Source organism: Prionailurus viverrinus, chromosome F2 (genome assembly GCF_022837055.1).
Source record: "Prionailurus viverrinus isolate Anna chromosome F2, UM_Priviv_1.0, whole genome shotgun sequence".
NCBI lineage: Eukaryota > Metazoa > Chordata > Mammalia > Carnivora > Felidae > Prionailurus > Prionailurus viverrinus.
Window position 1 is genome coordinate 71,651,235 of NC_062578.1, and position 144,179 is coordinate 71,795,413.

General features: G+C 40.0%; 1 long non-coding RNA gene across 2 annotated transcripts; it reads right to left on the reverse strand.

The window, feature by feature from the left end:
* Positions 1 to 15,423: 15,423 nt before the first annotated feature.
* Positions 15,424 to 111,707, reverse strand: LOC125156403 (uncharacterized). Of its 2 annotated transcripts, none has more exons than XR_007148586.1 (5): positions 111,624 to 111,707; positions 43,207 to 43,323; positions 34,279 to 34,355; positions 18,308 to 18,544; positions 15,424 to 15,551 (listed from the first exon to the last, which is right to left on the reverse strand). It is a non-coding gene; the product is annotated as an uncharacterized LOC125156403 (long non-coding RNA). The 2 variants fall into 2 exon arrangements; XR_007148587.1 differs by lacking the exon at positions 15,424 to 15,551 and adding an exon at positions 17,803 to 17,934.
* Between the last annotated feature and the right edge of the window lie 32,472 nt (positions 111,708 to 144,179).

A 144,179-nucleotide genomic window follows, 5' to 3' on the forward strand; every position in this document is an offset into this window, starting at 1 on the left:
CACCACAGAAACACTGGAATGACTGTTCATGCAGTATTCATGTTCCAACCTTCACAGAGGATTCATATTAATCCTATGTATTTCAGCAAGGTATTTAAACCTCATAAGCTTCACTTATGAAGCTTCTTCTGTAAAATGGGAGATGATGATAATTACTCCCCTAATTTTTCACACCTCTATGATGGTCCTACAAATTAAATGTTGTAAAGATTGTGTTCTCATGTGAAAATGAGAACTGTATCTAAAGTGGCTGTCCCTAATGAGCCACTGGGCCCATTCTCTTTGCTCTTTGCCTTAGTCTGGGGGGGTGATTCTTTAATGGCACATGAGTCGGATGATTGAGGAGATTTCTTTAGGCCTCCTCAACTCGCACATCAGCCTGATCCAGTCTCCACCTAAAATATGGGTGGAATTTGCAAAAGTTCCTAGATGAACGTTCCTCCCAGGGAGAATTTATGACAACTTTTCCAAAACTAAAGCCTCAAATCTTTATTATATTCTGTTAATGACTCAGTGGACTTTTGGCAGAAAAGACAAGTTTCCTTTGGTTCAAATGCTTCTAAGGAGGGTTCTGATTAATCTATCCGATGGTCTAAAATCAAAATAACATATGCAATCTTTGGCTGAAAAAGCTCACGCGTGGTGTTATAACAATAATTCCTCTCCTTGTTTTCATATATAACCTTTTGGAAATATTCCTGTTGGAGCCAAAATTTCTATATTTTGGAAACTTGGCCTATGGGTGGATGATGGCTGAAGTATGCCATTTATTTTCCTTGGGGGGGCGGGTGGGTACTAGAACAGTCAGAACGGTTGTTAGACTATTTCTTAAAGAAAATTTTGTAGGACAACCCAATTTAAAGTAACATAAAGCCCTCTTCTCTGACTTCGTGTCGTAATGCATACTTCTTTCGAGAGGTTTTTCCTGACCACCCAATTTAAAGTCTTTCATACCCCCAGGAGTCACTTTTTGTCAAGGGCCAGATAGTAAATATTTTAAGCTTTGCGGGCCATATGGTCTCTGTTGTAACTACTGAGCTCTGCCATTGTAGCATGAAAGAAGTCATAGATAATATGAAAACAGGTAAGCGGGGCTCTATTCTAATAAAACTTTATTTACAGACACTGAAATTTGAATTCCCTATCGTTTTCAGGTGTGACCAAATATTACTCTACTTTTCATATCTTTCCAACAACTGAAAATACTGTAAAAACCACTCTTTGTTTACAGACTATACCAAACCAGGCAGTGGGCTGGATTTGGCCAGTAGACTGCAGTCTGACCCCTTGGTCTACAGCATTACTCTATTTTCGTTTGTTTTCTTCTAGATCTTATTATTGAAAAGTGTCTGCGTACGTGTTTTTATTGTCTCTCTACCGTCTGGTACTAAAATCTAGGCTCTGTCCCCGTGAAAGCGGGGCTATTGTCTCTGCTGTTCACCCCTGAGCACAGCACCACAGACACTCAGTAAATATGGGTTGAATGTATAAATGTGTAGCTTTCTGGTAAATGAGTTCCTCTGAATGAAGTAATTAGTTTAGCACGTAGAACATATTGAATTCTCTAAGTGATTTTTTTTTCCAAATAAATTTTACATATACTATAGAATTTCATGGTGAAGGGACCATATAGAAAAGTGTTTTCATGCTGTGGACTTAGGATGACCAGGCTGCTGCATCAGTTAGTGTTTGTGACAGTGACTAAGTTAATAAACCTGTCTCTGTTTTCTCAACTACAGAAAGAGAATAGTTTCAGTCCCTATTTTACAAGCCGGATGGTGGTTTTCTGCTTGGTCTTTCATTTTCCTCCCCAAACCCACTCCCTGTTTGGCAAGTGAACACCTACGGACCAGCGTAGTGGTGTATGTCCTGTCCTCTGGACTCCAGTTGGGTTTTGCCAGGGAAGGGATAGGGGTCGGTGGAAAATGAGGTAGGAATGTTGATTCTCTGAGTTTACACCTAGATTTCAGGACTGGCTGCGTCTGCTGGAAAAAAATATTCGCTCACAGAACTACAAATTTATGGATGTTCTGTCATGTACCTAATCGGTGTCCCTCTTAGGGCAAGCACAATCCTGTTATTAGCTCCAGGGTACACGGTTTCTCTACACCCACAGCATGAAAAACCATCTCTTTATTAACATCTCAAATAATCCTAAATTCCTTCTGGGATTCTAAACTGATCCCAGCAGTCTAAAGAGAAAATGCTTGAGAATCCATGGTAGCTCGAGTTGAAACTCTTTCTTAGAAATCTGGTGGCCTTCTTTGAAGTTCTATTAAAATAATAAATGGCTCCTCTTGATTCACATTTCTCTACAGAGTTAGAAATGGGGTACCTACAGGGTATATTCCAACTTGTGGAAATATCCCCCCCCCCCCCGCCAAAGTATTTAAAATTGGGAAATTCTGCAGCAAAATCTGAACCTTCAAATTCTCTTGAAAAGATTCCACTTTCTGGCTGCCCAGGCTGGCCTACTTCACGGCCATGATAAACGAGCTGAGTAGCAGGAAGACCATTTACACGGGTTTTGCACTTGGGAGGCAACTTTGGTCCTTACCATTCTATAGGCGATGCTTTTAGTTCAGTGGTTTATGTTAGCTACCTGGCCCCTGTGGACATTTTCTTCGAGAAATACAAGGCCAAGTCATCAGCCACCTGGGAGGCTGGGGGAGAAGGTGGTGTTGGATTGAAGAGCAAAATGGTCTATACAGTCCTCTAGAAGAATAACCGGATCCAGAAGGGTACAGCAGGAGTGTGACAGGGGACTGAGGGTCCTCTTGGAGGTTGAGTTGTATGTGGAAAGTATAACCAATGAGCAGGGCTGTGTGCATTTGGCCAGCCCCGTCAGCCTGAAGAGACAGCATTTTGGACTTGACTGGGTTGGAGTTTTGCCCAGAGAGAGAACCATGAGGGCCAGAGAGAGGAGGCGTTTTGTGAAAGAAGGAACACAATGGTGGGTCACAGAGTTCAGGCCAGTCAAGGAGGGAGTGAGGACAAGAAGGGAGATGGACAGTGGGAAAACGGAGCCTCCTAGTTGAGAACACTCATTGTATACACTGAAGCAAGACTGTATGCATTCAAAGCTCATCTCAACCTATTCTAGCTGGGTAAGTATATATAGGTTATATATAAAGTATAGACATAACTGTATGTAACATATTGTTATTCATACATGTGTGTGTTTGGAACACTGCCTAGCTTGTGGTAAATTCTATGGCAGTGCTACAAGGATAATTTTCCTTCCCCACATTGAATTTGATTTTAAAAACAAAACTTTCATGGGGTGCCTGGGCGGTTCAGTCAGTTGAGCGTCTGACTTCGGCTTAGGTCATGATCTCACAGCTCGAGAGCTCGACCCCCGCGTCAGGCTCTGTGCTGACAGCTCAGAGCCTGGAGCCTGCTTCAGATTCTGTACCTCCCTCTCTCTCTGCCCCAACCCACTCGCATTCTGTCTCTGTCTCTCTCAGAAATAAACAAACATTAAGAAAATAAAAAAATAAATAAAACCTTCATTGTTTCAATTAAGAAATATTTATTGAATTTTTGTAATAAAGATCTAAAAGAACATTCACAGATAGTTCATGGAGGCTAGAGAAATACATCAGATATGAAGCCAATCAGAGACTCACAAAGCATCTTTAGAACAAGTAGGAAGGGGTAAGCCCCGTGAAAGGAAACACAGAGTAGGCTCTATATGGGCCGTGTTTCTGAAAGACCTGGTCAGTTTCAGACACAGCTGGAGGAAAAACAGGCAGCTACTATGTGAAGTCGTCAGTAGGTGCAGAGCCTGGGATTTCATGGATTTTTCTAATGTTGCCTTTGAAGCAGGGACTGGAATTTCCCCAAAGGCCGATTCATAAAAAGAATTTCTGGTGGTATGCCAGTCCAAGCTGGGAGATATTTTTGAGGAGGTAGCTCTTTTTTTTTTTCCTACCTCATTTTTGTTTTTAAGAGGAAAAACTAGGACACATATATGGTAAATATGACAAGCAGTAAAAATGGCTATAGAGTGATGACAAACTTTTTAGCTAAGCCTTCACCCCCGTTCTAAAGCAATCTTAGAAATCAGTAAAACATAGTTTTTGTGTCTGTCAAGAAGGATCCTGTTCAATTGTAACCTGAAGATTTACACTTTTGTTGTTGTATCCTTTGAAACACTGCGCTGCATCTTTTGATTGTTCAGAACTATTCGCAGTAAGTCTTACAAAGTGGTCCCTGTGATAGATGTGCTATCATGTGCTTCATCCATTCCTGTTGGCATGCGGTCAGTCACCTACTTTCTAAATGTTTGCTCTTGCAACCAATATGGCCCCAAAAGTCGTGGTATTGAATTGCACATGTGCTAGTTGCCTACAGGACGAAAGTGAAGTTGTTAGGTTACACACTTGAAACCTCGGGTTTAGAATATTGATGGATACTGTCAATTGCCCTTCCATAGGATTATACCATTGAATTCTCCCACTAACTTTGTGGAAAGGAGAATGGATGTTCCTGTCTCCCCAGCACTAAAAACGTTTCCTCCTGTCCCTCTATAAATATTCTTTTGTTTTATTATATTTCTCTAATTCTGAGGGAAGTTAAACATTTTTATGTTTACAAAATCATTTGTATTTTTTTCTATAGAACGTTATTTGTGCCCTTTGTCCATATCTGTATTGAGCTAGTGCCTTAGCTTAATTGTAAGAAAATTGTAAGGACCTTATTCCTTTTGCCCTATCATATACACTGCAGATATTTCCCAGATTGGTTATATACTGATTTTGTTTCTAGTATGTGACAAGTAGAAATTTTTAAAACTTAGGAGGTTATTGTTATCAGGCTTTTGAAAATTCTAAATTCTGTATCTTGCTTAGAAAAAACTTACTGCTGTAAGGTTACAAGAACAACTCATTTTCATCCCAATTTTGAATGTTCATCCATATAGATCAAATTTTTTGAATAAGTGATACATTAGGGACTCACCTTATTTTTTTTTCTCAGTAGGTTGTCCCAACACCAGTTTTGAATATTCTACCTTTGACACACTGAATTGGAATGCTGATGTTATCATAATGTAAATATCCATATACTTGAGTCTCCTCCAATATTCTCTTTTCCTTTGATATTTCTATTCATGCACCAGTAGAAAAGCTATCCTGGGTTCATAATAATATTTCATCATGTAGTCTGTTCCCTTATCTGTCTTTCTGAAATCGTTTCTGCCTGATCTTCCCCTGGAATGTAGATTTAGCAATGTCTGGTTTCATACAGACAGTCCTGTTGGTAATGTTATCGGAATCACCTTCAATTTACCGATTAACATAGGTGAAATGGGCATCTTTACAATATCACATTATCTTCACTAGAACTGGACATTAGTTCCCATCAATTCAAATTGTACTTTATGTTCCGTGGGTCACTTTAAAGTTTTTCACGGTTCCTTCTATGCTCTAATAGAGCATCTTAAAGTTTATTCATATAAATCATAACACTCTTCTATTTCTGGGCATTGATTTCTTTGAGGCTTTTGCTTAATGGATTTTTCTTCAAGTGACATAAGTATGTATATCTTATGTGAACATAGTAAAACCAACAGGGTTTTAGATATTAATTTTGAAATTCTCCCTTTATAACTGTTCTCTCAGTTGACTCTTTTGGGTTTTCCAGGCTTCTGAAATTATCCAGGTATTTTTAAATTGAAAAACTTGCCTCATCTTTTAGAGTTTTTATACCTTCTATTGTCTTGCCTCAATTCATTAGAAGGAAATCCCCACAGCATTTTAGGCAATAGGAGTAATAATCAGCATCCTTGTTTCATGTCTGAATTTAATGGGAGCACTTCTGTGTTTTTACTGTTATGTTGCTACTTAAGCAATTTGGGCAGGGGCCAGTAGGGATGGCTTGTTTGTATTCCTTCAGCATCAGCTAGAACAGCTCAAGTGGGAGTTACAGATTCCACTTTCAAGATGGGTCACTCACATGGCTGGTGAGCTGGGTTTTGTTGCTGCCTGGGAGGTCCGCTGTGTCTGTGATCCATAGTCCTAGATTTTTCTCTATGAGACTTGCCGCGGCCTGCTTGGGCTTCCTTACAACATAGCGGCTATTTCTAAGAGAACAAAGCCAGGTGTATGGCATTCCAATGATCTATCTTCATAAATCACAAAACACTAATTCTACCATATTCCATTGATCTAAGCTTGCATCGTCCAGTGCATAGGAACGTGTGTCTAGTGGCTATTCCACCGTGTGGATTCAAATTAAATTCAGTTCTACAATCATCCTCGCTACATTTTAGTGCTCAATGTGGCTAGTGACTACTGTATTAGACAATACGAAGCGAACATTTCCATCATTGCAGAATGTTCTGTTAAACAGCCTTCATCTAGGAAGTCACAAAAGTCCACTCAAGTTCAGGGAGAAAGGACCTAGACTTTATCAGCTGCTGGAGGAAGTGTCAAGGTTACAGTATAAGAAAAGCATGTGGGACGGAAGGTATCGTTGTGGCCATTTTTGGGGAATAGAATTTGCCACATCAATTGATTCAAATGATAAAAACAATGTCAGAAAAAACTATTGACTGACAATGTATGCTGCGGTTGAACATATGCATATCCTATGACCCAGCAATTTTACTCCTAAGTATTTACAAAATAGGAATGTTACCTGTGTACAGAAAAGACAAAAGACACATCACTTTTTGTAATAGCTCCAAACTGGAAGCCATCCAAATGCCCCTCAGTAGATAAATGTTCAAACGATGGGCTGAATGTTGGCTCTGATTGTTTCCTGTGAAAGTTGAAAAACCTCTCAAAACTTTAGTTTTGTTAACTATAAACAGAGGCAATTCTGTCTATGAGATTGTTGTGGACATTAAGATCCATACACAAAAGCATCTAGAGTATGGTTAGCACTGAACAAGTAAAGTACTCCTCTCTACATCATCGGTGACTACCATGGTTTCTTGGCATCTATGAGGATTTCATAAATGTGGATAGAACTAATAAATTCCTGTAATAATCTTATTTGTCCATCTGAATCTGTGCAGGGTGAGTTGACACCCCACAGTTCATAGAAGTGGCTTCTCAGAGGTAATGTTGGAAAAGACCCTTGTTTGAGAACAGTGACTGGTATATCATTGGGTACTCGATATTTATGAATGAATGGATGGGTGAATCTTGTCCTTTCCCTTGCCTGTATGTAGAAACCTACTAACACAACTCAAATTAAGGAGATTTTATCCTATGTTGTAAAATCCTACCCCTCTCCACGGGAACTCTTTTTAATTATTTTACCCACACTTGGCAAGATAATATTGGAATCTTGGAAAAGCTAACAGAAAGAATGGTTGTGGATCTGGAGAATGGAGTGCCTACCTCCGGTCTTGGAATTGCAGCTGGAAATCTCTTGAGAAAGGACACCCACATGAAATTCCAGGGCCTCGGGTTTCCACGAGGTCTCAGCGAGGGAGGGAGACCACAAGTATGACCTTCCTGTTGGTATTTGGGACCCTCCACTTCAGGTCCAAACCAGAAGCAGGAAGCTCAGTGCTTGCTAAGCAAGAAAAGGAAATCGACTCAAACATTCCTGCTTGAGGCTGGGGTTGAGCTAGTCCTTCCTTTGTTTCGGGCACCTCTTTCATTCCTACTAATGAGGCTGAAAGCAATATTAACAAAGACGTGAAGGGGTGAACAAAGGAGATATTTTGTAGGGTGGGTGAACAGTACCTCTTGGCCAGCGATACAGGGGCATATTGGAAGAAATGTAGCAAGGTAAAAAACAAAAACAAAAACACCAGGAAAATGTATTCAATACCTACTGTGACCTAACCCCTCTGCTAAGATTCTGCCTTGTGTCTTTCATGTTACTTAACCCGGGAGTTGAAGCTAATTGCCAAAGCTCAGGCAGTTACAAAGTCTCGAAGCTGGAACTCAAAATTTGTTCTGACCTTTTTTAAGAACAATGCGTTTTGGGCTCTGGAGGATAAAGCTTGTAGGCTACTTCCAGGTGGACAGAGGGGTGGGTGTGAAATGCAAAGCTAAGCATCCAGCTTTAATTTGGGGGGGCCAGTTTGAACCATAATTGCAATCGGACGCTGGCGGCCTGTGTCAGTGGCGTGAGCACAAAAAGCGTGGACCCGCCAGGCCCGGGAGTGAATCCTACTTATGGCCTCAGACCCCAGGAGGCAATTCTTTGGTTTGCAGTGTTCAGCGGTGGGGCAGTCGCGCTGTTCCCCAGTTTCTGTTATTTGTTCCAGAAAGCCAGAGTAGAGGCCTGAACAAGGCCACCACCAGCATCAGAACCAGACCCAGGATGAACTCACAGGTCCCTGGGATTCTAGTTATGCTCCCGTCCCCTCTTGCTACTCTACCTCGGCATCCAACCTCCTAACTCGGGTGTTCAGTATAAATATCAAATTCCTCCTAGCATTTACATGTGCCACATAATATACCGTGCACCATCCTCTAGAAGGATGGGGCGACTACTCACTGTCCTCTCCCACCCCTGGATCCCCATAGCACTTTATCTGATTTTCATGAGTAGGATATCGTTAAAGGCAGAAATTGGGGGGGGGGGTTGTTTGTTTTTTAGCCCTGAATATGTCGCATGTATTTTAGGTTGCTTCCAACTTTCAGTATTATCGAGATACAAATTTTTGTTAGCCTGTATCTGTAGATATGTTTAGGACTTTTTCTTTTCCTAGAAGTACAATTGGCAGTATCTAATGTTTAAAATCCTTAAAACATTTTCCTAAGTGTCCTCACAGTCTCACTTTTTAACCTCCCTCAACACATTAAAATAATCTCATGTGATATTCTCAAGAAGTGTGTTAGAAAAGCATTAAGATTTGACGGAAGGGGATGGGGCACCCGGGTGGCTCAGTCAGTTAAGCATCCGGCTCTTGACCTCAGCTCAGATCATGATCTCACAGTTCGTGGGTTTGAGCCCTGCATTGGCTTCTGCGCTGATGGTGCAGAGCCTGCTTGGGATTCTCTCTCTTTCCCTCTCTCTCTCAAATAAATAAACTGAAAAAAAAAAGATTTGATGGGGGCAGGCAGCTGTTCAGAAGATGAATCACTTAACCATGCCAATGGTCTGCGTGTTGCTCTCTCCATCCCCTGACCACCCCGTGCTGTGTAACACTGGGACTAGATTTCTGAGGTGCCCTTGTCAGTTGGCTCCCAGGTAGACTTGGCCATTGGATGGTACTGGTGGCAAAACGGAAAGTGGAAGAGGGAAGGAGCCAGAGAATTCCAGGCAGGATCTCTGACAGTGGCTACATCTCGTCTGAAGTTGGTTCCAAATCCTTTCCAGATGGTCCCTGCCAATCTCTGGTCCGATCTCCCACATGGTAGCTCCTGCCTGAGTGGTCATCTTCTGTGCTCTGCTATACCTTCTCCCTGTGTTCCCTCCAAGTCCCTTCTTGCCAAGTGGCTTCTTGCTGTTGGCTACTCTTTAGATGTCCAACTGTCTCCTCTTTCCTCTTAACTGCTCTCTCCATCTCTTCCTAGTCAATCACCTCTGTTTATCTCCCTCGTGTGGATTCTGTTTTCCCAAAGTTCTGCTGGCTAATATCCTTACCCAACTGTGCTTGGGTCCAGGTGGTGACACAAGGAACGGAATCCAGACCTGCTGGTGGAAACCTGGTGCTCCTTCTCTAGATCCTGCGAAACGTGTTGGTGTGTAAGAGGGGGCACTAAGTAAATGGTGGAAACAATTGGAATGGAAAGTCAAGGGCATAAAGTGATTGCTTGTAATGGTCTGAAGCAGTCACAGATGGCTGTGTGGAAAAGGTGTCCTTTCAATCCTGTCTCAAAGGGGAATCTGATAACAGATGTCAAAGTTTCTCTTGTTACCATCCCTAGGAACCTTTTCTTTTCTTTCTAATTTTTTTTAAAGTTTATTCATTTTTGAGAGAGACAGAGAGTGAACAGGGGAGGGGCAGAGAGAGAGGGGGAGACACAGAATACAAAGCAGGTTCCAGGCCCTGAGCTGTTAGCACAGAGTCCAACGAGGGGCTGGAGCTCATGAACCACGAGATCGTGACCCGAGCCAAAGTCAGATGTTTCACAGACTGAGCCACCCAGGCGCCCCTCCCCACCCCAGGAGCCTTTTCTTAACATAAGAAGGTATTTTGAAATATTTTTGAATTTGAAATTGTGAAGGGTCTATTAGGAGAAGATTTATTTTATGTTCTTTAATCCTGCTCTACTGTTAGTGATGTTTTTATTTTCAGTTGCCTAAGGAAGGACCATAATCTTTGACTTTCTAGAATCTCTAGACCTCATAATCCAGTCTTGGGTTAAATAAAGGAAATGAACGATCACAAAAGATCTATATGTTTTCTGAACTTGTGGCCTTCGACCTGTTACAATTTTAACTGTGTTAGAACTTTCTGAGTCAAAGGTTGCTATGGTCTTTACAAGAAAAGCCTACCTGATCATTCTGCTTATATGCTCGTCTCGGCAAGCCCCTGCTTCCCCAGCTAAGGCACTTGCATTCTCCCTGTCAGCCTTTTCATTCTTTGACCCCAATTTCTATCCAAAGGGTCTGGGTAGGCATGCCTTTTAAAGCGGTAACTTCTACTTTATGCAAAATGAACATTCTATAATAGAACTCAAGTGACCTCTACAAGGTTCATCCCTGTAAAAAAAAAAAAAAAAAAAAGTATACATATGGTTTCTTGTGTATCTTCCTCCTTGTTCTACATTTAGACTGTAATTGATTGATTCTGGCTTTCAAATGCTCTCTTGCTCTCTTTCAGAACAGTAAAAAGTGACTGGCCTAAAAATCTAATTGACTGAAATGATCAGTTTTACCACAGTTCACTACACTCCTGCAGAAAGCCGTGCTGAGTGGCAATTTGAGAGAGCGGCCCTTTGAAATTGGCATTTTCTGAGTATTCTCCTAAATTACAGTTGGGCCATAAATACAACAGGTTAAACGAAGGCAGCTGAGAAATTTTATAGGTGAAACATTACAAGGATGTGATCTTTCCACTCAGGCATGTATAGATTTAATCTCCCAGATTAAAAACCCAGAGCACAGTGATTGTGTCAAGATAACAGCTGGGAGGGGGCTCTGGGACAGGGTTCCCAGGGTATTTTTCAGGGGACCGGTCTGTGGCCGACAGAGGCAGGTGTTTCACGGGGCGGGGGGGGCACAGAGGAACCCTTTCACCAGTATTCGGCCAGCTGTGAGCTTATCTGTGGCATCTTGCTTTCAAGGAACGGTTCCCCAGTGTCTGCTGAAGAGAAGGGAGAGGAACCACCCATGTGGGAACCGTGTTGCATATTGACCAGGCAAAAAAGAAAAATCGTGAAAGAGCGAGCAGGCGAGGAGGCGTAGCCATGCGAGAGAGGGATCTATTCTGACAAGACCATAGTAGGAGGTACGAGAACAGGCGTTGTGGTGATGTCTGTCCATCAGCTGGGCAGACAGCGCTCTCCTTGCGGGGTGGTCTCAGGAATCTCTCCACTCTGTCCACGGCCATCGGCACCGCCCTCCTCCGCATCACCCAGACCGTGTCGCAGGCTTCCAGCCAGGGGTCTCATCACGGCTTCTTCTGTTACAACTAGAGGAGTTCCCCTAAGAGAGAGACCTGTCCATTCTACTCTTAGGCCTCAAATCTCTCCAGGGGCCACCTGTTACTCTCAAGATCCCTTCCAAGCTCATCCACCGCATCATTAAAGCCTTCCAGGAAATGCCATCTGCACGCAGCACTGGCCAAAGCTCCCAATTCTCGGCCCCGTACGCCTTATACTCCAGGCACATCACGTACACGCACTGCTTTCTTTCTTTGCCTAGGACCAGATCCACTGCGGAGAAATCCAACGAAAGCCTCTAAAAGGAAGTAACAGTCATCACACCCTTCTTTATGTGGCAGCTCTAGGGTCCGTAGGCACGTGCACCCTGAAAGGCAGGCAGAAGCTGTCTTGCCTTTTACGACCCAGCTCCTGAGTCTTCGAGCATCTCTTCTGTAGGGCTCAATTAACTGGAGTACTCACAAAGGCCTGCCCAGTTTTAAGGGGAGGGAACCTCAATACCACCTCTTAGAGGGGTTAAGGGTGGGACATGATTCTGGAAGAGCATCAGAGGCTGGAAGTATGTCAAAGTCGTTTTTGTAAAACACAGTTTGCCCCGGGGAGGGAGTATAGATTATTGTTCTAAGAAGTTTGACTAAGAAAAGAGGGACAGAAAGATAAGAGAACAAAACAGGATCAAAGTAAATTTTCTTTGGCCTGGACGTGTGAGTGCACCCCTGGCAGATGGAGTCATCTGGAAACGAACCGAGGCAGTCTGCTCAAGAGTTTGCTCTCTCAACCACCTTGCTGCAGAGCAGGGATGGCCAGACCAGGTCCCAAGAACCAAATACAGCCCACTGCCCGTGTTTGTAAGCCCATGAATGAAGAAAAGATTTTAGGGTTTCACATGTCTGCAAAAATAAATGTTTTGTGACCTGTGAAAATTGTTGTTTTCAGCATCCATAAATAAAATGACCGAACAGAGGAGCGCTCACTCATTTATACATTGTCCGTGGCTTCCAGGCTCTTCTGGTGGATTGAGTGGCTACAACAGAGAGCGTATGGCCCACACAGCCTAAGATAATTTATTTTCCTCTTCGTGAAAGTTTTTGCCAACCCCTGAGATAGCGTGTCTCTCGTAGGCCCATTCGTGTCTTTATATGCAAGATGAATGTGAGTTTCTTAAAACTGGAGGGTCCCTTTCACATGAGCATGACAAAAACAGAACAAAACACCTCCAGATCCCATGACTTCCTGGCTGGCATTCTATAGGGGTATGGAAAGAGTGGCTCTGTGTTTGCCTTTATTCCTGGTCAATATTGACTTGCACTTTATCATTTATATAGCATTTTAGACCTATGTTTTTGCATGTTGTGGCTACTTTCTCATTTGTCTTTCTGTCCTAAATACCACTTCCTCAGAGAGGGCTTCCTTAAGGAATTTATTTCAAGCAGGTCCATCCCTGCCTACGTATTCCCCAACACCGTGTCCTGAACAGTCCCATCAATCACCTGCCGTTGTTGTGTGCCATGCCCACCTGTCTCGATCTGCCTCTCTGACACCAGAGTGTGCATCCCATGACAGCAGGGACCTGGCTCATCCCTGAATTCCTGGCGGCAATGTTTCTATTTTATCCATCTGGCAGGCTGCCAGCTCAATGAGTATGTTTGTGAATGAATGAATGCTTCTCCATTTTAGCTTTAGCTTCCAAAAGTAGAAGGGTGCTCTGACTTCAGCATAATCCGAAGCAAGTATCCGTTTCCATTTCACAGATGACAGTGATTTGGGAAGGAGAGTCTGCCTACCTGTGGTTGGGATTTGTGGAACAGAGAAGGGGACATTTCTTTTTTATTTATTTATTTTTTACATTTGTTTTTGAGAAACAGAGTAAGACAAAGCGTGAGCGGGGGAGGGACAGAGAGAGAAGGAGACACAGAATCTGAAGCAGGCTCCAGGCTCTGAGCCAGCGGTCAGCACAGAGCCTGATGCGGGGCTCGAACCTACGAACTGTGAGATCGTGACCTGAGCCGAAGTCGGATGCTCATCCGACTGAGCCACCCAGGCGCCCCAAGAGGGGGTCATTTCTAAAGCTGGTGGGGGCCGAACTGGAGGATGAGGAGGTGTAAGCCCAGAGCCCGGTAGCTCGGCCCGCAGCTATTTGGGCTGGAGGACCCCTGGGAAGGGGCTGCAGGCAAGGAGGTGACTGGGATAGATCTGCTGACTCAGGGCTTCTGTTGGCCACAGGGGCCACTGCCTTCCAAGTTTCCTGAGGGCAGGTGGCAAGAAGTCAGGGAGGGATGTGGTTAGGTTGGATGAGACTCGTGTCAGAGGCTGACAAAGAAAATAGCGGGAGTGACGAGTCTGTCTTCTCTGACTTTGAAATCCTGGTGCCACATCCCCCCTTTCCTTCTCTGTCACTCAGTCCCGCCTGTTCTGTATCAGCCAATCTCCATCTGCCCCTTCCTCACCGTCCACGTCTCACCCATGGCTCACACCCACGTCCTTTCTTAAAACCTTCTGTTTTCAGCCCTTTCCCATTTACTCCAGTGTCTCCTCCAGAGCGCCCCCGAGGTCAATCTGATCATGAGTCAACCCCTCCCCCAGTGTCTCCCTACTACTAGGTAAGATCTCAATATCTTAAATATTGACGCAAACCCTTTGGGTGCTGCCTACAAGGCACCCATTCAAACTTCCATCCCTGCTTCCCTGAAGCCAGTCCCATGGAATGCTCCATTACTGAGGCAAAACAGGGCTATTTCCTTCATCTTTGCCTGTAATGTCTTCTATTTTCACACCAAACTTCTACTCTTCCTCAAGATTCATCTCAAATACAAACCCTGCTGTGAAAACTTCCCCAAGGCTCCCCAGGGAGAGTTATAGGCTCTGTCCACCGTGTCTCCTCTCTCTCTCTGCCCCTGCTTGGCTGTGTAGCTCTCTCAGGGCATGTTCTGACTCCCTCTCTCAGCCCCTCTCTCCCCTATCCACGTCCCTTGTTCCTTCTTTCAAGGGAATATGATGTAGGACATTATACTTTTTCTGTGTAAATCTTTATCTTTGTCCTCACACTCAGTTACATTGTGTGATGTCTTAGACTGGCAATAATCTCTTACCTTTTCTGAATCCTCAATCCTGGGACACAACAGACTCTAAGTTTTTGTCAAGGGGGGAAAAAACGAACAGAAGGGAATAAAGAGGAAGGGAGGAAGAGCAGGAAATCAGTGCCTGAAGTGAGTGAGCATGGACCATGATGTGATCCACATAGTGACCATAGAAAGGACTTTAATGGCTGTAGGGTTGGTGCTCGGTGGTCGACGCCACTGAGTCAGGACAACTGATGCTGGTAACGATGGGGCCCAAGAAGCAACTTCAGTGGTTTGCACAGGTGACAGAGGAAGATTTTAATTAAGCCTTGTAGTCTTGGGGGCCTGGGTGGCTCAGTCGGTTAAGTGTCCAACTTCGGCTCAGGTCATGATCTCATGATTCTTGAGTTTGAGCCCTGCGTCGGGCTCTGTGCTGACAGCTCGGAGCCTGGAGCCCGCTTTGGATTCTGTGTCTCCCTCTCTCTCTCTGCCCCACCCCTGCTTGGGCATGCTCTTTCAAAAACGAATAAATGTTAAAAAAAAAAAAAGCCTTGTAGTCTAAAATCTGATTGTTTGGTTTCCCCCTTAATAGCTGTGAAACCTCAGGAAAACTGGGTGCTCACTGAGTGCGTGCATCACCTCACCTGCCAGTGGGGATAATACCTGAATTCTTAAAATTGAAAATATTACCTTAAATAGATTTATGTGAAACAAAACATTTGTAAATTGTTTAGATCAGTGTTTGGTACGTAGAAAATTATCAAAAGTTAGACTACATAAGCCCACAAACGATACTAAGATAATCACGCTGGGTCATAGCTCAGAGATCCATTAACACGACCCTTTATTCACAACTGAGGAAATAGGCCCAGACGTTGATTATCAGCACGGGGATGGGAACAAGCCCTTCTCATGCAGGTCCTGTGTTTTCTGACAGAAGTCACGGCTGTGAAGCGGTAGAGGAAAGGTCCTTTAAGAAAAGGAAAGGATTAGTAATCATTAGTGCCAAGAGCGATTTCATTTGCTCCTAGCATCCACCCAGAGAAGGCAACGTTTTCCTAGCTTGGCAAATAAGGAAATCAAGGATGTGGCCACTTTATGAATACGGAGGGGCAAAGCATAGTTAGTAGTAATCCCATCACGCCCTTTCCAGACAGGCTGGCCTGTGAAGATACCCCATACCTGCCATGGAATGCCATAGGCTGGTAACAAAACGATAAGCTATGCGTTGAGTAATGAGAAAACAGCCTCCCAGTTTAGACAAACATTATTCTAAGTCATTCCTGTAGTAATGAAAAGGGAAAGTGGACTAGGAGATGAGTCAAGTTCTTTCCAAAAAAGAACATAAATTGATAGTTGGGCTAGTTGCAGAGTCCTGGTTTGTATGTTACAAAGCACTAGCTTTGGATGGTTGCTTTGAAATGCACAAGGAGGAGAACAAAGTAATTATAAGATTTTCTTTCCTATGTCAATGTTTTTGTGTGTCTCTCAAAAAAAAAAAAAAAACAACTTGAAGTCTAGGAAAACTCACCAGCTAACTTGCAGTCAGTCATTTTTTACAGCTTGGTAGGTACATACTTTCTGAATATTCCTCAAAATTATGCTGCCTCAACATTTATAAACACAAAGCATAAATCAAATGTTGCCACTCTCCTGAAGATAGCCCCTGGTTTCTGGACTCCTGGGGCACACGTTCTGAAACCTGTGCATGTGGAGTATTGCCAAAATACAGGTTTAGGATGCTTTTATGGTTGACACGAGAGCAATGTATAGAAGGTTATTTTGAGACTGTTAACTAGATCAAAATATGTTTATTTCATTAACAATTCCTGAGGGAGAGAGGAGGGGAGAGGGAGAGAGAGAGGAGAAGGAAGAGAGAGGAGCCAGTAGAAGAGAGAAAAGAAGAGTGAGGAGGGGGAGGAGTGAGGAGGGGAGGGGGGGAGATAATGAGAAGGGGGAGAGAGGGAGTGTGTGTGTGTGTGTGTGTGTGTGTGTGTGTGTGTGTGTAAAGTCATCTCAGCAGTTCTGGGATCTTTTTTCTCAACTTCAGACAACACGTGTTTGTTTGTTTGTTTGTTTTTTCAGTTTCTGTTTTCCGGATACTTCAGTTAGTAATTGGCTCACATAAATCACTTTGCAAGATGTTAAGAGCTAAGGTTACTTTGAGGGAAGTCAGTGGGAGGCTATACGTAAGGCCGTTCTGAGGGTGTGGAGAACTGCCCCATGCTGGCAAGTGGTGTTAAGCCTGAAGTTTTTTCAGGTTCTTGTGCGGGCTGCATGAGGTTCTGATTCATGTGATTTTAGTAGAGCGTCCTCGTCATCCCCTCATGGTACTGACAGTCTAGAGACAACAGGTGGGAATAAGTGGAGAAAATCATGTTTCCAGGAATGAAGCCACAGGGGCCAGCATGAGGGCGTTGAGGGCTAGAACCGGCTGCCAGGTTCTCCAGAGAGACAAAGCATGAGAAGAACCAGAGGGGAAGGAGACCCTTAGAGAACACAGAGGATTCCGTCATGTGCAAGGGGACTGTGGCCACATGGTGGGAGAACGCCTGTGAGTGGGGCAATGGAGTCTTTCTTGACAGCTGACTGTATGATGTACACCTGGGTCATGGGGCTTCAGAGCTTCAGAATGGGCTTTTTCCCCCCTCTGTTTTTGGTTCCCATTTTTCATGCCTTTGCGTCCATCAAAAACAGCCAGAGCAAGCTCCACATTATTTTTCAAATAGCTCTTTTCTCCCTCATTGGGCACTATCACAGTCTCCTCCTGTGGATAATTAGGAATCATCAGTTGAAGGATGTTTATCCTATAGACTAATGTGGAAAAATCTGTTTTCAAATAGAAGCCTTCTATAAAGAGGCAATAAGATTTATATGAAAAACAATGGTATTTAGAATGGGGGGGTTCAAATGGTGGTCCTGCCACCTTCAAGGTGAGGCATTTGGTTCACAACCAGGCAAGCCATCTTAATCTCTTAGCCTCAGTTTCTTCTTACAGAATGTTGAAGATTAGAACAGATAGTGTGTATGTGTTTAGTACAATTCTGGATCAAAGAGGTTACTCGGCTGAAACCAGCTTCCTTACGTTCAAAACCTTTACTTGCCTTTTCACTGATGTTAAACCAGTATTAATGCCAGGTTAATTTAAAAAAATATTCACTGATCTGCTTCAGTTGAACTCAGTCTTGAAGTTCTGAGAAAACCATCCCAGTTAAACCTTATAATACACAGATGACGTATGTCAGAATATTATCCACTGATGAAGTTATTCTCAACAGGACAGTGGAGAGGGTTGATGGCTCTGAGGGCATTCAATGAGGGAAGGTTTTCTGACCATCTCTGGGGTTCTAGAGCTTGAGGAACGAAAACAGGAGAAAAAAAGGACAAATTGGATTTATATTGATTTCCTTTAAAATACACTTAGAGAAAAAATGATTTCTTAAGCAACTCTTTTATTTATGGTGAGGCACAAGCCTCAGCCACAGAAGGCATAAATTCTCAGATGAGAAGCTACCACACAAACACCTAAAATGCACAGCAACTGAGGAAGCATACACCGTAGTGGAGGGGATTAACTCAAGGAGCAATGTATTCTGACTCTGGCCACCCAGGGAGTTTCCATTGATTAAGGGATATCAATAAGTTGATGAGACTCTTGACTGATACGTTCTGAGCTTGAAAGTAGGCAAGAGCCATTGGCCATTGCCTCACGAGTGCCATACCCACCTCTCACTCTGACTCCCTCTTCCCTATTGGGTGTGAAACTTTCCGGTTGAGAAGGAAGCACATCCAACATCATCTGCACCCTCTTCTCCCCTGTGGAGTGGCCTTGGTGTCAGCGCAGTAACAGGACCTCACCACCTCTTGAGGCAGCCCATTCCAACCGCAAACACCTGCAATGATTGGACCAGTTCTTCATAGTGCCTGGCGCCCTGTGGTCTCCACCTGGTCCTAGTTAGGCTCCTACAATATCGAAGATGAGAAAAACCCCAAAGCAGCCAAGTGTTAATAGACATTCAACAACCAACCCCCAGTGTCTTACACATGTATCTGTGTACACATATATTTATATTTAAACATATTGCTATAAGGAAAGCAATACACAAATTAAAAAGAGTCTTTTTAATTATAAATTTCATATAGCCAACTGATGGTCACTAAACATTAATTCTAACATTACTTCATGCTCAGCACAGTAAGTATATTCACTGTCACCATTCAACTTTATTATAATATTATTGACTATATTACCTATATTGTACTTCTATTTGTCTTCTATCTGGCAACCACCCATTTTTTATCTGTATTTAAGAGTATGGGATTTTTTTTTTTTTAGATTCCACATGTAAGTGAAATCATATGGTATTTATATTTGTCTCTCTCTGACTTAGCATAAAACCTTCTAGATTCTCCATGTTGTCACAAATGGCAAGGTTTAATTCTTTTTTATGGTTGAGTAATATTTCATTGTGTATACGTACCACTTCCTTATCCATTCGTCTATTCATAGACACTTGGGTTCCTTCCATATCTTAGCTATTGTAAATAATGCTGCAATAAAACTATACGTGCTTGTATTTTTTTTTCAAATTAGAGGTTTTGGTTTTGGGGGGTAAATACCTAGTAGTGGAATTACTGGATCATATGTTGTTATCATTTTTATTTGTTTGAAGAAGACCCATACTGTTTTCCACAGTGGTTACACCAATTTACATCCTCACCAATAACATAGGAGAGTTCCCATTTTTATACATCCTCTCCAACACTTGTTATTACTTGTCTTTTTTTTTTAAGTTTATTTATTTATTTAGAGTGAGAGCATGAGCAGAGGAGAGGCAGAGAGAGAGAGAGAGAGAAAATTGCAAGTAAGTTCCACAGTGTCAGCACAGAGCCCGACTCAGGGCTCGATCTCTTGAGCTATAAGATCATGACCAGAATTGAAATCAAGAGTTGGATGCATAACTGACTGAGCCACCCAGGTGCCCCTATTTCTTGTCTTTTTGATACTAGCTACCCTGACTGGTGTGAAGTGTTATCTCATTGTCATTTTGATTTGCATTTCCGTGATGATTAGTGATGTTGAGCATCTTTCCATGTGTCTGTTGGCCATCTATAGGTCTCCTTTGGAAAAATGTTTATTCTGGTCCTCTGCCTATTTTTTTTTAAACAGATTAGTTTTTTGTTTGTTTGCTTTTGTGTGTGTGTTTTTTTTTTTTGGTGTTGAGTTGTATAAGTTCTTTATATATTTTGGATATTAATCCCTTGTCAGTTATATTAATATTTACATACGCTAATCAGTTATATTATTTATAGATATCTTCTATTCACTGGGTTGCCTTTTTGTTGATGGTTTCCTCTTCTGTGCAAAAACTTTATTTTGGTGTAGTCACAATTAATTGTTTTTGCTTTCATTTCTGCTGAGGAAAAATATCCATAAGTATGTTGCTAAGGCTGATGTCCAAGAGATTACTGCTTATGTTTTCATTCAGGGGTTCTATGGTTTCAGGTCTCAGATTTAGGCTTTTAATCCATTTTGAGTTTATTTTTGTGTATGGTGTAAGAAAGTGGTGTTATCAACATCATTTATTGAAAAGACTGTCTTTTTCCTGTTGTATATTCTTGCCTCCTTTTGTTGAAGATTAATTGACCATATAGGTGTGGGTTTATTTCTGGTTTCTTTATCCTATTCGATGAATCTGTGTCTATTATTGTGCTAATATCATACTGTTTTGATCACTATAGCCTTGTGTTATATCATGAAATCTGGGATTGTGATACTGGCATTGTGCTTTGTTCTTTCTCAAGATTGTTTTGACTGTTTAGGATCTTTTGTGGTCACATACAAATTTTAGGATTATTTATCCCAGTTCTGTGAAAAGGCTTTCAGAATTTTGATAGAGATTAGTTCAATCTGTGGGTTACTTTGGGTAGTATGGACTTCTTAATAATATTAATTCTTCTAATCCATGAGTATGAAGTATATTTCCATTTTTGTCTTCAATTTCTTTTATCAATGTTGTTATAGTTTTCAAAATACAGGTCTTTTACTTCCTTGGTTAAATTTATTCTTAGGTATTTTATTTATGGTGCAATTGCAAATGGAGTTGTTTTCTTAATTTCTCTTTCTTCTACTTCATTATTAGTATATAGACATGCAACAGATTTCTGTGTATTCTATATCTTGCAACTTTACTGAATTCCTCTATCCATTCCTATAGATTTTTTTTGGTGGAGTTTTTAGAGTTTCTCTATATAGTATGTCATGTACAAATAGTAATAGTATTGCTTTTTGCGAATTTGGATGCCTTTTATTTCTTGTTATTGTCCCATTGCTGGAGCTAAGACTTCTAGTACTATGTTGAAGTAAAGTGGTGAGCGTTAAGCATCCTTTCTTGTTCTTGACCTTTAGAGGAAAGACTTTCAGTTTTTCACCATTGAATATGATGTTAACTGTGGGTTTCTCATATGTGGCCTTTATTATGTTGATGTATGCTTTCTCTGAAACTCCCTTTGTTGAGTTTTTATCAAGAATGGACATTGTAGGGGCGCCTGGGTGGCGCAGTCGGTTAAGTGTCTGACTTCAGCCAGGTCACGATCTTGCGGTCCGCGAGTTCGAGCCCCGCGTCGGGCTCTGGGCTGATGGCTCAGAGCCTGGAGCCTGTTTCCGATTCTGTGTCTCCCTCTCTCTCTGCCCCTCCCCCGTTCATGCACTATCTCTCTCTGTCCCAAAAATAAATAAACGTTGAAAAAAAAAAAAAAAAAAAAAAAAAGAATGGACATTGTATTTTGTCAAATACTTTTCCTACACCTATTGAGAAGATCATATGGTTCTTATCCTTTTGCTTGTAAATATAATGTATCATGTTGATTGATAATATTAAATAATGCTAATATCCTGAAATAAATCCCACTTTATTGTGGTGAATAATTTTTTAAATGTATTTCTAAATTCACTTTGTTAATGTTTCATTGAAGATTTTGCTCAATGTTCATTAGGCATATTGACATGTAGTTTTTTCATTTTGTTTTTGTAGTGTTTGTCTGGTTTTGGTATCAGGGTAATACTCATTTTGTAGAATGTTTTTGGAAGCTTTCCTTCTACTTCTATTTTTTTGAATAGTTTGAGAATAGGTATTAACTCTTCTTTAAATGCTTGGTAGAACTAATGTGTTTGTTCTTCTCTTTCTAGCTCCCTTAGGTGTAAGGTTAGCTTTTTTTTTTTTTTTTCAGATTTTTCTTGTTTCTTGAGGTATTACCTGTATTGCTATAAACTTCCCTCTTAAAACTGCTTTTGCCGTATCCCAAGATTTTGGACCAATGTGTTTTCATTTTCACTTGTCTCTAGGTATTTTTTTATTGTTGATTTCTGAGTGGACCATTTATTGTTTAGTAGCATGTTATTTAGCCTCCATGTATTTGTGTTCTTTCCAGATTTTTTTTTCCTTGTAATTGATACCTAGTTTAATACTGTTGTGGTCAGAAAAGACACTTGGTATGATTTCAGTCTTCTCAAATTTACTGTGGCTTTTTTTGTGTGGCCTAACATGTAATCTAGCCTGGAGAATGTCCCATATGCACTTGAAAAGAATATATATTCTTCTGGGTCTGGAATAATGCTCTTTATATATCTATTAGGTCCATCTCGTCTAATGTGTCATTCAAAGCCACTGTTTCCTTGATTTTTCAGGCTGGATGATCTATCCACTGATGGACATGGGGTGTTAAAGTGCCCTGCTATTGCTTTACTGTCAATTTCTCCCTTTATGTCTGTTAGTACATGCCGTATATATTTAGGTGGTCCTACTTTGGGTATATAGATACTTACAGTTGTTATATCCTCTTATTGGATTGATCCCTTTATTACTATGTAGTACCCTTCTTTGTCTCATGCTACAGTCTTTGTTTTAAAGTCCATTTTGTCTGATAGAAGTATTGCTACCCTGGCTTTTTTCCCCCCACATTCATTTGCATGGTATGTGTTTTTCCATCCCTTTACTTTCAGTCTATATTTGTCTTTAGATCTGAAGTGAGTCTCTTGCAGGCGGTATATAGATGGGTCTTGTTTTTTAATCCATTCAGTCACCCTATGTCTTTTGATGGGAGCACCTAGTCCATTTACATTTAAATTAATTATTGACAAGTATGTACTTACTGTTATTTTGTTAATGATTTTCTGGTTGTTTATATAGTTCTTCTGTTCCTTTTTTGTCTTTCTTTCTTTGTGGTATGATGGCTTCTAGTCTTATGCTTGGATTCCTTTCTTATTATTTCTTGTGTATCTATGACAGGTTATTGATGTGTGGTTACCACTGGTTTCATATAGAACATCCTATGTATATAGCAGTCTATATTAAGTTGCTGCTTGCTTAAGTCAAACAAATTGTATAAGTACTAAAATTTTACCTCCTTGATGTTTTATGTATTTGATGTCATAGTTTACAACTTTTTATTTTGAGTACTCTTGACTGATTTTTGTAGATATAGCTGATTTTACTACTTAGGTGTTTTAACCTCCATACTGGCTTTATAAGTGATTAATCTATTACCTTTACTAAATGCTTATTTTACCTATGAATTTTTCCCATAATTTTCTTCTAGGTGTGGCCTTTACTTTACAATGAATTCCCTTTAACATTTCTTGTCTGATTTAGTGGCAGTGAACTCCTATCTTTTGTTTGGTAAATTCTTTATCTCTTCAATTCTGAATGATAACCTTGCTTTGTAGAGTATTCTCAGTTGTTTTTTTGTTTTGTTTTTTTCCTTTCTGCATGGTGAATATCCTGCTTCTGACCCTGGCTTGCAAAGTTTCTGTTAAAAAAAAAATCCACTAAAGCCTTACAGAGTTTCCCTTTTAGGTAACTTTTTCTTTCTCTTGCTGCTTTTAAAATTCTTTTTGTTGTTACTTTTGCCATTTTTATTATTATGTGTCTTTTATTATTATGTGACCTCCAAGGGTTAATCTTGTTAGGGGCTTTCTGTGTTTCCTGGACTTGGATGTCTGTTTCCTTCTACAGACGGGGAAAGTTTTCAGGTATTATTTCTTCCAATAGATCTTCTACCCCCTTCTGTCTCTCCTCCTTCTGGGATCACTATGATGTGAATGTTCTTACACTTATTGATGTCACAGAGTTCCCTTAACCAATTCTCATTTTTGTTCTTTTTCCTTTTTGCCATTCAGCTTGGTTGCTTTCCATTACCCTGTCTTCTGGAATGCTGATCCCATCTTCTGCCTCCTAATCTGCTGTTGATTCCCTCTAGTGTATTTTTTTAAATTTCAGTTATTAAATTCATCTTTGTGTGTGTGTGTATGTGTGTATCTTTTCTACCTCTTTGTAGAAGTTCTCATGGAGTTCATTCACTCTTAAGTCCAGTGAGTATCTTTATGACCATGACTTTGTGTGTGTGTGTGTGTGTGTGTGTGTGTGTGTGTGTTTTAATATAATTTATTGTCAAGTTAGCTAACACACAGTGTATAGTGTGCTCTTGATTTTGGGGGTAGATTCCTCTGACTTATCGCTTCCATACAACAAACACCCAGTGTTCATCCCAACAAGTGCCCTCCTCAATGCCCATCACCCATTTCCCCCCTTCCCCCACCTGCTGCAATCAACCCTCAGTTTGTTCTCTGTATTTAAGAGTCTCTTATGATTTTCCTCCCTCCTTCTCTGTAACTATTTTTCCCATTCCCTTCCCCCATGGTCTTCTGTAATGTTTTCACTCATATGTGGAACTTGAGAAACTCATGATATCTTTCTCTGACTTATTTCACTTGGCATAATGCCCTCCAGTTCCATTCACATTGCTGCAAATGGCAGGATATTATTCTTTTTCATTGCCAAGTAGTATTCCATTGAATATATAAACTACATCTTCTTTATCCATTCATCAGTCGATGGATATTTAGGTTGTTTCCATAATTTGGCTATTGTTGAAGGTGCTCCTATAAACATTGGGGTACATGTGCCCATATGAATCAGCACTCCCATATCATTGGGATAAATTCCTAGGAGTGCTATTGCTGGGTCATAGGGTAGTTCTCTTTTAATTTTTTGAGGAACCTCCACACTGTTTTCCAGAGCAGCTGCACCAGTTTGCATTCCCACCAACAGTGCAAGAGGACTCCCATTTCTCCATATCCTCGCCAGCATCTGTTGTTTCCCGACTTGTTCATTTTAGCCACTCTGACTGGTGTGAGGTGGTATCTCAATGTGGTTTTGATCTGTATTTCCCTGATCATGAGTAATGTTCAGCATCTTTTCATGTGTATGACCGTGACTTTGAATTATTCATCAGGTATATTGCTTATCTTGGTTTCTTCACTTAGCCTTTTTATTTTGTCTCATCCTACACTTAAGACCGAACCTCAGGCTCCTTTTTGTCTAATCTGTTTCTGTGTATCAGGTCAGCTATGTCTCCTGGTCTTGAAAGTAGCGGCCTTGCGTAGAAGAGGTTCTGTGGTGCCCTCTAGCACAATCCCTCCTGATCACCAAGAACCAGACATCCCAGCGTGTCTGGGGGTGCTGCATGCACCCCACTCTTGTGGCAGAGCTGCGTTTGTCTTCAGCCCCGCCAGCTGCTGAGCCTGCTTCGCCTGCTGTGGATGCACTGGGCAGGGCTGATCCCCACGCCGTTGAGAGGCCTGAGGCCACCACAGGCTCTTTGGCAGGTGGGGCTGGCAGTCAGGCTAGCTGTCTGCAATTAGCCTCTCAGCCACAACTGCAGGCACACCGATGGTCGGGGGTTGCTCCCTGAGCAGCCAGCTAAGGGGCAGGCCACTGAAACTGCAGGCGCTGGTGTGTAGGGTGATTTCCCTCACTCCCCAGGGCAGGAATCACTTCGGAGGGGTCCCAGTCCGTGATAGGGCTGCTCGTGGGGCAGGAGCCACTTTCAAGGGAGGTCTCATGAGGTGGGCAGGTTGGATGGGGGCAGGTCCACAGAGGGAAACACAAGGGCAGGGCACGCAGTTTTTTAGCAAGGTAGATGGAGGAGTGTTAGCACGGGCTCCCACAAGCGTCCACCCATCTAGGCTGGGGTTGGGGGGAAGAGAAATGACACTTGCCGACAGTTTGGTTTCCAGAGAAATCTCCTGAAGATCCCTGCCCCTCCAGCACAAGTTCTGAGATTAGCAAATAAATCTCTTTCATGTATACCACAGGCTCTTTTCAAATTGCTGCTTCTGTGCTTTGTCTCAGGGTGAGTTATTTATTAGGCTGGCTCTTAAAGGGTGGGGCCTCAGTTTCCTATCGGCCCTCAGGCTCTCTGAGTTAAGTCCTGCTGATTTTAAAAAGCTCCTGACATTAAGCCCTACTGGTTTTCAAAGCCAGATGTTAAGGGGACTCATCTTCCTAGGTCCCCAGTGTCAGGGGTCCCTTGTGTGGGGTTTAATCCTCTTCTCTATGCTGGTGGTGTCACTCCTGTTTGTGGTTAGTCTCACTGGGGGTTTGGTTCCCAACCATGTCTCTGCCCCTCCTACCCTTTTCTAATATGGCCGCCTTTCTACGATTAACCATGGAAGGACCATTCTGCCAGTCCTCAGGTCATTTTCAGAGTTCATTGTATATATATTACATGATATATATATATATATATATATAGAGAGAGAGAGAGAGAGAGAGAGAGAGAGAGAGAGAGGAGAGAAGAGACAGAACGAGCTATAGAGCTATTATGTCAGTGAGTCCATGGGATGAGGTGAGCCCAGAATCCTCCTACTCTACCCTCTTTCCTGAACATGTCGGTTGATATTTTTTCCTTTCTGTTAATGAGATAAAACAACAGAGACATGTTGGCACTTCTCGTTTATTAATGAGGTTGAGTAACTTTTCTGAATTGTATAGTAGTTTTCAAATATTAGAGGAGTATTTTGCCATTTTTTTTTGTGCTACTCACATGTAATACCCATAGATATGACACACTTTTTACTTTATATAATTGTTTTCTATCAATTTCATAAGTCCACACAACCAACAAAACAATAAACCAAGCCTTGATTTTTAGCATTTGCTGATTTCCATTGCGTAAATACTCTTGCCTGGTAGGTACCAAGCCACCAATAGGGCCTCGCTGAACTGAAAGCAAGGAAATAATGGCAGCACAGCAATATACACTCTTTCTCCCATAGAGATACACAATATAAATGGACTCAAGAGCACAGATAGGCCAAATGAAGTAAAAAAAAATTAGTAAATGAGTTTTGAATAGTTTTTATTTTAATGTTATGAATGTTCATTTAAATGTTTAATGTAAATGTGAAGTTTATCTAGTTTGTCAATGATGGTTCCGTTTAAAACTAGCTCACAAATTTTTTTCATATGAAATTTATTGTCAAATTGGTTTTCATACAACACCCAGTGCTCATCCCAACAGGTGCCCTCCTCAATACCCATCACCCACCCCCCACCAACCCTCAGTTTGTTCTCAGTTTTTAAGAGTCTCTTATGGTTTGCCTCCTTCCATCTCTGTAACTTTTTTTTCCTTCCCCTCCCCTATGGTCTTCTGTACACTTTCTCAGGATCCATGTAAGAGTGAAAACATATGGTATCTGTCTTTCTCTGTATGACTTATTTCACTTAGCCTAACACTCTCCAGTTCTATCCATGTGGCTACAAAAGGCCAGATTTCATTCTTTCTCATTGCCACATAGTATTCCATTGTGTATATAAACCACAATTTCTTTATCCATTCATCAGTTGATGGACATTTAGACTCTTTCCATAATTGGGCTGCTATTGAAAGTGCTGCTATAAACACTGGGGTACAAGTGCCCTTATGCATCAGAACTCCTGTATCCCTTGGGCATATTCCTAGCAGTGCTACTGCTGGGTCATAGGGCAGGTCTATTTTTAATTTTTTGAGGAACCTCCACACTGTTTTCCAGAGTGGCTGCCCCAGTTTGCATTCCCACCGACAGTGCAAGAGGGTTTCCGTTTCTCCATATCCTCTCCATCATCTCTTGTGTCCTGAGTTGTTAATGTTAGCCACTCTGGCCGATGTGAGGTGGTATCTCAGTGTGGTTTTGATTTGTATTTTCCTGATGAGGAGCGACATTGAGCATCTTTTCATATGCCTGTTGGTTATCTGGGTGTCTTCTTTAGAGAAGTGTCTATTCATGTTTTCTGCCCACTTCTTCACTGGATTATTTGTTTCTCGGGTGTGGAGTTTGGTGAGTTCTTTATAGATTTTGGATACTAGCCCTTTGTCTGATACGTCATTTGCAAATATCTTTTCCCATTCTGTCAGTTGCCTTTTAGTTTTATTGATTGTTTCCTTCACAGTGCAGAAGCTTTTTATCTTGATGAGGTCCCAATAGTTCATTTTTGCTTTTAATTCCCTTGCCTTTGGAGATGTGTCAAGTAAGAAACTGCTGCGACTGGGGTCAGAGAGGTTTTTCCCTTTCTCCTCCAGGGTTTTGATGGTTTCCTGTCTCACATCCAGGTCCTTTATCCATTTTGAGTTTATTTTTGTGAATGGTGTAAGAAAGTGGTCTAGTTTCATTCTTCTGTATGTTGCTGTCAAGTTCTCCCAGCACCATTTGTTAAAGAGACTGTCTTTCTTCCATTAGATATTCTTTCCTGCTTTATCAAAGATTAGTTGGCTGTACTTTTGTGGGTCCAATTCTGGAGTCTCTATTCGATTCCATTGGTCTATGTGTCTGTTTTTGTGCCAATACCATGCTGTCTTGATGATTACAGCTTTTAGTAGAGGCTAAAGTCTGGGATTGTGATGCCTCCTGCTTTGGTTTTCTTCTTCAATATTTGGCTATTCGGGGTCTTTTGTGGTTCCATACAAATTTTAGGATTGCTTATTCTAGCTTCGAGAAGAATGCTGGTGCAATTTTGATTGGGATTGCATTGAATGTATAGATTGCTTTGGGTAGTATTGACATTTTAACAATATTCTTCCAATCCATGAGCACAGAATGTTTTTCCATTTCTTTGTATCTTCTTCAATTTCCTTCATAAGCTTTCTATAGTTTGCAGCATACAAATATTTTACATCTTTGGTTAGGTTTATTCCTAGGTATTTTATGATTTTTGGTGCAGTTGTGAATGGGATCAGTTTGTCTTTCTGTTGCGTCATTATTAGTATATAAGAATGCAACTGATTTCTGTACATTAATTTTGTATCCTGCGACTTTGCTGAATTCATGTATCAGTTCTAGCAGCCTTTTGGTGGAAAATAAAACCATCAGCTCTCACAGTCCACTCCAGCACACCATCACTTATATAGACGCTGTGATTCAAACTGCTGATTTTACAGATGAGGAACTGGGGCCTTGGGCAGAAATGAAAATGGTCCAAAATTCAGTAATTTGCTTTGGGTTTCGTCAGCAGAACCATGGATTTGATTCTTGTTGTTGCTACTTTACTATCTGAGAGTTTCTAATTAGGCTATTTGACCCTCTGAACCTGAGATGCCCTTTGTGTTTTATAGAAATAATAATGGGGAATTGGGTCCCCATGAGGAGAGAGCCTTAGCTAGGGTTAGGGTTCGGTCCAGGGACGTCGCCAGGGTCGAAACGACTCCGGTCTCGTGGTCTCCCTCGAGGGCTGAATAAAAAGATATCTCCAGTCCTATACCTTGCACAGTAGCTGATACTTGAAAACTGCTCCATAAATAATAGTCATTATTAAGAGGTTCATGTGAGCAGTAAATGCAACTCTGATCTCAATGCCACATGACCACCTTTCCAATCTCTATAGACATTCTAACATTCCACTAAATATTACTTAACTGTCGGACCCAAGGTCTTTCAAAAACTCGATACTCAACTTAGCACTTGGTGCTAGTAACACAATGGTAACACAATTATTTTCTAAAAATTAGTTTTCTTCTTTGACTGTCTGTATTTAATAGCGTCATGAATTAGGGACACCTGGCTGGCTTAGTCAGTAAAGCACGTGCCTCTTGATATCAGTGTCATGAGTTGGAGCCCCATGTTGGGGGTAGGGGTGTCCTGAATTAGGGCTTATTTTGGTTTTATTTTTGCTGAACTTCCCGCAACTAGGAATTAAAGTCTGAGTGTTTTATTTCGAGAATGGCATTGGTGGGGCACCAGGGTGGTCTGTCAGTTAAGCGTCTGACTCTTGGTTTTGGCTCAGGTCATGATCTCATGGTTTTGTGAGTTTGCACCCCGCATCAGGCTCTGTGCTGACAGCGAGGAGCCTGCTTGAGATTCTCTGTCTCCCTCTCTCTGCCTCTCCTCTACTCATGCTGTATCTCAAAACTTAAAAAAAAAAAAAAAAAAGAAAGAATGGCATTGACAAACCAAAATGTGTTGAGAGGAGACTTTTATGATAAGGGATCGCGAAGCTATTGTGGTTTCAGAAAGTTGAAGGCAGTGAGTTTGTGTGCCCTGGAGAAGACGAGACTAGAGACGAATATTAGATGGAAAATCATATAAAACATGGAGCTTATTTGACCAGGATTATAATACCAACTTAATCAATGATATCTCCTTGAGCCTCTGTGAAAACATAGCGGAAATATTAAATGAACACATACATGAGTGATACATAACTCACCCAAAGTTAAGCACTGTTTAAATAAAATTGTGGGGTTTACTAACACCTCTTAAGCCTGAATTCCCTCAGTGGTGGTAATGAGATGACGACAGTCTCCACAATAAATTATCGAGATTACAGTTATGGTACTTGGGGCACTGGGCAGATGGTTTCTATCCTTATTATCATTCCTCAGCTGACTACCTGGCTGATCACTTGAGTCCCTCAAAGAGCTGAGGGGAAATGGGGCAGGAGCTAAAGTATATGTTCCAGGGGTCTGTGTGCTTCAGGAAAAGTCACAGGTTTGGAGCTCTGGCTTCACGAAAACAGTTTTTGGATGGACAGAAAGGAGTCTTAGAATAAGTTTTTGGGGACACTGATATAAGCTTAAATAGCCAAATAACTCACCTGTGATCCCTACACCTCTAACTCCACGATGATTTTCAAAAAGACTGTGAAAATACGATGGGATAGATTTCTTAAAGCTGGTGAGTGGCAGAGTGTATACCTAGGTCTGCACATGGATCTGAGCATGTTTAGGGACAGGGAGCCATATGGCAAAGAGGGTCATTTTACCTACTCCTGTCTATCCCTTGATCGTGTACTCATTTAAAGGGCTATTGTTGATCCTCTCTGGTAGGTAGGTAAGGTCAAGTGATTACATTCTAGCCACAGAGACAAAGGCAAAATTATTTTCTAGAATTTCTGTCAAGGATCCTTTAAAGAGAGTCAATATGGGGGACCTGGTTGGTTCAGTCGGTAGAGCATGCCACTCTTGATCTCAGGGTTGTAAGTTTGAGTCCCACGTTGGGTGTAGAGATTGCTTAAAAATAGAATACATGAATGTCAATGTCATTTTTTTTCTTCACATTTTAAAAAATTTCCTTCTGGCCTGCAACTGGGATGTGATGGCTGGAGTTCCAGCAACAGCTGTGTAGGAGGATAAAGTGACTTTGGGAATGAAGTGATGAGGTAGATCTGAATGACAGAAGGAATCCAGGTTCTTGCTTTTACAGGATAGTCACAATCTTGCGTGGGGACATTTACCTTCAGATTCCCTTTGACATGACAGAGAAATACACTTTAGCCATAATTTTCAGTCCCTATGACAATGTCAGACATATTCAAAGTCAAGGAGAGGACTCTACATTTATCCTGATCATTGAAGCCTAGGGCTTTAAGCCAAAGCCACTAATATCTCTATGGGCAGAGAGACTCCCAGTGACATCTAGGTTCATTAATAATAATTAATAGTAAGGAAGTTGACAGCTAAGCCCATGAATAATGAAGTTTCTATATTAAAAACACAGAGGAGAAAAAAACTGACTCATGCCTTTGGCCACTTCCAAATTGTTAGGAATTTCCTGAATCAGAGATTTTACCACCTGACCACCTCTTTTATTAACATTTGTGTATCATTTACTATGTGGTTAAGTACCGTTCTAGGTACTTTAAACACATTGATACATAGAATTGGCCGAACAAACCTTTAAATTTGGTACAATTATTGACCTTCCTTTCAAGTCAAGATACTGAGGAAGACTTCAGTTGTCTGAAGTCAGGAGATAGAAAGTCAAATGTCGAACTTGGACTATCTGGATCTAGAGTCTACACTGGTACCAGTACTCTATGCTGTCCACTAAGAGAAGGGAATCTTGTCACAAAGTTGGCTTAGAAGCCCCTTGCTGACTTAGTTCCACCTCCTGATGGAAACAAATTTCCAAGGGAAAAGTGGGGCAGGAATCCATTTAACTTGACTTTTTAGAAGATCCTGGTATGGCTACTACATTTCTCAGACCACCTTGTGGGAACTAAGTGGTTTGCACAATGCTCCTATCATTCATCAAGGTGCACATTCAATATTAATATTGTCCTAGAGAAGAAAGAGCCAGTGCAGGGTTACTAGTCAACTAAGATCAAGAGAGTGCGGCCTAGTGTTCTCCCCAAGATCTTTTAGTGGCTTTTGTAAAAATATATGAAGTTTATTGTCAAATTGGTTTCCATACAACACCCAGTGCTCATCCCAAAAGATGCTCTCTTCAATGTCCATCACCTCCCCTCCCTCCCACCCCCCATCAACCCTCAGCTTGTTCTCAGTTTTTAAGAGTCTCTTATGCTTTAGACAGATGTAAACAAACGTGAACATAGAGAGCCCCCATTAACGAATGACCAGTACGTGTAAAGTACTTCTAAATAAAAGGCACCTTTACATCTTAGGCTGTAAATATTATTTTTTGTAGCTGAGTGGACTCAGTACCAGCACCTCAGTGGCAGCTTTGAGATTTGAGCCTAAGTCCAAAATCCTACGTTTTCCTTATATTACTGCACACTACTTTCCCAGCACAGAGATCAAAAGCAAAACTGTGCTTTATAAAAACAATCTCATCCTTCTTTCTTTGTGCCTTTTCATGTCTTAGTATTTTCATAATAAAGAAAAATGGAAACATAAACGTTTGGAATCTACAAGTCAAGATATTCAAAAGGTAAGTCATAGATACGGAGAACGGATTGGTGGCTAAAAGAGGCAGGGGTTGGGGAACAGGAGAAAGGGGTAAATTATACCTTCTAGAGGTATAATTCCTTATCAGCACATCTACTAGGGGACATTCTTCTAGGTATATTGGGTCATAGTGAATATTTCAATCTTTCTTACCTACACAAATCTTACTGCAAATGTTGAAATGAAGGCCCACAGAGGAGAACGACTTTACCAAGGTCAGCTGATCCCCATATCCAGGTTTGGGAGCCCCATTTCAACGCTGCCTTTCTAAAAACAAAATACTCCTTTCCTACAAGTATCTATTTTCGTCTCTTTTCCTAAGCCAGGGAACCATAGCAATCAAATTCATTTGAAAAGTATGGAAGAGACGTGTAAATCTAACTTAGTCTATTTTTAATGCATGAAGAGATTACCCTTGTAGAGTAAACTGCGAAGTATTCCAACCTTATTTAGCACATGGAAACAAGAGGGAACATAAAGGCCACAGCTGAGCCCCTCCTCTCCCCTGCCTTTCTAACACTGAGGGTAAGTTGGTAGTTGACAGAGAAATGGCTGCCTGGTAGGGACCCCCACCCCCCTCATTACCCAAGGCCGCTGAGAAGAGGAATACCCCTCAAGAACGGGGCCTGGTGAAAGTGCTTAGAAACAGTCTGAGCTGAAACAGTGCCCTTCTGATTCCATTTATCAGTGGTGGTGGTGGCATCGTTTGAAGTGGATTCCTTCAGCCTTGGCAGGAGCACAGAACCACCCACAGAGGAGGAACTACCACCCACAGACTCCATGAGGCTCCTCAAGGAGGGGGTACCTCACAGCTGGGTCTGGCCTTGCTGAGAGCAGGCTGCACCAGGGAAGAAGAGGAAAACCCGCCGACTCACGTCTTTGGCCACTTCCAAATTATTAGGAATTTCCTGAACTGGGGCTTATATGCGTAACTTTTCCATCTGGGATAAGAGAAGTCATGGGCCTTTTTTCTAAATAAGAGGGAAGAAAGCATTCAATACGATGAATATTTTAGAGATGTTCTATATACTAGCATCCACCCTTGTCTATGGCGCCACCGTATCGAAGAGGCTAACGTCACACAAATTGTATCAATGGGCTCCCTTGCCATTGAGCTGCCAGTTGGCTTTGGCTGGTTGGAGGCACTAGTGAGAGACACAAAGGGCTAGAAAGGAGTAAAGTCAAGCTACATATTAGTCCAGTCCTCTTTCTGCCAGGTCCCCTTGGGTTGGTTGAGTCCCTTTTTTAGTGGTCAAGCCCTATCAAGCAGTTTTCTCTCCACAGAGTCACCTCGTCCTCTGTCATTTGTGGAAGTCTTAGTGAGATTGTCAGAGTGACATTGGGCGGACACTGAGTGATCTAAGCTGGGCCTCAGACTTTGAATCTTAACTGATACGGAGCTAGAGAAAGAGAACTAATGATGCCTGTGTTGGAGCCTTGAAAAAACAAAGTTCAGTAGCTCCTAACAGATTCCTGGAGCTATGCTGGTCCCATCCTTTTTCAGGTTCTGATTCTTTAAGTGTTTCCTTAAATGTTGTGATTCACGCACATTCAACTGAAAAGGCACTTATAACTGACAAAGTAACTTGTTAGAGGTAACACAGCTAGTAAGTAGAAAATACAGGATTCAAATTCAGGTTTGTTCCCAACACACTATACTAATGCTTACACATGCAAAGAATTTAGAAGTCCATTACCTGTACAAAGAGATTTGAACTCAATCCACTGTTAAAAGCTGAGCAAGTTATCAGAGATGTCTCTGTCTGGTGCCTGGCTATAGGGGAAAATACAAAATAAAGAGCAATTTAGAAAACTGTTATGACCAATAGAATTCTTTCTTTGTACAGCAGAGAAACGAACTGATCATCAATGTATAAAACCATAGCCATTTGCAAAAGACTTTTCATTCTCATTTCTAATTCTCTTTTTCACTGCTCTCAGTTCTGAGAATAACTAGAGAAAGTAGAAAATATTTATCTTATTGACAGTAGGATTTTGTAGTATATGGTATCTGCTATAGATTGAATTTTTGTGCCCCCCCCCCCGCCAAATCCATAAGCTGAAAAGCTGATATCCAACATGGGGTTCCATGGTGTCATAGTTAGCACTCTGGACCATGAAAACTTAATATCCAACGTGGTGGCATGAGGAGGTGAGGCCTTTGGGAACTAATTAGGTCATGACAGTAGAGCTCTCATGAATGGTATTTGTACTTTTTTGAAAGAGACACTGGAGAGCTCCCTTGCCCTTTCTCCCCCTTGAGGACCCACAGAGAGGGCATCATCTGTGAATCAAAGTATGTCCTCACCAGACACCAAATCTGCTGGCACCTGGATTGTGGAGTGGCCGTCCTCCCGAACTTTGAGAAATTTCTATTCTTTACAATTTATACCGTTCATGGTATTATAGCAGCAGGAGCAGACTAAGACAATATCTTAATTTTTAAAACCATCCTATTCAGAGGCCATTTTTGTCCCGTTTGTCAGAGGAGGAAATAAAGGCAACATTGGCCAAGTCATAATTGCAAAAGATCCAAGACCTAAAATTTGGTTCACGTGCTTTTTTGCTGCACTAATATTCCTCAACAAAAATGCTACTGGCATTCTTGAGACAACCCAAAAATACAGGCCCTGGTTTGAAACCTCAAAAGAACATGAACCTATTAATGTATATTTTTATTCCACTTTCCCCCTGGAATTCCTATACTCATTCTTTTCGTTCTAAATGTGGTGGAAAACATCTTTGTTGCTTATTTTAGAATTAATCTATTTTTAATTGATATTTCACATGTAATCTTATATTTTTCAGGTGTATAACATAATGACTCCATATTTTATACATTGCAAAATGATCATAAGAAGTCCAGTTAACATCTGTCACCTTACAAAGTACAAATTTTTCTTGTGATGAGAACTTTTAAGAGTCACTCTTAGCAACTTGCAAATATAAAATACATTAGTATTAATTGTAGTCAACATGCTGTACACATCTTAACTTTGTTGCTGTTTTTAAGAAGTGACAGATGAGTATAGTTAGCAGAAGATTAAGTGTGGGCTCCTATATGAGGAAATCTTAGCATCTGATAATGCAGAACCTGCTGTGTTTTAAAATAATTTTTTAACGTTTGTTTATTTTTGAGAGAGCACAAGCAGGGGAGGGGCAGAGAGAGAGAAAGGGAGACACAGAATCCGAGGCAGTCTCTGAATTGTCAGCACAGAGCCTAATGCGGGGCTTGAACCCACAAACCTCAAGATCATGACCTGAACCAAAGTTGGATGCTTAACTGACTGAGCTACCCAAGCTCCCTGAGCCTTTTACTTTCTAACAGCTGCCTTCTGAGATGCCAATTGGTGACGAGTCACAGTGTAGGAGACCCAAGAGGCACCTGGGAAAGAATGCATATTAGCAACTCCACATAATGTAAAAGCTCAGATATTAAAGGTTTATTGACTGTATAAGGATGTCTGGCACTCTCCTTGGCACAGTGAATACAGTGGTAAATAAAACTGAAAAGTTCTGGCTTTCGTTGAGGGAAGATTAAGTGAAAAAAATAAAAATATACTCAGGCTAAGTACCATGGTTATAAAATAATGTGCTATGATTAAAAAATTAACTGGTGGATTTTCAACATGGTGCTGGGACAACTGGATATCTTCATGCAAAAGAATAGCGCTAGAACTACCTTCACTTCACCCCATACACAAAAATTAACTTACATGGATACCAGGCCTACATTTAAATGATGAAAACCGTAAACTCTTGGAAGAACCTCATGACCTTGGGTTAGGCAATGGTTTCTTCTACATGACACCAAAAGCACCAGCAACGGGGGGAAAAAGACTCCACTGAAAGTAAATATATATATATATATATATATATATATATATATATATTTATATATATATATATATATATATTTATATATTTATATTTAAACATCCAGAAACTAAAACTACAACCTACCAAATGGGAAAATATTCTTGGAAATCCTATCCACTAAAGCACTTGTATCCAGAATACGTAAAGGACTTTACATTTGCATTTTCTTTCCTCTCTGAGAATCATTTCAAAAATGGGCAAAGACTTACAAAAAATGTTAGAGAATTCTTTAAGTGGAATAAAAAGGCCATAACTGGGGGTAAGAAAAATGTAGAAGAGAAATTTCATTAGTAAAAGCAAGCCTATAGTAAAGGTAGTAGATTAATCACCTACAGGCCTACCTCAAGAAACAAGAAAATCTCCCTCTAACCAAACTCCTGAAGGAATGAGGGTAAAAAAATCCCACAGTTAATAAAAAGATCAGAATAAAATGAAATTGAGAATAGAAAATAGAAGGAATAAAAGTAATAGGGAATAGAAGGAACATGCCCAACATCATACAAAGCCATATATGAAAGGCCCACAGCTAATTTCATCTCAATGGGGAAAAACTGAGATCTTTTCCCCTAAGGTCAGGAAAACAACGGGGATGTCCACTCTCACCACTGTTATTCAACATAGTACTGGAAATCCTAGCCTCAGCAGTCAGACCACAGGAAGAAATAAAAGGCAAATTGGCAAAGAAGAAGTCAAATGTTCACTCTTCACAGGCGACATGATACTCTACATGGAAAACCCAAAAGACTCCATCAAAAAACTGCTAGAACTGATCCATGAATTCACCAAAGAGGTAAAACATCTGTGTGCTGAAAACTATAGAAATCTTATAAAAGAAATTGAAGAAGGCACAAAGAAATGGGAAAACATTCTATGCTCGTGGATTGGAAGAACAAATATTGTTAAAATGTCAATGCTACCCAAAGCAATCTACACATTCAGTGCAATCCCTATCAAAATAACACAAGCATTCTTCACAGAGCTAGAACAAACAGTCCTAAAATTTGTGTGGAACCATTAAAGACCTGGAATAGCCAAAGTAATGTTGAAAAAGAAAACCAAAGCTGGAGGCGTCACAATTCTGGGCTTTAAGCTGTATTACAAAGCTATAATCATCAAAACAGTATGGTACTTGTATAAAAACAGAAAATAGATCAACAGAACAAAATAGAAAACTCAGAAATGGACCTAAAAATGTATGGCCAACTAATCTTTGACAAAGCGGGAATGAGTATCCAATGGAAAAAAGTCTCTTCAGTGAATGGTACTGGGAAAACTGGACAGCAACATGATACTGGACCACTGGCTTTGTTTTGAATTTATTTTCTGTATGTTGTAAGACTTAACTGTGAGAAAGGAAACCATCAAAATCCTAGAGAAGAAAAAGTCAGCAACCTCTTACTCCACATGTCTCCAGAGGCAAGGGAAATAAAAGCAGAAATGAACTATTGGGACCTCATCAAGATAATAAACTTATGCTCAGCAAACGAAACAAATCAGCAAAACTAAAAGGCAACCTACAGAATGGGAGAAGATATTTGCAAATACCTGATAAAGGGCTAGTATCCAAAATCTATAAAGAACTTATTAAATTCAATACACAAAAAACAAATAATCTGGCGAAGAAATGGCCAGAAGACATGAATAGACACTTTTCCAATGAAGACAACCAGATGGCTAACAGGCACATGAAAAGATGCTCAACATCACTCATCATGAGAGAAGTACAAATCAAAACCACAATAAGATACCACCTCACATGTGTCAGAATGGCTAACATTAACAACTCAGGAAACAACAGATGTTGGCAAGGATGCCGAGAAAGATGTTGGCAAAGGAGCCGTTTGCACTGTTGGAGGGAATGCAAACTGGTGCAGCCACTCTGGAGTTTCCTCAAAAAATTAAAGAAATGGAACTACGCTACAACTTAGCAATTGCACTACTAGGTATTCATTCAAAGGATACCAATGCTGCTTCGAAGAGGCACATGCACCCCAATGTTTATAGCAGCATTATCAACAATAGCCAAATAATGGAAAGAGCCCAAATGTCCACTGACTGATGATTGGATAAAGACGATGTGGTATTTATATACACACAATGGACTACTACTTGGCAGTCAAAAAGAATGACATCTTGCCATTTGCAACAACGTGGATGGAACTAGAGTGTATTATGCTTAGTGAAACAAGTCAGAGAAAGACAAATACGTTTTCACTCATATGTGGAATTTAAGAAACACAACAGATGATCACAGGGGAAGGGAAGGAAAAATAAGATAAAAACAGAGGAAGACAAACCATGATCTCTTAAATACACAGAACAAACCAGGGTTGCTGGTGGGGTGTTGTGTGGGGGAATGGGCTAAATGGGTGATGGGCATTAAGGAGGGTGCTTGTTAGGATGAGCACTGGGTGTTATATGCAAGTGATGAATCACTGGGTTCTACTCCTGAAACCAAATCCTACACTGTATGCTAACTAAGTTGAATTTAAATATTTCTTTTTATTAAAAAAAATGAAAGAACAGGCAACACAGAAATAAAAAAATTATTAAAGAATTGATTGAAAAATTATATCCCAACAAATGGAACAACCTAGAGGAAATGGGTACATTCCTGGAAACATACAATCTTCTGAAACTGAATCAGTAATCAAAACCCCCCCAACAAACAAAAGTCCAGGACTGGATGAATTCACAGGTGCATTGTAACATTTAAAACACAGTTAATACCTATTCTTAAATGATTCCAAAAATAGAGGATAGAAAGCTTCCAAATTCATTCTACAACACCAACATTACCTTTATACCAAAGACACTACCAAAAAAAAACAAAAAACAAAAAAAACCTGCTATAGACCAATATCCCTGATGAACATAGATGTAAAAACCCTCAACAAAATATTAACAAACAGAAGTCAACAATATATTAAAAGGATCATTTAGTACAATCAAGTAGGACTTATTTCAGGGATGCACGTGATTCAATATTCACAAATCAATGTAACAAATTACCAAAAGGAAGAATGAACACCACATGATGATCTCAAATGCAGAAAACGCATTTGACAAAATACAACATCCATTCATGATAAAAATGCCTCTAAAATGAGCTTAGAGGGAATACACCTCAACATAATAAAGGCCATATATCGAAAACCCACAGCTAACATCATCCTCAGTGGTGAAAAACTGAAAGCTTTTCTTCTAAAATCAGGCAAAGACCAGGATATTTACTCTTGCCACATTTATATAACATAGTACAGGAAGCCTAGCCACAGCAGTCATACAGGAAAAAGAAAAGGCATCCAAATTGGTAAGTAAAACTGACACTATTTGCATATGACCTGTTACTATATACACAAAACCCTAAAGACTCCACCAAAAAACTACTAGAACGAAGAAATGAATTCAGTAAGGTTGCAGGACACAAAATTAATATACAGATACCTGTTCCATTTCAATACACTAATAACTACCAGAAAGAGAAATTTTTAAATAATCTTATTTACAATTGCACCAAAGAGAATAAAGTATTTAGGAATAAATTTAACCAAGGAGGTGGAAGACCTATATTCTGAAGTGAAATTGAAGATGACACAAACAAATGGAAAGGTATACCATGTTCATGAATTGGAAGAATTAATATCCTTAAAATGTCTATCTTTACCCAAAGTAATTTACATTTTTTTAGTTTGAGAGAGAGGGTGCAAGCAGGGGGTGGGGCAGAGAGAGAGGGGGACAGAGTGGGCTCTGTGCTGATAGCAGAGAACCTGATGTGGGGCTCAAACATGCAAACCATGAGATCATGGTCTGAGATGAAGTCAGACGCTTCACTGACTGAGCCACCCAGGTGCCCCAGCAGTTTACATTTTCAATGCAATCCCTATCAAAATACCAACAGCATTTTCCACAGAACTAGAACAAATAATCCTAAAACTTCTATGGAACCACAAAATATCTCAAATAGCCAAATCAATCTTAAGAAGAACAAAGCTGGAGGCATCACAATCCCAGATTTCTATAAAGCTATACTATACTATAGTATATATACTATATATAAACAATACTATATACTATAAAGCTATTACTATATATACTATAAAGCTATTAATGAAAACAGTATGGTACTGGCACAGAATAAACACAGATTAATAGAACAGGATGGAGACACCAGAAATAGAACCATGCTTATATGGTCAATTAATATTCAACAAAGGAGGCAAGAATATACAATGAGGAAAAGACTGTCTTTTCAATAAATGGCATTGGGAAAACTGGACCACTTTTATACCATACACAAAAATAAAGTAAAAATGTATTAAAGACCTAACTGTGAAATTTGAAACTATAAAACCCCTAAAAGAAAACACAGGCAGTAATCTCTTGGAAATTTGCCTTAGCAATATACTTATGGCTATGTCTTCTCAGGCAAGAAAAATAAAAGCAGAAATAAGCTATTGGGACTACACCAAAATGAAAAGTTTTTGCAAAGGAAACCATCAACAAGTCAGGGAGAATGGGAGAATATATTTTCAAATGATATATCTGGTAAGAGACTAATAGTCAAAATATAGTACATATAACAACGCACAAAAAAACTGATTTAAAAAATGAGCAGAGAACCCAATTAGACATTTCCCCAAAGAAGTCCTACAGATGGTAAGTACACACATGAAAAGATGCTCAACATCACTGATCATTAGGGAAATGCAAATCAAAACCATAAGATATCACCTTACTCTAATCAGAGTGGCTATTATCAAAACAAGAAATAAGTGTTGTCAAAGATTTGGAAGAAAGGGAACCCTTAAACACTGTTCATAAGAATGTAAATTGGTACCCCCACTGTGGAAAACAGTATGGAGGTTCCACAAAAAAATTAAAAATAGAATGACCCCATGATCCAGTAAATTCCACCACTGGGTATTTACCCAAAGAAAATGAAAACACGAATTCAAAATGATATATGCACCCCCATGTTTATTGGAACATTATTTATGGGGTGCCTGGGTGGCTCAGTTGGTTGAGCATCTGACTCTTGATTTTGGCTCAAGTCGTGATCTCACAGTTTGTGAGTTCGAGTCCCTCATCAGGCTGTGCACTGACAGTGCTGGGAAAGCAGTCTGCCAGTTCCTCACAAAGCTAAACATAGAGTTACCATGTGATCCAGCAATTCTACTCCTAGGCAAACACCCCAAAATGAAAACGTAGTGTCTGCATAAACTTGCAAATGAATGTTCACTATACCATTCTTCATGATAGCCAAAAGGTAGAAACAAGTGAAACGGTAGATGAATTGATGAACAAATTATGTTCTATCCATACAATGGAATAATAATCAAACATAGTAAGTACTGACACCTGCCACCACTTGGATGAACCTTGAAAACATGCTAAGTGAAAGAAACAAGTTACAAAAGGCCACATGTTCTATGAGCCCATTTATATGATGTGGCCAGAATAGGCATTTCAGTAGAAACAGGAAGTAGATTAGTGGTTACCAGATTCTGGGGAAAAGAGGCAATGGGAATGATTGCTAATGGTAATGGGATTGTTCCTGAAGGATGAAAATGTTCCAAAATTAGGTAGGGATTGTTGCACAACCCTGTGAATATACCAAAAAGCACTGAGATACATCCTTTAAAAGGTTAAGTTTTATGGAAAATGAAATAGATCTCAATAAATTTGTAATAAAGTAACTGGCAGGGACATAGAATAACTCAGTCCCCACCATTGTTCCCAAAATATTAAATGAGGGATGTGTGTGACTCCTTTTTAATAATAAAAAGAGTTTATGTTTTAAGTGTGCATATTTGTATGTGCATACATTTTTTGAAAAACCTGAAGCAAGAGTCCTGAAATATAGGTTGTAAGGGTGGAAGAGAGAATCTCTGCAGCCAGACTACTTAGGTTCACATGAGATGCTACCACTTCCCAACTGCAGAATCTCAGACAACTTCCTTAACTGCTCCTAGTTCCAGGTTCCTTACTAGTAAACAGAGTAAGAATAGCGTTTCCTTTGTGTATGTGCGTCCATGTGTGTATTAAACTAAACAATGTTTACAGTGGTTCGGTAGGTTAACTGTTACTGTTGTCATGGTTATTATTATTCTCCCAGCAGGACTGGACTTAACCTGAACATTGTGGAAGTGTGATCAAGGCTTCTCTCTCTTCCTATTGACATTTGAACAGATTGCTGGCTGCGGCTGTTCATGTTTCTCTCCCTATTCCACCTCCCAGAATTAGCTCCCACCGCCACCCCACCCCCAAGTCCCCAGGGATTGTTTTGCTTTAGGAATGAAACTGCATAGAAGGAATAAGGAGGGGGAGGACACCTGGGTGGCTCACTCCGTTGAGCATCCAATGCTTGATTTCGGCTCAGGTTATGATCCCAGGGTGGTGGGATTGAGCCCATGTCTCCACACTAAGCATGGGGTCTGCTTAAGATTTTCTCTCTCTCTCTCTCTCTGTCTCTCTGTCTCACTCTCTCCCTCTCCTCTCCTCTGCCCCTCTCCCCTGCTCATGCGGTCTCTAAAATAAAAAAAATAAATTAAAATTAAAATTTAAAAAAAAGGAGGAAGGATGGGGACCACTGGAGTCCCATATCCATCCCTCAGCCTCTCCCTTCTCCTCTCCCCAAAGCTGGATCTTATCAGTAGTATTTCTGGAATCTGCTTTATCCCCTATGTTATCTCCCAGCAGACTCGTAAAAATAGCTCTTTGGATTGAACTGCTTTGAATATTACCTGCTTTGGGCTAGTTCGGAGAGTTAACAAGCAGTTCCATCCTGGGAAGTGCAAAGCCAAGGTGATGAAGAGGGAAGTTCAGTGGTGTGAGAAGCAGGCTGGATCCTCCTTCAAGCTCTGGGAAGAAAATAAACATGGGTGGTAAAGGCAACTGGGTACCTACGTGTGTCCCAGGAACAATCATATCACCCACCAACATTTTGTGCTTAGGCCCCTGAGCCAGAAACTTGTTCATTAGAACACTTGCTCTGGGCCAGGCCCAGAATGAGTAAATTACAGGGAAATCTAAGTTAGCAACAGGGGCAAAGGTATAGACGTCTGTAGAAAGGGAGCCTGTATCTGAGACGTGGGGAGAGGGGGCAAAATAGGTAAAGGGAATGAAGGAATGCACACATGCGTGGGTGTTAAACCGTGTTCAATTTACGTTAACTTATGTTCAGTCATTCCTCTCCCAACAGGACCGACTTAACCTGAGCAAGGTTAAGTGTGCCACGAAGGGGTGACCAAGACAAAGGGGTGGCTTCCCCAAAGAGGCTGCAATAGAGCTGCTAGGAGACCCCGAGAATTAGTAGTCCTTTCTTGGCCTCCCATATCCCTAGTATTTTATATTATTAAACTGATTTTTTGGACAGCTTGAACCCAGCTCAGTCTGTATCCAAAATTAGTCTCCCATCTCCTGTTGATTTCTGTGGGGCTGCCCTGGGGGTATTCAAGGAAGGGTATAGGAACCCTACCAAAGATATTACTTGACTGGGGTGGAGGGATGAGATTTACAAACTCTTTGAGGGCATAGCATCTTGTTAGATTATTGACAATAAGCACACAGACTAACAGGTTTCCCAGGCAAGGCTCACCTTTAGACTGGCAAATATTTTCTGAACACCTTCTCTAGGCCACATGCTGGGAATACTGTGTTGAATGGCCCCTGTTGGCCCTGTCCCCCATCCTCACAAGCAGGGCAGTGAATCCTAGGTCCACTGCCTTCGTTTGCCACACCGTCCCCCACAGAGCCTGGGGATGATCCTTGCCTCACCTGCTAGCAAATCTCTCCACATTCATCATGCACATCTAAGAAAAACTCCCCAGAAAGGAGGGGATTAGGGCATGTATGTTAGATACGGCAAAGCCCTGAGTGGCTCCGAGTATTTGGAGATTGTTCAGAGAGGGTAATGTGATAAAGAATAAGGTCAGACTCAATTTTGAAAAAGAAACAAAATGTGAGTGTGGCTTTAGAGAGCTTTTCTTCACTGAGAAAGTTTACGAGCAGGGATTTGGCAAGCAGTCGTCGAAGCTTCTCTTCCCTGTGTCTGTTTTCTTCCTTCTGCCCTCTGTCAGCAGAACTGTTGGTGCAAAACTAGGAGCTGACATTAGCCTTACCCTTAGCCCAGGGGTAGCCCAATGTTGTAAATAATGAAGCAAACGCATCAAGCGGAAGATTGGCCAAAGATGCTCATGCAAGGGTGAGAGGGTAGCAAGGAATCAGAGAGGCAGCACCACCTCTGGAAATTATAGGCCCACCTTCCGTAGACAAAGAAGCTAACTTCAAGCACCCATCATGCACATAGCATGTGGATTCACACTTCCATAGAAGAGTCTTCTGTTCAAGTTATAGTAACACGTGGGTCTACCTTTATATTGACTACACAGTTTCTCAATGTCAAGCTAACTGGCTCTTGTCTCTAAAGGTTTCATTTTATGGAGTGATGATCATTTCTTGAGCACTGGAAACCTTACCAGATTCTCTAATTAGCTTATTCAACCTCACAGCAAACCTAAAAGGTACATATTAGACACCTTTGTTACTAATCAGAAAATTAAGACTCCAAGGGACTCTGGAAACTGCGCCCAAGTGAGACAGCTGAGAAGTGAAGCCATAATTCAAGTCCATAATTTTAAAACAAAATTTGCTCTTTCCAGCCATCACAAGGCAGCTCCAGGACACCCACAGATAGCACCTATTACAGCTCTGTCTTGCTAAGGTGACACAGGTACAAAGCAGCCCACTACATGCCAGGCCAATATCTGCTTCAAGCGCAGATGACTCACCAGGGCGCACTCTGTGTGGAGTGCCCTGAGATCTCCTAGCCTGTGCCCACCTCAGCTCTGTCCTGCTAGGGTTCCCCATGTGTGGAGAACTCTGGTGACCACCAGGTCTTAGCCTGCTTCAGTTCCTGCCATCCCCTGGGGAGCCCCCTACATGGAACACCCCGGGACCCCCAGCCCATGCTTGCTACAGCCCCAGCCAGCCAAAGCCACCAGGTACATGGTCTATACAGGGGATGTTCATACACAAGGCCATTCCCACAAAGCTAGGAGAAGTAGCTCTTCTATCGAATTCGTAGAAACACAGAAAGTCAAACAAAATAAGGAGAAAACATTTACTCCAAATGAAAATCAAGACAAAACTCCAGAAAAAGAACTAAACAAAATGGAGAAAAGCAATCTACCTGATAAAGGGTTACAAGTAATGGTCATAAAGATGCTCAGGCAGAAGACTGAACTCCATGAGAACTTCAACAAAGAGAGAGAAAATATAAAAAAGGACTAATCAGAACTGAAGAATACAAATAGTGAAGTCAAATCCGCACTAGAAGATTAGAGGATGCAGAAGAATGTATCAGTGATCTGAACACAGGCGATTGGAAAGCACCCAAACTCAACACCAAAAAGAAAAAAAGAATTTTTAAAAATAATGATTAAGGGATCTCTGGGACAATATCAGGTATTTGCATTACTGGGGTTTCAGAAGTAAAAGCTAGAGAGAAAGGGGAAGGAAACTTACTTGAAGAAATAGATGAAAACATCCCTAATACAGAGAAGGAAACAGACATCCAGGTCTAAGAAGTCCAGAGAACCCCAGACAAGAAGAACTCAAGGAAGTCCACAAAAATACAATCACAACATAATACTATGATAAACCTGTATACCAAAATATTGGACATCTTAGAAGAAATGGATAAATTCTTAGAAATATATAACCTAACAAAACAAAAACAGGAAGAAATAGAAAATCTGAACAGACCAAATAACCAGCAATGAAACTGATAAGTAATCAAAAAACTCACAACAAACAAGTCCAGCCCCAGAGGGCTTCACAGGCAAATTCCACCAAACATTTAAAGAAGAGTAAATATCCGTTCTTCTCAAACTATTTCCAAATATCCAAAAGGAAGGAAAACTTCCAAATTCATTGTATAAGGCCAGTATCACCCTGATACCAAAAGCAGATAAAGAACACCAGAAAAAAAAATATTAGTAAGCCAAATCCAACAATATATTTTTCAAAATCATTCACAATCAAGTGGGATTTATTCCTGGGATGCAAGTGTGGTTTAATATTCACAAAACAATGAACATAATATGTCACATCGATAGGAGAAACGAAAAAAAAAAAAACATGGGAATATTTCAGAAGATGTAGAAAAAGCATTTGACAAAGTACAACAACCATTCATAATACAAACCCTCTGGAAAGTACGTCTAGAGGAAACATATCTCAACATAATAAAGGTCTCATGAAACACCCACAGCCAACATCATACTCAATGGGGAAAAACTGAGAGCTTTTCTCCTAAGGTCAAGAATAAGACAAGTTGTCTACTCTCACCACTTTTATTCAACGTAATACCAGAAGTCCTAGCCACAGCGATCAGACAACATAAAGAAATAAAAAGCATCCAAATTGGTAAGAATGAAGGAAACTCTCACTATTTGCAGATAACATGATACTACATGTAGGATACCCTAAAGACTCCCTCAACAAAACTATTAGAACTGATAAATGAATTCAGTAAAGATGCAGGGTACAAAACCAATATGCAGAAATCGGCCGTATTCCTATACATCAATAATGACACAGCAGAAAGTAAAACTAAGAAAACAACCCCATTCACAACTGCACCAAAAAAATATCTAGGAATAAACTGAACCAAAAAGGTGAGAGTCCTGTACTCTGAAAACTATAAAACATTGATGAAAGAAAGACATTACATGTTCATGGGTTGGCAGAACAAATATTGTTAAAATGTCTATACTACTCAAAGCAATCTACACATTTAATGCAGTCCCTATCAAAATGCCAACAGCATTTTTCACAGAACTAGAATGAATAATCCTAAAATATGTATGGAACCACAAAAGACCTCGAATAGCCAAAGCAATCTTAAAAATGGAAAAACGGGAGGTATCACAATTCGAGATTTCAAACTGTATTACAAAGTGGTAGTAATTAAAACAGTATGGTACTGACATAAAAATAGACACACAAATCAAGAGAGTAGAACAGAAAATCCAGAAAAACCCTCAATTATATGGTCAATTAATCTTTGACAAAATAGGAAAGAATATGCAATGGGAAAAAGATAGTCTCTTCAACAAATGGTGTTGGGAAAACTGGACAGCTACATGCAAAAGAATGAAACTAGACCACTTTCTTTCACCATGCACAAAAATAACTTAAAATGCTTTCAAGACGGGGGCACCTATGGGGTCAGTCTGTTAAGCGTCCAACTTCAGCTCAGGTCAAGATCTCAGGACTCGTGGGTTTGAAACCCATGGCAAGCTCTATGCTAATGGCTCAGAGCCTGGAGCCTCTGCTTCAGATTCTGTGTCTTCGTCACTCTCTGCCCCTGCCCCGCTCATACTCTCCCTCGCTGTCTTTCTTTTTTTTTTTAATTTTTTTTAACGTTTATTTATTTTTGAGACAGAGACAGAGCATGAACAGGGGAGGAGCAGAGAGAGAGGGAGACACAGAATCGGAAACAGGCTCCAGGCTCTGAGCTGTCAGCACAGAGCCCGACGCGGGGCTCGAACTCACAGACGGTGAGATCGTGACCTGAGCTGAAGTCAGACGCTTAACCGACCAAGCCACCCAGGCGCCCCTGTCTCTCTCTCTTTCAAAATAAATGAACATTAAGAAAATGGATTAAAGACCTATATGTTAGACCTGAAATCATAAAATTCCTGTAGTAGAGCAGAGGCAGTAATCTCTCTGACATTGGCCATAGCAACATTTTTCTAGATATGTCTCCCGAGGCAAGGGAGGTAAAAGCAAAGGTAAACTTCGAGACTACCTCAAAATAAAAAGGTTCTTCACAGCGAAGGAAACAACAAACAAAACTTAAAAGGCAACCTACTGAATGGGAGAAGATGTTTGCAAATGACATACCTGATAAAGGGATGGTATCCAAAGTACATAAAGAAAGATGTTATATCACAAAACACGAAAAAAAAAAAAACCCACACAAATAATCTAATTTAAAAATGGGCAGCAGACGTGATCAAACATTTCTCCAAAGATATCCAGGTGACCAGCAGACACATGAAAAGATATTCAACATCACTCATCATCAGAGAAATGCAAATCAAAACCACAATGAGCTATCATATCATACCTGTAATAATGGCTAAAATCAAAAACTCGATAAACAACAAGCATCGGTGAGAATGTGGAGAAAAAGGAACCCTCATGCACTGTTGGTAGGAATGCAAACTGGTGCAGCCATTGTGGAAAACAGTATGCTGTTTCCTTAAAAAATTAAAAACAGGGGCGCCTGGGTGGCATAGTCGGTTAAGCGCTGACTTCAGCCAGGTCACGATCTTGCGGTCCGTGAGTTCGAGCCCCGCGTCGGGCTCTGGGCTGATGGCTCGGAGCCTGGAGCCTGTTTCCGATTCTGTGTCTCCCTCTCTCTCTGCCCCTCCCCCGTTCATGCTCTGTCTCTCTCTGTCCCAAAAATAAATAAACGTTGAAAAAAAAAATTAAAAAAAAAAATTAAAAATAGAACTACTCTACAATCCAGGAATTGCACTGCTGGGTATTTACCCCTAAACTACCAAAACACTAATTCAAAGGGATACGTGCACCCATATGTTTACTGCAGCATTATTTACAATAGCCAAACTATAGCAGCAGGCCAAGTGTCCATCAATAGATGAATGAAAAAAGAAGATATTGGTACACACACACACACACACACACACACACACACACACACACAATGGAATATTAGCCATAAAAAAAAGAATGAAATCTTGCCATTTGCAACAACATGGACGGATCTAGAGAGTATAATGCTAAGCAAAATAAAAGTAAGTCAGAGAAAGACAAATATCATGATGTCACTCCTATGTGGAATTTAAGAAACAAATGAGCAAAGAATAAAAAGAGACCAATCAAGAAACAGACCCTTAACTATGGAGAACACACTGATGGTTATCAGAGGGGAGGTGGGTGGGGAGGTGGGGATTAAAGAGTACACTTTTCATGGTGAAAAATAAAAATGATTTTTAAAAACCTCAACAAACATACACTTAGAATGTGTACATTTCACTGTACACAAATTTTATTTCGAGGGAAAAAAATCTGTAAATAAATATTGAACTTTAGTTACTATACATGCTGAAATTTAGGGGAAGTATATTAATGTCTGCAATTGACTATGAAATGCATCAAAAATATAATGGCAAATGGGTAGATAAATAGATACATGAAAAAGCAAGCATACTATAATGTTAACAGTAGAATCTAGGTCATGGGTATGTGGGTGTTTATTATAAATTCTTGCATCTTTGCCGCATGTTAGGAAAATTTTATTTCACTATTGGGGAAACAAAAAAATAAATAAGGGGCTGAGGACCTGAAAAGACATTTTTCCTAAGAAGACAGACAAATGGCCAACAGACACATGAAAAGATGCTCAACAGTACTCAATTTTCTTTTGCTATTCTCACTTTTTTCTTATTAACTTGTAGGTATACTTTATATATGCAGAATAATTTTTTCTGATATACGTATTACTATATACCATTTGCCACTAAGTAGTATGATACAAAGAAATGCTATTTTCAATCTTTACATTATCAATCTTTTTCCACCCAATACCAGGTCTTAAATATGTTTACCTTTAGTACTTTAGTACTTGTTACACATTTTATAATTCCATCATTTTTGCTTAAGCATTTGACATATCTAAAATTTACTGTGGTCTGTGATTGGAGTTAGAAAATATATTTTTTATATTTTTAGTAAAATAAAAGACAAATTATATTTAATATTTAACATGATGTCTCTTATAAAGAAAAAACCGTTTTGCTTCAAAATTTGCCCCCATTGATGTTTTAGAAATTTTTAGCCATGGGGCACCTGTGTGGCTCAGTCAGTTAAGTGTCTGACTCTTGGTCTCAACACAGGTCATGATCTCAACGGTTGTGAGTTCAAGCCCCGCACCAGGCTCCACACGGACAGTGCAAAACCTGCTTGGGATTCTCTCTTTCCCTGCCCCTCCCCAAATTGCACATGCAATTTGTCAAATATGCATGTGCAAATATGCACATGCAATCTGTCAAAATAAATAAATAAACTTAAAAAAAAAAAGAAATTTTTAGCCACTGTCAATGTAAGTAAGATATATGAGGAAAAATAGGATGGGGCGCCTGTGTGGCTCAGTTGGTTAAGGGTCCATCTTCGGCTTAGGTCATGATCTTGCCATCCCGAGTTCGAGCCTCAGGTCGGGTTCTGTGCTGACAGCTTAGAGCCTGGAGCCTGTTTCAGATTCTGTGTCTTCCTCTCTTTCTGTCTCTCCCGCACTCACTCTGTCTCTCTCTCTCAAAAAATAAATAAAAACATTAAAAAAATAGGATATGTGGCTGTTTCTCCCAGGAAATTGACAAATTATCAGGGAGATAATAAAAATGTAAATAGTATTATGGTAATTATGGTAATTGTGAAATTTTAATGAAGGCCAGATGAAGGGCAACTTTGGGGAAAAGTGAGAATTAACCGAGCTTCAGAGAATGAGTAGCGTTTGGTAAGGTGGAAAGGAAGAGAAAGGGCGTGAAGGTCAAAAGGAAGGCAACAGCATGATGTCACAGCAGCAAGGAGACAAAGCTGAGCCACAGCAGCGCCTTGAGTTGGACAGGAAAAGAAGATGAAATTAACAAAGGGATGGGTTGCAGTTGATGGTGAGCAGTGAATCTGGTCTCTCTTCACATTTATATTCAGCTTTCAACAGAATTTGACAATTTTTTAAAGATTAGGCCAACCATTGTTCTAAACTGGGAAAACAAAGGGGAAAATATAATTTGAACGTGGTGCCAACAATTTGTATAATTCATCCCTGTTTTCATTTACACTTTCATTCATCGATTCCATCAGTTTCCCAACCACGAAGCATTTTTTATTCTTTCATGGAAGAAACATGCTTTGGGTCTCTCTGACAGAGCACCCCTCCTTCTGTACCAGTACTTGCTGGAAACCACTGGTGGGTCATGAGAAAATCCATCAGTTGGATATCACCTGGGCATCTAAGCAATAAGAAACAGAATCACGGTAGGTGACATTTCTTGAACGCTTATGTGCCAGACACTGTTTTAACCATTTTTACTTATTTCATCCGCACAACAACTCTCACAACATCTTATTTTGCATCTTAGGAAACTGGGACCCAGAGCAATTAAGGAAATTGCCCCAAACTCCTGGCTACAAAATAGTGAAGATAGATTCAAACTTAGGCAGCCGGACTCCAGAGTTTGTGCCATTGAGTATTAAATCCATTCTACCTTGAATTTACCGGAACGATGGAGAGAGACCACAACTCTGACCTAGGATAATTTAACATTGATAGCTCTTCTCCTAGAACACACAGACTAACCCAGAAGAGAACACAGAAAAGTGAAAACGATCGCAGAACAGGTGACTGATTTTATGGTTTTTAAGGCAAACATAATGCAGGAGTTCAGATGAAGGAGTTATGATACCATTTTTTATTGGTTTAAATAAGCTATGCATGCCTAGCCAGTTTAACAATATATCATCCTGTCGATTTGGTTGTTTTTCTGCTCCATTTACTCCAAAATGAACACGAGCAGGATTTTTGGTTATTCATACTTCTCTGGGACTCTGAATATAATTATTTGGCCATTTCACAAGGCTTTATATATTTTTTTAAATTTTTTAACGCATCCTTTAGATAAAACCTCAGAGCTTGTTGAAATCATCTCCGTGTTATCTAGCTGGGAAGTCAGAGGATGCCTGGCAGGTGTAGCAATGAGACTAGCTCCCAGTTCCCTCTCAGCCATCCTGCCCCACAGCACTAACAATTTGTCAGGTGCAGTGGCTATCTGTAGGGTCATTGCTATATAAACCCACCCCCAGAAACTATCCAGTTTGACCCCACCTAGATAAAAGTAATACTAGAGTGAGCAATCAGAAATACAATCCGGATGGTCAGTGGTGGTCCTGCCCTATGGACAGCCGAAGACTGACTCCCATGCGAGAGCCGAAGGCCTAGACTAATGGTAGACCACAACCAGCCCTCTAATGCACTTTGCTTAGCTCTTCATAGTTTAAATGAATTCACAATGAATGAATAAAATACTAAAATGTAAACATTGAGAGATTTTGATGAACTATCTCATTTTTCAATTTCTTGTAAAAAAATCAGAAGAACTGGCAACCACAGTCCATGTTTCTTCATGGCGAGAATTCACTATAGCGGACTTGAAGCTACACGATTAGATGGGACATTGCTTTCTCTGTGTTGAGGGCCTGTTTCATCCCAGTTATCTGCCTGGCCCTGGTTGGCATTTGTTTTGAACGCTCATCTGGAGCGTTGGGAAGAATGATACCTAATCTTCACATCCTCTCCAACGGTTGTTTTTTTTTTTTTTTATGTTTTTTGTTTTTTTTATGGCTACATACTCAATTATAACCGTGTCAAAGTGAATGGCTGAACTATGGCTCATGCATGCAGCGAGCATTGAACAACCATCATGTGTGTTTATGTTTCCATTCATAATTGTGTTTAGTCTTTTATTTCGAAACATAAATCAAAGCCCTTCAGGAGGGCTTCTCTTTCAATCGATGTGATTGATGCAAGAAATTGTATGTGAACTACCCAGTTCCCTGGGGGGAAATTCAAATACTCCCACAATGTGCAAAGAACACTCATGCTTCCTAATACTAACAATCTGAAAAGAAACACCGTATTAACAAAGAGAAAAATCTTTTAATTAAAACACGGTGTACAGGCTATACCCAACAACTGGAAAAGCATCTAGATTGAAGGAAGGCCCAATGTAATTAAATGTTATCCTGAGATAAAGAAAAGCAAAAGCCTGTCTTGTTAACACATGGGTATCATTGTATATTGTTGAAACCACTGTTCTTTTAATTAAATATAATAGACTTTCAGGCAAAATTCACATGACAAGGTTTTCACATGTTTAGCCACCTGGTAAAACCTTATCTGTCAAAGCCACATCAAGCAACTTCTGTGAGGCATTGAAACAAAACTCCATCTCTTCTTTGTAGCTATGATGATCTCAATCTTTGGTGGTTGTGTCTATTTTACTGAATTGTGATTATTAGTAGCAGTAGATTGTGAGCTATTTGATAAAGCTTTTTTATGTTCTCACACAGCATGTCTGTCCAATGGGGAAAAAAAAGACTAATATTATTGAAAGAATATGTGGAAGAATAAACAAGTGAATGAATATGAAATAGTTAAGCATTAGGCACATTTTGGGAGGCAACTGTATAGCTGTGGAAACAGCCCTGTCTGTAATCAGAATACTTAACACTGAATTTGGGGTCCAGTACCTACAGCTTTGAGACACTGACCAAGGGATTTTGCAGATGGACAGCTGTATTTCCTAACTTATTTGCGTGGCAGGGCTATTGTGAACATCTCATGGTGTATTGCCTGTAAAAGTAACTTGAAATTGATAGGTACTCGTCAAGTATACGAGCTCCTAGAGAGGAAGAATTCCATCACTTTCGGAAACGGGTAACAATCATTTCCATTCGTTTTAACAGCTCTTCTGGCTAAAACTTGAAAATATGGCCAATAACTTTCTCATTTTTATATTTGTCACTGGGGCCCTCACAACAGAGACTTTCCTTAGTGTTGATATTGTTTCCATGGGTTCCACTGTAAAAAACCAAGATGGCGGTGTATGTTTCCAGTCAGTCCGAATTGAAGTTAGATTCTTGGTGGGCGCTGGGGATGGAAACTAAGAATTTTGAAGACAGTGGGGAGAAAGCTACCAAGGGATCCCAATTAAAGAATACAAAAGAAATCTAAGCAAAGTTCTTGCCAATTATAATAGAAGAGATGGAGAATATATGTAGGGGTTGAGAATGATGTGCTAAAATCCTTGTTTATCCACATAAAGCACGTGACCTTGGAGCCTCAATATTCTCATGTGTGAACTGGGAATGAGGATAAATAGGCTTTCAGGTGTCAGGTATTAAATGACAACCTATCTAGAGCATCTGGCGCAACATCTGGCACATTCTTTCCCGAGGAAGGGTTCGGTCTCCCTGTGTATGCTGAAAACACAGTGCTAGATTGGCAGTCACTGTTTAGCCTGAGGGAAGATTTAATGTTGCTTTTCACGTGGGATGCAGCCCCGGCAGTCTTCAAGGGAAGTTATTGCATCTGGCCCCAGAAGCAGAGCTGACATTTTTGACAGGGCCTTAAGTGCAGCTCTCCCTGGGGTGTCATAACCGAGACAAGATGGGGCAGGTGGCAGTAATTGGCATCACATCCACTCGGGGATTGGATGTAACCTGGATTACCGTGGAATTTTTTTTTTTTCTTTAGAGAGACTTCTATGAATCTTAGCCAGTTCTAAACCCTTTGATAATTATTTCTATCATCAATTACACAGCTGAAGGTTGAAAGGAAAGGCCGTATTTTCTTAGGAATAAGCAGGCTTTGCCCTCCAGTTCCCAGGGAGAGCAGTGTGGTGTTAACAGCTACCAGTCTGCCATCACTGTTTTGCTGCTCAGACCTACAAACCAGTGCACAGACCCACAGGATGCCACCCTGTTTCCTGATACACTCCATGTAACCTCGACGACTCTGGGTTCCCCGGACACACCATGTTCTTTCCTATCCTCGTACCTTGCTGCTTGTGATTCTTCAACTTTAAAAAAAAAAAAATTCTACCGTCTTTCCCACTTCCAATAACATGTGTCTTTAGGAGGCAGCAAAGGCTAAACTTAGAACCTAGGGCACACTGCTTATCTTTCCTAGTCCTCAGATTTGTTATGTGCAAAATGGGAGCAAGACCTAGCACATGGGGTCAAGGTCAGGGTCCAAGATAATATGGCAACACAGAGTGTGGCAGAAGTAACCATGGTGTGCTTACGTCTCCATGAAAAAGTCCTGCTCTGCTCCGTGGGCCTAATAACAGCATATTGTTGCATTTCTTTTAAGTAGGCTTCACGCCCAGTGTGGAACCCAATGTGGGGCTCGAACTCACAAACCCTGAGATCAAGACCTGAGCTGAGATCAAGAGTCAGATGCCTAAACAACTGGGCCGGCCAGGTGTCCCCACACTGTTGCATTTTCTAAAAAGAGAAAAAATTATAGATGATAGATAGACGATAGATAGATAGATAGATAGATAGACAGATAGACAGATAGATAGATAGATACCAAAAGCAATACTTGGAAATGCAAACTTTGCTGATGGTTTGACCAAATGATATGGTTACTTTGCTCAGCATCATTCACCTTCAACAGAGGTTATTTTGTAGCTCTATCTGAAAGCCTAGTTATATTCTGAGTGGAAAAAGAAAAGGATATAACATTTATAAAGAAATAGGATCAAATAAATAGTAATCATTTTTTAAAAATTTTTAATGTGTATTTTCGAGAGAGAGGGAGAGCATGTGCGCACAGGCACATGAGTGGGGGAGGGAAAGAGAGGGGGACAGAGGATCCAAAGCAGGATCTGTGCTGACAGCAGTGAGCCCAATGTGGGGCTTGAACTCATGAACCACAAGATCATGACCTGAGCTGAAGTCAGACACTCAACCGACTGAACCACCCATGCACACCAACAGTAATTATTTTTGAAGGTCTGTCCCTGTATTAGTTAGGGTTCTCCACAGTCAGAACCAATAGGAGATGTGTGTGAGTGAGTGTGTGTGTGTGTGTGTGTGTGTGTGTGTACAAAATTTATCATAAGGTACTGGCTCATGAGATTATAGAAACTAAAAAGTCCCTTGATGTGCCATCCAGGAGGCTAGCAGAGTCTGTGACACAGCTCAGAGGTCCAAGATGTAGAGAGATGATGCTATCAGTTCTAGACTGGGTCTGAAGACCTGAGAGCCAGGAGCATGAGGACAGGAGATTAATGTCCCAGCTTCAACAGTGAGGTGAATTCAACCTTCACCTTTTTGTTCTCTGTTCAGGCCCTCAGTGGATTGGGTGATGCCCACCCACGCTGGGGAGGGCCACCTGCTCTACTTGGCTCATAATTTAAATGCTAATCACTTCCAGAAACACCATCACACACACACACACGCACACACACCTAATAATAATGTCTAACCAGCTATTTGGCATTGGTTGGCCCAGTTGACACATAAAATTAGCCATCAAAGTCACCAAAGGCTTAGGCCAGGCATCTGTGAAGAGTCAGGGACTTGTGTAAGCACCTGTACTCTGCTTCTGGAGGTGAGGTCAACTCATCCTCACTCAGGGAGACAGGAGACAGGGCTTCTTCAAAGGACTTCCTCCTCTCACCTCACATGAAAAATCATTGGTTTAACCAGTATTTATTAAGCATCTACTTTGTATCAGGTAGTGGCAAGCAAAGAAGACAAGAAGATGAGAGTCCCTGCTTTCATACAGATTACACCTCAATGTTGGAAAACATCTCACACTGATTAATGCATTGTATCCATGAAAGAAGTGTATATGAAGCTATGAAAAAAGTATAGAAAGGTCTATTGTAGACTGGGATGGGGACTAGAAAAAGCCTCTGGATTCTTTAGGAACAAAGAACTGACTTTCTAGTAAGGCAAAGTGAGTATTCTCTCTCTCTCTCTTTCTCTCTCCTTTTCTTTTTAGTTATAAAAGAGAAAACATGCAAACTTCCCATTTGAAAGAAATCTTAGATGATAAGGCTTCACTTACTACTTCCTGTGAGCAGAGTCCAGAAATAATAAAATCATAGTCCTGGTGAAATTGGGCTTGGCTTAGCCGTCCTCAGAGAGCAGGGAATGAATATTCAGATCTGGAAGCTACAATAGATTTTGGTTGTTGTCGCGAAGATAGGGAAGCAGAAGAATACATATTTAATGATAATCCCTTATAGATAAGCAGAAGCCTTTTTTCTAAATTATTAATAAAGATAACAATTGGAGTAATAATAATGATGATAATAGGGCTATTAACCATGTGCCAGTTCCTGTTTGAGGCACATCCTGTGCAGAACATCATTTCACGCTGTTAACAGTCTGTTTTATTCACTTAAGTATCCAAAGGGCTTTGTCTACAGAGCCATGAAAAACTGTGAATTCCTTCCGGTAGGTACAACTCTCAGAGAAGCTAAATGAGAGGGGAGCTTGGCAGGGAGATGGTCAGTGGGTGGCGGATGGTGTCGTGGTTCCAGGTAAGGCCACAGCAGACAGGATTCAGGCAGCTCCAGGTGTGGAAGGTAGGCCACAGGTCAGAGAGTGACCTTAGTTCTAGCACAAATATGAATTAATCTGTTTAGTCTTCCATTCAACAACAAAAAAATGTTTTGGCATCAAACATATGTTAATGATGATGCATCAGTGAGTAATTTCCATTAATACTTAGAGCACGATTACCACGGACAAAGATTCTGGGAATCAGAGAAGTAGGGTCTAGTCTCTGGTCATCTAGTGACGCCCACATGGTCCCAAGACTGGGAGAGTAGCCCATAGGCCAGGTAGGTACACTTCTTGATATAATCCAAATCTTGTGTCTTGCACACAGGAACAGTGAGGCCTGACAAAGGGCAATAACTTACTCGAATCTAGTGGCGAAGTCACCATCCAAATCTAGTTGCTAGCCGCCTGGGCTACTGCACTTTCAATGTGCTAAGCTACCTTGTGTCAGAGATCAGCTCGACACTTGGTCAGCTGCTTCTTCGAAGGTTGAAATCGGGCTCAATCCCCCACTGATCACAACTCCACCAAGACATGCGGAAAATGCCCCTCCCCCCCCGCCACACACACAATGTGATAAATAGAACTAGGCAAGGGAGTGTGCATGACTCAATACAAATCATCTCCACTTTTTGAAAAGCAAGTCAGAGCCTGGGCTTGTCCCTTTAAAAGAGGCAAAAGCATTTTCTCTCCAAAAAAAAAAAAAAAAAAAAAAAAAAAAAATAGTGATTATCAGCTTGAGGTCAGGCTGCTTTTCAAGGGTCCCTTTCTCCCTCACATGTGAACTTTCTCATTAAGAAACTCACAAACACCCACGGAAAGGAAAGAAGCCTACTTAGATTTATTTTCCTTTATGAAGCATGGGGTTAATGAATTGCGTACTTCCTATCAGTTTTTAAATCTATTTTACGAAGGCAAAAGGACTACCCGCAGAGTCATGGGATAGTTTCTCCCAAACGCCAAGCAAACAGTTCAAGCTTTACGCAGCAGAATATGAAACAGAGAACTCCACCAGCCATCCGAATAAACTGGGTTTCAATCCTGGTCTCCTGGAACCTTGGGCAAGAACCATGGCCTCTCTAGGCTTTGGTTTCCTCCTCTGTAAAAAGACGAGCTCCCATGTTCCTTGCTGCTCTACCCTTTCGCAAGTATTAAATTAAGAACCTGCATAAAGTAGATGAGATTACACCAAGGCACAGCAGGACATAGCATCTCTGGACTGGAGAGTCAAGGTTCACAGAAAGAGGTTATTGTCAGTGGCCTTCCCAACCCAGCCAAGGGCCAGAGGATCCTTGAGGGGAAATTACAGTCTCATTCCCAGGCTGTTTTCCTAGGAATCCTCATCCTATCTAAGTACATAAAAGGGGCTTTTTCAGAAGTTAATATTTGCATATCTCAAGTCTAACATTTCCCACCAAAATGGAACATTTTGTACCTCCACAAACACTTTACAAAAAGGTTTTTTAAAAGCGTCAAATTTATAAATGAGAAGTACAAGATATAATTTGTATCCTTTTTAGGGACAAAAGTAAAGGGAGATGTGAGTGGTCTAAATGAATCACATCAGAAATAGAATAGGTCATATTCTATATATAATACAAAATATAATATGTAGAAGTTTGAATGTTAAGCCCTTTAACAGGCTTCATCTCATTTGCAATCACCTTTTTTAAAGTTTTAAATTAACATAGAGCCAAATTCACTTTTTGTGTGAGTATGGTTCTCTGCACTGTGACACGTGCATAGTAAGCATACAGACAGATTTGTGCGGTCACCACACCAGTCAGGATACAGAACGGTTTCATTCCTCTCAACAACTCCATAGGCTATTCCCTTGTAGTTACCCCCTTTCCCCACACCTGACCCCTAACAACCAACTGATGTGTTTTCTGTCACTACAGTAATTTTTTCTTTGGGAATAATATACATATGCTATCATGAGTTATATGACTTTTTTGAAACTGACTTCTTTCACTCACCTGTGGGATTCCTTCCAGCGGTTGTGTCTATCACTGTTTTTGTTATTGGTAAATAGTATTCCATCACATGGATGTACCCCAGTTTGCTGATCTATTAAACCATTGAGGAACATTTGGGTTGTTTATAGTTTAGGCCAATTATGAATACAGCTGCTATAAACTTTCATGCATAAAGTTTTGTGTGAACATAAGTTTTTATTTCTCTGGGGGTACATGCTAAAGAATGGATCGACCTGTGTATGTAGCTTTAACTTCATAATGAACTGTTAAACTGTCTTCCAGAGTGGCTGTACCATTCACGGGCATCTTTGAATGAGTACGTACATTAAATTGTCATGGGTTTTTCTTAATGGCTCTACTTGTCTCTTGGGTCAACTCCACCCTCTTCCTCAACTCTTCCCCAAACCTAGCCAAACCACCAGATCTTCACATCCCCCAAACCCCGTTGTACCTTTCACATTTAGGCCTCTGTTTCCTCTGCCTGAAATGGACAACCTCCCTGGAAAACTTAGTATTTCTAAAACACAGTTTGGGGGCGCCTGGGTAGCTCAGTCAGTTAAGCCTCCAACACTTGTTATCAGCTCAAGTCAAAGACCTCACAATTCATGAGATCCAGCGCCGTGTCAGTCACAGTTCGTGAGGTCGAGCCCCATGTCAGGCTCTGCACTGAGTGTGGAGTGGAGCCTGTTTGGGTTTCTCTTTCTCCCTCTGCCCCACCCCCTCAAAATAAATAAGTAAACTTTAAAAAATTAAAAATAAACAAACACAGTTGGGGCTGAAACTGTAAGTCTTCCTTAACCTTCATTCAAGCAGAAGGATGCTTTATGAGTTGTTCCCTAATCATGTTTCCGCCACCAAATTCTGACTGTCAACAAGGCAGGAACAGAGAACTGTTTGATGTTCTAACTTCAGTCATTCATTCACACATTCAGCAAGTATTTATTGAGTATCTCCCAAGTTCCAGTTCTGAGACTAGAGCTCACCCAGTGCCTGGCACAAGATAAGCAGTCATATGTATGCTGGGAGCATGGCTTAAATGACATGGTCAAGGACGTACCTGCTTTAAAAATTAAAAACTGGGTCTATCAATTACTCATTCAGTTATCTCTCATTAAGCCACACCACACCCAAGGGCTAACACATTATTTTAAAACTTTTAGAGGGAAAGAGCTATTATATTAATCTTTACATCACATGAGCTGACACAAAGGTGTTCAGAAAATATTTGTTGGCCTGCATTGACTTGGTTAGTGGAAACTGTACTTTACAGTGGTATATTTGCCATTTGATACAAAATCAAGCTGTTTTTCCAAATATTTTATTGGACAATAAAGTTTTTGTTTTTATATTGAAAGGGTTAGTCCCACAAAAATTATGTCTCCTCATCAGAGTCAAGGTTTCCTTAAACATAAAGTAAAACCTATTCTCTCATTTCATATTTCATGCAGTAAGCATATTTCCTCTATGGCAGCTCATTTTCTTTGGCACCTGAGATTAGCTTAAATAATTGACTAGAGTCTGCAACAGCAGTCTGTGATGTCTGTGCTAGTACCTAGGTAATAAAGCCTTGTGGTAATTCAGTCATTTTGTTCAAATAGCTGCCTGTTTAAATAAATACCTATTAAACCTGTTGTTTGACTATTGTATCATTTATTCATCAAACACTCACTGAGTGCCAGCACCCATACTAGGTGCTGGCACGGTGGTGACAACACAATGTCCTGAACATGCTGAATAAGGACACTGCGTAATCTAGGAGCGATACGGACAAAATGGTTACCAGATGAATGCCTTCTGCAGAAATCTGAACACTATCATCTACCTCTAGATTGCTGTCTGTATTCGTTGGTTTCAGGTTCAACAAATTCAAATCCCTTACGGTTTCTTAAAGACTTCCAATGAAGAATGTCAGAGTTAGCCAACATTCCCACATTTTTCAGGGACTCTCTGAGTCTAAGTATGATTAATATTTTTCGAAAGCACTTATAGAATGAAGTTAAACATAAGCAGGAATGTTTTAAGGCAGCATATTCTTAAATTGTTTATGTTACAAATTGGCTTATCCAGATACCTAGAATATTAGACATTCTCTCTGTCCCTTTCATTAGTTACGTCTAAACAAGTGTCTATAGTAAGTAGGTCAATATGTACAACAACAACCACCACCATCTCTTTCCACATGGAAATCATTATCTAAAGTGGAAAATTGACAGGAAAATGTGATTATATGACAGGAGTACAAAGAAAAGGGGCATTAGCTTTGTTTTCAGGAAGGGAGTCAGGAATGACTTTACAGAGGAAAAGACACTTAAATGAATCTTGGAAGATCATTAGGTGTTTATCAGAGAGACACAGGACTGGAAGTATTTACAGAGGAGAAGATAGGAGTTAGAAATGTCCTGGGTATTTTGAGGAAATTAAAAAATCTTTGAGTATTTAATGATGCCTAGATGAGCTGATAGAATCTATTACCAGTAGAATATATGGAATCTTTCTCTGTTTTTTCCATTGATGCATTTGAAGCACCCTGAAGGGTAACTGACTCCCAGTGGGTGCTCAGTAAGCGCTTGTTAAATGAGAAGCAAGGGGTGTTGGCAAGCAGGAGGCAAATAACGATGAGGTAGAACTGGAACTAGAGGTCAGAAAGGGGTCGATTTCTAGGAGAGGGTCTGGCGGTCATCATGGATGTAGGAGTCGTTAGATCTTGGAGAGGAGGATTCAGGAACACATGGAGAGCATTCATGTTCCCATCTTCCCTACAAACAACTTCATATCCAATACCTAGGCCCTTGCCTGACACATGTAAGAACTCAATCAATATTTGTTGAATGCAACAGAGCTTTTCCTCCCAAATGTGATGGGTACTTTTCACCCACTCAGTCTTAGAGACAAAGTGAAGGGAAAAAGCCATAAATTGTCTAACATGCTTGTTCCACAATTTTAATTTTTCTTTCTCCAGAAGGAGGAAAAAAGAAACAATAAAACAGGAATAATTCCATACGTATATCGTCAATTCATTTTTGATGAAGTCTCTAAGAATATACAATGGGGGAAGAATAGTCTCTTTAATATATAGTGCTGGGGAAACTGGTATACATATGCAAAAGGATGAAATTGGACTCCTAACTTACACCATACACAAAAATCAACTCAAAACGTATTAAAATTGAATATAAGACCTGAAGAAAATAGGGGGAAAACTCCTGGACATTGGTCCTGACAATCATTTTTTGGATTTGACCCCAAAGATCAAATCAAAAGTAACAAAAGCAAAAATAAACAAATGGGACCACATCAAACAAAACCTTCTGCAAACAAAAGGAAATCATCAACAAAATGAAAAAACAGACGATGGAAGACAATATTCACAAACAGTATATTCGATGGGGGTTAATACCCAAAATATACAAGAGACTCACACAACTCAATAGCAAAAAAACCCAAATACCCCAACTGAAAAATAATAGGCAAAGGATCCAAATAGACTTTTTTCCAAAGAAGCCCTACAAATAGCCCACGGGTACCTAAAAAAGTGCTAAATGTCTCTAATCATCAGGGAAATGGAAGTCAAAACCACAATGAGGTATTATCTGATACCTGCTAGGATGTCTATTATCACAAAGACAGTAAACAATAAATGCTGATGTGGAGTTGGAGACAAGGGAAGGCTTGTATACTATTGGTGGGAATATCAACTAGTAGAGCCAACATGGAAATCAGTATGAAAGTGTCTTAAGAAATTACAAACAGAACTACCATATAATCCATCAATCCCACTGCTGGGTATATATTCAAAGGAAATGAAATTACTGTTTCTAACAGCAATCTACATTCACATGTTCATTGCAGCATTATTCACAATAACCAAGGTATGGAAACAACTTAAGTATACATTGATGGGTGAGTGGACAAAAAAAATGTTACATAGAATGATTGATGATAGATAGATAATAGAGATATTAAAATATTTTTAAATATATATAGGAACTATGGGAAGATCAAAGAGTAAGAGGACCCTAAGCATACCTCCTACCATGGATACAACTAGATAACACACACACATCAGCATAAATGACCCAGAAAATGACCTAAATACTGGCAGAACAAGGTCCACAACTAAAGGTATAGAAGAGGCCATATCAAAGAAGGTGGGAAGGGCAGAGACACAGTGGGAATCAAAACAGACCACAGCCATCCATGGGTGGGAGGAAGTCACAGGTATGGAAAAGGGCGATTAACAGACTATCATACTGGCGAGTCCATATGGGAAAGATGAATCTTCACAACATTTGGCAGTAAAAGCAAGAGGAGCTGAATTTTGTGAAGTTTTACAACCAGAGGGACTTAAAGCTTGGAATTTTAAAAGTCAGCAGGCTGGGTTCTAGGAGAGCCTGGAGTGCAATAGGAAGCTGAGTCCCCACCCTTAGAGAGACAGCATGACAAACAGCCCATGGAGATACAGCATAGAAGCAGCGGTTTGAAAGTGCCGGGAGCATACAGGAGGGAGAGTTATGTGCTCATCTCAGAGTGTGCCTCTACGGAAGACCCCTCCATGAATAAAGGGGCTGGCAGGTGCCATCTGCCTCCCCTAGCCCCTAGCATAAACACACAGCCACCTGTGCCAAGCAGCAAGGCACTGGCATTCACTACCTAACTTGCTTACGCCAAGTCTTCCCCCTGCACTTCAGAAGCTCTATCTTTCCTGGTCATGCTTGGCTTAGTCCTGGTGCAGCGGGTCCACTCCCCCAGAAAACTAGTGCAAATCTTGCCCATACTGCATCTCCCAGCTCCTATGTTTTGCAGGGTCTTGGTACCAGCAGTGGCAGCGGTGGCGAGACCAATGGGCATCGTGGAAGCCAAAGGTACACCTTGTTAAGACTGCACCCCAGCCTGTGTGGCCCAGGTCATGGAGGAGTCAATGGGTATCATTTTGCAAGCAGACCAGCATGCACCTTATTAAAACTGCAAATATATCAGATAAGATAAATAGCAGGCTAGAGGAATCAGAGGACTGAATTAGCGACCTGGAAGACAGAGTAATGGAAAATAATCAGGCTGAACAGGTGAGAGGAAAAAATTATGCAAAATAAAAGTAGACTTAGGGAACTCAGCAACTCCATCAACAGAAATAACATTTGCATTATAGGAATCCCAAAAGAAGAGAGAGAAAAGGGGGCAGAAAATTTATTTGAAGGACTAATATGAAAATTTCCTTAATATGGGGAGGGAAACAGCTATCCAGATCCAGGAGGCACAGAGATTCCCCAACAAAATCCACCCAAGGAAGTCCACACCAAGACACATATAATTAAAATGGTAAAAAAAGTAGTAATAAAGAGAATTTTTGAAGCAGCAAGAGAAAAGAAAACAGTTACATACAAGGGAAACCCCATACGGCTATCTGCACATTTGTCAGCAGAAACTTTGCAGGCCAGAAGGGAGTGGCATGATATATCATAGGGCCGAAAGGAAAAAATATGCAGCCAAGAATATTCTATCCAGCAAGACTATCATTCATAATAGAAGGAGAGATAAAGAGTTTCTCAGACAAACTGGGGCACATAGGCAGCTCAGTCAGTTAAGCATCTGACTTCGGCTCAGGCCATGATCTCACGGTCCGTGAGTTCGAGCCCCATGTCGGGCTCTGTGCTGACAGCTCAGAGCCTGAAGCCTGCTTCAATTCTGTGTCTCCCTCTCTCTCTGCCCCTCCCCAGATCATGCTCTGTCTGTCCGTCTGTCTCTCTCTAATAAGTAAACGTTAAAAAAAGGTTTCTCAGACAAACAAAAGCTAAAGGAGTTCGTGACCACTAATCCAGCCCTACAAGAAATGTTAGAAGAGACTCTTCAAGTGGAAAGGAAAGATCATAAGTATGAGTATGGAAAGTAGGAAACACAAAAGCAGTAAAAAATAAGTATATGTATAAAAATCAGTCAAGGGTTCACACACACACACACATACACACAAATGTAAAATAACATCATATACCTGAAATATGGGATAGAGGGGGATAAAGAACAGGCTCAAATTTAAGCAACCATCAACTTAATACACACTTCTATGTGAAGATGATGTTATATACATACCTAATGGTAACCACAAATCAAAAACCAGTAATAGGTATGCAAAAAATAAAGAGAAAGGAATCCTAGCATATCACTAAAGAAAGCCAGAAAACCATGGAAGAGAGCAAGAGGAGGATCAGAGAAAAACTATAAAAACAACCACAAAACAAGTAACAAAATGGCAATAAATACATATCTATCAATAATTACTTTGAATGGACTAAATGCTCCAATCAAAAGACATAGAGCAACAGAATGGATATAAAAACAAGACCCATCTATATGCTGCTTACAAGAGACTCATTTCAGACGTAAAGACACATGCAGATTGAAAGTGAAGGAATGGAGAAACATTTATCATGCAAATGGATATTAAAAGAAAGCCAGTGTAGCAATATTTATATCAGACAAAATAGACTTTAAAACCAAGACTATAACAGGCAAAGAAAGTCACTATTTAATGAAGGGAAAAATCCAACAAGATATAACAATTGTAAATATTTATGCCCCCAACATGAGGAAACCCAAATACATGAAATAGTTAATAACAAACATAAACAAACAAATTGATAGGAATACAGTAATAGGAGGGGACTTTAACATCCCACTTACATTAATGGACAAATCACCCAAACAGAAAATCAACAAGAAAAGAATGGCTTTGAATGACACAATAGACCAGATGGACTTAACAGGTACATTCAGAATATTCCATCATAAAACAGCAGAATGCACATTCTTTTCAAGTGCACATGGAACATTCTCCAGAGTAGATTACATATTAGGATACAAAACAAATCAAGAAATTCAAAACGATCATACTATGCATGTTTTCTGACCACAATGCTATGAAACAAAATCAACCACAAGAAAAAATCTGGAAACAGCACAAATACATGGAGGTTAAATAACATGCTACTAAACAATGAATGGGTCAACCAAAAAATCAAAGAATAAACCAAAACTTAAATTGAGACAAATGAAATGAAAATACAAGGGTCCAAAATCTCTGGAATTCAACAAAAGCTGATATAAGAGGGAAGATTATACAATGCAGGCTCACCTCAAGAAGCAACAAAAATCTCAAATAAACAACCTAACCTTATACCTAAAGGAGGTAGGAAAAAGAGAACAAATAAACCAGTAGAAGGAAGGAAATAATAAAGATTAAATCAGAAATAAATTATTAGAAACTTACAAAACATTAGAACAGACTAATGAAACCAGGAGCTGGTTCTTTGAAAAGATCAACAAAATTGATAAACCTCTAGCCAGACTTATAAAAAAAAAAGAAAAAAAAAAAAAGAGGACTCAAATAAAATCAGAAATGACAGAGGATAAATAACCAACATCACAGAAATATTAGTGACTGTAAGAGAATATTATGAAAATTATATGCCAACAAATTGGACAACTTAGAAGAATAGATTAAAATCCTAGAAACAAATATCTTCCTAAAACTGAAGCAAGAAGAAAGAGAAAATGTGAGCAGACCAATCACCAGCCATGAAATTGGTCAGTAATCGAAAAAGTCCCAACAAATAAAAGTCCAGGGCCAGATGACTTCACAGGAAAATTCTACCAAACATTTAAAGAAGAGTTAATACCCATTCTTCTCAAATTATTCCAAAAAAATCCAAAAGGAAGGAAAACTTCCAAATTTATTCCATGAGACAAGCATTACCCTAATACCAAACTCAATAAAGACACCACAACAAAAAAGAACTACAGACCAATATATCTGATGAACATTAGATGCAAAAATCCCTAAAAAATTAGCAAACCAAATCCAACAATGCATTACAAAAAAAAATCATTCACCACAATCAAATGGGATTTGTTCCCTGATTGAAAGGGTGTCTCAATATTTGCAAATTAATCAAGGGGATACATCTCATCAACAAGAGAAAGGATAAAACTACATGATTATTATTTCAACAGATGCAGAAAAAGCATATGACAAAGTACAACAACCATTCATGATTTAAAAAAAAAACTTCTGCAAAGTAGATCTACAGGGAATATATCTCAACAAAATAAAGGCCTTATATGAAAACCCCACTGCCAACATCATACTCAATGGGGAAAAACTGAGATCTTTTCTTTTAAGGTTGGGAATAACACAAGGATGTCCATTTATACAACATAGTACTCAAAATCCTAGCAACAGCAATTAGACAACAAAAAGAAATAAAAGGAACCCAAATTGGTAAGAAGGAAGTAAAACTCTCACTATTTGCAGATGACATGATACTCTATGCAGAAAACCCTAAAGACGCTACCAAAAAACTACTAGAACTGATAAATGAATTCAGTAAGATTGCAGGATACAAAATCAATATACAGAAATCTGTTGCTTTTCTATATACTAATAATGGAACAGCAGAAAGAGAAATGAAGGAAACAATCCCATTTACAACTGCACCAAAAGTAATAAAATATCTAGGAATAAACTTAACCAAAGAAGTGAAAGACCTGTACCCAAAAGCTATAAAACATTGATGAAAGAAATTGAAGACAGCACAAAGAAATGGAAAGACACTCCATGTTCATAGATTGGAAGAACAAATATTGTTAAAATGTATATACTACCCAAAGCAATCTACAGATTTGATGCAATCCCTGTCAAAATACCAACAGCATTTTTCACAGAACTGGAACAAACAATCCTAAAATTGGAACCACAAAAGACCCCGAATAGTCAAAGTAGTCTTGAGAAAGAACAAAAGCATAAGTGTCACAATCCCAGATATCAAGATATACTACAAACTGTAGTAATCAAAACAGTATGGTACTGTCACAAAAATAGACATATAGATTAATAGAAAAGAATAGAAAATCCAGAAATGAACCCACAGTTATATGGTCAATTAATCTTCCACAAAGAAGGCAAGAATATCCGATGGGAAAACGACAGTGTCTTCAACAAATGGCGGTGCGAAAACTCAACAACCACATACAAAAGAGTGAACATGGACCACTTTCTCATACCATACACACACAAAAAAACTCAAAATGGATTAAAGACCTAAATGTGAGACCTGAAACCATAAAAATCTAGGAAGAGAGCACAGGTAGTAATCTCTCTGTCAGTGTTCATAGCAACATCTTTCTACATGTGTCTTCTGAGGCAAGGGAAACAAAAGCAAAAATAAACTATTGGGACTACCCCAAAATAAGAAGCTTTTGTACAGCAAAGGAAGCAACCAACAAAGTTTAAAAAAAAAAAAAAAAAGACCTACTGAATGGCAGAAGATATTAACAAATGACATAACTGGTAAAGGGTTAGTATCCAAATTAGTATCCAAAATATATAAAGACCTCATACAACTCAACACCAAAAACACACACAAAAATAATCTATAAAACAGGCAGAAGACATGAACAGACATTTCTCTAATGAAGACATCTAGATGACCAACAGACACACGAGAAGATGTTCATCATCACTTACCAGGCAAATCAAATGCAAATCGAAACCACAATGAGATATCACTGCACACCGGTCAGAAGGGCTAAAATAAAAAATGCAGTAAACAGAAAATGTTGGTGAGGATGTGGAAAGAAAGGAACCCTTGTGCACTGTTGGTGGGAATGCAAACTGGTGCAGCCACTGTGGAAAACAGTATAAAGGTCCCTCAAAAATAGACTACACTACAATCCAGGAATTTCACTACAGGATATTTGCCCAAAGAATACAAAAACACTAATTTGAAGGGATATATGCACCTCTATGTTTATTGCAGCATTATTTATAATAGCTAAATTATGGAAGCAGTCCAAATGTCCGCTGATAGATTAATAAAGAGATGTGGTATGTGTGTGTGTGTGTGTGTGTGTGTGTGTATAATGCAGCCATAAAAAAGAATGAAATCTTGCCATTTGCAACAACATGGATAGAGCTAGAGTATAATGCTAAGTGAAATAAACCTGTCCAAGAAAGATAAATACCATATGATTTCACTCATATGTGGAATTTAAGAAACACAACAATCGAACAAAGGGAAAAAAAAGAGAGAGAAAGAAAACAAAATATAGACTCTTAACTGTAGAGAAGAAACAGATGGTCACCAGAGGGGAGGTGGGTGGGGGACTGGGGGAAATAAGTGAAGGGAATTACAACTACATTTTCATGAGGAGCACTAAGGTATACATGGAACTGTTGAATCACTGTATTGTATGTCTGAAACTGACATAACACTGTGTGTTAACTGCATTATAATTAAATTTTTAAAAACTAAAAACTAGGGGCACCTAGGTGGCTCAGTCAGTTAAGCGACCAGCTCTTGGTTTCAGCTCAACTGATGATCTCACAGTTTGTGAGTTAGAGCCCAGGATGGGGTTCTATGCTGACAGCACAGAGCCTACTTGGGGTTCTTTCTCTCCTCTTTCTCTGCCCTTCCCCTACTCATGCTCTCTCTCTCTCTCTCTCATTTTAAAGAAACATTTTAAATAAATAAATAATTAAATCAATCAATAAATACTAAATATATATTATACATAAATATATATAGAGAAAATGTATATATAATGGAATATTATTAAGTCTTAATCAAAAAGGAAATTATGTCATTTGCAGCAACATGGATGAGCCTGGAGGGCATTATGCCAAGTGCAATAAGCCAGACTGGGGAGGGAGGGGAATAGGGAGAGGTTGGTAAAAAGCTACAACTTTCAGTTATAAGATGAATAAGGTCTGAGGACCTGATGTATAACATGGTGACTATAGTTGATACTAATAATGTACTATATAACTGAAATTTGCTAAAAGAATAGAACTTAAGCGCTCTCTTTATCTCCCTCTCTCACGCTCCCTCTCTCTCTATCTCTCTCTCTCTCTCTCTCTCTCTCTCTCACACACACACACACACACACACACACACACACACACACAAACCAGGGGCAGGGGGAGATGAAAAATATGTGAAGTTATGGATATGTTAATTAACTCAATGGAGAAAATCCTTTCACGATGTATACATATATCAAATCATCATGCTGTATACTTTAAATATATTATGATCTTATTTGTCAATTATACTTCAATAAATCTGGCAAAAAAAATAAGTAGAAACAGATCTTACTGGCCTCAGGTAAGTCAACTCTGGGACTGTATCTCATAATTGTCTGCATGTCTTAGAGGAGAGAAATTTTTCCTCTTTGACGATTTCATCATTTGGCATTCATCTCTGGTGATATTAGCTCCAGAATTTCTGCCTAGGCATGGCTTAGGAGGGTCAGAGATGTACTGAGAGCCAGCTTGTATTGGGAATTTTGCTAGCCAGAAAAGCTGCTAGCCAGTTGTGAACTACAACCATCCCCGAAATCAGCCAGAATGGGAGTATTCACAGGACAAAGTTCAACAAATGCCACAGAGCCAGGTTGCTTTGGTTTGCTGAGAGCCAGTTCATACCAAATGGAAAATTGATCAGAAGTTACATTTTCATTAAAAAACAAAAAGTTTCTTTTCCAGTATATGCTTTCCTTTTTTTTTTTTTTTTTTTTTTTTTTGCTCCTTATCAAATTTTTATTTAAGTTCTAGTTAGTTAACATGCAGTGTAATATTGGTTTCAGGACAATTCAGTGATTCTTCACTTACATACAACACCCAGTGCTCAACATAACAAATGCCCTCTGTCTCTGGGTCCCAGGATCCCCTGGCCCTTGCGGGTAGGGACTAATTCAGCACAAGGTAACATGCGCTAATGCTATTTGTGAAATATATTGGGTTATTCCAAATAACTAATGGATTTGTTTGGGTTTTGTTTTTTGGCTTAAATTTTGAACCAAAATCCTAGAGCCAGCTGATACTATTTAATAATCTGAGGATACAATAATGGCATATCAATAAATGGAGGGTCCTCCTTAATACATATGCTAGACGATGTAAAATATTATAGACGATGTAAAACATTCAACCTTCCCCCTCCCTTTTTTGACTTTGTGTTTTGCTGCATGTTTTCTTCATTTTTAATCTTTTTTATTTAAAGATTATTTAAAGACAATTACGTTAAAAATTGTCAAAAACAATACCCATCACCCATTTTGCCCATCCCCCACCCACCTCCATCCATCAACCTTTACTTTGTACTCTATTGTTAAGAGTCTCTTATGGTTTGTTTCCTTCTCTCTTTTTTCTTTTTACTTCTCCCCCCCCCATGTGTTCATCTGTTTTATTTCTTAAATTCCATATATGAGTGAAATCATATATTTGCCTTTCTCTAACTTATTTTGCTTAGCATGATACACTTTAGCTCCATACATGTATTGCAAATGGCAAGATTTCATTCTTTTTTATGGCTGAGTAATATTCCATTAGATAGATGGATAGATGGATAGACAGATACATATCTCTATCTCTCTATTCATCAGTCTTTATCCATTCATTAGTCAAGGGACATTTGGGTTCTCTCCATACTTTGGCTGTTGTTGAAAATGCTGCTAACATTGGGGTACATGTACCCCTTTGAATCTGTATTTTTGTAACCTTTGGCTAAATACCTAGTAGTGCAATTGCTGGATTATAGGGTAGTTCTATCTTTTAACTTTTTGAGGAACCTCCATTAGGTTTTCCAACAGTAGCTGCACCAGTTTGCATTCCCACCAACAACATAAGAGAGTACCCCTTTCTCCCCATCCTCTCCAACATTTGTTGTCTCCTATGTTGTTAATTTTAGTCATTCTGACAAGTATGAGGTGGTATCATATTGTGGTTTTGATTTGTATTTACCTGATGGTAAGTGATATTGAACATCATTTCATGTGTCTGTTAGCCATCTGGATGTCTTCTTTGGAAAAATGTCTATTCATGTCTTCTGCCCATTTCTTCAGTTGATTATTTGTTTTTTGGGTGTGGAGTTTGATAAGTTCTTTATAGATTTTGGATACTAACCCTTTATTGGGTATGTCTTTTGCAAATATCTTCTCCTATGTATGTATATATATACATATATATATCTGTGTGTGTATATATATACACATATATGTGTGTGTGTATATATATATATGTGTGTGTGTATATATGTGTGTGTGTATATATATATATATATATATATATATATATATATATATGCCTTTTAGTTTTGTTGATTGTTTCCTTCATTGTGCAGAAGTTTTTATCTGATCAAGTCCAAATAGTTTATTTTTGCTTTTGTTTCCCTTGCCTCCAGAGACATGTCTTATAAGAAGTCGCTGTGGCCGGGGTCAAAGAGGTTGCTGCCTGTGTTTTCCTCTAGGATTTTAATGGTTTCCTGTCTCACATTTAGGTCTTTCATCCATTTTGAATTTATTTTTGTGTATGGTGTAAGAAAGTGGTCCCGTTTCATTTCTTCTGCATGTTGCTGACCAGTCTTCCCATTTGTTAAAGAGACTGTCTTTTTTCCATTGGATATTCCTTCCTGCTTTGTCGAAGATGAGTCGACCATATAGTTGTGGGTCCATTTTTGGGGTTTTCTATTCTGTTCCATTGATCTATGTGTCTGTCTTTGTGCCAATACCATACTGTCTTGATCACTACGGCTTTGGATTATAGCTATTCAACCTTTCTCCTTCTCAGCACCCTTATCTGGAATATGGAGATAAAAATACACGCAGCATAGACTGGTTAATGCTATCTAAACTACACAGTGCATGTGCAGTGCTTGCCATAAAATAAGAGATTAATAAGTGCTATTGATTTATTTTTAAAATTTTTTAAATGTTATTCACTTTTTGAGTGACAGAGAGAGACAAAGCATGAATGGGGGACAAGTAGAGAGAGAGGGAGGCACGGAATCTGAAGCAAGCTCCAGGGTCTGAACTGAGAGCACAGAGCCCAATGCGGGGCTCAACTCACAAACTGTAAGATCATGACCTGAGCCAAAGTCGGATGCTTAACCGACTGAGCCACCCAGGCACCCCGGTGATTTATTTTTTTAATAATATAAAACCTTAGCCCACGGGAAATTTATGTCCTGTATGGTACACCTGCAGATCATAGTGAAGAATGCCACAGTTATTTATAAAACCAGTAATACAATGTCTGTGTGAGAATGAAGGCCAACAACAGAGTTCCATGAACACTAATAACAAACACTTGCATAGAATTAACAGCAGTACCCAGTAATCTAAGCACTTTACATATACTAACTCATTTAATCAACAAAGTAATCATATGAAGCAGGAACCACCTTCATCATTTCCAACGTACAGATCAAAGGCACTGTGACAAAGGTCACTCAGCCAGAAAGCAGCAGAGTCAAGATTTAAACTCAGAGTCTGATTGTAGCATTTATGCCCTAAACCACTAAACTATCTTGCCCTTTACAATAAAAAAATTTTTTTTTTTTTTGTATTGTCTCACTGACTTACAGTAACTCTGGGAAATAAGCCACTTCGGAAATTCTCTGGCATTCTTCCCTTTGGACTCCAGCTTTATTTGCTCATTCTGGATCTTAGCCTCAGCTATGCCCAGGGCTCACAGCACTCAATTTTGCTGCCTCGAAGTTGGAGACTGAACTTCCTGGTTAATCCACTTTCTAGAACTATATATATAACACATGGCCATCCCAGGAACAACGGTCTCCACCAGTCTGTGTGGGTGACAGCCTGGGGTTTGGGGTTTTAATCAAGGCTCTTTTTGGTTGCAAGTAAAAAAAAAACTGCACTAATGAACTTAAGCAGGAAAAATAAGGCTAGGTGGGATTTATCAAAAGGAGAGTAGGATATTCCACAGAATCCAAAGAAAGGAAATACACTCTGGAGAGATTAAAATCTGGAAACAAGAAACCTGTCAAAAAACTCAAATCCCAAACTGCCTTAGGCCCTCCCTCTATGATATTATAGGAGTTCAGAATGAGTTGCCCCAAGATGTGCTACTCTGGCATGCAGATTGTTTTGAGCTGCCCTTCAAAACTCTCAGGAAAAAATTTTGACCTTCCCGCTAATTACGTTAAAAAAAAAAATTTAGACAGAGGACATGCTCCAGGTACAGAGCTATCACTATGGATAACTACAGTATAATACGATCTCAGGGTGATGGACAGGGAGAAATGTAGCAAAGTCTGTAAAAATTCCTCCCTATTCCCATAATTTCTGAGTGGCCCAGCAAACATTTATTTACCATTTATGATTTTTCATCTTCCTGTGAACTGCTGTCCTTCCCTTTGAAGTTCAAGACTCCTACACTCTTCCCCTTAGTTCAGGATGACACATATACCTCATTTTGTCTGTCTTTGGAATCTCACGTTTATGTGGGTTCCTTATATATACATTAAGTTTCATTTTCTCCCATTAATCTATCTCATGTCAATTTGATTCTTAGACTAGCCAGAAGAATCTGAAAGGGTAGAGATAAACTTTCCTCCCCAACAACACCATGCCTCATCCCATGTTTTGTTTACACATCTTTACTCTTTGGTTTCTACAAACTAGTTTTATCTGGTGTTCTGGGTATGGCAAAAGATGGCCATCTTATACCTTTGAAGTTCACATGTCTTTCATATATGACAAGCAGAATATGACTAACATCTCTTGAGTCCCAATTTTGAGTCGTGAATTGGGAGAATATGATTGACCCTTTGGGGATCACATGCCCATTCTTGGTTCTGTAAGTCATATGGAAGGGTAGTATTCAGGGAATAGGGTCACACAGTAAAATTGTGGTGGCCAAGGCCTACACCTGTTGAACATGGCAATTGTCAGAAAAAGAGGTGTAGTTTACTGGCTGAGCAGAGCCCAAGAAAAAAAATCTACTATATATGTATAAGGGTCTGACTCATATCTTTCTGCACTAAGGATTTTGACATTCCTCAACTCCATCCTTCTCTTTGCCATTAAGGTTCCAGTGACTATACTATTCACTGAGAGTCTTGCAAATTCCTTTTTCTCATAGTAATGAAGAATCTTCTCCAACATAAAATTCTCTATTAGAACACAGTTCAATATGATTACAGCTCAATATGGACAGTATAACCTAATGTACACTGTGATAGATGGAGAAATCTGTGAGCCATGTCTTTCAAGATGTTAAGATGAAGGTTTAAAATGTTAAAAATTCAAATTTTTTCAAATGTGTATTATGTATCACATCGGATCTTTGTCACTCTTACAAAGGAAACCTCTTCAGATCTCACTTTCAAATGAGAACATTTTTTGCTCAGCAAACATTCTGTGCTTGCAGAAATATATATATATGAGACAGGAGATGGTAGTTTCTGCTACCTCTCAGAGCTGATGACTCTTTGCCAGGTGTCTTTAAAAATCATTAGGTATAATCAAAAAGTACACATTTAAACATAATTTTTTTCTTAAAACAATATCAAGATTTCTCTTTAAAAATTGAAGGACAGAGAGCTTGAAGAATAATCTAAAACTGAATGGAAAACTTGGGTTTCTACTCTGCTCATGTCTCTGGTAGCAGGTTGGTGGACATCTCATATCCAGTATGAGTAATCGCAGTGCTTCTACTTCTTACTCAAAACCTTCGAGCAAGTTGTTGAACCTCTCTGACCTCACTTTGCTCATTTTTAGAAACATTTTTATGTTATATATACATATATATATGTGTGTGTGTGTATATATATATATATATATATTTTTTTTTTTGGAGAGGTAGAGCATGAAAGGGGGAGGGGCAGAGAGAGAGGAGAGGAGGATCCCTCTGGGCTCTGAGCTGACAGGCTGACAACAGCAAGCCCAGTGTAGGGCTCAATCTCACAAACTGAAGTTGGACAGTCAACTGACTGAGCCACCTAGGTGCCCCCACCATTTTAAAAATAAGGATAACTATGCCTACCTCTCAGTATTGTTGTGAACATTACATATGGTAACATGTGTAAGATTCTTAGCAAGGTCCCTGCACAATAGCATACCCTAAATAAATACTTGTTCTTTTCTCTGTTTATCTAACCATTTCTGTCACTGGGCCCATTCTATTTCATGCTGGTCCATTTCATGAGAAGAGTTAATACCTCACTCACCTGAGATTTAGATGACGTTGTTATTAATTGGATCTGTATTCAGACATCTACTGTGTGCCAGGTAACATGGGAGAAAAGAAGGAACAATTAAATTCTCCATATCTCTTTTGACCTATATATATTTCTGGCATGAAATTGCTACTATCATTTGTCTGTGACCAAACACAAGATACTACATTATAAAAAGAAAGAGATCTCAGGTGATATGAGAGATTATGTGGTCAAATTGTTCATTCTTCTCCACCCAATGGCCCCAGTTGCATCGTATAACCCTATGTCTGTGTGGCACCCAGAATAAAATTCATTGATGTGTGTTCTAGAAGTGTTAACTTGAATTTGACTATTAGTGAGGCTTCTCAGTTTTCTGAGACTCATTATAATTTTATGTTCTTTTTATAATTACTGGTTCATGTCTCTTATCTACTATGCTGTTCGAAATTAATTCAAGGAAGATAACCAACTGAGAGATCTTTACATATGTATTTCTCTGCCAAACAGGTTTGAATGGTTCTCCCAGTTTATTGTGTGATTTGTTTTTCTTTTTACCAAACAGTACTTTCAGAACTTTAGGTACTCAAAATTAAAATACTTTTGATATTCAAAACCAGGTATCCGGTTTCAAATTTTATATTTTTTAATTTTCTATTCATTTTGTCTCTAGAAAGATGTTATAAACAACTATCACAGATTACTATAGGACAGAAGAACTTATTGAATGAAATACAAATAAACAATTTGGGTTAATGAGCGAGATTCAACCCAAATGAAGTCCAGAAGCAGAAAATCTGTCCCAAAACAGAAATTTAGACTTAATGATGAACAGGATTCAGTGTTCAGAATTCTGTATCTGAGGCCATTTGACACTCTGTTCTTTCCAATATGCTGTCTGTAGCCTTTCAGATGAAGAACAGGACCCAGATGTGGAGAGGCAGAGACCCTTTTACAAGGACTGAAACAAATTGTGAAGGCTTAATTAGATCAGGAATGGATGCCAAAGAAATAGACTCATGGCCTTGAAGTGCTATCCTAGGATACTTTTAATTTCCCTCCTCTAGAGGATGGCCCAGCTTTGATTTCATGTCCCTCTCATGAAACAGTGTGCCCAAGGTAATTTTGCAGCCAGTGAAAATCCATGTAGCCACCCGAGAAGCCACCAACCATCAGGAGGAAAGTACCGCTCATAGCCTGAGTACCTGTTATGCGACAGGCACCTTACACGCTTATCTCATTTAATTCTCAATAACACTTGGTGATAGGAGTCATTATTCCTATTTCACAAATGAGGAAACTGAGGCTCAAAGAGATTAATGGTTATCCTCAGTGTTAAACAGCTATTCACTGGCAGGGGCAGAATTGGAACTCAGGTCTTTGGCTATCAAATACAAGCTTTTATTTACTGTATCATAGAAGCTCTTGCGGCCAATGGCTCCAATAAAAGTCACATTCTTCTTAGTCAAAACACACCTCCCATGGGCTAACCATGAGTATCGTCTCTCCACTCTAAAATTCACAGCTTTCTTTCACTTGCAGCCAGGACATCCATCTCTCAGATTGCTGTGGGAAGTCCCAGAGCTGGCTAAAATAGGCTACAGCCCTTTGAGCTGAGCTAAAAATAAGAGTCAAGTTCCTGGAGGGATTTGATCTCCCACTGTAGCTGCTATTTCATTAGTGGAAAACACTGCATTGCCCTTTCCCTGACCTCCTTTGCAAAGAAGGAAATGCTTCTCCACACCAAGTCTCCCAAATCTAAAAGAGAGCTAATGAGGTCATATGGTCCAAACCCCCTACATCAAGGCAATATGGTACATCTTCCTCGAGGAAGGTAATTCTGTCCTTTGCTATTATAGGCAATTCGCTTTAAGACACTTGGACCTAATCCAAGAAACAAGAGGAAAATGTCATTTAGGGGCTTAAGCCTGTGGGTGGTGGCATGCTATTGAGGTAGCATCGATAATGAAATTGAGTGTTCAAGTTTGGAAAAGTAAGGAGACCTTTGTAGTAATTCAAAAGATAATGAGGATCTAAACTAGGACCTAGTAGCAATAGTAGGAATAAAGAAGAGGGACAAATTCAAAGAAATAAATGTGATTTAATTCTCTGAAAAGAAATAACCAAACCAATAATACAATAAAAAAAAAATTAATAGTTGACATTTAGTGAATGCCTACCATGTTCCAGATCATAAGTCAGTATCAAGCATGATAACATTTTGTGCCCTCAACCAAACCTAAATAGGGTGTGTCATCTTCCTTCTATTAAATAAGAAGCAGCAAAAGTGCATAGGGGTTAATGGCCCCCAAGGTCTCACGGCTAGCATAAACAAAACCAGGATTTGACCCCAGATCTGTCTGATTTCAGTGTCATTGCTGTTGTGTGGAACAGGCAATCGGTGGTGAAGAGAAAAGAAGAAGGAGAACAGAAGAATGAGAACAGGAAAGGAAAAAGCTGGTTTCAAGGGAAAAGACTGAGTTCAGCTGGATAATTTAGGGTTATTATGTCATGGGGTGTTTGGAGATGTCCGATAAGGACTGAGGAACACACAGTAAATGGTAGCAGGAAACCTGTCCAGGAGGGTATGTAGAGTCAGGCGAGTGAAGTACTGGGATGAAATCCAAGAGAAAAACTGGGTTCTAGGGGTGGGATATGAAGGAGCAAATATTTTTTAAAGTGGAGGGACATCCGGAGCATAATGATAACAATAGCCAATATTTATTGCACACACGCTACGTATGAGCACTCTTCTAAATGTGTTAGTTGAGTCATACAATCCTCACAACAACTTAGGAAATAGGTGTTATTATTATTATCCTGTTACAAATAAGGGAACTGGAACACAAAGTGGTTAAGGTAACGAAGCCCAGGTTCTACAGCAAGAGAGCAGTAGAGCCAGGATTTATATCCAATTTAGTACCAGAGCCCATGTTCCTTTTTTTTTTTCCCTAAAATCGTTTCATTGAAGTAGAACCTGTACTTTAAAAGTCCGCAAATCATAAACATGAAATACAGTGAATTTTCACAAATTGACACATATATGTAACCATCATGTGGGTAAAAAAAAAAAAAAAATAGAATACTGCCGGCAATTCAGAAGCTCCTCTCACCCACTCTGAATCACTACTCACTCTTCCCTCTCTAGTATAACAATTATATGACTTCTAACACCATGAATCAGTTTTGACAGACTTTGAAACTTACATAAATTGAATTATACCATTTATATCTTCTGTAGATAGCCGTTTGTATTAAGCATTCTTTTGTAAGTTTTATCCATTTATTGCCTTCAGCTCTGATGCTTACATTCCATCGCTGTTCAGTTCAATTTTATGAACATATCAAAATGCATTCACCTTGACCTACTGATGATGGGCATTTGCATGGTCCCCATTGGGCTCTAACACAAACTGTTTAGCTACAAACACACTTTTTCTTTTGGTCCATATGCACACCCACTTTTGTTGTGTATATGACAAGGGGTAAAACTGTTAGATCATATAAGATATATGTATATATTCAACTTTACCAGATAATGCCAACCAAGTTTTTTTAATGTCACTGTTATACATATATATTTGCAAATAATAAATCCGGCAGACTACATCTCTCCATAATATATACAAAACTCTTACAACTCAAAAATAGACAAACATTACAACTTTAAAAAGAGTACATTAAATGAATACATATTAGATACCCATACTAAAGATGTTCAACAAATGGACAGAGAGCACGTGGAAAGACACTAAAGATCATTAGTGAACAGGAAATGCAAATTAAAAGCAAACTGCAATAGAAATACTTCTGCATATCCATTAGAATGACTATAGTCAAAAGGCCTGCAATGCCAAACGTTGACAAGAAGAGAAGAAACTGAAACCCTTATTCATTGCTGTGAATGTGAAACTGGACAGCCTCTTTGGAAAACAATTTTGCAGTTTTTTGAGAAGCTAAATTTTAAATGCACTTAAATGTGAACTTTAAAAGAGTATCTTTTAGGTATGTACACAAAAGCTCCATAAAGCTGTTAAAAAGTTACCAAATGTTGGATGGCTAAATTGGTTAAGCTTCCGGCTCTTGATTTCTGCTCAGGTCATGATCTCCCATTTGTGAGTTCGAGCCCCACGCTGGGCTCTGCACTTGGGATTCTCTCTCTCTCCCTCTCCCTCCCTAAATAAAGAAATAAGCTTTTAAAAAAAGTTACCAAATGTTCCAGCCATTGTACTCCACCTACAAGATCTCAGGTATGTACCCAAAGAAGTAAAAGCCCCTGTCCTTCCAAAGACTTGTATACCAATGCTCTTGGCAGTATTATCTGTAACAGCCTCAAAATGAAAGCAACCTGAACGTTCACCAACGGGTGAAAGAATAAACAAAATGTGGTATAATCAGACCATGGAATAGTATTTAGCAATAAAAAGTAGCAAACTACTGATGTATTCTACAACGTGGATGTAGCTTGGAAATATTGTGGTAAGTGGAGGAAGCTAGATATATGCAAAAAAGTCTGTGTTGCATAATTCCATTGATATGAAATGCCCATAAAGTCCAAATCTGTAGAGACAGAAAGAAGATATGTGTATGATTTGGATCTGGAATAAAGATTGCCTACAGGGGACCCAGGAACTTTTGGGGGGAGTGGAAATATTCTAAAACTGGATTGTACTCATGGTTGTACTGGTTGAGAAATTTACAAAATACTGAATTATACACTTACAGTGGGTAAACCTCATGAGTCCTAAATTATACCTCAAAGAAACAAAATACAATAAAACAGAAAGTTATCTTTTCCATAAAGAATTCTGGACCCTCAAACCCAAGTGGAATTGGTTGTTCCCCACAAACGTGCCATGAGCAGTGCTTAACCTGTCAAAATTTCCATGCTTTATTAGCCTCTTCTCCTAATTAGAATGGGAGTGTATTCAAGTCATAAGTTGGCCTTGCCATCCATTTTTTTAAACATCTGTTTATGCATGTGGGTCTCCCCCTGTAGTTTGTAAGTACTTTGAGGAGAGTACAGGTATCCCAACATCTACCACCTGGTACATCTACCAGGTACCTTGAAAAATGTACCTGCACAATAAATGTTTGCTGAAGAATGAATAATACATTAATACAGAAGAAAAGCAGAAATGTACTATTATATATCTGTTTCACTGGTCCTAAGAATATCTTTCCATCAAATTTCATTATTTCATTTTACAGCATTCTCTCATATATGAGAATATATATATATATAAATATATATACACATACATACATACACACACACACACTTGCACATACACATATATATAATTTTACAGGTGAGAAAGACAGGTATGACTAAGAAAAAGTTCAAGAAGCTAAAAGTAAAGGTCAGAACTTCAGCTCCCATTACATATTTTTCCAAACTGGAGAACATTAAAAAATGCTATTTAGGCTAAAAGGAGGGGCATTCCTTGACAAAAAAAAAAATAAATAAAATAAATAAATAAATAAAGACAAACTTGGAGGAACTTTGGATAATTACCAAGGACTCTGATGTGGCACTTTGTCAATGCCGCCTATTCTACATCACGCTTAAATGTTTCTTCACTTTGGGGACACCTGTGTGGCTTAGTCGGTTGAGCGTCTGACTTGGGCTCAGATCATGATCTCACAGTTCATGAGTTCAAGCCCCACCTGGGGCTCCGCGCTGACAGCTGAGAGCCTGGGGCCTGCGTCAGATTCTGTGGCTCCATCTCTCTGCCCCTCCCCTGCTCATGCTCTCTCTCTCAAGATAAACATTTAAAAAATTAAAAAAAAAAAAAAACCTCTCTCTTGTGGGTGATGGGCAGGGAGGAGGGCACTTGTTGGGATGAGCACTGGGTGTTGTATGGAAACCAATTTGACAATAAGTTATATTAAAAAAATAATAAAATTTAAAAATGTTTCTTCACTTTTGAAAAAGAAATATGTGACTGTGATCTCATATGTCTTATGGCAATTAAGATATTCAGTCTTGGGGCACCTGGGTGTCTCGGCTGGTTAAGCGTCCAACTTTGGCTCAGGTCATGATCTCACAGTTCGTGAGTTTGAGCCCCACATTGGGCTCTCTGCTACCAGCATTGAGGCTGCTTCAGGTCCTCTGTCCCCTTACCTCTGCCCCTCCCCGTTTGCACGCTCTCTTTCTCAAAAATAAGGAAACATTAAAAAAAAGATATTCAGTCTCTCCTGCCCCATATCTCCCATTCTACCATCAAAACTCATGCTCAGACACACACACACACACAAATTCATGCATGCACAATTGTGAACTTTTAGACACATTAGCCATATATTCATACACAGATATGTTCAGACATGAATGCACTTTAACCACACGCACTCACACACACACCAATATTCATACAGGTACTTAAACATACATTGTTCAGCTGCAAGGACTATCATTTACATCATAGACAATGCAAATGGTGTCTTCTACAGTTGTGCAGTACTCAACTTATACAATCGAACATGACAACCTTACACACACACCCATCCAAAAATTCACAAATCTATGGTTCTCCTCTCTCTCTCTCTAAAACTGCCTTTCACCAAGTACAATGCATCAAAATGAAAGAAAAAACACAAGGGGAATTTTAAGAAGTGAGGTAGTGACCTGAACAGGTGAAATTAGGAACAGATATCAACAAGATGAATTGCCCACAGCTTCCTGACCAAGACCACCATCAGATGGAGATAAATAGATATATTTTAGATCTTCTAAATGCACAGCCATGCAGGAAGCAGCCAGAAACCATCACAATTTTTTCCTCAGAAAATGTAACCATCAGATGAAGACAAAGGCTGATCAGAACATGAGTACTCAAATCAAAGCCATCGTCTCATAGTTGTCGTGTTTTACCTATTGTCCTGGAAATGCACACTTTCCTATTCTCACTCCTGACTAAATATAAAAAAATGTAAAACAAAAACAAAAACCATTACATTTCAAATTATAAATTCTGTAAGTTAGGACCTACTTCTGGGTTATGAAGATCGTAAGTTCTAACCCCCTATTTGAGGTTTTACTTCCAAGAATATTCTATTAAGGTTAAGTTGGGGGATCCCCAAGCCAGGCTGCCTGGTTGAATCCAATCACCATCAATTCTTAGTTCGGTGAGGTAGGGCAAGTAGTACACTAATGTTTTTCACCTTGGTGTCCTCATCTGTAACATGAGAGACAGAATCTTACACAGCTCGTGGAGTTGGAGGAGGAGTCAAAGAGTTACCATGGAAACAGAGTTATAAAGTTCTTGGCAGATAGTAAGTGCTTGGTGGATGCTACCTGCATTTATTATAATACCCATGACTGGCAATTTCAGATTTTCTGCTCTAGCATTGAAACTATGAGTTTCTTTTGGTTTTCACTCATAGGTGGATCTTGAGAAACTTAACAGAGGACCATGGGGGAGCAGAAGGGGGGGAAAATTACAGAGAGAGAGGGAAGCAAACCATAAAAGATTCTTAAATACTGAGAACAAACTGAGGGTTGATGGGAGGGGGAGAGGGGCAAATGGGTGATGGGCATTCAGGAGGGCACCTGCTGGGATGAGCCTTGGGTGTTGTATGGAAACCAATTTGACGATAAATTATACTTAATAAATAAATAAATAAAACCTTTAGGATCAAGAAATAAACAAACAAACAAACAAACAAACAAACAAACAATGAGTTTCTCAGTCACACAAACCTGAACTTAAAGCCCAGCTCTGGCACTTGGGAGCTGGGGAATCTTGTACAAATAAACATCAGAGCTTAAAGTTTCCTCATGTGTGGTCAAAGATTGTGGCAGTGACAATGAAGGCTACAGCACAAAGAAGCTCCCATGTTAGCTTCCTCCCATGCCAGGCCGTATTCAGAGCACTATTGCTTCTGAAATTTCACTTTACAAAAGGCCTCTGCGCACATTATCCCATGCACACCTCATGGAGAGCTACACGTACCACTGAATCGAGAGTATATTTCATGACATCAATGTTCTGCTGGTTCCCATGCTCCAAAATTTCTGCCCCCAGACCATTCAGGCAATTCTTCAGGTGCAAAAGCTAGAAATAATACATCTTCTCACCATGGAGGTGCAAGCATTACGAGATGTAATCTTTGTGAAAATTGGTCTCTACATACCTTAACTATAGCTACTTTAAAAAAATAACAGGGTCAAGTTCATCGTCGGAACTATCCGTGATTTACACAAGTTATGTCATCGGACACTCGTAATAGCCCTGTAACACAGATAGTGTTATCCCCATTTTATGGAGAAGGGAGTTGGCTCAAGTTCATGCAACTGGTAAGAGGCAGAACTCGACTTTAAATCTAAATGTTCTAAGCCCAAAAGTCCCTCTGTAGTTGGCTGCTGATTGGCAGCTGTCTAAAAGCTGTGCCTGGCACCATACCTCCAAAATATTTGGTGAAGGAACGAATGTGAACAAATGAATAATAAAATAAATACAGTGAGCAAAACCTCGGGAAGATGACAACACTGTAGTGGCGTAGATATGTGACAACCTTACAGCCCACAAGTTTTAGGAGAGACCAGTTCCATCATTCAGTAAGCTAAGAACTGATCCGGGCAATAGACATAGGACATACTCAGTACCAGATTAGGTAACAGAGCTACAATAAGGCTCTAAGGATTTTGGGAACTAGTTGCTCAAATCATTGGTTCGAATTTAATTTGCAGAGAGAAGATCTAGACATGAAGCCTAGAAGGTAAAGGTAAAACCTGTCTCTCCACAGAGGCATTTTGGAATGATGCACGATGCAGAATCAGACAAGGTTCCATTCTGGAGTTATTTTTACAGATAGTACTTTTGTAAAGCCTTTAGGTGGGGGGTCATGTTGTAAAGATTGCCAGGGTATCTACAGGCCACTATTCATCAACATTGTTACCTTCCACACTGGTACCAAATGGTGACTCATGGAGAGGAGATACCAGGAGAGATTTTCTGCTTTCAAACCTACTATCTTCAAAAGAGGGCTGTTCATGTGTCAAAGTAATCTCATCATTTGACACAGTTTCTAAAATGGATCTAAGATTCTCTTTCCTGCTACTGCCCTAGGAGACAAGTGGTCTTAAAATGTATGTTAAACAAGAGAAGCTACGTGAACCAAGGGTCTGGCATTTGGGGACACTCTGGGGATTTCGTAGTAGGAAGATTTAGGCATGGGGGGGGGGAGGAGAAGTCAATCATATAGCTGGAAGCCATTTGTAAAAGAAACACTTAAAATCAGAAAAACTGGAACTGAAAAGATGTGTTGTGGGCAGGGGCAAAAAAAAAAAAAAAAAAAGGCTAAACTTAAGTTTTTGGCCAGAGGGTTCATCAGAGAGAGTCTGAAGAAGCTGTAGGGAACTCATCCCAATGATCTTCTACAGATCAGGAATGGGGACCCAAGGGGATGATGGGATTGTTGCAGTCAGCATCAGAAATCCAAAACAAGACGGCTGGTCTCCCGGTCTTCTCTGCCAGTCAGCTGTCCCATCCTCTAGCTGCCTTGGGGTTTGGCTGTCTCATGCCATTGCTCTCTCCATTCTTTCCCAAGAGGGAGACTCTGTGTACGTGGAGGGAAGGGAGGGTGAGGGCAAGGGTTTCCCACTAGAGCTATGGTAGTGGTGGGAACATGAACTAGGCAAAGTATTTTCCATGTTTGTTTGCCTGCTTAGGGGCCTGGTGTAGACGCTTTGTGAGAAAAATTACAAAATGCATCAACATAGAAAGAAAAAAGCAGTCACTTACTATTCCACGGTTCTGAGGTACTGTTACCACTTTACCGTATTTCCTTCCAGGCTTTCGCTGTACCTTTCATATAAGTTGCTCAATACTGAAAATACAAATCTGTTTCCTATGCTTTTTGCTTAATTTTATATCACAGCTTCCCACACCACCAAAAATTTCCCTGAGCATAAATTTTAGTGACAACACAATATTTCATTACAAACAGGTACCATAACGCATGCTCCAATAACGTTGGACTTTGATGACTTCCAGTTATTAAATTCTGTAACAAAAAAAGACACTGAAAGTTTTCATGCCTAAATCTCAGTCCGCGTTTCTAGATGTTTCCTGATGGTTGAGTGCTGGACGTAGGATTTCTTAGGTCAAACGGTAGGTCTGAACATTCTTAAAGCTCCTAGGAACTTTTTAGGAAGGGCTTACAAATTTATACATATTTCAGAAGTGGCTGTAAAGACGTTGGATTGCATAAATAAACCAGCTCGATGCAATTAAACTCTCTATTTAAGATTCATTTCTCCTGCCTATGCAGTGAAAATTACCAGGAAAATGATAATTTAGTACAAAGAAAAAATATTTTATTTCATCTTTTTAGAAATACCCAAATGCTGTAGCTCTGAGCTGTTCACTGGCATAGCCACTAGCCACATCTGGCTGCTGTGCATTTGAAATGGGGCTGGTCCAAACTGAGATGTGCTGTTAAGTGTAAAATACGTGCCACATTATGAAGACTCACTAGAGGAACCAAGAATTAAAATATCTCCTTAATATTTTTCATAGTGATTGCATGTTGAAATGATGAACATTTGGATATATTTGCATTAAGCAAAATATATAATTAAAATTAATTTCATCTGTTTCTTTTTACCATTTTAATGTGGCTACTAGAAAATTCAAAATTACACATATGGCTCTCACTAGGTGACTATTAGACAAGGCTGCTCTAGCTGGTTCCCAGATTCCTCCATGGAAGTACGTGGCTAACACTTAATTCTGCTTTGCCTTCCTGGCTTTTGTGAGTTCAGAAAATTGGCAATTTAGAACCAATGGTTCCTGCTTTCTCTTGTGGAGCTGAGTACAGTCTGTCTTTCTTAATTTCCTTCTACTCTTTTTGCCTGCCTATATTCTTTAAACTGTCACCATGAGACTTCACCTAATAAGTCACTTTCCTTCCCTCCATTCTTTCATTCAATTAGAAACCACTAATCGATCACCTATAATGTAATCACTATGCCTTCTAGGCCTAGGAGTACAAAGATTACTAACACAAAAGTCTTGCCCTCTTGAAGCACCGTCTAGTGAGAGAGAGAGACCCTGAGATAATTATAGTTCTCTTGTTGCTAAAGAGAGGATTAAGAGCATCAGCACGGAGGCAAGATTAGGCAGGGCAGTAGAGAGAGTCCGGAACTGCAGGCCAGCCATGACTTTGACCCAGAGATGTTCCTGAAGACTGTTGGCCTCAGCAGCACCATGGACACGGAGATGCCGATGACTGTTTCTAGCTCAGCCCTCAAACTGAAACAAATCCTGCTGCCTGCATAATCATATAACAAGTCTTACTTCTATTTTCCCAAAGGCAGCATTAAAACCATGTCTCCAATCCTGTTCACCAAAGAAGCCAAAGTGAAGAAAAAGGCCATATCTAACTACTCATTGTATGTTTTTTTCCCTCTTTTCTTTTTTTTCCAAGCGTTTATTTATATTCCAGTTGGTTAACATAAAATATTAGTTCTAAGTGTAGGACTTAATGATTCATCACCTACATACAACACGCAGGGTTCATCACAAGTGCCTTCCTTAATCCCCACAATCTAATTAATCCGTCTCCCCATTGACCTCCCTTTCAGTAACCATCACTTTGTTCTCGGTAGTTAAGAGTCTATTTCTTGGTTTGCTTCTTTTCCCCCATATATTCATGTGTTTTGTTTCTTAAACTCCATATGAGTGAAATCATATGGTATTTGTCTTTCTCTGACTTATTTCATGCACCATAATACTCTCTAGCTCCACATCATTGCAAATGGCAAGATTTCTTTTTTAAAGCTGAGCAACATTCCAGTGTGCGTGTGTGTGTGTGTGTGTGTGTGTGTGTGTGTGTGTGTGTATACATATATGTATACACACCACCTCCTCTTTATCCACTCATCATCTGATGGACATTTGGGTTCTCTTCATAGTTCGGCTATTGTCAACAGTGCTGCTATAAACATTGGGGTGCATGTATCTCTTCAGATTAGTGTTTTTGTATTCTTTGGGTAAATACCCCATAGTGTGATTGCTAGATTGTAGGGTTGTCCTATTTTTAATTTTTTGAGAAACTTCCATACTGTTTTCCAGAGTGGTTGCACCAGTTTGCATTCCCACCAACAATGTAAGTGGGTTCCCTTTCTCCCCATCCTCACCAACATCTGTTGTTTCCTATATTATTAATTTTAGCAATTCTGACTGGTGTGAGGTGGTTTCTCATTGTAGTTTTGATTTGTATTTCCCTGATGAGTGATGTTGAACATCCTTCCATATGTCTATTACCCGGATGTCTTCTTTATATTCTTTAGAAAAATATCTATCTTCTTTAGAAAAATATCTACTCGTGTCTCCTAGTCATTTTTTCACTGGATGATTTGTTTTTTTGGGTGTTGAGTTTGATACGTTCTTTATAGATTTTGGATACTAACCCTTTATCAGGTATGTCATTTGCAAATATCTTCTCCCATTCCATAGGCTTTCTTGTAGTTTTGTTGATTGTTTCCTTTGCTGTGAAGAAGTTTTTATCTTGATGAAGTCCCAATGGTTTATTTTTGCTTTTGTTTCCCTTGACTCTGAAGACTTATCTAGTAAGAAGTTGCTGTGGGTGAGGTCAAAGAGGTTGCTTCCTGTTTTCTCCTCTAGGATTTTGATGATTTCCTGTCTGACATTTAGGTCTTTCATCCATTTTGAATGTGTTTTTGTGTACAGTGTAAGAAAGTGGTCCAGTTTAATTTTTCTGTATGTTTTTGTCCAGTTTTCCCAACACAGTTCGTTGAAGACACTATCTTTTTTCCATTGGATCTTTCCCGCTCTATTGAAGATGAGTTGACCATATAGTTGTAGATCTATTTCTGGGTTTTCTATTCTGTTCTATTGATCTAGGTGTCTGTTTTTATGTCAATACCATACTGTCTTGATCACTACAGCTTTGTAATATAACTTGAAATAGTATACGTTTCCTAAGTGTAGTGATGATTACTTTCTCCACCACATATTCAACTTTCAACGAACCCCTCTTAAGTGGTTAGTACCATCCTGGGTCTGTGACTACAAGCTGACACAGCATTGAGGGAAACTGTCCAATGTTACAACACACTCTGAATTAGGTTTCCAATGTTCCAATGTTCCAACACTCTCTGAATTAGGTTTCCCCTTACATGGAGGAAGACAAGGTAATTAATTAGGTGAACTAGCTTGTCAGGTGCTGCTATATTTTCTTGATTTTTATAGCAACTACCATATAAAATGGAGATTGCAGTCTCATATGGAAACTAAGGCTCAGCGGTGTCAGGACAAGGGCAAAAAAACTGCACAACATATTTAGGTAATAGAAAGCCATTTTATGTGACTGGAACAATATGTTGAGTGGCAATGAAGAGCATGGAGGAAAAAAAAGTGGTTTGGGGCAGACTATACAGGCACCTGCATACAGGCACCTGACTGGCACCACGGTCTATTAAGAAATCAATCAATCCATTAATTGGAAAGAATGTATTCACATTGCATTGCCTAGAATTGTGCTGAATTCTATAGGAGAGACAACAGAATTATCAGATGCCATTCTTACATCTGCATGAAGGACTAAATGGACAAACTTGTAAGCAGCCAACTTAGGACTTCCTGTGTAATTAAAGAATTGACCTCCCCCCCCCCACCCCCGGCCATGAATGAAACCAAGATCCTGGAATGCCACCACAATACCAAGTACAAAAATCTGTCATGAGGTATCTTTCTCAAGTTCTGGAACCACAGAATATCAAGGACAAAAGAAACATTAGGAGAGAAACACCTTATTCCACTTTGTACTTAATGGAGGATAGAATTAAGATGCAGGAAGAAGCTTGCCTGAGGTCTCAAAAATTCTAATGGCCCAGCTGGGATCAGAATGCAGATGTCTTAATCACTGAAGGTGAGGCATATGAACAGAAAGAAAAAAAACAATCGACGGAGCCAAAGTCTTTATTAAACAATAGTCTGTGTCGGATTCTCTATGACAGTTGTGATGTCATCAGCATTACTAAAATATTTCAGCAAGACATTTCACACTTCAAAGGACTTCAAAAAGCAATAAATGTATCTATAGGTATGAATATGTAAATACTATATTTGTCGAATTACGAGCATTCACACCACCATTCCCAAATGTTAGGCTCACTAATGTTCCAGATAACTAGGGACATAGGATCTTAAATAGGGCTGCCAGCTTTAGCCAAACAAAAGAAACACAACAAACCACGTGGTACACTCTGTATTGAGTTTCAGATAAACAACAATGTTTTAGTATTTGCATGTCCCCTGAAATATTCGGGGTATATGTATACTACATATTTTTTTCCATTGCTTATCTAAAATCCAGATCTATCTGAATGTCCTGTATCTTATGTGCCAACCAAATTCTGGAGTTGGACTGATTCGGTTTCCATTATTGCTGTGAAGCTTATTTGCTGTGTGCCATTGGGCAGAACCTTAAATTTTCAAGGCTTCTTTATAATATATGTATACACATTGAGAAAATATCAATAGCATCCACTTCAAAAGATTTTTGTGAGTATCAAATGAAAACATATTTACAAAATGCTTAGGATAATACCTGAGTCGTGATATGTACTCACCAAGTTGTTGGTGCAATAATTCGGTGAAAATAGGTCATCTCTGAGAGGATTTAAACTTTATGTTTCTCCCAATAATCTGTGAGCAATGTTACTTCTGGGCATCAAAGGCATGACTTTATATCAGAGAGTGATAAATACAGGGCAGAAATAGTTTAGTACGTGACCAAAAAATTTGCCTTTTCATTTAATTTAGCAATACCTACAAATAAAAAGGTGAAAAGCAGAAGAAATAGCACTTTCCAATGCGAAGGTCTCACAATGACAGGTTAGGGGAGCTTAAAGCAATTTAAGACAAAATTAGCCAAATGGTGCGTTGGCCTCTTTCCCATGGCTGTATACTGCAGAACTGAAAGCAAATCCAGTGTTTCTGAGTGGAGTAATTAGATAGGCCTCACTCCCGGAGGATTAATTCAGCTCCCAACAGATTATGGCAGCCACCTTTCATTTCCATGAACAGACTCCATCAGCACACTGATTTCAATTAGAGAAGTGAAGTTCTATTGACTTACACTAGACACAAGGAGACGTAGCAGACAGATAACAAACTGGATTACAGCATTAATCTTATGGTCATGGCATCAGAGAGATTTTTAAATGCATTACCTCTCTCCCAAAGGAATCACAGAGATGTTTCCACCCTCCTGTTGCAAGAAGTTTAATCTTTATGCAAGGTGATGGGTTGATACATAAATTGAGAGTGAAGTCAAGACCTCCTCACTTCCTGCAAGGTATTAGGTTTCTGGCTGGTCTTGACTGGAGCTGTATCTATCAGAGCCACACCTCCCAATGTTGGTCCTGACCAAATCTCTAGATGGAAAGGAAACTGCAAGTAAGTTGCCTAGATATCCATCTAGAAAACACCAATGAGCTACATAAGTTGACAACTTGATTACGTAGACGAGGTGAAAACACCCTCATACTAACAGTTAACAGCCCATGACATTTAATGGATGAAATGAAAACAGTAATATTTACAGGCAAATGTCTGCTCTGAGTTTAGGCTTCTGCTCTTAATCTTCTGATGCCACTTTCTCTTTTTGTGTTTTGAACTCCCTCTTTTTGATGGTGTGATTCACCCTTCCTGTCATGCTCTACTTGGGTTGAATGACACAACATTATTCACCTTTCCCTGAATGATACAGAAATCCATTAGATCCCATATCTAGGACTTTGCCATGCAATCATGGCCCAAATCCTAGCCATCAGGCTGGATCTCAATATTTGCCCAAGCCCAGGATACCACCATCCAGATTCCAATCTCCCAGTTACCAGAGGAAGAAGATAGAGGAAAAGAAAGCTTAAGGCCACGAAAAATCTCAACATCAACTGAATTTTACAAGGCTACCCTTATCAAAGGACACAATCAACCAAGTGAAAAAGTAACCCAAGGAATGGGAAAAAATATTTGCAAATTATATATTTGATAAGGGGTTAGAATATATAAAATATAGAATATATAGAATATAGAATATATAAAAAATTCCTACAACTCAACAACAACACAATAACCTGATTAAAAAATTGGCAAAGGACTTGAATAGACATTTTTCCAAAGAAGATATGCAATGGCCAACATGTATATGAAACAGTAATTATTAAAAAATGCAAATCAAAACCACGATGAGATATCATTTCACACTCAGTAAGATGGCTACTATCAAAAAAACAGAAAATAACAAGTGTTGGCAAGATTGTGGGATCTTTGTTCATTGTTGTGGAAATAGTAAATGGTATGAACCACTGCTTTGGATCCTCTCTCTCTCTCTCTCTCTCTGCCCTCCTCCCACTCACACTGTCTCTCTCTCTCTTAAAAATAAATAAGCATTAAAATTTTTTTTAAATGGTTAAGATGGTAAATTTTAAGTTACATGTATTTTACTATAGTTAAAAGTGTTGTTTAAAGGCTGTAACTCATATCCTCTCAATGGAAAGGATGTCACCACCAAGAAGACAAAAACATGGACTTAAGGAAAAGAGATGGGAAAAAAAAACTTATCATTTTATGTATAAAGCATAGATAAGCATAAAGTTCATACACAAATATACAGAATATCTACAGTTTTAAAATTCTGTGGGGATGATTATAAGTAGAAAGTGCTCAAAAGACTCCTTAGGGGCCAATAATGAAAAAATGTTGAGAAACTCTGCCCTAAATTATCATCTACATTTCAGTTTCTAATCCCCAAATATCTACAACGAATCTCTGCTCCTCTCAATCGTCACCATCACCCAAGTCAGAATCTGCTTCTGCTACCAACATCTATTGAGCACCAAGGGTGTCAAAAGTTGAATGACAGACCATGGATAATGCTGAGGAGGAAACAGACAAGAAACAGTAAGAAAGTGGTCATGTCAATTCCTTACGAATCTCAACCTTCAGTGGTTGCCTAACACACCACACGACTTAGATCCCAAGCACCTCTTTATGGCAATAGGTCCATAAATCACCCACCTCAATCTGATCAGACTAATTTCTCCCAGTCATAATCTTCCATTGACACAGAAGCTCACTGTACCTTTGCACTTCCTATTACCTGTGACTACAAATCCCTCCCTTCCTGTGGCTTGATCTTCAACTAGTGAATACCACTGAAATGGTTTACAAGCCAACTCAAATGCTATCTCCTCAGGAAAGTAAAATTAGTCACCCCTTTCTCTGCGGTCCCAAGCCCACTATGTAAATATATCCATTGGGTGTTATGCTTGTTTACGTTTTTTTTTTTCATGCTTAATTATATGCTTACCTGTGCTATAAACTGAGAACTCTCTTAGAGCAGAGAATATGCCCGAATGTTATGTTGCCTTGTATTGAGTATAAAATGCAGAGTGCTGGGGCACGTGGGTGTCTCAGTTGATTAAGCATCTGACTCTTGATTTCAGCTCAGGTCATGATCTCACAGTTTGTGGGTTCGAGCCCAGCATGGACTCGAAATAAATAAATAAAATAAACACTTTAAATAAATAAATAAATAGATAAATAAATAAATAAAATAGGTAGATAAAATGCAGAGTGCTGAATGGACAAACTAATAAATGAGTAAAAGTACAAGATGAGGGGGTTACTATTTTTAACTTAGAGGGCATAAGATTTATGGAGGAGGGGGCATTTGGATTCAAGTGTAAAACTGCCTCTCCTTCCAAAACACACGATTAAAAATGATTTTAAAATGCCCTCTGGATTATCAAACTAATACTTAAGGTAAAAAAGAAAAAAATTGAGAAGTTACAGACATATTCAGTGAAGCAGCAAGAAAATCACCTCTTCGCTTTACCCAGAAGCAACCATCATTAATATTTTAGATACGTTTTCTTTCAGCATTGAACTAAACATTTTTCTCTACAAAATTGAGATAATATAATTTTATAATCTACCTCCCTTACTTAATGCTGTATCGTAAGTATTTCCATTATCATTAACAAGCATTATAAATATAATTGTTAGTGATTGCATCTAATTCCTTCACATGAATATATATCATGATTTACATAATCATTTTCATAGCACTGGATTTCTAGGTGGTTTCCGGTTTCTTGCTCTCATAAATAATGCACATATTTACTCATAAATATTTATTCACATTTCTGATTATTTCCTTGGGGTACATTCCTAGAAATAGAAATAGTCAAATGGTGTTAGAATGTGAAGGCTTTTGAGATATAATACCCAAGTATTTTGTAGAAAGTTGGTAGCAGTTTATGTTCCCAGCAGAAATGTGAGACGTTTAGGTTTGAGAGCGTTTTGGCAAACACAAGATAATACTCGCATTATTACCTTTATTTTCCCTTTTCCACTGAAACTAATCTGTCACCTGTCCAGCTGTTTCTCATTGTAAAACGCTGCTCGATTTCTCACTTCCTTTCTATTTTCAAGTTGCTGTTCTAAGCCAGGTTCCTGGTTATTTTGCTCATATAAATTGGCCCAAATCCCTCATTCAAGTTCACCTTCCTCATATCCCTGCTGACACTAACCTCAGACTTCATTTCAGCCTCGTCTAAATGCCTTTGCCTAAGTAATCAGTATCAGATAAGCTCAAGTTCAGTTGTTCTTTGGTCCAAATGAATTGTTTGTCTTCTCAGAGCAAGACGGTGCACACAACACCTCATTTAACCAACATCTGATGAGCACTATACTAAACACCAGAGCTACAAGGAGAACAAGGTACAGTCCTCACCTCCAAAGACCTAAATAAAGATCAAGTGCGGAAGAAGAGGAGTAAATACATGATAATAGAGGTACTTCAGTAGGAATAATCACAGTAGCAGGAAGGAGGGGAAACATATATTATGTATGATCTTGGGAGGCCTGGAAAGGCTTTATGGAAAGGCAATATCTACATACAAATCCCGTGCTGTCAGGTGAGAAATCAGTGAGGCAAAGCCATTTGTCATAGACTGCATGTTTGGGTCCCCTCAACATTCATATGTTGAAATCCTAACCCTCAATGTGATGGCATTAGGGGCGGGGCTTCTGAGAGGGAGGAGTCCTCATAATGGAATTAGAGCTCTTGACTCACAGCTTGTTTCCTGCCTCTCTCCCTGTCTCCCTCTCCCTCTCCCTCCTTCCACCAGGGAGGACACAGCAAGAAAGTGGCCCTTTGTAAACTAGCAAGAGGGCCCTCCACCAAAAACCCAACCATGCTGACATCCTGACCATGAGACTTCCAGCCTTCAGAACCATGAGAAATAAACGTTTGTTGGTTAAGCCACTGGCTGTATGGTATTGTTATAGCAGCCCAAACTAAGACCCATTCTAGACAGAGGGACAACACGGTGTAAAGACAAAGAGGTGAGGAAGGAAAAATGGGAAAAGACAAGCCATTGACTGGGAGAAAATACTTGAAAAACAACTGCTTTATAACAACTTGTAAACAAAGGACATTAGGTGAGAACTAAGGAAAACTAAATAAGTATGGATTTGGGTTAAATAATAATGTGTCAATGTTGGTTCTTTAATGATAACAAACGTGCCACACTAAACAAGATGTTAACAGAGGAAACTGGGTACAAGATATACAGAAACTCTGTAACTACATTAGCAATTTCTGCAAATCTAAAACTATTCTAAGAAAGGAAGGATTTTTAATGTAATGCTGGATTCGATTTGCTAGTATCTTGTTGAGAATTTTTGCATCCATGTTCATCAAGGATATTCGTCTGTAATTCTTCTTTTTAGTGGGGTCTTTGTCTGGTTTTGGAATCAAGGTAATGCTGGCCTCATAGAATGAGTAAAAACCAAACTATATATATCTTATCTTGACTTCACACATACACAAAAAATAAAATCGAAGTGAATTAAAGTCCCAAATGTGAAAAGTATATTTTTAAAAAATGTTTATGAGAAAACATAGGATAATTCCTATATGAAATTAAGAGATGAAAGGATTTTCTGAACAAAATATAAAACTTATAAAAGAAAACACTGATAAACTTGATATATCAAAATTTTTAAATTTTGAATGAGAAATCACCAAAAACAAATGTAAACACAAGCCAAACACTGAGAGGCATTAATTGAAATCTATAAAACAAATAAAGGATTGGTATCCAAACTATTTAAAGAATGCCTTAAGCCCATTAGAAAAGAACAAACATGCTCACTTTTTCAATAAATTAGGATAAATTGTTTGTTAATAAATAAGAGATTATAAAGTTTCAAGTATTGTTTTTCTTAGAAAAGTCAAATTCAAACATGGTTCTTGGCTTTAACAAAAATAATTCTGTTGTAAACTCATCCTACAAGGAACTCAATTTTCTTTTAAAATAAATAGTTATATATTTTTTTAATGAAAGGAAAAACAAGCAGAAAACAAACAGCAAAGAATATTGTGATGGTTAATTTTATGTCTTGGCTAGATTATGGTGCTCAGTCATTTGGTTAATCAGGTTAAACAGGAGTCTAGATGTTGCCAGTGAAGGTATTTTTCTAGATGTAATTAATGTTTAAATCAGTAGACCTGGAGTAAAACAGATTAGCCTCCCTAATTTGGGTGGGTATCATCCAATCAACTAAAGGTTTAAGAGCAAAGGCTGAGTCTTCCCAAGGAAAAAGGAATTTTCCAGACTATAGCAAAGAGTTTCCCCCTGAGTTTCTAGCCTTTGAACTCAAGACTGGAATGTCAACTCACCTAAATCTGTAGCCTGCCAGCTTTGCCATGTTATGAGCCCATTCTTTAAATTTCTCAGTAGATACAGATACAGAGATAGATATATAGAATAAAAGATAAAAACAATTTGGTCAAGTTGGAAATATATATGTTGATAATTCAGATATTCCACATTGAGGGACACAATCTAGATAAATTCTCATATACCTACCAAAAGGGATGAACAGAAAGTTTTTCACTATAGTATCGTCTGTACCAGCAAAAAATAAAGAAACAAGAAAAAAAAACCTAAAAGTCTATTGATAGAGAAACATACATATGGTGGCTTTTTAAATGGACTACAATAGCTATTACAATGAGAACATTAGCTCTATATGCATCAGCAGAAATCCTAGAGAAAAACACAAATGGTATATTATAAAATGGTTACACAGATTGATAATACACGTGTATATTTTTAATACATGGAATATGAAACACTGTTTACAAATAGATGCATGTATAAAAACTACGATGTAAAGCATCGGTTGGAAGAATGAACAACTACATGGCTTTTTGCTTCTGAAGGAGGAGGAAGAAGGGAGCGGGGGGAGATGAAGAAACATTGAATGGAATTTTGACTAAATTTATATTTTGTTCTACTGAAGTCTGAAGCATGTATAAAAAGGTTAAGATTTGTTACTCACGTACATGGATCTTAATTACATTACACTATAATCTTAGGTATGTTTGAATTTTATCTTAAGTTTATTTCTTTTGAGCGAGACAGAGAGAGTGCGCATGTGCAAGGGGAGGGGCAGCGAGAGGGAGAGACAGAATCCCAAGCAGGCTCCAGGCCATCAGTGCAGAGCCAGGAGCAGGGCTCAAACTCACTAACCTTGAGATCATGACCTGAGCCGAGATCAAGAGTCAGCCGCTTAACCTACTGAGCCTGAATTTTTTTATAATTAAAACAAAAGTCATTTTAGCAATCCAAGGGAGAGACAAAGGTGGCCTGAGAGTAGGGCAGTGTTAATCAAGAAAAGTGGACAGATAGGGTCCGCCAATCAGCAACACGTACCTTATCACAGAAGGTAAGAGAGAGGGAGCTGGCAAAGAAAGCTCCTGAAGGGTGTGTCCTAGATTTCTGGCTAAGGTGCCTGTGGAGGAGGAGGTTCTGAGAAAGGACTGGAGAAGGTAGAGTAAGTTGGAGTCTGAGAGAATCTTCTATGGTGCCAGGACCAGTGCAAGACACATTACTAACATGCAGAAAAAGTTTTCTGACTGATCTGAGAGGGGAGCTGGCACAAAGACATCGTATTTCAAAGACTATGCTCTCCTCCTTTCTAGGTATTTTGGGTATATTGGGTCTATGTACTCATCACAGGCCAAGTCAACTAGGTAATAGAGGATAGGGGAAGCATTCGTACATAATCTAGTTACAGCTGTTGTTAGACAACAGATTCTAAGTGAATCTTATTCTCAACTTTAACAACACCCTGGAGAAAATAGCCATTACATTTCAAGTGGAAAAATATGGCTCCCCTTTAAAAAAAAAAATCAATAAATTCTCTGGAAGAAAACAATAGATGACTTCCTTTTTAGAATCTGATCAGTAGCTTTCCTGCTATTCAGGCACAGTCTGTAAAATCATACTCAAAGATGATCTGGTTGAAAAGAAAGTCAACAATAATATAGATCAACAGCCTGTTTTATACTTGAAATGTTTGCAATATTTGCCATTTATTGACAGAAGTCCCCTCAAATCTAACCCAGTGACCAACTTGACCTCCCCCTTGGTCTCACTTTGTTTCTCCTTGACTACAGCTAGGTGGCAAGCAGAAATAATCAACACAACATTTATCACAATAGGCTGTAATTGTTTGTTTCCATGCCCTCCCTTGTTTTGGTCATTAGCCTATTTGGGAACAAGAGGCAAATTTGGGGAAGGGGGCAGCCAGCCAGGCAGCTACTTGGGATCGGTCATCTCTAAGGAACTGTAACAAAGCTGGAGCAAAGCAGAAATATGGTACCCACTGGATTCTATTTGTTCACCCAATTCTTACAAGCAAACAAAACTTACAAGCAAGACAATTCTTAAAAGCAAAACAAAAACTGGCCCAACTACCTTAGAGGGAGATGATATACCCAAGTGGAAGTATAAAACACTACTTGCCAGGGGCGCCTGGGTGGCTCAATCAGTTGAACACCCAACTCTTGAATATGGCTCAGGTCATGATCCCAGGGTCATAGGATCAAGCCCCTTGGAATTCTCTCTCTCCCTTCCTCTGCCCCTCTCCATCCCCCCCTCTCTCCCTCTGCCTCTTTCCTTTGCTCTCTCTCTAATAAAATGAAAAAAATTAAAACAAATACAAAAGTCACTACTTGCATCCTCAGTCTCTGTTGAACGTTTTTATTAAAGGCAGTGCGTAAATCCCACCTCACTACTGGCCCAGAGACCAGACAAGTGGGTATTATCTAGTGTTAGCAAAATTATCTATAATCCCCACACCAAATAACACAGAATTTAGTTCTATTAACTAAAACCTGTGTCTTGGGGTGCCTGTGTGAGTTAAACATCCAACTCTTGATTTTGCCTCCGATCATGATCTCAGTCATGAGATCAAGCCCCAAGTCAGGTTCTAGGATGGTCATGAAGCCTGCTTGAGATTCTCTGTCTCCCTCTCTCTGTGCCCTTCCCCAACTTGTGTGTGCTCATATGTGCTCACACACACTCACTCTCGATAAATAAATAATAAATAAAACCTGTCTTTTTAGAGTGTCTACAATGACCACTAAGAAGATCTATGGCTCAGAAAATTATAATTCCAAAATCATTGCATATAATCAAGAATATTTCACATCTAGAACATGTAACAAGTCTCTCCATTTGAACATAAAATGTTATAAAAGTTTTATGTATGGAAAGTTTCTCCCATCATCAGTAAATATTAAAAACAAATACTGTTTGTATGGCTTCCAGTTGTTGCTTGGTGAGTCTTTTCCATTTCCCATTCTGGCCATATGTGAGACTGTGTGTGTAATTCCAATCTTTTCTCCTAACACTAAGTGTCTGGCCTACAAAGTATTCAATAGGTGTTTGAAGAATTAATGAATTTAATAATCAGTACTCCTTATTTACTCATCCTTCAGTGTTAGAAAATCCACTAGCTCCTATGATAGCCTGTGATTTTATTGTAGCACAACTCTGATGGTTAGAGAAGAATTTGTAAAATTTAAATATCTATTGGTCTTCTTGAGTCTCCCAATCATGGATATATTCTATGGACACACTGATCTAATTTTATGGACAGATATCATCACAGATAAAGTATGGAACTCAATCAGGAGTTCTGATTCCTAGGAAACACAGAGACCTTCCCTGAAAACATTTGAATTGTAAGTAATCTAGTTGACCCTCCTTATTACCTTGATCTTTACACACACAGTTTTGGTGGGAAAAGAGAGTAGAGTTGGCAGATATTTTCCAGAACTTCTATTTGGTAAAGATGAAGACTTCCTAAAAAAGTAGTGGAAAGAGACCACTAAATATGAATTTCTCTTGCTCTAAATACAGTATGGAAGGAAAGAATACTAATACTGAGGAGAATGTATTGCATGCCAGATGCTTTATCCATCATCTCACTGATTCTGACAACTCCTAAGCCGTGTACTACTGACTCCATTTTAAAGACAGACCATTAGGACTCAGAGAAATTAAGTAATCTGTTAACATCATAGAAAGAGTGGAATGTCCAGCATCTGTATCCAGGTCTGCCTGGAATCTTGCCCACCTGTGATGTTGGCTAGGTTCAGTGTAATTAGGATTGGTGTGTATTCTTCAACCAACCCCCTTCAACATCTAACTCATGCACCCACACTTACACCTTGAGCAGGAAGGGAAGAGGAATTTTTAAAATTATTTCCATAATGAAATGCTAAAGTCAAAGGAATAGAGGAAAGAGAGTTCATGGAGATTGTCAGATACTCTAAATCTGCACAAGGTTATAGAGGCTAGAAGTGGCTTTAATATGTCTATAAGATAAGACATGTGATGCCAACAATCTATTATTGAAAGGGGCTCACTGTGGTAGTGATTCTCAGAAAAAAGAAGCACCAAAGGGTTGGTTTAATTTTTTAAAAACCTTTAATGATTTAGATATGCCTCCTCAGGGAGCATGCCTCTTGAGAGCCTTTGAGAATCACTGAAAGAAAAATAAAGAGGTTATTTTCTTGTTTTGTTGATGATGTAGGTTTTTCCCTAAGAAACAGAGATCAGCCAGGTTAAATTATATCACAGTAGTTAAACAATTTATTTTTAAACTCCTGCCACTAACTTGTATTTTGCATATTCAATACTGCTATAACCTATACTACTCAAAGTGAGGGACATTGACCTGAAGCGTCAGCACCAGCAGGAAGCTTGCTAGAAATGCAGAATCCCAGGCCCCACTCCGGTCCTATTGGACCAGAACTTGCATTTTGACAAGATCCAAAGGTGGTTCTTATGCATTTTGGCTTTTGATAGCACTGGTCCACATTGCACCTAAATATTTCCCCCTTCCCGCCCCATTAGTATGAAGTAAGCATCCCTCATATGTGTACAATAACTCCCAAGGCCCTTATCATTCACTTATGACACTGTGTTCAAATTGCTTGCTTCAAGGTCTCCCTTTCCTGCTTGGATATAATCTCTTCAAGATAAAACTGGTGCCTTCCATTTCTACCACAATGATTGTTGAACAGTGCCTAGCACAGAGAATATTTCATTAAATGTTTAGAAATCCCATAGGATTGTGAGTTTCTGAAGGTCAAGAACTACATATTGATTGGTATTCACGCGTCTTTAAGACATAGCAAGGTTCTGGCATATGCTAAATGCTCAGTATGTGTTGACCTGAATATGTGCCTGATTCACCCCAGAACATGGAATGAACTGAAAATGTGCCCAATGTGACTTTTGTCAAGCTTTCTCTGATGTCTTCCAGTCCTTATGAAGCCCTAATTTCCCTGTGTTCTTACATCATGCTGCTTATTAATAATAACAGCAATAAACACTTGAATAGGTAACTTGTATCTTCACAGTCTCATTAATTATTAGATTGACACTAAGAAAGTGTTCTTGATAGTCAAACTACAAAGTTCAAATAAGTCCTTGAGAGTCTGAGTCAGATTCAAAGAATGTGAAATTTTCCCAGTGTCACAAACCTGGTAGGTGACAGGGTCAGGATGCGTTCTCAGATCTTCTGGCCCAATGCTCTTTCCCATTATACCAAATGGCATAATGATTGTTGTAATCAAATGGCATCTGATCTTTTAGGAAAGTTACTCAGACATTTGCTGGCACGTGATTTTACTTCATATTCTCATAACTACTTCACTCAGCTGTATACACTAATTGTTTTTCCCAAGAAATTTGTCTGTTTCTGTAGTAAGCGTCTTCTTTATCTGTGCATTTATCTATCTATCTATCTATCTATCTATCTATCTATCTATGCACTCATCCACTTACCCAACTATTTATTGACTCTTTTGAACAGTGTCAGCCCAAGAGTGGTCATTCAGTATTGGTTTAGTTGAGCTGATTAGCCTCCTTTGATCAATATTGATGATTTGAGTCCCTGAGATTCACTGGTAAAATAATCACATTGCCAGATGACAATTATAAAGTCATCGAACATTAGAGCTAGCAGATGCCTTTAGAGATTATCTCCGGTAACCTCCACTCCTGCCAGATGAACAGGCTGAATGGCAGAGAGGAAGAGTGATATGCCTGAGTTCACATTACAAAATGTTTTATGTAGCTTTTCCTGTAGGGACCTGAATTATCTGCCTCATATTCCTGCATTGATCACAAGCCAGGTTGTTGCCAGATCCCCACTTAACTTGGGCAGAGAACCAAATAATTAAAAAATGCCCCCAAAGCCCCTATATAATAGATGCCTTCTATGGCTTGCAGCTGACGATGTACTCATATTGCTGATCCTAAGAGCAATTCGGAATGACTGAGATGGACTGCCACATGTAAATATTCATGACACAAACGCATCAAGCCTTGAACAAGAACATATGTGAATAATTAACAAGATAGTGATTTGTAGCATCGCGGTCCTAGATAACCTGCCTCCTAGAGAGAGATCCTAACTGAAGCTGCTTTTCCTTTTACAAGGCAACAACAACAACAAAAAACTCACGACGGTAAATTGTAACGTTATCACTTTTGTGAGAGAGTTTTGGAAGGTGAATCTTTAAGGAACAGCTTTTCTTCTAAAGTAGTTAAATACTCATAACCAGACACCCTGTTTAAGATGGCACACGCATGGTTTACCCACTACTCTGCAATGTCACTAATCTTGTTCTTCTCTTTCCCTCCCACTGTATATGTAAGAAAAAGTAACACTGATTCTTTCTGTGGGTTGATTCAGGATTGAAAGAGCAGGGTTATTTTCATTTTAGCACCGTGATTTCACCTGACAGCTTGTCACTCGCCTAAGTGCTGTCATCTATACCTTCACCGAGGGGCAGCAAATTAGGAGACGCAGCAAAGGGAAGACAGGGAGCGTCCCTATGCTCTCTTGGATGCCTTTCCCTAAAAACAACCCCCACACACCACCTTTTTCATCTCTGAAGAAAACAAGAAAATCTGAGAACACAGCCCCCCCTGTTACATGTGTATCCTGTTGAGGTACTGTCCACCCTCCCTCTCCTTCCCTACCCACTTCTCTCCCCACGGAGGAGAAAGTCTACTTCTTTCTCTTACGTGAAAATCCCCACTTCGGAAGACCTTTTGAAACTATCTACTTTTTTTTTTCTTTTTTTTTTTTTCAGCGTTTATTTATTTTTGGGACAGAGAGAGACAGAGCATGAACGGGGGAGGGGCAGAGAGAGAGGGAGACACAGAATCGGAAACAGGCTCCAGGCTCTGAGCCATCAGCCCAGAGCCTGATGCGGGGCTCGAACTCCCGGACCGCGAGATCGTGACCTGGCTGAAGTCGGACGCTTAACCAACTGCGCCACCCAGGCTCCCGGAAACTATCTACTTTTAAAGCCGAATACATATCTATCCCTTGACACAGATACATGAGTACATTTGTCTACCACATGACAAAGATAAGAATTTCAAAGTGGTTTTATTCATACGAGCTAAAAACTAGAACCCAAATGTCCATCTACAGTAGAATGGATAAACCAGTTGCAAAATATTCACCAAGTGGAATACCATACCACAGTTAAAGAGAACATCTGTTACAAGCAACGTCATAGTTGAATCTTACAGACACTGCCACGGATGAGTGAAAGAAGCAGACCACGAAAGAGCACACTGTCTAATGGAGTATATGAAGTTCAAGAACAGCAGGAACTAAAGTGTAGTTCCAGAAGTCGGAATATTGGTTACCTGATTTTTTAGGAGGTAAAGGGCAGACAGTGTAGGTATGACCTTAGGAAGGGGCACAAAGCGTCCTTCTAAAGTATTAAAAATATTTTATATATATATATATATATATATATATATATATATATACACACACACACACACACACACGCACACACACACACATATATAAATTATATATATATATATATATATATATATATATATATATATAAAAATTGTTGGTTTGTGCACTGAAGATTTGGGTATGTATCCACACCTCAATAAATATTTTGCTTAAATGATAATTGACCTTTTCCTCCCAACAGCTGTCAATTGCCAGAATTATGTATACAGTGGTGGTGCTAGTTTAGGGCTCTTTCCCTTAGCAGCCACCCACTTTGGGTTACCCATATTTTTTTTTCACAAAGGAGTTCCTTTTAGAAAGTGTGTATCCTGACCACAACAAAATATTTTGAAATAAAAATTTGAACCCAGCTTAACAAAAACATTTTAACAAAAAACTCATTTTCATTATACATGCAAATTCAGGGCAGATGTGTTCAGAGGAATAACCCAAGTCCACTCACCACTAGAAGAAAAGTAAAAATGAATGAGCATTTCTGAAATACTGCAATGATTTTCCCCCTGGCTTCTTGTCAAGACTGGCAACAGAAATACAGAAACACCAGGAGAAAGGCCTCTCTGGGAAGACGGGACTAGAATTCTCAGACAGTGCTGGGTGACTGGGAAACGTAAGTCAGCTTTGAAGTCTAGGGGCACCCCTTATGGGGAAAAGACGAGGCCCATTTTGAGGCGACCCATTCTATCCCTCATACATACATGTATTACCTCATTTGACACCTTTAAGATCACTTGCATTATAAAGTAAGGCTTATAGACATTAAGCAACTTTCCCCCAAAGTCAAAGAGCTTTTGGTTGGGGACCCCGATTAGAGCCCTCATTGTCTAACTCCCAGATTTTGTGACATGCCTTTTCTATTCTTACTGGCTGGCTTTCTTAGTGTGGCTTCTAGACTGAAATATTTGGAAAGGACTTAAGGATTGCCTTGGATTAGTCATGGTACATTTTCCCCCAATAAAGTGCATGGTATTTTTTTGTTTGTGTCTATCTTGATAAAAATGTGTGAATTTACCCTGTCACAAGTCAAATGGAACTAAAACTGGTGACTTATAATCCAGACAACTGTTTTATCATTTACCTTGTTGTATTTGAATTTGTTTCTCCCTCGGAGAATTTTGCAGGAGGGGAAAATGGGCATGATCCTCGATTTCAACCCTACTGACTGCTCCTTGGGTACCTGTTCAAGCACACCCTGGCAATTACAGCACTTCACCTCTAGTTGCAACCAACAGCTCGTCCCTAATTGTTAACTGGCTCTGTGCTCTTGACATTGGAACCTAACAGAACCTCAGTGTGGAAACCAACTTCCAGCTCCAAACACCTCCCTTTCCCACCAGACTCTACTCACCAGCCACGCCAGCCATGTTTTCACACACAGCCTCTCCAGGCGATCTCCATGTATTAGAATTTGGGGGAAATATGCTGTGTATTGAAATCCTTATATGGAAGCAATGCCTTAAAGAATTAAAATATTGCCAGTTTTTCTTGGTTCTTCACCAGTCTTTCACAAGTAGCTGTGGCACACTAGTTACCCAGACAGACCTGGGGCAGTCTAATCAGATTCTATTGTCACACAGTCTGTTTGCAGTTGAGGATGCTTCTTCAGGGAGGCAGAGGGGAACCTCTTAAGTTCCTGAGGTGGCAAAGGGCTGCACGTGACAGTCACTCGAAGTGCATTTGCTGCCTTTATGTTTCCAAATAAGTATCATGGAACGCTTGAGAAGTCTAATTACTTTAACCAAAGGCATAGTTTACAAAAGTTGAGTAGGTATGGATAATGTGGGTGAATTTTGATATTAATAAAACTTTAATTAAATGACATAAGTAGAAATAGAGGATTCTGGTTTTATTAAAATGAGAAACCCACATAATAGGAATTTTTTTCTCTCTTAGAAATACTGAGGAAAAGCTTGTGACCTTCTCTCCACCTCACTCATACCTCTGTGCAAGGAAACAAGGAGTTCAGTCTGTTTTCTCTGTTCCTGCTACCCTAGGACAAGGTCACTGGACCATGGATTCTCTGCCCTGTACTCGCTGGTCAAAGTCAGTTCAGGTGAAAGACTGGGAGCCCACTGTGGGATTGGGTTTAAGCCATGTATCTCTGTATAGTTTGCCAGTAATAAACCTTATTTCAAAAAGATTCTGTGATTGTAGGAGACATATATTTCAGACATCCAATGATGCTAGAGAACACTAGAAGGAAAAAAATACTCCAATGACTTGGCTTAAGAGCTAAACCACTATCCATAAAATTACAATTCTCTGTATGCTCCTTATTTTTCTTTAAAATGTTTAATGTTTTTATTTATTTTTGAGACAGAGAGAGACAGAGCATGAGCAGGGGAGGGGCAGAGAGACAGGGAGACACAGAACCTGAAGCAGGCTGCAGGCTCTGAGCTGTCAGCACAAAGCCCGACGAGGGGCTCAAACTCATGGACTGTGAGATCATGACCTGAGCTGAAGTCAGACACTTAACTGACTGAGTCACCCAGGCACCCCTGTATGTTCCTTCTTGTTCCCATTCTTCTCCCACACACTTCCTATCACAGAGAGAAGCACTACTGAACTTTGTGTTTATCATCCTCCTGAATATTTTTTATTTTTTAATTTACTTATTTTTAAATATAATTTATTGTCAAATTGTTTTCCATACAACAGCCAGTGCTCATCCCAATGGGTGCCCTCCTTAATGCCTATCCCCCACACCCCCATCAACCTTCAGTTTGTTCTCAGCATTTAAGAGTCTCTTATGGTTTGCCTCCTTCCCTCTCTGTAACTTTTTTCCCCCTTCCTCTCCCCCATGGTCTTCTGAAGATTTTCATATACTTACACATTCCTTAACAATATCAAATTTTGTTTTGCTTATTTATGTTTATATATGAATAGTATCATATTAACATATTCACATAAAAAGTTCCTTTTTTCACTTGAGTAACATATTTTACTCAATATTATGTTGTCAAGGTTTATTCATGTTGATAGATGTATTATTGCTAGTACATTCATCTTAACTGATTATAGCATCCCCATGGATTAATATACTGCATCTTTATGGTGATGGATATTCAGGTTGTTGGCTCTATTTCACTATTAGAGGCATACTACTGTGAATATTCTGTGATATGCCTTCATGTACACATATGTGAGTTTCTCTACAGTATGTATCTCAGAGGAGAATTACTACATCCTAAGGTAAGTGCAATTTTACTGTTACAGTATACTGCTGTATTTGGATCTCTGATTCCTCATCTTTTTCTTAGTTATTGCAGATCCCACAGGAGAGAAGAGATGATTTACACTTCCTCCTTCTTCTCCCTCAGGTGACCTTCCTTCCTTCTCCTTTTGCCTCATGAATGCTTAATCATTTCTTAAGACTCTGCTAAGTTTGTCTCTCCTGTGAAAGTTTCCCTGGGCCCAACAGATAGAGTGATCTCTCCCTCTCATTTGAGTTTTCATGGCTGGTGCTTCTATCTGGGACATGTCAATTACCAAACCCTGTAGATCCTACCTGTATATATATTGAAACAAATTTCACAAAGGCTATAATCTCCAGAAGAGAAACCAAAGAGCAGACTTAAAAAAAACCATTCTACAGAGACACCATGTCCTTCAATCGATTCCTTATCACCCCAAACTCCAACAACTAGAAAGGCTACCCAACAGTAGCATCCTTGGCATTGCCCTTGATGTTCTCTTAGCCAGAACACTTGGGTTCTTTATGGAAGTTGGAGTGTAAAATAAATTGTTAACTCTCACACACAAGTAATACAGTCCCTACCCACATTCTCCTGCCATCTAGTTGATCAGAGAAGGTACACATGTGAATCTATTATAACAAGAAAAATCCATGTGTGGAATTACAAAATCATGGGGCTTTGAAAGTTGGAAGTGTTCACAGGTGATATCAATAGAATCTCCCTTCCATAAATAAGAAACAATCTCTTGAGGTGATTTTTCACCTGAAACAACACAGCCAATCAGTAGCAAAGTCAGAGCTCATGATAACTCATTTTCTTTAATGCAGCAAATATTTATAGAACACTCAAACACACCACATCTTTATGTATATGTTAATTAGGACAAATCTAAGGAATTTAATTTTGCTAAAACTGCTTTCTTGTAGATCTACTCTGTGAGTATTGCCATATAAGGTATATCATGGGCCTTACAGAAGACATTATTATCACTAGAATTTACACAAAACTTATGTTTCATCTGGTGGCAGTAACACAGGAATATGGTGATATATGAGTGTGTAACAGGATGTAAACTTTGACATTTCACCTGAGGAAGTGAAATAAAATAGACGAGAAATTCCAAGATGGGATACCCTACCACGTGCAGACATTTCAAAGTAATTCTGGGAGCTGTATGGATCTGAAACCCATAAGGAAGAAAAAAAGAGATCATAAGAATAGAAATTAGGAAGAGTAATTTTTGTGAAAATTATTTGTTTGGAAAAGTTACACTATGACAACCCCCCCCCCCCATCCTTTCTCTTCTCACCATCTTATTTTAATTTACAGGTCTATTTAAATTTGCAGGGCTATTTGGCTCTGTGTTTCCAGGATCAGGGGGGATGCAGGAATTTGGAAAGTGACATATACCTGAAGAATAAAGGGGAGAGCTGGATGGAACGGCCCGTAGTTACAAGGCCGATAGGGGGTGGGGGCTTGGGAAGTCACTGAACTCCCCTGTGTGAATTATCAGTCTTCTGATATGAAGTCTCACGGGTAAGCTCAGCCATGTAAATAGGAATCCTATCAAAGAGGGGTTCTGCCAGAGGGCAAGGAGATCTATGGAATATATGTGGAGCAGACTGCCAGAGATATGCATGGAGTATGGATAAGGGCCACACTAACCAGAAGTAAAGACACTGTCCACGTCTGTAGAGTCACACTTAGGGAAGTTTAGTAGTAGAGCCATCAAAGAATCCATGGAGATACCCATGAAAGCTTAGCTGAACCCATCAGCCAGAATCCATCTTGTAAACCAAACTTATCACTGACCAACCAAGAATTTTCTCAGTCTATTCCCAATTTTCCCCCCTGCATTCAATAGAGGTAGGTTGTCAACTTAACCTTAAGAAAACAGGCGAACAGATAATAAAGAAGGAAGGAAGGGCTAATCATACTTCATTCTCCAAAACATAGACTGGCCTACTTAGGCTGCCGCAACTTAGTGAGTGGGTTGGGGAGAGGGTCCGTATCTTTAAATGAAGACTAAAGTATTAATTTGTAGATTACCATGCCCATTATTCATTGGACATTTCTAACTCATCTGATTTTGATACACAAAATGATTGGTTATCTATTATTTCCAAGAATGTCCAGAAAATGATACACTGTGCCAAAATTCTCAGTGGCCTGGGTAACTGCCCCAATAATGAAATAATTAAGAGTTGAAGACAAAAATAAAGCCATGTTTTGATCACATTCCTTGAGTCCTGGTTTTCCACACTACTGTTACAAATATGACTGCGTGCCAGGCACTTCAAATGATTTCACTCAATTCCTCTCATGCAAGTTGCATAGTAATACACTCACTTTTCAGAAATAGTTCAGAGAATTTAAGGCACTGACCATATTAAACACATTACCATGTATGAAAAGAACCTGCCTTCTAATACTATGTATCAGAAGAACCCGCCTCCTTCCAACAAACAAGTGCAGCTGTGCGGTTCTAAAGGCCATTTTCCTTCAATCTCATGGCGTCAGGTAGTATTGCAGACAAGCGGCAGGATGAAACAACAAAATAAGTAGCAAAACATTTTACAGGTGTAATGTAACTAGTAAGCGGCATCTCTGCCTCAAATCCAAAAGAAAACCCACATCAACCACACAAAAAGTCTTAGAAAGGACCGTCAGTATTGACTAAAGTCACTTAAAAAGGCACCTAAGAGAAATTATGTTCAGAACACCGTGTAAACTTCTTAAAATCTTCCACTCCCATTTCTCTTCTAATCTCGTGTAATCAGCTACCCTCAGTTCTCCCCCTCTACTCTCAAAAACATCCAAAATTCTCTTCCCTAACTCAGGGAGTTTACTGACGTTACTTTCTAAATTCTCTTGCTAGCCTGTCAGATTATGGTTTCCTCTGAGAAGCTCTTTACTGTTCGTAATAATAACAGAGCAAACATTTCTCCCTTCTTTCACCCAGTCTACCCTGACCTTCATCACCACAATCAACATGCTGAGAAGGGTCAGAGGTGATGGGAGAGGGGAATGTCCATAACTATTTTATGTTACATTTTATCTCTCACGTGGGAGTTCATAGAATGGGAATCTATTTGTACTTTTATAACAGAGACACTTCAAACAAGAAGAGCAATTATACAGGGCTTCAAAGGAGGAGATGAGTTTGAGTACTTGTATTATTAGTATATCAGCAGTAAGTCCACTCTCATTCCAAATGCTAAGAAGTTGAACGCTAAATTCAAGTACAGTTGACCCCTGAACAGTGTGGGGGTTAGGGCAGCTGACCACCCCCACCCCCCACAGCCAAAATTCACATGTAATTGTTGACCCCCCCAAAAAAACTTAACTAATAGCTTACTGTTGTAAATCAACGTTGTAATCAACGTAAACAGTTGATTAACACATATTATATGTATTATGTACTATATTCTTATAATAGACTAAACCGGAGAAAAGAAAATAAAGAAAATCATAAAACACATTTACAGTACTGTATTTATCCAAAAAAAAAAGCCCATATGTAAGTGGACACACACAGTTCAAACCCATGTTGTTTGAGGGTTAACTATTCTCAACCATGAGACATATTCTCCTACCTTTCAAAGGTATGTCCTGAGGAGAGCAGCCATCGCTAAGTGTAAGCTCTAGAAAACCTATAATCAGTTTCTCTCTCTAATTGAGTACTTTCTTTCCTTAAGTTTTGGTGGAAGCATGAAAATAATTTACTGATTTAGGAACTGGGTGGAGTAGACCACAGGAGGACAAATCAAAAACATCTGGAATGAACTAGTTGCAAGAGAGAGGGAGGGAGCAAGAGAGGAGGAGGGAGGGGGGGGGCAGGAGAGAGAGAAAAGGTTTTCAAATGAAACAAAGTACAGATGATTTGGCCAAATTTAAGCCAAGCCAAACACTCACATTAAACATTGCACTTGGGTCTGGTTCAATAGCGGGAGCCGGCAAGAGGGAGCATCAGCCAACATTGCATCAGACGCACATTGTGGATAGAGGAAATGAGTTTAGTCAAGCCAGCTGTGACTTCAAAGGGGCTGCTCTCTCAAAGAACAGTGGGAAAGGGTTCCCTCTTCAGTGAGGATAGCAAAGTTCAGCCAAAGCCAACGGACTTCAGGAGGCGGCAAATTACATTCAATGTGCAAGAAAGGCTATTTTCCTTCTGTGAAGTCGCTGTTACAGAAAAGGAAGGGAGATGATGAGGAAGAGTGGTGAGAAGAAAAGATTCTGACACTCATCTGAGGACTGGAGTCTTATGTGTATAATTATGAAATGGGGTGTTTGTGTGTAAAGAAGGTTGTTTCCCAGCTCAGACACTTCCTTGCCTGAATCATGTTTCCAAATCTGTGGGAGGAGAGATCACAGGATTCCTCCCCCAACTGATTCCCACAGATACTTTCCCCCTTTGTACTTCTAGAAAACCACACATTGCTTTCAAATTATTCACTCAACACAAATTAACTAAGGGACAAACAGTAGGTTGGGCCCCGGGAATACAAAGAGAAACAAGACAGTCCTTGTCCCAGGAGTTCACAGTCTGAAGGAGAAGTAGACACATAGGATTATGGTATTGATCAATAAATCTGATGTTCGAGTAGTGATTCCCAAAGTGTGATCACCTTGACCAGCTTCAGTAGCACCAGAGGAGGGGCGGGGCTTGTTCGAAATGCAAATTTGTGGGTCCCAGCCCAAACCTACTGAATCAGAAAGCTGAGGTTGATTTAACAACCTCTCCAGGTGATTTGGACGCATGCTAAAGTTGCAGAACTCCACTGATGGTGGAAAGCAGAAGACTTTGAAGCAGACAGACAACACAAGGCTAACTCAAGACCAACCTTGAGTGCCTCTGCCATCTATATATCACTTCTAAGTCCCTTCCAGGCTAGATTCTAAATAAGTTGCTCCCTGGTAATTCACAAGAATGATACACAAGTGTATGTCTTGTCTCTATTGTCAGAATATCAAGGGAAGGGGCTAATTCCTCTTTTAAGATTTTCATTTCTCCTCCTTTCAGACATCAGCCCAAAGAACATACAGGCATTGAAACTAACTTTGATTTACAACTTAGCCTGGTGTGGGGGTTATACATTCACAAGGAGAAACTAGCAAATATATACTTGAAAATTTTCACAACTCTCGTAGGTTGCAGGAGAACATAAATGTTCTCTCTCCCAAGCACTCATTTGATGCTTGAATCCTCTCTGTGATATCCTTGCCAAGGGTCTGTTCTTATGCTTGAGTGCCTCCACTGATCCCACTATCTCCGGATACACTTTACTTCCTTTCAGACAGCTCTGTTAGGAAGAGCTAGCTTCTTCTGGGCTGAAATTTACCATCATTTAAATTCCATTTGTTCATGATAGTCCTGTCCCTTGGGAACCCATAGCACAGATACTTACATATTAATGTGACATATTTCAAGTATTTGAAGTTAGTAATTATGTAGCTTATGACATGGGTTAAACTCATAGATGCTAGAATAAGATTGCCTGCATTCAAATTTCTGTTCTGTTACTTATGATTGCTATGACCTTGGAGGAGTTATTTACTATCTCTGTAGCTTTGTTTCTTTATATATAAAACTATATAATAGCATTACACAAAGGGCTTTTGTAAGGAGTGCATGAAATAATATATGTAAATGTGCCTGGAAGACAGTAAATTCTCTAAAAGTTTTGACTATTATTAATCATCATTATCATAGAGAGCTTGTCAGGTATATGACCTAGGTCATCTTTCTTTTTTTTTTTTATTTTTTAAATGTTTATTTATTTTTTAGAGAGAGAGAGAAAGACAGGGTGTGAGCAGGGGAGGGACAGAGAGAGAGGGGGACAGAATCTGAAGCAGGCTCCAGGCTCTGAGCTGTCAGCACAGAGCTTAATGCGGGGCTCGAACCCATGAACCATGAGACCACGACCTGAGCCGAAGTTGGACGCTCAACCGACTGAGCCACCCAGGGGCCCCAACCTAGGTCATCTAATTCTTTAGTCACTCACCAGGTGAGCCTGTTCACTCCCATGGTTTCATCTACATGCTCATGAAAATGTCTCTTCGTTTTCTCTCGGAGCATGTAGCTAAATGCAAGGGGCCGGTTGGGACTATATGAATTGTTCTGGCCGCTATGATTTTGGTAGAAATGATGCACACCACTTTTATTCCTGGTCCCTAACATCATCCTGAGAAACCCTCCATTCTCTTTCTCTTTGTGCATCACCTAGTTGAATGCATAGGAAGAATGCCAGACGAAGACTCCAAGAAGGCTCCAGAGAGTGGTGGACCCCTGAGTTGGAAGAAGCCCTCGATCTCTGAGTCAGTGCTTGGTGGGGGAGCTGCCTACGAGAGCCACCGAACTGGAACATCCACATAGGGCTAAGTGTGAGCAAGAAATAAACATTTATTGAGTTAAGTCATTGAGATGTTACAGCCTATCATGCATAACACAATGACTCCCTCATTTATATGTATTGCTCAGACTTTGCTCCTGAGCTCCAGAAGTATACATTTCACTTTCTATTCAGCCTTTCTACAATTAGGGTAGTAAGTCAACTCAAGGCTTCAGGGATCAGACCATCTGTGTTGAAACACCAGTCCTGCCGGGTACCAGCGATAGGACCATTGGGTGAATTATGTAAGTATTCATGACTGGATATACTTCAGAGATGTTAGAATATTAAATGGGTAGATGTGTATAAAACACGTAGAATAGCCAATTATCCATAGTGAATGTGCAATAAATACTGTGGCATAGTTATTGTGACTATCTTACTCCAAATTTGCTCCTCTCCCTTGACTTTCCATATGAATAACTGGTCTTTCCCCACCACTCAACAGCTGCTAAAACCAGAAAGTTGCAATTTAATATTGAACCACCTTTTTTTATCATCCCACATGGAACAAAGCACCAAAAATTCATTGATCACACTCCCTAAATATTTCTCAAATCCACCCACTTCTACTACTCTTTTGTGATACCCTCCCTGTTTTAAAGTCACCAGCACACATGGCTCTATTATAGTTATATCCTTACTAGTCTTTCCAAATCCACCCTCATGCCCCTCAGATTCATTCTTCACTTGGAAATGGAAACGTTCTTTTTAAAATTCGTATCTTATCTGGTCACTCCAATATTTAAAAGGCATAAATACTTTTTGTTGCTCTTTTGAAAGACAAAATTCCTGACCCATTATTTCAGCCTCTCCTCATAACCCACCTCATGACTTTATCTCTGGAGTTCAGCCATGCTGGGCTTGCGTTGTCTTCATAAAGGTGCCACGGTTGTCCCATTTTTGAGGTTTTCACATGTTGGCTATTTCTACTTAGAATGAACTTTCTCCCCGCCCCCAGTTTACCTAATTAATTCCTGACCATTCTTTATAGTTCAGCTTAAGTGCTACACTGTCCAGATAGCCTTCTTTACAATCTCTGCCCAAACTAGTTAAAGATATGCCCACATAGCACCCACAATACTCCTTCATTCATCTCAGTGTACTTGCCATTATTTGTAAAAACATCCTTCCCACCTAGGCAGAGAGCTTTATGAGGGCAGGGACCTCAAGTTTATGGTCCTCTGCCCAATACATTGGCTTGTATTGAGAAGGGGCTCATTGAATGTGTGTGTGTGTGTGTGTGTGTGTGTGTGTGTGTGTGTGTGTGTGTTAAGTGTGAGTATGATTGGGGGCTCTGTGTATGTATCACATGTGATTTTCTTTTTGGTTGGGCTGGGAACAAAAAGTCCTACAATCAGTTCATGTGCCTAACTAAATTCACCTCCACATTAAAATAATCCAGCATCTGGCCTTTTGAGTTCAAAATCCAGTTGATTTGGCAAACCCATAAAGTAAAAACCATATTGCAGTACATGCATGCTGTCATAGTAGGATGATTCTAAGACCTCCATGGGGCACGTGGGTGGCTCAGTCCGTTGGGTGTCTGACTTTGGCTCGGGTCATGATCTCACGGCTCTGTGTGCTGACAGCTTGGAGCCTTTGGGCCTGCTTTGGATTCTGTGTGTGTGTCTCTCTCTGCCCCTCCCCTGCTTGCTCTCTCTCTCTCTCTCTCTCAAAACCAAATAAACAGGGGCGCCTGGGTGGTGCAGTCGGTTAAGCGTCCGACTTCAGCCAGGTCACGAACTCGCGGTCCATGAGTTCGAGCCCCGCGTCAGGCTCTGGGCTGATGGCTCGGAGCCTGGAGCCTGTTTCCGATTCTGTGTCTCCCTCTCTCTCTGCCCCTCCCCCGTTCATGCTCTGTCTCTCCCTGTCCCAAAAATAAATAAAAAACGTTGAAAAAAAATTAAAAAAAAAACCCAAATAAACATTTAAAAACATTTTGAAAAGAATGATCCTAAGATCTCCATTGGCAGGTGATAGGTTATTTAGGATGAACCACAAAGTAGTGTGTTTCTGGAAAAAGTATTATGAGTGCTCTCATATTCTAAACATCAAAAAACTCCTCCTTCCAAGGTTCACGGAGTATAATATGTGATATCAGATCAGATCAAGAAATACAGGAAAGATGTTCCCCTTGCCTCCAGAGACATGTCTAGTAAGAAGTTGCTCTGGCTGAGGTCAAAGGGATTTCTGCCTGTGTTCTTCTCTAGGATTTTGATGGTTTCCTGTCTCACATTTAGGTCTTTCATCCATTTTGAATTTATTTGTGTGTATTGTGTAAGAAAATGGTCCAATTTCGTTCTTCTGCATGTCGCCGTCCAGTTTTCCCAACACCATTTGTTGAAGAAACTGTCTTTTTTCCATTAGATAGTCCCTCCTGCTTTGTCGAAGATGAATTGACCATATAGTTGTGGGTCCATTTCTGGGTTTTCTATTATGTTCCATCAATCTAAGTGTCTGTTTTTTGTGCCAATACCATACTGTCTTGATGATCACAGCTTTGTGATGCAGCTTGAAGTCTAGAGTTGTGATGCCTCCAGCTTTGCTCTTCTTTTTCAAGGCTGCTTTGGCTATTCAAGCTATTTGGAGAGGTTGTTAAAAACAAATTGGAGTTCAGAATTAAACCAGGTGGGTTTTATATCAAGCAAAGATTTGTATTATTGTATGTTGGTCCACGATTGGACAAAGTATGTGATTAGAGAAGGAATGATAGAGGAGATCTCTGAATAGCACAATCAAGAGAAAATATGTTCTGGCAGGGGGAGCACCGTGGAGTGGAGTCAGCAAGGTCATGGATGCTCAGTGATGAGGTTTCAGAGTCTAGCTTCAAGCCTGCCAACTCTCCTTGTGGTGCAACGTATGGAATTTCACTCAGCAACAGGTTTTTTTTCCTTCTCATCTGTAAATTGGGATTGATGGCCCCAAGTCATCAGATTGTTTTTTATGATACTAGATATCCCTGAGGCTCAGAGAAGTTAGAACTTTCTCTGGGGGAAGTGTCTGGGTGGCTCAGTTGGTTAAGCATCCGACTCCTGATTTCGGCTGAGATCATGACCTCACAGTTTGTGAGTTTGAGCCCTGCTTCAGGTCTGTGCTGTCAGTGGAGCCTGCTTCAGATTCTCTCTCTCTCTCTCTCTCTCTCTCTCTCTCTCTCTCTCTCTCAAAAATAAGTAAAGGGGCGCCTGGGTGGCGCAGTCGGTTAAGCGTCCGACTTCAGCCAGGTCACGATCTTGCAGTCCGTGAGTTCGAGCCCCGCGTCAGGCTCTGGGCTGATGGCTCAGAGCCTGGAGCCAGTTTCCGATTCTGTGTCTCCCTCTCTCTCTGCCCCTCCCCTGTTCATGCTCTGTCACTCTCTGTCCCAAAAATAAATAAAGGCTGAAAAAAAAAAAATTTAAAAAAAAAAAAAAAATAAGTAAATACTATTTAAAAAGAAATTTTTCCTGGGATTACCTCCTAATAACTGATAAAAGCTAGGTTTTTACCCAGGTCGTGGGACTCTGCATTGAGCTCCTTCCATTAATTCTTAAGGGACTGCCTTCTCCCTTAAAAAAATAATTTCAAAAGTGGGTATTACCAAGAAAGAAACAAATTAAGCTAAGGCTCAGTTCTACTGAGTGCCCATAAGCATCCTGAGTTAGATTAGATGATGTGTATCAAATTTAAGCTAACAGAAGACATTCTCTTTCTTACAGAGGTTTATGGCCACATTTTCCAGAAGAGTTAAAAAAAAAAAAAAAAGCCAACATAAGTGGCCCAAATTCAACAATACTAGTACTTTCTTCTGCCCTCCGTCAAAGGTAAAAAAAAAAAAAAAAAAAAAAAAAGTTAAATGAGCCTTTGGCACTGGCGAAAGCTTTGCAGTAGTCCCTAAAGCATGTGGGATTTCTCTAGCTTCTTTGGAGTCGTGACCAATAGTTGTCACCTTCCCTGGTTCTAATAAAACTCTGTGATGGGTTTTGGATTACACTCATTCCAAGAGGACTCCTTGTCAGTCCTCGAGTGGCCTTTGTTGTCTACAGCCCCTTGCAATGAATTTGAGGGCAAAGGTCTCGGTTACACCCACCACTGAAATCAGACTCAGCTACACTCCATGAGGAACGTATTAAGGGGTGGAATCCAGCATCTATCCTCCCAAAACAAAAGCAATAGCTTTGCAGCTATTCCCGGTCTTTGTTTTTGATGGTTCTATAACCCATTGCCTCTGACATTGGAGACTGCTAGCATTTCTTAGCAAACACCGGCCTGTGCAGAAAATAAAATAGCACGCAGCAAAGGAGTCAAATCAAGTCTTGGGAACTTTTTTTTTTCTTTTTAAGAGAAGATGTTGAACAAGTTTCAATACAAAAGCTTATAAATCCCTCTATGTATTTTTCCCATTCTAATACTTCCAGCCAGTGCCTTGTTATTATTCACCCCATGTTTGAATAATGGAATGTTTAGATCACTATTTCATTGAGGGAAGGAAATGCTGTATATTCTAAAAAAGCACTCTGAATAGAGCGCTCTTCCTCTGTGAGGCCATACTTCACTGAGTTTTCCTAATTGCTAAACGCACAGCTCTGGCTTGAAATGCAAGAATTTGAAGAATTGTAGAACATGTACCAACATCAGTGAAAATCAGACCATAACCGATCCCAGGGCCTTCATTATCCAAGCAAACCTTTCCAGTCCCGGATTATTGTGTCAAGATTTTATATCTATATACACAAACACCATATTATTATAACATGTTAATATGTGTGTAGAACATGAATTAAGAGAGAGAAAAGGCCTAAATTCTGGTCCTCTGACACTGCTATCCAACAGTAGGTTGAGTTTGGAAAAGTTCTGAGCCTCAGTTTCCTCATCTGCTAACTGGGGATAATGAGTTTTTCTTGGTCACCAGTAGTCAAGGTTCTCTTACAGTCCTAATGAGATAATGTGGGTCCAGAGGATCAATGATACAGGATATGTTCAATAATTTTTCAGGGAAAGGGATTTTCTCCCATCGTGTACACGCTCTCTCTCTCAGAATCAAACTGATCCAGGGGATACTTTTGCTGTTAAATCAACAGCATCTCCGATAGCTTCTATGGGAGCTGACTTGGACAGCAGAGAGCCCTGCTCTGAGCAGGCCAGGCTCCTCCCATTTCCTGTCTAAATCATTCTAGAGAAGTTAATTCAAATGGGACAATCAGCCCATTGTTTGAAAGAAGCCCAAGTTTCTTGAAAATCTAATTTTGGGGTTCATTCCCCAGGTGAGCAGTAATATGCACTTAAGACAATGCTTTACAGAAAAAAAATATGTTCGAATTCAACTTGACTTGTTCCAACTGGTGTATGCAGCTGTGTGTGCAGTAACTCTGAGCTTAAGACGCAAATTACTTCAAACAACCCAAACGCCCAATCACCGGGGAAGCACATTCGCTGGATGGATCGTTATGCAACCACGAAATAATTATGAAATTTCTTTTCTAGTATGAGGAAGTGCTCATGTTATGCCCTTAACAATAAAGCAAGATTCACATTTGTGTAACCTGTGTTATGTCAATTCTGTGTCAACGAGTTTTGTTGATCATGACGGACTCCAGAGCATATAAACAGATGGCAGCTTTCTTCTTTTAGCTGTCCCTTTAAACCTGAGCCATGGGCCTCTAGACACAGGCTTTTACCTTTTCTGGGTCACCTCAGATTTTTAGATATATTCTCTGGTCCCCCTTCAGGCAAGAGAACAGTCTCATTTCAATGATTAAAGTATCCAGTCCAGTATCTAACACCACCCACTACTGCGATTGAAGATTTCCCTTCTCTGTCGGCTCAGATTCCACTTCATGCTTGGGAGCCTGCTGTGAGGAAGGGATCCATGGTTAGCTTCTTTTCTCTTCTTTCTTTCCCTCTTTCATCCCTCACTAGTCTTCCTTAGGCTCCCCAGAGTTGAGGCAGGCTTAGATACAATCTGGTCGTTGTGTCCTCGAGGGTTGTGTCCAGTGTGGATGACTTCTTCCTGAGCATCTTTCCTGAGCCCACCCTAGGTTCCACTTGGGCCTCCACCTGGAGCTCTATTAACCTGTCCCTGGCCCTCAGCCCACCTTTCCCTTCCAAGTGTCAGCTCCTGATCTGGTGGCCCATCTCTCTCCGCTGAGTCGCTTAACTATTTCAACTGGTCGAACGCTTTCAAAGCAGCCCAGACCTCTTATGATAGGGTTATTGATATACTTGAACACATGAGTGGCTATGTCCTAGTGTAAAATAGTAGCTTGGGTCATACAAAGCCACCGTTACTGGCACCAACATTGGACAAAGCTATGTGCCAAATGCTTAAGAGGATGTCAAAATGTCCCTGTCATCATTATTGCCCTCAAGATACCTATAGTCTGGTAGGGAAGAAAGATGTATTCGCAAACCAACTTCAAAGACAAACAGGAAGAAACATTTGCCCTGCCCTGCCTGGTTTCCCAAAGCAAGCATGACATCAGACTCTCACTGTCTTCCATGACACTCCTGAGCCCTCCTGTGAATGGCCCTGTGAACTCACAGCACGCAGGTCTATGCCTTGTTCATCTTTGCTGCTTCGGCCCCACCCAGGGCCTATGATGGAAATAAGAATGTGTTTATAAATTCAGTGATTGAAACAAATATCAAATTTTTGGAAGGAGTTGATACACTGTAAGGATCAGACAAGATTTTTTTTTTTTTTTTTTGTGGTGGAATGGTGTTAGAGTGTAAAATATGAAACTTGTTTCCAGTTCACTTGTCTTAACTTCACTGTTTGCTGTTCGGAACCTGTCTCTAGAGTTCTAGCTCCAGGGTGATAATGCCCTTCTTACTCATTGGGTGCTAATAAATTTAGGGTGAGGTAGATTTTTTAAGGATATTTTGTGAGCTGTATAAGTGTTCTGCAAGTATTAGTAATTATTTGAGCAATGAACATAATAATGCTAGGAAGACCAGAATTCTCGGCCACTGCTAAGGCTGAATGCCTTAGTAGGACCTTCTCTGAAGCTCATTTGGCCTATCTGGATAACGGGTACACAAATGATGACCTCGTTGCATTATTGTGAGAATTAGTATAAGCAAAGCATCTAGAACACAGGAAGGATTCAATCAATGTAAAAAACTTCACTTGACTTTATGAAAAGTATTAATTCGTAATTCTGGAGTAGCTACAGATTCTTATTCTATTCTAACAAGTACAAAAACAGGCTTCACTTTATGCAAACAATGCCTTGTAAGCAAACTTATCCTATGCCACAATTAAAGCAAGATGGTAGAGTTGCCTCTCCTAGTAGGTATGAGCCCCTTTTCCTGGCATGGTTCACGTTCAAGGTGATGACTGTTCAGAGGGGTGCAGAACGCAAGTTAGACTAGATGGCTTTGAGGATACCTTCACTGGAGATTTTTAGAAGTTTGAAAATTCAGAAATTGATCATTTAATGAATCCATTGGTCCATGAATTAATCATTCAATGAATGCATTGAATAAACAAAAATTTTCTGTGCTAGGCATACTTCACAAAATTCCCTGACCACATAGAACTGATTTCTATTGGAAGGAGATAGACAATAAACAGATAAATGAATCAATGTGGAGTATGTCAGGTGATGATACCTGCCCATACGAGACCCAACGTTTTCAGTTGGAGCTGAGTTTTAAAGTTAATTTAGAGCAGTACCCAATTTCAAACCTGGGTGGCAGGAAGGCAATGAGTTTCAAATGCAAGGGCCTCGGAGTCCCAGACGTGTCCTTTTCCGAGCATTTAATATCATCTGATGCAGACGGATCCCTGGTCAGTTGAGTGAACTAATTAATAGTTGATAAGTTTCATCAGGAAGAAGATTTCTATCATGGGGGGGGGGGGGTCACTATCCTTCATCAAAGCGTCCGGGTGATACTATGAATTTTTCCCCTCTGGTTAATCAGGAAGGCTAAATCCAGGAGAAGGGTTAAACAAGGTCAGAGAGATGGAAAAACACCTACAATTGGCATTCAAGACCACATGATTTTATCTATTTATATACACCTCCAGGGACGCAAGGGAAAAAGGCTCCGGTATACACAGATAAGATTTTCAAAGATCCTAAAAAGCTAACTGAAGCATTCAATCCACTAAGAGAAGATTAGTAATAAGTATCTGCTACTAGGTAGTATTAGTTTGTTCCTTTTTATCGGAAAACCTCAGTACAATTTAGAATAGCAATTTTGATACATTTGCCCTGTTTCCAAGACTGGATTAGACTATGTTTAAACAGAGACACCGACATATTTCTAGGTTTAACCTCGCACATAAATAATTCCTAAAGTGATTTTGCATCTATTATTTAATAGATGTATTCCTGCACAAATAAACCTAGGAGTTAACAAAATAGGACTTTGGATTTCAGGTGGAGGCAGGCTTTTGATGTCACAGGTTTCCACATATTTGGTTAACCCCGCCCAGCTGGGGGCTCTCAAACCTTAATGGGCATCCAAAGGAAGGAAGTCTAGGTGCCATCCATTCCCTCATTTCTTCATACACAAACATGGCACTCACTGGCATGGGGTCTGAGGCTCACAGTTCAGGAGAGGGGAAGAGAAACTCAGTGATAGCTATAATAAAACATGAAATGTGGAGAGCACCATTAGAAAGTTATGGAGTGTTACGGGAGTTCATGGGAGGAATATATCACATTAATTTTCTTCTCAGAAGATCCCACTGGGCTTTGTGGGCAGCTGTACTCAGCTCAGCTGGCGTGGGGGAAGGGAGGAAGAGCAGAATCACTGTGGTCCATTGTTCCAGACAATGCACCCAAAACGTCACAGAGGATTGGCCTTGTCAAATGCTTAGGGCAAATGTCTCTGCTTTCAAAAGACATGCCCACGGACTGGGACTTCAAACCCCGATCCTGGGCCGCAGGACTTTTAGTGCCAAGAAAGTTCCAGGCAAACCAAATGAGTCTGTCATCCCACCTGGTAAGGCTATGCCCTCAGACCGGGCCGTTCTCCCCACCTCAGCAGACCCTGACAATGCCAACACCTGGAGGCCGTCTGCGGACCCTCCCTTTCACTTGGGCATCAGGTCCTTCCTAGAAGGGGCATCTGAGGCAGTGTTTCTCCATGACTATCTCTCCTGCCTTCACTGTAGGTATTACGCCATTTTGTAGTTACATTAGGCTCAATGAATTTCAGTGCCTCACATGAGGACTGAAGCTCTGTAAAATCACAGAATGAGTGTACCTGATCCCTGAAGGCAATTCTTGTTCTCTCCTTTCAGTGCCCCTATTATATTTGGCTCTGAAACTCTTAAAAGGGTCATCTGGCTTCTCTCAAGGGGCAGCATCATGACGAGATGGCAAAGACAAAAACATTTTTCTTTGGTCAGTTTAAGGGAAGAGAGATCCTGGAGGAGCAAACAGGTGGCCAAAGCCTTTTTATTTTTTAATGTTTATTTATTTTGAGAGAAAAAGAGAGACCACGTGCAAGTGGGGGAGGGACAGGGAGAGAGAGACAGAGAGGGAGGGAGAGAGAATCCCAAGCAGGTTCTGAGCTGTCAGCTCAGAGCCCCACCTGGGGCTTGATCTCATGAACCATGAGACCATGACCTGAGCTGAAATCAAGAGTCAGAAGCTTAACCAACTGAGCCACCCGGGCACCCCCAAAGCTTTAATTAGGGAATGGGAGCAGTCACAGTTCTTGGGGTCTATGGCAGGAGAGGGCTGAGCTCTAGACCTGTCTTGGGGGGACTGGTAGCCCCGAGGGCAGGTTCACTGAAAGGCTTTGTAGACCCATGGGCATCTTGCTTCCTTCCTCTTCATTAAGCCCTATTTTATAAGCCAGCAGTGAGATTGAATTATGTGGACCTGTTCACAAGATGCTTTCCCCCACCCCTGCCTTTCCTGGATAAAAGACAAAAGAGGAGACTGTTAATGGTAAGGAGAGGCTGTGGTTGGAGTGAATTCCACAATTCCTTGGCCTTTTAAGCCTGAAGATGACTAGTTAAATAATTTGATGCACAGACCCTGACCACCATTCTAATGAGCTCTAGTAAGCTGGCACAGAAAATTAATGATAATAAATTAATTCCAGAGAATACCATTTTATGTACTCAATTATTAATGGTATTACAGTGTTATTAATGGTGTCAATTATTAATGGCATGAATAATTAAGAAATCACATCCATGCTATGATGTACAAGGGTTCCAGTGTTGAGCAAATTGCTCAGAATAAATAAACAAACATACCAGGATTCAGACCAATGATGTTCAGCCTTCGACATGTTTCTGGAAAACACTGGTATATCTGTCATCAGACTAATTTTATTGAAAAGGTCTCTGTTGCTAGGACTCCTGCCCAAGTCTCTTATTACAATAGTAACAAGGAAGAGGTTAGGGGATGGGGGACCATGTTTCCTTAGCAGCTCTGCTTTCTGGGGAGAAATAGGGGAGACCCTGCCTGAAACTGGTGTCCATAGGACACTAGATATGAGACGAGGGAGGGATGTGTGAATTTAGTGAATCCAGAAGAGCTGACAGGTAACCCAAGGCTGACTAGTTAGTACTGAGTTTAACTTGAAAGACATCACAAGCCCCAAGAAGCTACTGCCCCAACCAGTGCAACCAGATTGGGGTTCTGGTAAGCAAGAATGAGACAGGGACTTCAGGAAAAGTGTAGTCTCAAATGGGGCCATTGACTGGCCATTAAATATCTTGCAATTTCTTCCTGAGCCTCAGGTTTCTCACTTGTGTGACGGGGATGGTATTTATGCCGAAGGCTGTCTGACAAAATGATTGTATGGTTCACAGTAAGTTCTCAACAAAAACTTCTCTTACTCTTCGTTGTTGTTGCTGTTGTCATTATAAACGTCACAAACCAACTTGACCATTTTATAGGTGAGGAAATTGAAGCCTGAAGAATAGATGTGACTTGTCACGAATTTGTATGTAGAATATCTTTCCCTCTTCCCCCCCAAGGTTGCTCTCTTCTCCCTCCTGCGCTGTTTTCCAGGAGCCAGCCTCCATGCATGACACTGACAGTGCTCCAGTGCCTGATTGGGTTCTGCCAACAGAGGGACTGAGCAGAGATGGGAAGAAGGGAGAGGAGGAGACCAGGGCATCTATTTTCTTGGCTCCTGCCTTGAGAGGTTCCCATCAGCCGGCCATGCATCTCTACAGAAGACTACAGGTGTTCCCAGAGTGCCTAACTCTATGTGACTTTCTCTGTCCAGAGTCCTGAAACTGCTCCCATCCAGATCTGCATCCTCCCAGGCTATAAAGGGTAACAGGTTTGCTACTACCAGGTGTGAAGTATCCCTTTGTGAAAACTGTTGATCAGATTCCCCTACTTTGAGACAGCACTGACAGAAATGATATGGGGTCCAAGTTCTTGGTGTATAATCTTTCCCATACACTTTTAACTTTCATTCATATGCTCATTAAATTATTGTCTACTTAGGACAAGGCCCCATGCCGGGCACAGTGATATAAAACTCAGCAACATCATATTGAAACACAACCTGATAGTACTCCAAAGCAGGAGTGAGCAAATTGTTTCTCTATAAAGAGCCAAACAGCAACTATTTGAGACACGGAGCCCTCTGTCTTTGTTGCAACTATTGAACCCTGCTTTTGTAGTACCAAGGCAGCCATAGACAATATATTCACAAATGAATCTGCCTATTTACCAATAAAACTTTATTTATGTCCTTTGGCATTTGCACTCCAAATAATTTCCGCATGTCTCAAAATACTATGCTTTTGATTTTTTTCCCCTCCAAATATTTAAAAATATGAAAGCTATTCTTAGCTTGTGGGCCAGATGAAACTGGACAGCAGGCCATTTGGCCTGCAGACCAGAGTGTGCTAACCTCTGTGCTAAAGCATGAACTTGGTACTGAGGGAACAGATTTAAGGAGGCCGAGAGGTGGAAGAGGAAGCTGAGAGAGGCTCCACACAGGAAGTGGCATGTGCACAGGGAATTGGATGAAAGCTGGTTTGGCAGGTAAGAAGGGAATGAGCACAGGTAGTGAGCAAAAGCAAAGAATCTCAGAAGCGCAAGACGTACTTGGGGAGTGGAGCCTGAACTTGTAGGGCCCAAGAAAAGAGGCCTGTGGTGATTAGGAGGGAGGGCAGGAGGGAGGCCCGGGGCCACATCCTGGAGGACCAGAGTGCCCTGCTGAGACACTGGACTTGAGAGGTGGGAAAGCCAAGTGATGAGATCCTGGGCAACAGTATTAGACAGACTTGAATGCAGAACCTACCACGACCATTGTCTGGCCGAGGGATCATAGGCAAACTACTTAAGCTGTCTGAGCCTCATTTCTTACATGCAAAACAGTTATCATAACAGCCCAGCTTTATTACAGTTGGGATGATTAAGTGGGGCAAGGCACACAGGCTGCTCTCAGCAGTACTGGCTCACAGTAAGTGCTCAGTAAAGGTCTGCTATTATTAGCATTACCATGATTAGGCTCATTGACTAGCCTGGCTCTCACTGTGTCTTCTCTAGTCCAAATTCAGAGCATTCTTGCCACTGCTGATGGGGATGGCAGCTGGACAGTTGGCAGATCTGAGGTGAACATAAGGTTTCCCTTCTAGCACCATCATAGCATCAGCCCTAATGAGCCTTCAGTGGCAGAAATCCACTTCTCTGGCCCTGAACCCACAAACCTTGGGTCATCGCACATGGAACCAGAGAGAGCCACAGCTCCTTAGTCCAGACCATATCCTTCTTAGAGCGTTCGAGCACAAAACACATCTATTAGTACTTTGCCTATGAGTTTTCTTTCCTGTTTGGTCTGCAAAGGGAAAAGATAATGTTTGGATAGTTCTCCTTTTTAACAATTCCCTCTTGAGTCTCCTGGGTAGCAGCCTTTAGTGAATTTCCATGGTGCTCCAACCAACGTGAAGAAGGAGAAAGGTAGGAACAAGTGGACATTAGTTAGTGACATCACTTGAAATAAACAAGTTCTGTCTATCCTAAGGATGCCTAAAGTGATACATTTTTCCTAAAAGATTTCAGATCTGATCTGAATGTAGTATTATATAGAAACCATAACATTTCATTCCTGAGGTACTGTAAGAAAACTGAGAAGTGGTGAGTAAGAGGACTGCTTACTTATCTATTTTAAAGACAATCATTCAGACAATTAATTGAATCATTAAACAGACTTTCAGGATATATTTGGAGGTAATAATTTTAACTCCGCTTTTAAAAAGATGAAACATTCTGTTATAAAAGTAACATTTGTTATTGTTCAGACAGCAGGTAAATATATGTTTATTGTTCAATATTTGGGAAAAAAGAGAATGCTAGAGAAAATTAAATCACAATTACTCAATAAGCCTAAACCCACAGGTGTATTTTTCTCCCTTCTTTCAAGATTTTATTTAAATTCAAGTTAGTTAACATATAGTATAATCTTGGTTTCAGGAGTAGAATTTAGTGATTCATCACTTACACATAACACCCAGTGCTCATCCCAACAAGTGTCCTCCTTAATGCCCCTCGCCCAGTTAGCCCATCCTCCCACCCAACATCCTTCCAGCAACCCTCAGTCTGCTCTCTGTATTTATTTAAGAGTCTCTTATGGTTTGCCTCCCTCTCTGTTTTTATATTATTTTACTTTTCCTTCCTTTCCCCTATGTTCATCTATTGAGTTTCTTAAATTCCACTTATCAGTGAAATCATATGGTAGTTGTCCTTCTCTGGCTAACTTATTTTGCTTAGCATAATACACTCTAGTTCCACCCACATTGTTGCAAATGGCACGATTTCATTCTTGTTGATATCTGGGTAACATTCCATTGTGTGTGCGTGCGTGTGTGTGTGTGTGTGTACACACACACATTATATATATATATATATATATATATATATATATATATATATGTCTTATTTATACCATAAGTTGTATTTTTTAACATTTAATTATGTATTTTCTTAAAAATGCTCTTCTCAGCATATTGTAAATCAAGATAAAGGTAGGAGGAAAACAAAAAACAAAAAAAAATGTGGGAGGTCTCACTTGTGGATATGAAAGAGTTGAAGTGAAAGATGGTAGGGGAATTCAAATGCTCAGAGTAGTAGGGTGTTGGACCATCTCCCTTCATCTCAGCCTGGGTAGGGAGGCATGTATTTGTTTCTCACCCCAAAATGAGTCAGGGAAGCATGGACGGACAGATGGATGGATGGATGGATGGATGGATGGATGGAAGGAAGGAAGGATAAGATAGATAGATAGATAGATAGATAGATAGATAGATGCATGCATACATACATAGATAAAATAAAATGATGTAAAGAGAATCAGAATTTGGAGTAAATGGTCTGGTAATACTAGTACCTAGTATTTGAAATTTAAAGGATAGAATCATATTCTATTCATATTCTATTCATAGTCATAGCTCTTTCCACTCTGAGTTCAGTTCAAATTGACACATGAATACAGGACATAATACTTCTACTTCCAGATATGAGTACACAAGAAGGGCTACAATTTAGAAATGAACAAACAGGCTTAACTTAATATGAGACCAAATTTAGGAGATCTGTCCTTACACAAAGTGCTGGTGAGAATCAAAGTATATCCTCTCTGAAGAAAGGTAACATTCAAGCATGATATCCTGTGATCAATAAAGCAGTTACAAAGCATATGAAGAGATAAGATAAAAAAATCATAGGCTTGCAAGAGATCCAGATATAGAAGTTATGAGACATAGACTTCAAAGTAATTATGCTTGAAATGAAAGAAATCAGATGACAAGATATAGAATTTTAGCAGAAAACTAGAAACTATTTTTTTAATGAAACTCTGAAAAAGAAGATAATTGAAATTTGAGAATTCCATACGTGTGTTTAATTGTATAGCCAATAATGTTCAGGAGAGAAATGTCGAACTGGAAGATCAATGGGAAAAAAAATGCTTCTTATACACACACAGAAAGAGGGGGAGATGTGGGAAGTGTAAAAGAGTCTATGAGACTCATGAGACATAGCAAAGGGTCTAGCATACATATCTTGAAGTCTCAGAAGGAGTGGAGAGAGAGAAAAGGGAGAAGAAATAATACTTGAAGGTACAGTTATCAAGAATTTGCCAAAACTGACAAAAAGAAAAATCTTGGAAGCAGCTGACATGACAGATGATAGATAGGTGATGCTAGATAGACAGGTAGACAGACAGACAGATCTTTCAAATGCGCATCAACACCAGCTCAATAGTAAAGGTGACCACATAAAAGAAAAGTGACGAACCAGAAAAAAATTGAAGTGACACATTCAAAGTATTGAACAAAACAACTACCAATATAGAATTCTATACTCAGTAAAAATATCCTTCAAGAATAAAGGTGAAATGTAAAGATATTTAAAAAAAATGAATCTCCCATGTTCAGCCCTACGTTAAAAGGGAGGTCTTCAGGCAAAAAGAAAATGGGAGCTCAGAGAATCTGGAAGCAATAAGCAACTGAGAGGATAAACATAGGTAAACTTAAATGAATACTGAGTATATGAATAAAAATAATAATGTCCCATGGAATATAAAATATATGTAGAATTCAAATACATGACCATAGCTTAATAAGATGGGAGAGGGTAAATGGAGTTGAATTGTCATCAACAATGACAGAAAACATAATGAAAGAATTTATAGCTAATAAAGTAATAAAAAGAAAATGAAATAAAAAATAATTACTATAAGTGAAAGCAAAAAAAAGGAAAAAGTGAGTTAAATAGTGAGATAGTACATATATATATATATATATATATATATATATATATATATAAATACATTAGTAGTCTTTCCACTCACTCTTTAATCCACTGTATGATTTATTTCCATAGCATTACAGAAACGGTTCTTTCAAACTTCAAAGTGGTTTGGGTCCTAAGGTGACACTGTCCTTCCTCAGTTTTAAGGACTATCTTCCATTTCTTCTATCCCTCTGACTATGCCTTCCTGTTCCCTTTCATTGCTTGTCTTCCTTTATCCTCTATTTTAACAGGTGCTCCCAGAAATCAGTCCTCTGTATTTCTCCTGCTTCCAACCTCATTCCATTTCTGAGCAATTTCTATGACTCCAAGGGTTCACCAAGGAGATACTCTGTGTGCAGGGAAAAGTGAAGACAAAGGGTGAATATGGCACATCTGTCTAGAACACTAATTTAATGAAGACTTGGAGATGAATTGATTGTTTTCTTTTCTGGGGGGCGGGGTGGTGAGGAGCAGAGGCAGAGGGAATGAGAGAATCCTAAGCAGGCTCCAACACAAGGCTCAATCTCATGATGACGAGATCATGACCTGAGCCAATAGAGTCAGATGCTTAACTAACCGCCACCGGCCCAATTGTTTTCTATTATAATAGAAACAGATATACTGTGAAACAAAAGGCAAAATTTGCATATATTTTTAAAATAAAACATCTGGGCACCTGGGTGGCTCAGTCAGTTAAGCATCCGACTTCGGCTCAGTCATGATCTTGCAGTTTGTGAGTTTGAGCCCCCCACTGGGCTCTGTGCTGACAGCTCAGAGCCTGGATCCTGCTTCTGATTTTGTGTCTCCCTCTCTCTCTCTCTCCCTGTCCCTCTCCCACTCATGTTCTGTTTCTCTCTCTCAAAAATAAATAAACACTAAAAAAATTAAAAACATTAAAAAAACATCAGTTGTGAAGAAATGTCAGAGTCACTGCATATGATTTTAAGTCACATCCCCAAAATCCCTGGGCTTATTTTTTCACTCTCATCCACTATCACTTATACATTCATGGAAAAACAAGTGTGCACAGAGCTCACATATGAGCTTGCTTTATGACTGATAAATTATATCAATAAATCTCATCAACTTTCTGAGTACTAATCTTAAATCCCCAAATATTTCCTAATGCTAACTTGATGGGCGTTATTGCACAGAACAGTAGAGAACTGTCCAATGGCAGAAGTAAGGCATTATTAATATAGGAGTAACTATCTCTATCCTTGTCCAGAAACCTTCCCTACAGGGTGGAAAGATCAGGTCAGGAATGCTTAGTATTCATTTATGAACCAACATTGGTAAAACATTACCATAAAAGTGGCATCATGAGACTGAGACGTATAGTTTTAGAAAAGTAGACTGTCATTCAAAATAAAACACTCCCATGCCTCCTTTACTATCAAGTGGGTCTGCTGGTCTGATGCAATGTTATATGCGAATCCCATGCTGGTTGGTCATGCTATAAGCCTCTAGGTAGCAGTGACTGCTTAAATCCCACAGGCAGTAAAAGCAAATCCAAATCCAAAATACTGTTTCTGTTGCTGTAAGAAAGAAGCATTGACCCATATAGAACAGAAAGAGCCCATAGTCAACTTGCAGCCAAGCGGCCAACTGGTCTTCTCAAGGTTTGGTTCTACATCGGGTGTTCGTTGTTCATTTCTGCTGCTGGCTGGTTAGACCATCCAGTGTCACGCCATGTTAGCAGCTAATCAGATTTGGTCAGTGGGAGTCCATACTACAGAACCCATGTGTAATCTCCACTACCTTGGCCACATCAGTCGTCTGCCTGTCATGTTAATCCTGGGATGCTTGATGACAGAGGCTGGCCAATAAGAACGAGACCAGTCATCTTGCCAGTGCCTTTTGCATAATAGATACTCTCAGGCAGCTGTTCACCTGTGATACAGAGGTACTTTGTGCTAATCCCAAACATTCATCCATATGCCTCTCGCTGAAACTTCTTGACCATCCTGCCAAGCCATTCGGTGCTGACCATATCTTCATATATATTCCAACCTTGGTCAATTATCTTTTTCACCCCCCCACCCCTCACCCTGCCCATTAGGAGCAGTTTTACTGGCCATTGCCATTCAAGGCCACGAATGCAACAATATGTCATCAAATCCTCAGTCAACCTGATGGGGAGTTCTGGAGTAAGTACCTGCCAGTGAGACTCACAATGGCCCAAAATGATTTGATCTGTATGCCCTTACCCCACCTAGTCATAAGACGTAGGCTGTCCAAGGAAGGGTCAGATCTCAGACTGGGGGGGTGGGCTCTCTGGAGGGGAGTTTTTCAGAACTGCAAAGGCTGGCAGCTGGAGGCTGTCCACCGATCCCGGGCCTCACTGCTGGGCAGTGGGTCTTCCTCGAAGGGGGATCTGCACGGTGCATCTCTATGTCTACAACATGCCTTCCCCAACACAGGGCCTGGAATAGAGTGTATCTTGAATGTAGATATCTTTTTTGCAGAAAACAGAAAACCTGACCACAGTGACTATGTTTTCTTTATATAACAAGGTATCTACAGCTAACTGGTTCCTTGCGTTGGTTCACGAGATCCATAGTGTCTATAGCTTTCTTGCCATTATCCTCTTGGTCACAAGATGGCAAGTATCATATTCACCTTCAAGGCGAGAATGAGAAAGGGCACTGCAGTATGTCTGTCTCTTTTCATTAGAAAAGCAAAACCTCCTGAATAATTCTGCAGGGCAATTTCCTTTTCTTAGGTCTCTTTGGCCGGAATGAAGGTGTACCAGGGCTTCCAAGAATGCTAAGTGACAATAGGATTATCATGATTGACTGACACCAATAAAAATTTATTGCTTGGGTGTGAACATAATTTTCCCTCAAAAAAAAAAAAATTCCACGGGCAAGGAAAAAGGAAAAGTAATTGAACACTAGGTAGAATACTAACAATATCTGCCACAGTGAATAAATATTTGTTGAATGGAGAATGGTTTTGTGCCACACAAAAAATTCCTGCAGCGGGAAGAAGTTTGACTAAATAATTTCTGAGGTCATTTTAATAACAGTCTGTGCACTAAAGGGAACATTAAAGGCCATCTATAATTAATAAAAAGAAATATTTTAACTATGGCGAACCATCAAGAGAGCCAGCAAAAGAGAGGAAATTTCTTTAGCGTCGTAGCCAGACTCATTCGGTATCCCCAAAGGAAACTTGAGGCAGCCATTGACTTTCAGAACAGAGCTCCAGAGGCAATGGTGGGCCACGCAGGAATAATAACCTCTTTGTCCTGATATGGAATCAGGGAAATAATGATCAGCTGTAGGGTCCATGAAAAGCCTCACTCTCACCACCTTTAACGACTCACCCCCGCCTTCCTCCCCACCCTCGACGGATTCCCCTGCTCAAAATCTGACGTCAATTGTTTCCTTAACATGGCAAGCTGCCTAGGATTTCTGGGAAGTATGTTTAAACAGGAGTCATGCCAGGACTGGAATCAGCAGTGCTTCTGTGTAGCCTGCAATGTAAGCTGTAATTAGGGATACTGAGATCCCTGAAGTTTTAGGCCAACTTAGTGGTGTGCATGCGTGTGTGTGTGTGTGTGTGTGTGTGTGTGTGTGTGTGTGTGTGGTGAGAAGGGGGATGTATACATACATATACACACACACACACACATATATTTTCTATTTGCTTCTTAACTTAGAATATGAAAACAAAAACCATAAGAAACTTTGTTAGTTTTACGAAGTGTAACATCCTTCCCAAATCTGTTTTCTTTTTCCTCTTTTCTTCCTTCCTTCCTTCTTTCCCTCCCTCCCTTCCTACCTTTCTTCCTCCTCCCTCCCTCGCTTCCTTCCATCCTCTCTTCCCTCCCTCCTTCTTTCTCCTTTTTCTTTTCTCTCTTTCTCTTCCTCCCTTCCCTGTCCTCCTTCCTTCCTTTCTTCCTTCCCTCCTTTTTTCTCCCCCCTTTCTTTTTCTTTCTTTCTTTCTTTCTTTCTTTCTTTCTTTCTTTCTTTCTTTTCTTTCTCTTCCTTCCTCCTCCCTCCTCACTTCCTTCCTTCCTTTCTACCCTCCCTCCTTCTTTCTCTCTCCCTTTTTTTCTTTTCCTTCCTCTCTTCCTTCCTTCCCTCCTCCCTCCCTCACTTCCTTCCTTCCTCTCTTCTCTCCCTTCTTCTTACTTTTTCTTTACTCTTTCTCTTCCTCAACTGTCTTCCTTCCTTCCTTCCCTCCTTCTTTCTCTTTCTTTCTTTCTCTTCCTTCCTTCCCTCCCTCCCCTCTCTGTCTTCCTTCCCTCCTTCTTTTTCTTTCTTTCTTTCTTTCTTTTTTTCTTTCTTTCTTTCTTTCTTTCTTTCTTTCTTTCTTTCTTTCCTTTCTCTTCCTTCCTTCCCTCCCTCCCTGTCTTCCTTCCTTCCTTTCTCCCTCCCTCCCTCCCTCCCTCCTTCTTTCTCCTTTTTCTTTTCTTTCTCTTCCTCCCTTCCATGTCTTCCTTCCTTCCTTTCTTCCCTCCCTCCTTTGTTATCCCTTTCTTCCTTTCTTTCTTTTCTTTTTCCTTCCTTCCTTCCTTCCCTCCCTCTCTCCCTGTCTTCCTTCCTTCTTTCTTCCTTCCTTCCTTTCTCTTCTTTTCTTCCTTCCTTCCTTCCTTCCTTCCTTCCTTCCTTCCTCCCTTCCCTCCCTCCCTGTCCTCCTTCCTTCCCTCCTCCCTTCCTTCCTTCTTTCAATTAAAGACTTACTTCTCTTAGGCAAACAGCAGCTAACAAGATAGACAAGGACTACATCCTCATAAAGCTTATAGTAAAAGGCAGACTTTAATCCAATTTTTAAATTGTTTCTTGTGATGTCTACCCTTTTACTTCCTTCTGTTTTTCCTATTCTTCACTGTTTCAAGGCTGAAGTAAAATACTGCCTGCTGAGATTGTATAGTGGAAGAAGCATGACCTACAGGATTAAAAAAAACTGATTGAAATTCCAGCTGAACCATTTACAACCTGTTGGACCTTCAGCAATTTACTTAACCCACAAGAAGCTTTTTTCCTTCATGTGGCCAGATGGCCAGTGGTCCATTCACAAATGGATACATCCCCTTTTCCTTCTTCTTCATTTATTCACCTGCACTTTATTAAATAAGCTACCCCAGGTTTGTTGGTGATTTTGCATGAAGTCATCTCTCTTCTTGGCATATAGATACTCATTGACCTAATGACTCCAGTTCTTCATCTGCTGGAGTTAGTAAAATCTTGCTGAATAACAATATACGTACAGAAAAGGACACAGCTCACAAATAATGCAGCTTAATGGATTTTCACAAACTGATCAAACTCATGTAACCAACAACCATATCACGAAATTGAATATTATCAGCACCCCAGAAGCCCCTGTTCCCTTTTCTGGTCACCACAACCAAAAGATAAACTACTATCTTTACTTCTAACACCAATAAGAACACTGTGGGAACTCTTGCTTAGGGCTTCTTTTATTAAATTCCAGGTTTAAAAGGCAAATTGGGGCTGCTGTGTGGCTCAGTTTGTTAAGTGTCCAACTTCAGCTCAGGTCATGATCTCATAGTTCGTGAGTTTAAGCCCTGTGTCAGGCTCTGTGCTGACAGCTCGGAGCCTGGAGCCTGCTTCCGATTCTATGTCTCCTTCCCTATCTTCCCCACCCCTGCTCACACTCTGTCTCTGTCTCTCTCAAAAATAAACATTAAAAATAAAAGATAAATCAATGCTCACTACAGTGTCACTCTTCATTCTCATTGCTGTATAATATTCTACTATGTAAATATATCATAATTTGTTTATCCATCCCTCTGTAGATGAATATTTAGATCATTCCAGTTTGGGATGATGATAAATAATGCTGCTATAACATTCTTGTATGAGATTTTTTTGTTAACATGTATATACTTTTCTTTTGGATACCTAGGACTAGAATTACTGGGTCACAGGGTATGTAAATATTCAATGTTACTCCATACTGCCAGTTTCCCAAAATGGTTGCAAAAATGTATACTCTTGCCAACAGTATATAGAGTCCCTATTGCTTCACATGTTCGGTAGCCATTGTTCCCATCGATTCTTATCATTGTTCCTAACAGTTAGTTAGGAATGTTGTCATTGTTCAACGTATTTTTGAGATGTTCAATATCTTTTTCATTTAAACCATTTGGTAAACGTACAGTGATATTGTAATGTGATCTTGATTTTCATTTCCCTGATGACTATTGGAAGCGAGCAAACTTTCATAAGTTTGTTGGTCATTTGGATATATTCTTTTTATAAAATTCCTATTCAGGTTTTTTGCCCATGTTTTACTGTTGTCGGTCTTTTACTTCTTGACCCTAGAAGTCCTTTATATATTCTGTAGTGTCTTTTTTAGCATATGTATGGCAAATTTCTCTCACTCTGTGGCTTGCCTTTGGTTTGAGTCTTTTGGTTCTCTTTTGAATATTGTTGTGGAAACAATGAAGTTGAATCATGCCTCCACAATTTATCTGTGAGAATTCAGGTGAATTAATTAACCTCTCTGAAACTCAGTTTCCCATCTACAAAATGGGAATAATGACCCCCACCCAGCTTTTACCATATTTTTGTTGGCAAGAACAAATGAGATATTACATATGCAATCGCTTGAGAAATTATATGACGTCCAGGTCAAGAACTATAACTATGGTTTATAACTATTAGAAGTAACTTATATTACTATCAGTAGTGATTAATTTGTCACCAGAGAAAGAAGTAATTTATATGCTGGGTAGAAAAAGTAGGTTTGGTATAAATTATCTATGGAAGGTGATATCTTTAGTGCATATCCATGGGATAAAGAACTTTTAGTTATACATCCTACACAGGAAATAAATCTTGGAAGACTCAAGTAATGCTCCCAGATGTGAACCTCAGCATTCACATAATGAAGATTTTCAGAACCTGCCATTTAACACACCTTATTTCTTGTCTCTAAATTCCCTTGCTTTTCAGTGGATACACCCAACAAGGCAAAGGTCTTCCCCAAGAAAGTAGTGCCACTTCTCAGAAATCTGGGCCTATAACAGGATCTGTTTTCCATATATTCTATTTCCTCCAACCAAAGGGAAACTGACTTTTGTTGAAAACTTAGTGATTTAAGGGTTGTAGGGGATGTAAGAAATGTGGAATAATAGAAAGTCAGATGCTGACAAGTTGAGATCATCTCATCCTACCTCCTAATTCTACACCTGGGGGAAAAGGTTTACAGAGATAAAGTTATTTATCTAAGGATGTACATGGGGTAAAACACAAAAGCCTAGAATTTTACTTTACGCACTGTGAGTTCTGCACGGCAGGGACTCGTGTCTGTTCTGTTCATTGTCATAGCATGTGGCACCCCAGGCAGAGTGCATTTCTAACAGCCTTCCTGCCACTTCCCAAACATGCAAAACTCATTCCTATCCTCAAAGACAACTAACTAAATAGAAGAGGCCGAGCACTTAAAAAAAATTATAGAATATCATAAACAAATGATTGATTGTTTAGGAAGTACACACAGCTGGGAAAACTTGAACAAATAATTAATTGTGGGATACTTCTCATGTTCCTCAGAGAATCCTTCCAAAACCACCCACACCCTAAAACAGAGTTAATCTGTGTTCTCATAGCAACATGTACTTAATTCTATTGTAGTTGCATGGACTGTATTACTTCATGTTATAGACAGCTATTCATGTACTTAAATCCACTGGACTGCACCTCATACAGACCTCGGTGCTTAGTGGATGATCTATAAATATTTGCTTTATGAGTGACTCACTCGAACAACAAATAGTTAATGGTATACTACTCTAGTATCTCAACCTATTTTCCCAATGCTGTCATCAGGGGTGTTGAGATCCTTGAGATCAAGTAAATAGGTTGTCTGCAAAAGGGGGGGATACATACACACACACACACACACACACACACACACACACACACACACACACAACCACCTCAACTCTGTTTTCATTTCCTCTCTCTATATTCATTCATCCATTCATTCATAAACTCATTCTTTCAATTAAAGAGCTATTCTTAGGTAAAGAGTGGCTATCAAAAGCAATTTTGTCCTTCAGGGGAGATTTACCAATATCTGCAGACGTTTTTGGTTTTTACAACTTGAAGAGGGAAGTTGCTATGGACACCTAGTGGATAGAGGCCAGGGTGTTGCTAAACATGCAAAAAAACACAAGGACCCCACAGCAAAGACTTTTACAGCCCCAAATATCAGTAGTGCCAAGTGGAGAAACTCTGCTATGCATCTATTGTAGCTAAAATGTTGCCCATTGGCCTGTGTAACCCAGGAGAAACCTGAATTAATTTAATTAAGAGAAAGCACTGGTTTCATCCATGGGCAAGAATTATGCAATTATGCATTTCTCCTCTAAACTTTGCAGTGAATGAACCAATCAGCCTTGTTCATTGGTGGACAATCACTGGCCATTCCAATCTAACTGAGAGGTTATCTTAAAAATTTGAATCATTTAGGTCATTTAATAATTAATTACTCTATGCCTTATAGCAGCCTAGCAGTATATTGTATGAAGAAAGACAGTAAAAGAGGAACAATTCACATTGAATCACTACCCTATTTTTCAAAGCATCTTTATTATGTGACCTTTTTGCCATGTGACCTCTTTACTATGTGACGGCTTCCCTTGAAGGTAAAGAGGATAGGAATTATTGGCCCAATCTGACAAAGAAGAAGCTAAGGCATGGAAAAATATATAGAATCTCTATCTGACTAGCTCCTCATGTTAGTCTGTGAGGGCTGCTATAACAAAATACCATAGACTATGTGTCTTACATGCAACAGAAATATACTTCTCATAGTTCTGGAAGATGGGGAGTCCAAGATCAAGGTGCTGGCAGATTTGTGACTGGTGAGGGTCCCTGCTTCCTGGTTCCATCTTTTCACTATGTCCCAATATGGCAGAAATGGTGAGGGAGCTTTCTGAGGTCTCTTTTCCAAGGGCACTAAGCCATTCACAGACTCATAGTCCACCTTCATGACTTCATCCATCTCCTAATGCCATCACACTGAGGGTTAGGATTCCAACACAAGAATTCTGGGGAGACACATTCAGTCCATCACACCATTCCTCAGACACCTCTTTGGTAAGACCACTTATCACAATCAGGATCAAGAAGCTCAGCTAACCCGATAATCCTAAAAGTTTCCCCCTACCTGGACAGAGTCAATGGTCCCATTAAGATTAAGTGCACCTCAGAGTAGTTGAACTAGTTTCTGCCTAAGCTATCTTAGAAAATGTTATCATTTAGAGGCACCTGGGTGGCTCAAGCATCCGACTCTTGATTTCAGCTCAGGTTCATGAGTTCAAGCCCTGCATTGGGCTGTGCGCTGAAAGTGGGGAGCCTACTTGGGATTCCGTCTCTCTCCTTCTCTCTCTGCCCCTCCCCCACTTGCTCTCTCTCAAAATAAAGAAACATTAAAAATACAAAATGTTATCATTTTAAATAAATACATAAATACAAAAAACCCACAAAAAAAATCTATGCACATTCTATTTCTCATTCTTGGACTTTAGGGGAAAAAAGTCAGATTTTATTTTTCTGAATTTACTGAAGATATCTGGCTCCTAGAGGTTAGATGATTTGCCCCAGGTTACATGCAGTGTCCTGCCTGACTACATGACTAGGTCTTTTTCCATTTGTCTATTGCCATTTTTGTCCCAGAATTCTTTCCTCTTTTGAAATCATCACCACTACTCCCCCATCACCCTCCACCTTAATTCTCCCCAGGGGGGAGAAAAGCTGTTAAATGGAAGCACAAAACTCAGGGAAGTATGGCACCTCCAGGGATATTTTCATGACTCACTAAAATAACTGGGTGCATCCTCTGGGAAACAGAGTCAGAGTAAAAAACAAAACAAAACAAAACCAAAAAAAACGTGGGAAGATCTTCTCCTTCCTCTGAATTGATGGTACGACATTCTCTGACTGACATTCTCAGATTCCCATGGGGAGATTAAAGCTCTTTGTCTCTCAAGTATGGATATTCTGAGCTAAAAGACATCTTTATCATTTCCAAGAAAATGGGGTCACTAAAACCAAGTAACAGTCTTCACCATGAGGCACAACTGAGCCAAGATAATGTCCCCTACAAAGGAGGCCCGCAGATTCCAGACCTGGCTGTGGTCAAGTGAACCAGACACATTGAATTCCAGTCACTGCCTCTGCTGGGGCATACCATCCTTTTTATAGTTCTAACCATTTTTATCAGCCTCAACTGGAATTTGATATATGAGACATGTATAATTTCACAATAAGTTTGTATTTTGTACTGAGTCACTTGCACTAACATATATTCCATAATGGGGTTTTTAGAATACAGAATACTAGCAAGTAGAGCCATGCCCACTGGTCCCAAGATAATTTCTGATACAGGAGCATGATTAAACTTGCATAGTTTGGAACACAGTGTGTTATCAGTAACACTAATGTGCCTATGGAGCAAGGTGAATTTACTAATTCATATAATGTCAACAATAATTGACAGAGCTCTACAAAGTCATAGTAGTACTAGAGAGAGAAGAAGACACAATCTCCCCCTTGTGAGACAACTAACCATTCACTGCCATTAAAGTTATCAATTCAACTACTTAATTTGTAAAGTCCTATACATAAGAAATATAAAGAAGAATCTGAGAAGCAATCCCTATCCTCAAAGAGACACCGATACATTCCTAAATAATTGCATACCATGGTGATAATGCCACAGGAGTTGTTTGCACGATGTCCTGTATTGGCACAAATGTGGGAATGACCAATTCTGCATGGGGTCAAAAAACTGGGAGAAGAAATCCAACAAATGTTTGAGGCTGCTGTGACGACCAGTAAAATCAGCCTCAGTCCATTCAGATGGTCTTCTGAACCCAGACTCGATGACCAGTGGTTGATTCAGTGACCACAGAGACAAATAGAGTTCTCTAACTGCCAGCCCATTCTGATAGAAGATTGGTTTCATGGGGTAAGTTTCCTTTAGGGCTGTTGCATTCAGTTCTCTCCAGTCATATCATAAACTGAGGTCAGGAAGCTAGTCCAGAAAGTGACTAAATCAAACTCTTAAGTCTTACAAAATTTTCACAAAGAGGAAAGATCATGCCATGTATGTGCTGAGCCAGATTTCATCCAAATGGAGACAATTACCGTAAGTATTACTACTCAGACTCTGCTCCTTCCAGCACAGCTGAGCAAGAGTTTTCTGGCATTTAGTCTTTTAACCTTAAATGAGCATTATTTCATCTAAATGATCAAGAATCAAATAAAATGATATGGCTTTAAACAGTACATCTTTGGTCTGTGCCCTTTCAGGACCAGTCAGTTAATACTCCCCAATATTCCATGATCCATCAATAAATAGAGCAGGTCTTAACATTAGGCACTGGGGAATCAAAAATAAATGAGCCATGATCTCTGTCTTCATTTTATAGTCTAGGGAAGAGACAGATACCAAAACAGGCAATTAAAAATCTGATTCCAGGGGGCGCCCAGAAGGGAGCCCAGTAGAACACACAGACCCTGCACCCTCAGGCCTGGGTTTGGGGGAGCATGGGGCTCACTGAATTCCATCACCTCTGGGCCACAGGGCCAAGGAAGGTATTGGTGCAGGGACCCAGAAGGTCCTGACCTACGGCTGTGGGCAGACACCCCTCCAGGAGCCTCCATGAACAGCTCCAGTCTTTAAGAGCTCCAATGGCCTCTGCTGGTGTCTATGGGCTGTGGGCCCCCCATCTAGAAGCCTGGATGCATCATCCAGTGATAGTGATTCAGACTGGGATGGGGGAAGCCTTCTCTACCCACTCCTCCTCCATGACCACCTTGGCCCGGCTGTCTTCTCCACGTTTCTGGCCTGTGGGCATCACTGCCTGCTGCCTGGCCCAGAAGCATTTACCACCATCTAACAAACACACATTTTCTTTGCCCACAACCCTACTGCTCCTTGAACCTGGGACCTGGATGTCATTCGCTGCTGAGTCTTTGGCACCCTAGCAGGACCGGCACACAAGACAAGACCTCATGTCAGAAGGGAGGGATGGATCTGGCATTCACCCCATCTCCAAGCTGGGACCTCAGCATTGGAGTAGAGCTTAGTGGTGGGCATCAGTAGCTTCCATTCCATGCTGTCAAGTGCAAAGAAGCAGGTGCCATGGCTGTGACACTTGCCACAGTAGCCGTGGAGGGTGGGGTGGGCTCCAGACTTTAACTGCCAGGGCAACACCAGGACACCTCATGTGTGGCTAAAACCGATGGTGACAGTCTCCCAATGGCACAGAGTGGGAGCTCCCTACAGGCTTCTAGTCTCTGGGTAACACCCTTCTTCCTGTTTGTTCCTTCAGCTCTTCCTGCAGCAAATTCCAATCTGAACCCACCCACCCCTTAAAAAATCTGATTCCAGAGTGTTAATGTGAGCTCATAAAGGGGACAAACTGCAGGTGCTGGACAGATAGGAGTTGGAGGGAAGACTTTCAGGCGAAAACAGCTAACCTTATTGGAATAAAATGTAGGGGAGATCTAGGTAGAAAGGGGCCATCCCAAGAAAGGAAGTGGCAAAAACAGAGGGCTACAGTGGGAAAAAGCAGGGTGCAGTCAGGATCTTAAAGAAGTTCAGAATAGAGGGAGCACAGCAGGGAAGACAGAAAAGTTTCAGAGTGAAGAGTGGTAACACTAGTAATATGCCAGTCAGGTTACACGAACTCAGACTTACGCTGAAGGCAACAAAAACCCCAAAGGTTTTTAAGGGGGTAACAAATGTGTGTGTGTATGTTTGAAGAGTGCCCCAAAAGCTGCTTGGAGAGTGGGTGACAGTGAGTCAAGATTGAAGGTGGAAACCAGCCAAAAGCCACTTAGTGGTCCAGACAGGAAATAACAGAATCCTGAAATTTTTTAAAATGGCAGAGAAACAGGGGTGCCAGGGTGGTTCAATCGGTTCAGCGTCCAACTCTGGATTTCAGCTCAGGTCATGATCTCACCATTCGTGAGTTCAAGCCCCGTGTCAAGCTCTGTGCTGACAGTGCAGAGCCTGCTTGGGATTCTCTCTCTCCTCCTCTGCCCCTCCCCTACTCATTCTCTCTCTCTCTCTCTCTCTCTCTCTCTCTCTCTCTGTCTCTGTCTCTCTCTCCCCTGCCTTCTCTCTCTCTTACTTTCTCTTTCAAAATAAATAAATAAACATTAAAAAATTTTTTAAATGGCAGAGAAACATTAGTTTCTCTGAAGCTAGAAAAATCAGAGAAACATTAGTACACTGAAGAATCTCCAAGCACTTGGAAGGAAGGGTAGTTGGTGGGATGACAGAGCTGAGGAAAGAAAGGAATCAAGCATGATACCAACGTTCAGAGCCTGGAATCTGGGTAGATCCCGGCCCTGTTTATTAAGAACAGGGATGCTTCTAAGAGATGCACTAACTCTCCTGGGAAGACCATTTGGGGAAGCCCTGAGAGCATATGCAGAGGGGCTCCACTGAGTGCAGGCTCCCAGCTGTCTGCCAGAGCGGCACAGACGTGAGGGAATCTGTCTTGAATCCCGGACTAGCCCAGATGGCATCTGAACACTCCAACCGGCCCAACCCACGTGGAGAGCCACCTCCTACCCAAGTGTGCCAGAAGTCAATAAAATGTTGTTTCAAGTCAAAATAATTTTAAAAAGAAGAGCAAGAATTCATTCTTAATAGTTTTTGTGTTTTTTTCAGGGGCGCCTGGGTGGCTCAGTCAGTCAAGCATCCGAGTTTGGCTCAGGTCACAATCTTGCAGTTCGTGTGTTCAAGCCCCGGGTCCGGCTCTGTGCTGACAGTGTAGAACCTGAAGCCTGCTTCGGATTCTGTGCCTCCCTCTCTCTCTCTGTCCCTCCCCTGCTTGTGCTCTGTCTCTCTCTCAAACACAAATAAATAAACTTAAAAAAAAAAAGAGTCAATAAACTGCTGTTTCCAGTCAAAATAATTTTAAAGAAGAAAAGCAACACTTTGTTTTTAATAGTTTTTGTTTTTTCATATCCGCAGCACCCATATGAAATAAGTGACAATTTGTGGCTTTCTACAACCAGAGTTTTGAACCTAACTTTTCACCTTA